The sequence below is a fragment of the Pelophylax lessonae genome (assembly GCF_965119305.1).
Source record: "Pelophylax lessonae genome assembly, chromosome: 2".
Lineage (NCBI taxonomy): Eukaryota > Metazoa > Chordata > Amphibia > Anura > Ranidae > Pelophylax > Pelophylax lessonae.
The window spans coordinates 93,184,925-93,329,103 of record NC_138769.1 but is presented as its reverse complement, the minus strand read 5'-3'; the positions used below and the strand labels follow the sequence as shown (position 1 = coordinate 93,329,103).

At 44.0% G+C, this 144,179-nt stretch overlaps 1 protein-coding gene across 2 annotated transcripts; it reads right to left on the bottom strand.

Moving 5' to 3' along the window:
• Positions 1-35,081: 35,081 nt before the first annotated feature.
• Positions 35,082-135,321, bottom strand: MAP3K7CL (MAP3K7 C-terminal like). 2 transcript variants are annotated; one of them, XM_082246628.1, is made up of 5 exons: positions 135,246-135,321; positions 100,566-100,673; positions 51,168-51,229; positions 43,006-43,121; positions 35,082-35,331 (listed from the first exon to the last, which is right to left on the bottom strand). In XM_082246628.1, exons 2-5 carry the CDS (start codon positions 100,633-100,635, stop codon positions 35,151-35,153), a joined length of 429 nt encoding a protein of 142 aa, XP_082102754.1. In that variant the 5' UTR covers positions 100,636-100,673; positions 135,246-135,321; the 3' UTR covers positions 35,082-35,150. The 2 variants fall into 2 exon arrangements, with proteins under 2 accessions (XP_082102754.1, XP_082102753.1); XM_082246627.1 differs by lacking the exon at positions 135,246-135,321 and adding an exon at positions 134,840-135,132.
• Between the last annotated feature and the right edge of the window lie 8,858 nt (positions 135,322-144,179).

Genomic DNA, 144,179 nt, shown 5'->3' with positions numbered 1-144,179 from the left:
TATATATATATATATATATATATATATATACCTGGTAATCTCTCTGGTAAGCAGAAAAGATCCAATACTGTACCCTATCTCTAGCACCTACCTAGTAGGGTGCTACATCATCATATTGGAAAAAAAATCTGACAATTTTTGTTGCAGTTGTGTGTCACATTCATATAGCAAAGTTTCAACAATAGGCCTTAACCACTTAAGGACCGCCTGCTGCAGTTATACTGCGGCAGGCAGCCCCTCCTGCGCAGACCGACGTAGGTATACGTCGGTCGTGCGCCTGCAGCTAGGGGTGAGCGCGCGCCGGCGGCAACGCGCTCCCGCCCCCATTCGGCAGCGGGGACTCGGATGCATGGGGTAGGCGGTTCCGATTGCCGCTGGCCATCCGCGATCGCTCCCCTCTAAGATACAAGGACTGTCAGCTGTTGTAAACACAGCTGACCGTTCTTCTCTCTGGAATGATCACAGAGCGCCTGTGATCCTTCTATGTAGGATTACAGGTCTCTGTGATCATTTCACAAGCCCCTTTCCCCCACAGTTAGAATCACTCCCCTAGGCTCACATTTAACCCCTTGATCACCCACAGTATTAACCCCTTCCCTGCCAGTGTCATTATTACAGTAACAGTGCATATTTTTAGCACTGATTACTGTAGTAATGTCACTGGTCCCCCCAAAAGTGTCAAAAATGTCAGTTAGGGGTCCGATCTGTCCGCGGCAATGTCGCAGTCCCGCTGAAAATTGCTGATCGCTGCCATTACTAGTAAAAAAATCAATAAAAATGACATAAATCTTTTCCGTAGTTAGTAGACCCGATAACTTTTGCACAAACCAATCAAAATACGCTTATTGCAATTTTTTTTTTACCAAAAATATGTAGCAGAAAACAAATTGGCCTAAAATGTTGAAAATTTTTGATTTTTAAATTTTTTTTTTGGGAATGTTATATAGTAGGATGTGAAAAATATATATTTTTTTCTTTTTCAGAATTGTCGCTCTTTTTTTGTTTATAGCGCAAAAAATAAAAAATGTACAGGTGATCAAATACCACCAAAAGAAAGCTCTATTTGTGGGGAAAAAGGGACATCAATTCTATTAGGTACAGCGTCGCATGACCGCGCAATTGTCCGTTAAAGTAACGCAGTGCCGAATCGCAAAAAATGACCTGGTCATTAAGGGGGCAAATCCTTCCGGTCCAGAAGTGGTTAAATGAGAATCTTACTGGTTCTGTGGTCAACACAAACAGTTCTTCCTTCAGATGCAGTCTTACATGATTCCCAGTGTCATTTGATAAGCCCGATGGTTTCTTCATGCAGATTTCTTCATCTCGGCCTGGTAAAATATAGAATGTGTTTACCCAGCTTCACATTCACATCTAATAATATTGCATTGCGATTCTTCACAAAATATCTGTCAGATTGCTCAGATTACATAAGCATGTGCGTGAGGCTGATCTGAAATAAACACGGATAAATAGTAAATAATTTAACACTTTCCATTTTCACCGCCTGGCCTTTGCTACCTTGAAATAGCACCAAGTTAATGAAGCAGTTTGTTGACCGTGCCAGCTGTCCCTCCGTGTCTATAACAGGGGCCTGCATATCGGCAGTGGTGTCATTATGAGTCGGTGGTACTGCAGTATTAAATGTCCAATATGTTGAGTATTTGAGTGCTCTCAAGGCTTTCTATAAATGGGTTTAGTATCCGTGCAATTTTGTGCCACTTTCATAAGGCAATTGAAGCATTTAAATAGGCGGTATCAGTATGGAGAGGCCTTCCTGCCAATGTTAAATCAGGCCTACTTGGTAAGCAAACATACCTTGTACATTTAGAGCTGAACTCAAGGCAGACAGCTAAATTCACAGATGGAATACATCTTGTATACGGGAGTTTTTTCAACCAAAAGAATATGTATTTCTGCCCATCCTGTTCTTAGATTTACACAGCTCTATCCAGGGCTGCTGTTAGAAATCGCGGGGCCCCGTACAGACTACCTGGCAGGGCCCCCCCAAGAAAATATTAAAGATATATTTAGCTAAAATTACAACAAAATCCCTATTAGCAGACGCAAATATAACATAACTCACATAATTCCTGCTAAATCTAAAAAAAAAAAAACTATGTTAAATAAAAATGAAGATGAGATGAGAAAAATATACAGGCTGGGCAGTTGGAGCTCAGTGATCAGAGAGACAGAGAGAGAGAAACAAAGTTACAAATAAACTCCTGAGCAGAGATAACATTAGAGCCAGTGCTGGGAGGGGGGCCCACACAGGGAGGGGGATTAGTGAGGGACGACTGTCTCTTTCTCAGCAAATAAAAGCTGATAGCAGGGAGTGGGACAGATCAGATTCAGGTGCTGGGGGAAGATTTCTGTATTTGTTGTCCATCACTAATCCCCCTCTCTGTGTGTGCCCCCCTGTCTGCCCGGGCCCCCTACAAGAGGGCTGGTAGTCCCCCCCTATCAGCGGCCCTGGCTCTACCCAGTGCCGGGACAAAGTCATCTAGAGCCCAGGGCAAACATGCCAAATTGCTCCCCTCCCCCCCCCCAAAAAGAAGTATGAGCATTATATATGAGCAAAAATCCCCCTCCTCAAATTCCCTCTCCTCCCAGTACAAACCCACCATACCCAACCCCCCCAGCACAAATCCCCTCATTCGCCATATGACCCCAGTACAACGCCTCCACCCCAAAAAACATTCCCCTCTCCTAGTACAATTCCCTCTGAGCACAAATCCTCTCCCCCCACTCCAAATGTCCCCCTCCCAGCACAAATTCTCCCCAATCCCCCATCCTAGCACAAATTCCCCCCCCCCTTCAAAATTCCTAGCACAAGTACCACCAATTATCCCGGCTAGCACAACTTCCCCCCCCCCCAAAAAAAATTCCCATCCTAGCACAAATTCCCCCATCATATTACCTTTTCTAGCACAAAACCCCCAAAATTCCCCCTCCTATCACAAATCGTCCACCCCCCTCCCAACACGATTCCCCTCAGATCACCACTCCTAGGACACCTCCCTAAATTTCCCCTCCTAGAACAATTCTTATCCCCTGCCCCCTTGTGGTGCCCCCCCCCTACTCACATGATACCACAGTGCCATTGGCAGACTTGTATACAGTACTCGAAATTTCTACTTGAGTAAAAGTACAAGTGCTCGATCAAAAAGTGACTTGAGTAGAAGTGGAAGTGCTCGCAGAAAAAGTTACTTAAGTAGAAGTACTAAAGTATTCAACATTTTTTTTTACTTAAGTATTGCAAGTAGTTTTTTCAAAAAATTTGCTACTTAAGTACTAAAAGTAAAAAGTACCAGTAGTTTTGAAAAAAAAAATTCTACTCAAGTACTGAAAGTAGAAGTACAAGTACTGTGTTATGTAGTTATTAAAGAAAGAAGTCAAAAGTTTGAACATCATATTGTTTTTTATTATTTCAAATGATTTATTCAAATGATTAACCTAAACGACAAATGACACTAGTAGTGCTCATTTGCTTTGCTCAAGTCAAGTGCCTGTGCCACTGCCAGTGGCCACTGCAGTGCGGGCACAGCCGCACAGGCAGAGGCAGGCCGCAGGAAGCACAGGCACCACCACAACACAACACTTATGGTCCATGGACCATGGATGGTCGGATAATCATCATAGCCGTCAGTCTCACTCTTCTTGGTTCAAAAAAGCCACCCATGACCCGTGTGTATATAATATATTCATATTTTATATTGATTATTTGATTCTCAAATGGCACATTTGCCATGGCAAGGATTAGACCCTCTCCACGGTCCACCTCACTCACAGAGAGAAGAAGATGAGATAACGAAGAAAATGCTCCAAGTCCTGCTCCCGCGTCCCGCCGCCCATGTCACAACTCCTCTCAGTAAGGGCCCTAAGGGGTGGAGTCTGAGTGACACACAACACGTTTAGAGGCGGAGACCTCGAGTGGGAAGACGGCAGCATGGCTCCTCCTGTGCGGTCTTAACTTGATGATCATGACAGTGATTCCACGGGCCGCGAGCGAGGCTGTGGGATTGATTGAATTGAGTTGTGCTGCCTACTGCTACACGCTACCTACTACTACTACTACTACTAAATTGTGAGTCAGTATATTTTATTTAATTTTTATATATAAAAGCGGTATTGTTGAGCACTACTAGCCACTAGATCTCCTGGCTGTCACTTTGTCACATGTTGGGGAATCACAGCGGCTCGGCTCCAGAAGTGGCGGGTGTCCCCGTCATCCTGCCAGGGCAGCCAAGAAGTTCATCACCTAATCTTAAGTTATTAATATCTTATGAGGAGAGGACCTATGAGATTGAGAATTGAAATAATTAAATATATATGGCTTTTTGAACCAGTGCAGTCAGTGCCAGTGCCACCCAGACGCTATCCACCAGTGCCACCACCATTAAGTGTGTTGGTCGGTCACTCGAGCACTGAAGGAGGTGGAAGCATCTGACAAGTGAAGTGACACTTTAGATTTGCACACTGGAATTCATTTATGGACTTTTAGTTATAGATAGGTTTACACACTTCAACTTGTTGCACGCACCTGACCTAACTTATTTCATAACTTATTTTATTGTGATTTATTGTCATATTTTATATGAATTGAATTTACTGTTACATTGTGGGAATAATTATTTTCACTGCATTTAGGCTTTAGCACATTCATGTCACTTTATTTTTGATACTGTGTGGAGTGTGGGCAGGGCACTGGGGGCAACAATGATATTATATCGATTGCACAGGCACTTTATTCGCACAGCCAAGTTGTGTTTGTTAGTAGTTTCTTGATGCACTTTAAGCGCTGTAGCACCATTTATTTGTTTGTTTCATATTTTCTTTTTATTGGAAAGATTTGGTATAGCAGCTTTTATTATACACAGCCTTTATTTTCGTATGCGCTGATTTACAAATGACATTATACACATTTTTTTGAGCTTTATGCAACCTGCCATCTACTGTTCTGGTAGTGGTAATTTTTTTAAAAGTAACGAGTAACTATGCAGCACAAAAAAAAAATACTTGAGTAGAAGTATCGAAATCATCGAAAAAATGTAGTGAGGTAAAAGTAGAAGTAGGAGAAAAAAATTCTACTCTAGGAAAGTACAGATACCGCATTTCGGTACTTAAGTAGTTCTACTTCGTTACTATACATCTCTGGCCATTGGCGTGCACAGCCTATTGCATTAGGGTGTGCACCCCAAAGCTCAAACACATATGCATGTGTGTGCATGTGTACATATACTAACGGTGTCAGTAGAGCAATGGATGGTGTCAGTAGATTTTATTTTTTATTATTTTTTACAATTTTATTTCTTTAAAAAAAAAATGCTTACAGTTTTTTTTAGGAGCACTGTTAGGCGGCTTTGGGGAAACATCAGGGGTCTAAACAGGAGGAATCTGCGCCACACGTGGTGATTAGGGTGTGCCCAGGCACACCTGGCACACCCTGTGCGCACACCTATGCACAGTGTCTAGGGCAGCCGCCCCTCCTGCCCACCCCTTGTCCCGGTCCTGGGTCTACCACTCAGCACAGTCCTGTTTGGCAGAGCAGGAAACCTAATTTTCCTTTGCTGCAGTTAAGTAACACTAAAGCTGGCCATAGATGATACAATTTTGTTTCTTTCCAACGCAGGTGGAAGGAAAGAAAATTGCTTGATTCCCCCATCAACACAGTCAGTGATGATAGGGAAATGCCTCCTGTTGCGCTATTGTATTCTGCCAGCAGGGGTTGGGGGGGCATTCCCGAAGGCAGAATACAATGGTTACTGCTAGCTGCAATATAGTGGCTGACATTAATCGTATGTAGAAAAATCCAATAGGCTGGTTGTACCCAAGTCACTAATTTGATCGATTTGGGTACAACCAGCCTTTTGGAGTTTTCTATAAGTAGTTTGCCCAGACATGGATTCAAATTTGTCCGGTCCCTGAATTTCGATCCATGTATATCCGACTTTACAGGTCTCATCCCTCCCTCAATCTGTCACTGAACAGTGAAAGGAGAAGCAGCAGAATCAGGAGTTCATCTCTCTGTCACTCTGCTCTCTCCTCCTGTCAGCCTGCTCCTTGTCAGCACATTAGCATGCACACTGCAGCTCAAAAACACCGGATTTACAGGAATTTGAGCTTTTTCCTTCTACATCTATACGCCCCTCCATGTTGTGTCCAGGAACACATAGGCATTGACAGTAGTTTAGAGGCAGGAGCAGGCCATCACTACCTATAGGCAAGATAGGAGCCGGCCCTACAGCGCATATCAGTTGGGAGCGCTGGCTGGCGCAGCACGTCGGCTCTATTTGTCTTTCTAGTCTTCTGGTCTAGAGGCGCAGGTGCGGGCCTGGGGCCTGCAGACCACGGCTAGCATGAGTCCAGGTCATTCTGTAGGATATCTGCTTCATGCTGTGCAGTTATTGCCCTGCCCAATTTTGTGTCATCTGCAAAAATTGATATCAAACTACTGATCCCGTCCTCAATGTTGTTTATGAATAAATTGAACAAGGTTGGTCCCAGGACTGAGCCTTGGGGCACCCCGCTTACTACCTCAGACCAGTCTGAGTATGCGCTGTTTATTACCACCCTTTGGACACGCCCTTTAAGCCAATTCCGTATCCAAGAGCAAACCCTGCTGTCGATACCTGCAGACCTTATTTTATAAATTAAGCGCTTATGGGGAACTCTATCAAACGCCTTAGCGAAATCCGAGTACACCACATCCACTGGTCTGCCCCTATCTAGCTCACAGCTCACCTCCTCATAGAATGTTAAGAGATTGGTTTGACAAGAACGCCCATTTGTAAACCCGTGCTGATTACTGCTGATGATGTTGTTGTCTTTAGCAAACTCTAGGATATACAGTGGGTACGGAAAGTATTCAGACCCCCTTAAATTTTTCACTCTTTGTTATATTGCAGCCATTTGCTAAAATCATTTAAGTTCATTCTTCTTCCTCATGAATGTACACATAGCACCCCATACTGACAGAAAAACACAGAATTGTTGACATTGTTGCAGATTTATTAAAAAAGAAAAACTGAAATATCACATGGTCCTAAGTATTCAGACCCTTTGCTCAGTATTTAGTAGAAGCCCCCTTTTGATCTAATACAGCCAGGAGTCTTTTTGGGAAAGATGCAACAAGTCTTTCACACCTGGATTTGGGGATCCTCTGCCATTCCTCCTTGCAGATCCTCTCCAGTTCTGTCAGGTTGGATGGTAAACGTTGGTGGACAGCCATTTTTAGGTCTCTCCAAAGATGCTCAATTGGATTTAAGTCAGGGCTCTGGCTGGGCCATTCAAGAACAGTCACGGAGTTGTTTTGAAGCCACTCCTTCATTATTTTAGCTGTGTGCTTAGGGTCATTGTCTTGTTGGAAGGTAAACCTTCGGCCCAGTCTGAGGTCCAGAGCACTCTGGAGAAGGTTTTTGTCCAGGATATCCCTGTACTTGGCCGCATTCATCTTTCCCTCGATTGCAACCAGTCGTCCTGTCCCTGCAGCTGAAAAACACCCCCACAGCATGATGCTGCCACCACCATGCTTCACTGTTGGGACTGTATTGGACAGGTGATGAGCAGTGCCTGGTTTTCTCCACACATACCGCTTAGAATAAAGGCCAAAAAGTTCTATTTTGGTCTCATCAGACCAGAGAATCTTATTTCTCACCATCTTGGAGTCCTTCAGGTGTTTTTTAGCAAACTCCATGCAGGCTTTCATGTGTCTTACACTGAGGAGAGGCTTCCGTCGGGCCACTCTGCCATAAAGCCCTGACTGGTGGAGGGCTGCAGTGATGGTTGACTTTCTACAACTTTCTCCCATCTCCTGACTGCATCTCTGGAGCTCAGCCACAGTGATCTTTGGGTTCTTCTTTACCTCTCTCACCAAGGCTCTTCTCCCCCGATAGCTCAGTTTGGCCGGACGGCCAGCTCTAGGAAGGGTTCTGGTCATCCCAGACGTCTTCCATTTGAGGATTATGGAGGCCACTGTGCTCTTAGGAACCTTAAGTGCAGCAGAAATCTTTTTGTAACCTTGGCCAGATCTGTGCCTTGCCACAATTCTGTCTCTGAGCTCTTCAGGCAGTTCCTTTGACCTCATGATTCTCATTTGCTCTGACATGCATTGTGATCTGGAAGGTCTTATAAGGACAGGTGTGTGGCTTTCCTAATCAAGTCCAATCAGTATAATCAAACACAGCTGGACTCAAATGAAGGTGTAGAACCATCTCAAGGATGATCAGAAGAAATGGAAAGCACCTGAGTTAAATATATGAGTGTCACAGCAAAGGGTCTGAATACTTAGGACCATGTGATATTTCGGTTTTTCTTTTTTAATAAATCTGCAACAATGTCAACAATTCTGTGTTTTTCTGTCAGTATGGGGTGCTATGTGTACATTCATGAGGAAGAAGAATGAACTTAAATGATTTTAGCAAATGGCTGCAATTTAACAAAGAGTGAAAAATTTAAGGGGGTCTGAATACTTTCCGTACCCACTGTAGTCCCTTATCATCCCCTCCAAAAGTTTACATATTATTGATGTCAAACTGACAGGCCTATAATTTCCCGGTATATGCCTCTGACCCTTTTTGAATATTGGAATCACGTTAGCTTTCCTCCAATCCCCTGGTACATCTCCTGTCCTAATACTGTCAGCAAAGATCAGGAACAGTGGTCTGGATATAACCTTACTGAGTTCCTTGAGTACTCTCGGGTGTACACCATCCGGGCCTGGCGATTTGTTTGTGTTAAGTTTATCCAGCCTTGCCCTGATTTCACCCTCTGTTAGCCATAGTGGCAAGTCCTGTGTATTACTACTAACCATACAGTCATGGTCAGTGTACCCCTCCGATTCCTGTGTAAAGACTGATGAGAAAAAAGCATTCAGTACGGTTGCTTTTTCAGTGTCCTCTGTAACCATCCCCCCATCATCGCTAATTATGTGTGCAATATGCTCTGCCCTAGTTTTTTTGCTGTTGATATATTTAAAGAATTTCTTTGGGTTTTTTTTACTATCCTCCGCTATTTGTCTCTAAAAGTTTATTTTAGCCATCTTGATTTCCTGTTTACTTTTCTTATTTGCCTCCTTGTATTGGTCGAAAGCCGTTACTGTCCCCTCTGATTTATATTTCTTGAAGGCCAATTTTTTTCCCCTAATACGTTTTTTAACATTACGGTTTAGCCAGCCAGGTTTGGCTTTGTCTCTTCTAAATTTATTTCCCAAAGGAATGCACTGCAAGATGCATTTGCTTAATATGTTCCTAAAGCATTCCCATTTTTCCTCTGTGGTCAGTGATCCCAGGGTTTGGTCCCAGTTTACCCTTTCCATCAATGAGTACAATTTTGGAAAGTTTGCCCTTCTGAAGTTTAGGGTTCTTATGTTCCCCACTTGCCTTGTTATATTGTTATTTACACTAAATGTGATCATCCTGTGATCCTGTCCTTGACTCCTACCTCCGGGATTATGTCTGGGTCATTAGTGATCAATAGATCCAGGACTGCGTTTTCCCTAGTCGGAGAGTCCACCAACTGTGACATGTAATTATCCTGTAAGGTTTCCGTGAATAGACGAGCCTTCTGTGAGTGTGTAATCCCCTCATCCCAGTCAATGTCGGGATAATTGAAGTCCCCCAATATGATGACTGATCCCAGTTTTGCCACTTTACCCAATAGTGCCAAAAATTCCAGCTCTACCTCCTCCCCTTGTTTAGGTGGCCTATAGCAAACCCCCACAACTACTTTTCCCTTTTTTTCCGTCCCTATGGAGTTCTACCCACACGGATTCTAACTCCATACTCATCCCTTCCGTAATGTCACTCCTTTCTATCACCTTTATATTGTTCTTGAGGTAGAGACATACCCCTCCCCCTCTTTTTCCTACCCTGTCCTTCCGGTACACCAAATACCCTTGGATATTGGCCAGCCAGTCATGTGAGGGGTCAAACCAAGTCTCTGTTATTCCCACAAGGTCGATGTCCTCCTCATGTACTAACATTTCCAAATCATTCATTTTATTAGCTAGGCTCCTGGCATTAGCATATACCCCTCTTAGTTTTACGGAAGTTAAACATAATTGGTGGTTATGTTTATCCCTGTTTGGTCTGAGGTTTTCCCGCACAGACCTACCAATTGACGTTATGGCCCTACTGTAGCTGCTGTCTCTAATACTCCCTTCTGTCCTTTGCTCCCTCCTGACTGACTCTACTTCTGAGCCCTCCCCCCTGTCTCCTAGTTTAAAAGCCCCTGCAACTTGGTGGCCATCTTTCTCCCCAAAAGAGCTGTACCGTCCCCATTAAGGTGCAGCCCATCCTTACTAAAGAGCTGGTAGCCGACTGAGAAGTCAGCCCAGTTCTCCAGGGACCCAAACCCCTCCTTCCTACACCAGTTCCTCAGCCACTTGTTAAGTTCCCTAATCTCCTTCTGCCTCTCTTTTGTGGCTCGAGGTACAGGCAGTATTTCAGAGAAAACCACTTTGGAGATCCTATTCCTCAATCTATTACCTAAGTCCCTGAAATCGTTTTTTAGGATCCTCCACCTTCCTTTTACTTTGTCATGTGTTTTTGTTGCAAGCCTTTTTTTTTGGCATTTTTTTGGGCGTCTTTGGAGGCAGGCATAACATCTGAACTTCTGTGTAGGGGTATATACACACACACACATATATGTATTTATACACATACACACATATAGGTGTGATAGGAGCAGAGCCCTATGCCTGCAAATAATTTCATTAGTGCAGGCATAGTGTTCTTCTACTTTCACACTTATATGTGTGTATGTGTATAAATACATATAAGTGTGTATGTATATATACCCCTACACAGAAGTTCAGATGTTATGCCTGCCTCCAAAGACGCCCAAAAAATGCCCAAAAAAACGCCTGCAACAAAAACGCCCAGGTGTGTTGTTGCAGGCGTTTTTGTGGGCGTCTTTGGAGGCAGGCATAACATCTGAACTTCTGTATAGGGGTATATATACATACACACTTATATGTATTTATACACATACACACATATAGGTGTGATAGGAGCGGAGCCCTATGCCTGCAAATAATTTCATTAGCGCAGGCATAGGGTTCTGCTACTTTCACACCTATATGTGTATGTGTATATATACATACATGTGTGTGTGGATATATACCCCTACACAGAAGTTCAGATGTCCAAAGACGACCACAAAAAAGCCCAATAAATGCCTGCAACAAAAACGGCCGGGTGTGAAAATAGCGGAGCCCCATCCCTGCTCTACTGCAATTCTAATACAAAAGATCTTTTTTTTTTCTGGTTCTGGACATGCTACAGAGCTGAAACTTCACAGGTACACTTTTTAGACCCCCCAGACACTAAATCCAAAGAAATCTCTTTTTTTTTTTTTTCAATAATTTTTTCAATAATTGGCTCTCTATCAAAAATGTCAATTTTTAAGAACTTTTTTTTGTGTGATTAATAGTCCCTGGGGCATGACCCAGAACCCTAGGCACTTTTTAGGGGCATTTATTGGGTTTTAGGGCTTCAAAATGGTGTTTTTTGATTACCGAAGTTCGGGTCCCATTGATTTCAATGGGGATCTGAAATCCGGGCTGAACTTTCGGGAAGTTCGGGTGTTCTGGTCGAACCAAACTTTTCAAAAGTTTGATCATCCCTAGTTATAAGAACAAATAGCCGTGGTGAATTTATTTTGCAAGAAAACACATTGGACATATGTTTTTTTTTTTTTAAATAAGGACACTAGTTCATACATAGTTTGTTTCCAAAGACTTTATTATTATTTGTTGTTGCATTATAGTGTAAACACATGTGCTTAAATTACAAAAAAAGTTTAGGTACTGTAACTTTTTGTGTATATAAATTGTGAAAAAAGGGGACGGAGGACTCTGATGTAAAGGGAAGACTCTGATGTGAAAGAATGGGCTTCTGATGTGATGGAGGGACTCTGATGTGACAGGATACCCCATTTTAGATTGAGGTGCCTCAAGGTTGTACATATTTTTAGGGGGTTCTGTGATTGAAAAAATGGCTGAGAAACACTGCTGTAGCTAATCAAATATGCAACAGAATTTTGCAGCAGATGGGTAGAGAGTATGAACAGTTAAAGCTGCCCCATAATAGTAAGGGATAAATGCAAGTACAGTAAAACCTTGGTTTGAGAGTAACTTGGTTTCAGAGCGTTTTGCAAGGCAAGCAACATTTTTAAATAAATGTTGACTTTGATAAACAAGCGATGTCTGAGCGCCGGTTCACACTGGCGCGACGCTACTTTCAGGGGCGACCTCCGAGATCGCGGTGCGAGCAGCGCGCCGCGACCTCGGAGCGGCCGCCACAGACTTCATAACATTGAAGTCTATGGCGGTCGCCTCCTGGTCACCCCAAAGAAGCTCCGGACCCTTTTTCTAGGTCGGAGCGACTTGTGTCGCTCCTATTAGAACGGGTCCGTAGCTTCCCTATGGGAGGCGACCTGCGGCGACCAGGTCGCCTCACAGGTCGCCCTAGTGTGAACCGGGGCTTAATATACAAGTAGCGTCATGTCACAACTGAGTATAAAAGAGAAGAGAGGCGCTTCTAAATGTAGCAATATGGTTACATTTAATGAAGGTACATTATGTAGCAACTCTCATGGTTGATGATTAAAACAGGCACATCTAAGTATGCAGACATCCGGGGTAAAGCTGTCCACATAGACCATCCTCCTCACCGCCATCGTGTAAGATTCTGGTACCTCTGGTACCCTTAATTTCCATTTCCTTTCAATATGCGTCCCACCTTTCTAATTAGGTGGTACGCATACACCTTTATCAACTACTGAACGAGCCAGAAGAAGATCCAGAAACCTCTGCATGTACTGCGCATCCCCGGATCATTTGATAAGTGTCTGTCCCCTTGTCCGCAAAAAAGAGGGTGAGTGTTCACATGTCTTGCTAGGAGGATTAACGACTTCTGTTTCTAACCCCTATCTCTTTGTTCATCTAACATTACATTGGGACCAGACTAGGATTACCACCAAGGCTATGATCGACACAGGATCTTGTGGGAACTATATCGATACACGTTTTGTTACTTTAAATAAAATACCTGTTATTTCAAAACCTAAACCTGTTTCTGTTAGTTTCATTAACGGTATTCCGCTATCTTCTGGTCCAATCACCAACCAGACACAAGCACTCCTTGTCACTGCTAACGAGTCTCATATGGAGACCACCACTTTTGATATACTACCTTCACCCCATTATCCCATTATTTTGGGACTTCCTTGGTTACACACACATCAACCAATCATAGATTGGAACCGACGGACTTTAACTTTCCCTTCTCACTATTGTGAGAATACGTGTAACCTCCCATCTTTTGGAAAGATCCTGTCTGTGGTGTCAGATGAGATTGCACCATTATGCTATCAGGATCTGTCCGAAGTATTCCTTGAGAAAAATGCTCAAGTGTTGCCTCCCCATAGGGATTACGATTGCACTATCGATCTACTCCCTAACAGCAAATTGCCTTTCGGTCATGTTTATCCTCTTTCACAGGATGAACTTTCTCATCTCAAGGAATACTTAGATGAAAATTTGAAAAAAGGGTTCATTAGACCCTCTACTTCTTCCACTGCTGCAGGACTTTTCTTTGTCCGCAATAAGGATTCAAGTCTTAGGCCTATTATCGATTATAGGCAATTAAATACGATTACGATAAAGGATCGCTATCCTTTACCGCTCATCCCTGAACTCATCGAACAAGTGCGTGGGGCTACTTACTTCTCTAAATTGGACCTAAAAGGGGCATACAACCTAATCCGAATCCGTGACAGAGATGAGTGGAAAACAGCATTCAGAACCAGATACGGATTATTCGAATATCTTGTGATGCCATTCGGGTTGTGTAATGCTCCCGCAGCTTTCCAGAGGTTCATGAACGACATCTTTAGAGACGTACTTGATGTCTGTGTTGTAGTATATCTGGACGATATACTTATCTATTCTCGATCTCTGTCTGAACATATAAAACATGTAAGACTTGTGTTATCCAGATTACTCGCACACAATCTATACGTGAAATTAAAAAAATGCCTATTTCATAAAGAAGAAATATTATTCCTAGGATACATCATATCCAAAACCGGAATTAAGATGGATATGAGCAAGATATCCTGTATTCTGGACTGGCCTATACCAACAACTCGTAAGGCATTTCAGCGATTCCTTGGATTTTCAAACTTCTATAGGAAGTTCATCAAGAACTTTTCTGCTATTGTGAGACCTCTCACACAACTGACAAGTATAAAGAAACCATTCAAATGGTCAGAAGAAGCAAATCAAGCTTTCTGCTTGTAAAAATCAAGCTTTACTTCTGCTCCCATACTACGCCATCCAGACCCATCCCTCCAATATATTCTGGAGGTAGATGCGTCAAATATGGCAGTAGGAGCAGTTCTCTCCCAACGACCAACAAATACTTCACCACTCCACCCAGTTGCTTTCTTCTCAAAATCACTAAGCAGCCCAGAGGTGAATTACCCAGTGGGTGAAAAGGAGTTGCTTGCCATAAAACTGGCACTGGAGAATTGGCGACATCTACTTGAAGGTACCCGGTTACCAATACTCATATATACAGATCACAAAAACCTTCAATACCTCCAGACTAACAAAACTCTCTCCCACCGGCAGGTACGATGGTCATTACTCTTCCTAAGATTCAACTTCCTGGTGACCTACACGCCTGCAGACAAAAATAAAAAAGCGGATGCGCTATCACGATTAACCGAAGATAACTGCGCCGAAATCCCTTCTATTCCTATAATACCCTATGAACGTATTATTGGTGTTGTTCGTTCCTTGAAGGAAGAGATTTTGCACAGTATAGGATTGGATTCACCTCCACCACAATTAAGTACTGATGCAGAAGGCTTCCTCTATTACAACGACAAACTCTACATACCCCCTACTATGCGCACCAAGATCTTGGAGTTATCACATGATGTGCCCATGGCAGGACATATGGGTATGACGAAAACCCTTAATTTGCTTACCAGGCAGTTTTGGTGGCCTGATATGAAGACGTCTGTACAAAAATTTGTTTCTTCATGTGACATCTGTGCAAGGTCCAAAATTGACACTACAAAACCATCTGGTCTACTCTGCAGTCTACCAATACCCCAGGTTCCATGGGAAGTTGTGTCCTTAGACTTTATAGTAGAACTACCACCATCTAAAGGATTTAATACCATTCTAGTGTCAGTGGACCACCTGACAAAGATGGCACATTTCATCGCTATCCGTAAACATGTGTTCAAGTTACATGGAATTCCAAAGACTCTTTTATCCGACCGTGGTTCACAGTTCATCTCCAAATTTTGGCAAGCTCTTTGTCAAATATTACGGATTGAGCGAAAGCTCACTTCACCCTACCACCCTCAGACCAACGGACAGACTGAAAGAGTCAACCAGTGTATAGAACAATATCTGCGTTGCTACACATCATACCTACAGGATGATTGGGTGGACCTTCTCCCTCTGGCGGAATTTGCTTATAACAACGCAACCCACAGTACTACTAAGCAAAGTCCGTTCTACTTGAACTATGGGTTTCATCCCACACTTCTTCCACCACGCATCCTACCATCAAGTAACCCAGTAGCCGCGGACTATCTTACCCAAATAAAAGACTCTCTGGGTTTACTTAATACCACTATCTCACACGCTCATAGTCAACAAAAAAGGTACTACGACCTTCGTAGAAGACCTTCTCCTCAGTATGCTATTGGGGACCTCGTTTGGCTATCGACAAAAAATTTAAGGTTAAAGATCCCTAGCAAAAAGCTTGGACCTTTATTTCTGGGACCCTTCCCAATTAAGAAACTTATTGGAAAAGCTGCAGTACAGCTCACCTTACCTGCAGATCTCAAGATTCATCCCATCTTCCATGTGTCGCTACTGAAACCCCATGTTCCTAATCAAGGAATAAGGCCTACCATCTTGCCTCCACCTCCAATACAAGTTGAAGGCGGAGAAGAATATGAGATTAAGGAGATTTTGGATTCTCGTATCCACAGAGGAAGACTCCAGTATCTCATGAGATGGAAGAACTATGGACCCCAAGACGACACCTGGTTGGATACCTCTGATGTTCACGCACCTAGGCTTATACGAAGGTTTCACTCGAAATACCCGGAGAAACCAGTGCTATAGGCCTTCCGGAGCCGGCCTTATGGGGGGGGTACTGTAAGATTCTGGTACCTCTGGTACCCTTAATTTCCATTTCCTTTCAATATGCGTCCCACCTTTCTAATTAGGTGGTACGCATACACCTTTAAGACGGATGACGTCATCGCCGAGCGCCGCTCTGAGCGGCTATTTCAACCGCCGGCGTTCTCTCTCACGTTGTTCGTTCAATGTGCCTGTGTCTGTGCTTATGTGCCTGTGTGTCTACATGCTTACAAGCTTGTCTCGCTGCTGGAACCTCCAGCTATTTGCTTTTACCTGGAACAGACCGGAACCTCGCTACTGATCCCTGTATCTCGCTACCGGATCACTCCCTCACTACTGGACCCCTCTACTACTAACCTTACTAGTGATAAGTACCCCACAGGGGAATCCTCCATAACCTAAACTTACACTACCTACCTCTGCACATTAAGGACTGTTACTATCTATGCATACTAATTCTATCATCTGCACTGTTACATAGATTGCTAGCTCTTGAGTCTACTACCATCTATCCTTGCACTGGGTTAGCCTATCCTGTATTTGTCATCTGCTGTCCTTACCACCTGTTACCATACTCGATTACTAACCTATCTGCACTCTACCTAAATACCATCTAATACTCTCCTGAACATTTCTATCAAGTGCTTACCATCTCTGTCACTGTTCACACCTGTCCCTTCAGCACATCACCTTCATACTATCATATACATCCTATCACTCCAGGAACATCTTATTGAGTGTGTGTATATCTGTATGCTGAAGCTGACAGGCCCACAGTGATGAGTCTGGAGAGTTGGATCTGGTTATTCAACACATCTCTACATGACTACTGAGTGGAGATTCTGCAGCTGCAAATCCAGCCTACTACAAAAACGCAGGGGCGTTACACATCGACGTCATCCTTTCCACTCTGCGCTCCATGAGTTTCAAGCCTCGTTTTTAGATCGCTCTACTGCAGGGTAGTCTTTCTGGTCACGATTGCAGACTGACAGTGGTGAGAGCCAGCGGTGAGGAGGGTGGGCTATGTGACCAGCTTTACCCTAGATGCCTACATACTTGTGATGTGCCTCTTTTAATCATGAACCATGTGAGTTACTAAATGTTGAAACTTCATTAAATGTAATCATATTGCTACACTTAGAGGTGCCTCTCTTCTTCTCTTTTATACTCTGTAGCTCCTGCTGGATTTTGCTTCTAATCCTATTGTGGAGGCCGCCATTTGTGGATGGACATTTTATGATTACACAACCTATCACATTGCTATAATCCTTTTATATGGACTATAAACTGAAGGACTTATGAATAAATGGTTGTGGAATGAATCATCTGATTTTCCATTATTTCTTATGGGGAAAATCACTTTGATATAATAGTGCTTTGGATTACAAGCATGTTTTCGGAATGAATTATGCTCACAATCCAAGGTTTTACTGTATGATATAGAGGAATACATACACTATATTACCAAAAGTATTGGAAGGCAAGTCGGTGCATTATATTGTTTCCTAGTGTTAAATAAAGTTTGTGCAATCCAGCAAATGTTACAATAAGCATTCCATTCTTCTTTTTATTTTAACAATTGAGGAAAGTGAGGCTTCATAGAGGCCTGCCCAGAATTATTTTCACTATAACTGTTCGGTATCTGAAGTGGTTTTGACTGGCCTCCCTCAACCCAATAGAACACCTTTGGGGTGAATTAGAGCACAGACTGCAAGCCAGGCCTTATCTCCAACGTCAGTGCCTGACCTCACAAATGCCCTTCTGGAAGAATGGTCAAACATTCCCATAGACACACTCCTAAACCTTGTGGACAGCCTTCGTAGAAGAGTTGAAGCTGTTATAGCTGCAAAGGGTTGGTGCTAACTCAATATTGCATCCTACGCACTAAGACTGGGATGCCATTAAAGTTCATGTGCCTGTAAAGGCAGGTGTCCCAATACTTTTGGTAATATAGTATACCTTATTTGTTGCTCATGCAGTCTTCTTTCCTGCCAGATCTAGAACGGATGATCAGTTCTCTGAAGTCTCTCCTTTCCACTGGTCATGTGGGTGCACCCTTGCTGACGTCATCATGCACAACATAAGACCAGTGGTCCTGCATCATATGTGAGGATGTCAAAACCCACCATTCTGGGGCTGGAGTGGATCGTAAAAGAGAGTTGTGTGCCGGGAGAGCAAGGAATTGGGTGTTCCTCTACTTTTCATTCCTCTATACAAGAGTTCTTTAAAAGGTTGTTAGGGGCTCCTTGAGCTGTGGCTTCTTGACCTGCCATCTGTTGATGCCTACATAATTCTGGGTTCAACACCACTTGGCAGAGGCAGCTGCATTTAGTCAATTATCTTTTCAGCTGTCTGTAAAGATTGTATCCTGACCACTATTATAATGGGGGCATTCTTCCTAATAAACATCAATGTAAGGGGAATTGTATCCACTGACCAACAGTGAATTGGTTTTAGCAGAAGTTTCCCGAGACCTGAAAATTATTTCAAGGGTTCTTCTGGAGTAAAAAAGGTTGAGAAAGGCTGCTCTAGAATAAGCAAGCATTTACCTAGATTATCCTGTTGGGGACACCCAAAAATTATTTTTGAAGGCTGACTGAAGGTCATCATTAAGGGGATATTGGGAATACTTTCTTCCCTATGCTACTGACATAAATATTACAGCAAAGAACTAGAAGTAAGATTGGCTATCATACCCAGTTTATACTGAATGGGGCTTTGAAATCATGCTACCTCAGTGCGATTGCAAAGCCGCTGGTCAGTGCCATTTCATGTGCGGCTTGCCGACATCAGTGTGAATTCATGTACAGATGTCTATGCAAGTTGCACATGAAATCGCCTAAAATAGTGCGGGGACTTTTTCAAATGGGTGCAAGTCAGAGTCGCATCGGTTTGAACGATTCTATAGGCACAAATAGGGTGCAACTTGTCATGGAAACTTAAACTGTCAAATTGCATTACAAGTCGCACTAGTATGAATGGGAGCTCAAGCACCATTTCTCCGTGAAACGTAGAAAGGAAGGTATTATCTGGTCTGGTTCTCTCGGTTGGAGTCAAACAAAAAACATCAACTGATTCTGTCCCTAGTGAGGAAAAAAAATGTCCTATTGCCCAAAACTCCAAGAGTGACATTTGCCCAACTTTGGCCTATCAAGTGTGGGTAAATAACCAAAAAGTGTAGCGCCAGAATTAATATGTGCAATAAATCAAGAAATCAGAGGAAATAATTCCAAACAAAATAATAAGTGCAATAATATCACCAAAGAGCAAGTATATGAATGCAAACAGAATATTATAATGTGTATCAAATCATATCCATACTGAATTATATATGTACATATCAGATCAAAGTGCTCTAGGTATCCAAATAATGTGGATGGTGAAAGCAAAAACAAAGTCCTATTAATCCCAGAAAAGTCCAACGTTGCACCTCCGTTAATGTGCTCCAGTGAACCACCACCAAAAGATGCCAAGCCACTCACCTTAATTTTTGACCCAAGAGTCACCCCGGGTCAAATACAGCTATGCCCCGCTGGGGTCAGTAGATGGTAGGAGGTATGGTATAAGGGCTCCAATGGGTTTCCTTGAACCATATAACACTTATCCACATGGAAGGATCCCAGGCATGGAAGGAACAAAAAGAGATCTAAGAGTCTCGGCTAGATGCTAACAAACCATTTATTAAAATCAGTGCAATTACAAACATAGCACTCTATAGTGCATGTAAAATCCCAGTTCCGTACTAGGCTCGAGAGGATGTGACATCCAGATGGCAGGCCCCGCCCCTATACGCGTTACGTCGTCGCACTAGGCGTTGACTTTTTCAGTAGAGGTGAAGCGGGGCCTGCCGAAGAAGTCACCGCCTAGTGCGACGACGTAACGCGTATAGGGACGGGGCCTGCCGTCTGAACGTCACATCCTTTCGAGCCTAGTACGGAACTGGGATTTTACATACACTATCGAGTGCTATGTTTGGAACACAAGTAGTGTTAGCAGCCGGACACCTTGTGGTTACTGTGTCACTACATTTCACTATATTATTGCGCTGATAGATTTTTGCACTTTCTATTATCAAGTGTGGGTGACTGAAAAACCTTCATCCACTCAAAAAAATGAAAATGTTACTTTTGAATTTCGGGAACCCATTGAAGTAGTTTACTGCTAAGCTTTGTTCATTAACTGAGAATACAATCATAATAACTTTTCTGATAGATTGCAAAATATTTTTTTTCGAAACTTAGATACATGCTGCTGGAAGCTTATGCAAGAAGCAGATGTTTTATTCTAATGCCGGAAACATTGCAACATTTTGACTGGGAAAGTGAATGTCATCATTCTGGTATATTAGCAAGCCTGGACTTTCTATCTGGGAATAACATGGGCTGACACAACAGATATTTTTCATCTATTTTATCTGATATTTTCTATTAAACTGCATCTTATTACTCTTTTTGTGCCGGTTCACATTATAGCGATGTCAGACATTGTATGTGATTAGCACCGCACTGCTTGTGCGCACAGTTTGCATATGGCAGTGTGAACTGCCTGCGAGTCGGGTGCGATGCGGGAACCCGCGGTGGATTCGCAGGTTTCCCGCATCGCACCAGTGTGAACCGGGCACCGGCACTAAACGTTACAAAAGAATACTTGGTGGCAAGTTACGAGGAGCTACAAAAACCATTAAATAAACAAAAAATCTTTAGTCAATGTACTGTATATGACATCACAATTGCTAAAATCACATATTATTTTCAGTAGCATATCTGGGAGGGAGGGAGGGCAGCCTGCCCCATTTAGAGTCAGCTAAGGGGTGCTCTAGAACTGAACACACCACCCATCCTCAACTTCAAATCACACTTCAAATGGGGCCTTCAGGCACAGATTGGTGCAGAGTGTAGAAAGCTCTTCCAGGATCCCCCTGGCTCTGACTTGTCACAAAACACAAAGCCAAGTGGAGGCCTTGAAAGTCTGCCCTTCAATCTACGATGGGCGCTGCCTTGCACTTAAAGCCTGGTGAGTGTTTTGGGGAACATCTATTCTTGGAAAACGGGGAAGATTTTTGCTGGGGGGGGGGGGGGGGGATTTTTTCTAGGGGTGGAAGGGACATGATTTTTGCTAGGGGTTGGTGGAGATTTTTTTGGGGGTTAGGGAGGTGGGAGCAATTTTGCGGTGTTCTGGGGTGGCTGAATTTGTGCTAAGGGATCTGCCCCGATTTTTTCCTGCATATAGCTCACATACTGTGAGATTTGCGCATCTATATCTCACGTACTGTCAGGATTAGCCATTCTTTGCCCATGCATGTCACTGGGCACCCATGTTTTGCCCACTTATGGTACCCAATACCTGTTGGTTACACTAAGTACTCCACTATATAACATGTTTATGTCATTTTAAAAGTAATTTTTAAGATTTTAAAATTTTCATTGAAGCCTAACTGCAAGTTTTTACCACTTCAATACAGGGCACTATTACCCCCTCCCTGCCCAGGCCAATTTTCAGCTTTCAGCGCTCTCACACTTTGAATGACAATTGTGTGGTTATGCAACACTGTACCCATTTGACATTTTTATTATATTTTTTAGCACAAATAAAGCTTTCTTTTGCAAATGCACATTTTGAAAATAAATAATCCTTCTTCCTAAATTCAGGCCAAGTTTTTTGAATGAGGCATAGCGAGTTTTTTAAAGTTGTAACTTTTTGTTACAGTTTTTTGGAAAATTAAGAATTGAACAATTTTTTGTTTTTTTTTTACATACTGTCACCAGTGCAGTACGATGTTGTTATATAACAGGCGTGGCAGTGATCAGGGACACTGACTAGTGACAGTATGAAAAAAAAAAAAAAGTTTGATAACTTTTTTTATACACACAATGGATGGCATCAAAGCAAGCCATGCATTGTTTTCAGTTGCCATGTGATCTGCTGTGCTTGGTCACAGTAATCACATGGTAGCAGGCCGGTACACTGATCAGTCATCGGCTGTGTCTGATGGACACTGCCGGTGACAGGTTGTACCGCATCCACATGCGAGGTGCAATCTGGGAGGACATCATATGACATCCACCCGAATCAACAAATGTTCAACTGGTTAAAGAATTTTAAATAGGTAATTTGGACCACCGTCTGCTAGTAACCAAAAACATGGCCGTCTCTAAGGCGGCAACAACTACCGGGCGGAGTAAGAATCTGCACTAATTATACCATGTACTCGGGTGTATAGGCTGCCGGTGTTGTGTGAAAACACCAAATGCTCGACATTTCCAATTACTCCCAGTGTACAGTCACCGGAAATAACGTGGTTGGAGATTTCGGCAGGTTGGAGTTCTCGGCAGTACACCGGCAGCAAGGAGTGGGAGTGTTTGAGAACTCTTCTCCTACATCACAAACAGGGGTTCTCAGATCACCCGAATCCAGACCAAATCAAATTCAGCAGACTGGTGCAAGACAGTACAGCAATCCATGAAAGAAAAATGTATCTATTGAGCAACTTGTTCCTTGTAAGCATGGCCTAATTTTCCATTCTGATTGCAGCATACTATAAAAAGAGCTATTATTTTAAGTAGCATTCAGAACAAATCATTTAATGCAATAAAACCAAGGCAGCATTGTGTATTTACAATTTTAATTGAAAACAGAAATACCATACAGAAATGGAATTTAACAATGTTCAATACAAAGGAAACATATAAGTAAGTAGAGTATGGCATGGCTATACATCTGACAATGCTATTTTTATTGAGCACACCCTAAGGAAAAAGACAGGGAAACACATAATATGATTTCACAATAGTTTGTGATGTGAACCTCAGAAATTGTGTTGAATTGTAACCTTCAGAAACTGAACATGTGAATTTATGTTATATTGCCCGTCATTTATATTACGGATCCTTATATAGTGCTGTCTTATGTAGTGCTTTACGTACTATCCATTTACATCAGTCTCTGCACTCAAGGAACATACAGTCTAAGGTCCCTATTTTACAAACATATGAGCCAATTTATAACAGGAGCCAATTAACCTCCCAATATGGAAACCCAAGCGAACGAAGAACATACCAGCACCATGCAGATTGTGTTCTGGGCAGAATTCAAAATTAGGATCCCGGTGCTGCAAGGCATAAATGCTAACCATGGAGCCATTGTGCTGCCCATTATAAAGTTGAATTACACAGCCTGCAGCCATCACCCATGTCAGTCACTCAGTTCATTTTAAAGAAATATCTGACTGGATTCCAAGTTTTCATTGAGCTAATTTTTGTAACTTCTCATTAGTGAGTAAGACTTGATTTAAAGTGATGAGGCCCTGGGCCTCCAACATAGTATACTGGTGCTGTCTATGTCAGTTCAGCAGGGCCTAAAATATGGGATCATGAAAGTAATGATTTTATCCACAGTGGTTTCTGGGCATCCATAGACAACTGCCTGATCTTTCTGTCAAACAAAGATGTTTTGAGGGACTGGATGGAGGAATGGGTCTTTTTGGACCCCATGTCAACCTTAAACAGTATCTGTTGAAAGCTGTCTGTTTTATGAAGGTGATTTCTGTGTTGACCAGTGGAAGTACTCATATAAACAAAAACAGCACTTAAAAAAAAACTAAGTTAAAAAAAAAAATTAACAACTGTCTGAAGGCTTTAACTTTTTGTTTCAGCTATGTAACTTAATAGCTTTGGCTCAGCAAAATGACCTCACGTTCCAGTTGCACATAGTGGGGGCTGCCATTATATGGTTGGCGAGGACTATTATTATAATTATTAGGCAGTTTCTTTTTGTTACTTTATTCTTAGTCCTAGGTGCCAACATCCCCAAAATAACCAATTTGTGTCAAATCCTTATAGTAAAGAGACTTTCAAAGGTAGCTTCCAGGATATAGAAAGTATCAAGCACATACTGTATCAAGCACATACGTACAATGTATAAATAGAATTTGACATAGACATAATGAAAACAGCATCAGTGATACTCCATTATACAGTATACTGTATGCTTGTTGTTCCACAAATATTAAAAGTTAACAATCATATGGATTAAGCGTACTAAATGTCCTTTGTCACCAGCAGCAAGTTGTGCTCAATGATGCTATTTGTAGATAAATCCACTTCTTTAGGACCAGCTATGATATACAGCACATACATGAGTTGGGATCAATAAAATATAATTTTTTCAACATGTGGTTGATCTGTACTATATCTTGGAAGCTACATTTAAAAGTCCCTTTAATATAAGGATTTAGTGAGCTGTGGTTGGAGAAGAACATTTGTTACAACACCTTTCAATACTGATATTTTGATTGAATGTTGAAGTGAATAAGTTAAAAAAAAAAAACAGTTGGGCTGTATTTGTCTAATCAATCCAACAGATATCACTAAAGTGAATCAAACATAATTATAAACTGTGTGTCTCCAAAAATCACCTAATGATTAGGTGTAACTTAATATAAGTTCCATATAAATATATTAAGTGTCCAAAAAGTGTCTCTCAACTTATCTAATAAAGCGTATCCGTGAATTCCACAGAAATGTCCAGGTGAAAAGTGAACCCCCCACCACCACAAAACAGACAGCCTCTTATTACCGATTCATAAGACCCCAAATTATAGGTAGTCTAGTAAGGCATGAAGCTGCATAAGTCTTGCTGCATGGATTTCTTAGCATAGAGGGCATCTGCTACACATCTCCAGCATGCTCCGCTAGCAAATCTCCCTTCCAGCTCCCCTATAAAGCTTGGCTGAAAATATGAGACTCCAAAAAGTGTAGTGCCGCCAAGTATTTTAATGTGAGCGTAAAAACAATTCTACTTACAAACATCCAAAAAAATCTAAGCATGTATCTCTAACATGTATCTCTAGCTGGTGCCGGTGTTCCGTGAGAATTACCTACCCGTGAGAAAAACCTACCCTCGTCACTTCCGGTTGCACGGCACTGTATGTAATGCAGCGGTTACATTAAAACAGCTGGGCTGCAATACGAGTGATCTCCACTCCTATCCCTGTCACTTCACTCATCTCGGCTACTAAATATAAAAGCGTCGTCGGGTGTATGACAACATAAATCACGGAACCGAGACCCGCTTTTATATTTACTAGCCAAGATCAGGGGAGTGAGAGGGACAGGAGCGGAGATGACTTATATTGCAGCACACTTGTTTTAATGTAAGCGTGGCGTGGGTAGGTTTTTTTCACGGACACCCTGATAATTTCCTACTAGTGCGCATGCGCACTAGTCAGGTCCTCAGCTCTTTCATTAGGTATCCGGGGCTCTGAGCATGCGCACTGCTGCGCTGCTCAGCTGTTCCTGGCCGGAAGTGACGAGGGTAGGTTTTTCTCACGGGGTAGGTAATTCTCACGTTACACCGGCTCCAAACAGGCGTGGGTGACATCAGCACAAGCCTTATCCGGCCCCTTTTTTAACCATGGGGGGAGCTAATAATCTCTGTTTGTCTGGCAAACATAAATAATACATTGTTTTCATTGAGTAGATACTTTGTTGCATATAGTTTGTTTTGTTTTCATAGTGAAATACCAGCGCAAACAAGGAGACAGTTTTGGATACAACTGCTCTTGCCTATTTAAATTGATCTTGTACTGTATGTCAGCACAGCCAGTTGATCCCCTTGACAACATCTGCTTAGACAAAACGTACACGGGGCGGGATACGGCTTGTGCTGAAGTCACCCACGCCTGTCTGGAGCCAGAACCAGCAGCGTTCTTAGAAATATTTGTTGGATTGATTAGACCAGGGATCCTTAAACTTCGGCCCTCCGAAGTTACTGCTTAATTACACATCCAATGAGACATTGTAAAACTCTGACATTTGCAGACATGACTAGACATGATGGGAATTGTGGTAGTGGAGGACCATAGTTTGAAGCCCCCTGGATTAGACAAACACAGCGCAACTATTTTTGAATTTATTTATGTGTTAAGCATTTGTATTTTTTATGCTTTCATAGTGTGGCTGTAGTAACTAGGATATGAACATTTAGATTGGCACTAAGCACAGTTTTATATGAATTCACAGAATTTTAAAGTGAACCTGATTTTTTTGCCCATTCAGGCCCATTTTAACCCATCCATTTACCCACCGGAGGCTAGAGTAGAAAGCCCCGCATAGGTCTGTGTCAGACACAAGGCCCATGGGCAGAATCGCATAGGTCTGTGTCAGACACAAGGCCCATGGGCAGAATCCAGCCCTCCAGGTCATTTCATGTGGCCCCCGAACCTCTCTTGCAGCTGCGACACCCCCCCTCGCCTCCGCCCCATCTTGTTCCAGCAATCGGCAGCAGAGTGGAGAGCAGAACTCTTCCGCCAGATCCTGCTGTTCTCTGTGCAGCCACAGAGAGGCCCGTCTCTGCACCCCATCTGGTGTTAGTGGGGGTAGGGTGCTCTGGACATATTAACACAATTCTATGCCAGTTGAAAAGGAGGGTCGCACAACACTGGTATCATCCACAAGAAATGTTATTGAAGGCAGAACCATGTTCTGTCTTAGCAGTCTCCAATATAAAGTATCCTGTCGTTCATACCAGCAGTGTGAAACCCTCCTTTTTAGACTTTATCATCTGCTACTGGAGTGTGAGTGGGCTCCGTGCCGCTCTACCTCTGCCCTTTACAGCTTAACTCTTACTTAACTTAAAATATAACTAAAATCAAGTGGCGGCTGCCCCCCTAGTTTGCATAATTAAATCATAGAATGATTTCTTTATAAATAACTGATAAAAGGACTAACATTTTTTAACGTCTTAAAGTTAAAAAAAGTTAGTCATATTATTATTTATTTAAAAATCAATTGTTCTAGCAAATCAATATTCGCCATCGGTTTCCTGCTTCCCGTCCTGGCCAATCAGGACCGGAGGCAGAAGATTTGGAACCTGGAAAAAAGACCGGGTTAACACCAGAAGCCAGGGCGCCGGGTATTAGGAGAGCTGCGACTGCTGGAGGGCTCATTTTCTAGGGTGAGTGAGGACCCGAAGGGGTTTGTTCATGCGCCCCCACCCCCGCAAAATTTTTTAGCACCAGCTGCCACTGCAAAAACCAGTAATAATCGGATGCAGAGGCAGTCATTTAATATGATTAAGATATATAGTCTTACAGATACAACCAACCCTTTGAGGGCAATCATAATGCCGATGCGGCCCGCAATGAAATGGAATTTGACACCCCTGTTTTAAAGCATAAATGTACTTTTGCATCCAATCAACTTTATCCTTAGGCATACCTCCCAATTGTGGAACTTGAGAAAGAAGCAAACTTTGGGATGGATGAGACCTGCAGCGAGCAAAGTAGTATCAGTGCTAGTGCCACAGACACTGATTGACAGATTCTGGATGATGGGGGGGTGTTTACAGGCACCCAATGCTAGAACAAAAATGTAAGCGCCCAGCATTGGAACAGGGGTTGGGCCTGTGGTACACATGAACTTAAAAATAAACTTGCTCATATGCTCTTGTCTGTTATACAAAGGAAAAGCTCAAAAATTTTTCCAAAATGAAATTGGTGTTATGATATGATTTATCTGTAGAGACAAACGATGCTCAGTGGGGTTTCTCTTCTAGGCCTCCATTACTGTAAGGGGGAAGAAATGCTGCATCCTGCTGTCCAGGGAACTGGAACAACTGTGGTATCCTGTGGGCACCACAATCACTGAGGTCTGGTGCAGAGACAGAATCCAACCATGAACAAGGTCACTAATTCTAGAACAGCTCTTATTCACTAAGCTTTCAAAAAAGCCATCTACACTCTAGTAGTCCACAGTAACACTTTACCTAAGACGTTCCATTAACAAGCTATTTCATAAAATATACAAAAAATACCTACAGGGCTATTTGTAATAAACGCTGGAGAAAAGAAAACATTATGGCCCAATTACACCTATGCATATGGGTTGCAACATGCAGCGCACATACTATGTAGGGGTAAATGGGTCTTTATTATTTCCTTTCAGACACACACTAAACTTCAGTGCATAGATGTGAACCAGCCACGTAAGAAATAATGGGATTTCTACTTGAAATGCATTTTGATGCAGTCTATTCTGCAGGAAAAAAAGGACACCCATGAACAAGTTTTAGATCAAATCCATCCATAACAGTTTTTTCAGTTTTGGTTTGGATAGAGTTGGAATTGGTTCGGCTTTTTTTCCGCTGGAACACGGGGGAATGCAGTTCCGGCACCTCCAGGACTGAATGTATATGCCAATGGTGCTGGGATGTGCTGGGGGAACTATTGATGTTGGCTGCTGGTGACTCTATTGTCACTAGGGGGATCTATTGTTGCTGGGGTGGGGTCAATTGTTGATGGGAGAGATCTACTGTTGAGGAAGTGGTCTATTGTTACTGGCTGCTTGAGAGTCTATTGCTGCTGGATACTGGGAGATCTATTGTTGCTGGGGGTATTTTTTGTGGGAGATTTATTGTTGCTTGGGGATCTATTGTTGTTGTGAGGGTTCTATTGCTGCTGGCTGCAGGGGACCTGTTTTACTGCCTTTCATTAGCAAATTGCATACAAACTACGTTGCAAGAAAAAATGATACTTTTCTGTATTCTTTAGGTCAGGGGTCTTCAAACTATAGCCCTCCAGTTGTTCAGGAACTACAATTCCCATCATGCCTAGTCATGTTTGGGCATGTCAGAGTTCTACAATGCCTCATGGGATGTGTAGTTCTGCAACAGCTGGAGGGCCGTAGTTTGAGGATTCCTGCTCTAGGTAAAGGGTTTGAACCAAAGGACAGTGCTCAGAGGTGGGTAGGGGGGCGTAGAAAAGGGGTGACAGGGGGAGTACCTGCACCTATTCTTTGAGAAACAAAGCCCTGGTTAGAACTGTTTTCAGATTTTAAGCAGTTGTTAACACTGGGCATGCTGCGCACATCCAAAAAAAAAAAACACTTGAAGTACATAGAGCATGTTTAGTACATCCTATCCTTCTATCCTGCCTGCTGCCACACCTCTGCTGTGTTTGCCGGCAATTCCTGGCTCTCAAAATGACAGCCAGGAGTTGCTGTGTAAATGCACCAGCTATACAAAAACTGACTCACCATGTCCCTATCACTTCCTGTGCTGTCTGTCACTTGGAAAAATGACAGGAAATTTGGATATTTTCCCTCACTTCCTGTTCTGTGAAACAAACAGGGAATAAGGGGAAATCTCCCAAAATGGTGACACAGATAGCAATTAAATGTTGACAAAGCTTGTAAGCTTTCACACTCTGTGCAAAACTTCTGTAAGTAAAGTTTGGGCTGGAGTTAGGCTTTAATAGTGGAGTTGCTGCCTGCTGCATGTAGTGACCAATCAGGTTTCAGCATTCATTCTCTGATTTCCAGATATAATTGGGCACAACAATAACACCTCCTTTTTTCTGTAATTTTTTTCTCCAGTTCTAAATGAATAGCACCCTAGTAAATATCCTGTCTGCAAATCAAGTGCTGAAATATGCACAAAAACCCCCTAAAACACAGAATCAAACTGATTTTCACAGCTAATTTTTGCCTTTGAACATGCTTTGACCAATTATCCTTTCCAAAAGAAAATGCAACAAACAAACTGAATTTTTTCCTGTCCCTAATATTTCTAAGAATAAATACGTTTACACTAAGCAGACAAAAGAGAAACACACACACATTCACAGGTTTATCGTACAGAGGTCAATTATGTGTTTTTTAGAGATTATCTTTTAATATCTGAATTGAAGTGTGTTCTGTAGAGCTAAAACATATGTAACTGTACATAAGAGTTGGACAGGATTCTGTGTAGTACCTCCTAAGAACTGCAGGGGTCACTGTTACAGCAGCTCGGTATATGTGCCAGTAGTCCTAATAGCGTTCCTAATATGTATCCGTTATGTCTAAAAACTGTATCAGAAATACAATTTCGCAGCAGAGGTTTGTAATCCCAAAAACATCATTGCGCCATTTTTCTGTCTGATTTGTAGCTGGATTTAATACATGCCTACTCAGCTACAGACCCCTAGTGGGACGATGATACTGAAGATTTTGTTACATAGTTACATAGTAGGTGAGGTTGAATAAAGACAATAGTCCATCTGGTTCAACCTGTGTAGGTGTGCGTGGCTGTAATCATCTCACATAGCCCTGAATGTTCTGATCCTTGAGATGTACATCTAAGAGTCTTTTGAAAGCCACCATACTTCCCGCAGAAACCACCTCTTGTGGTAGAGAATTCCACAATCTTGTAGCCCTAACAGTAAAGAACCCCCCACGTTGCCTGAGGTTAAAACGCTTCTCCTCTAATCGCATTGTATGCCCTCGAGTCCTCAAGCAATCCATTCGACTGAATAGCTGTTTTTGTAGATGACTTAACCTGGAATCAATAGAACCCTGCTTTACCACTGAAATTCAAGTATAGTCAATCTATACTACACCTCAAACGCATTTTGAAGGGTGCTTAGCCAATGGTATTACTATGTAATGTCCATATAAAGTAAAGACAAGACACTGAGTCCCAGCTGAAAACTCTACTGGAGTTCCAGGCAAGACTGGCATTGCATTTTGGAGGAACAGCAACCCCCTTTATCATGGAGATACATGGAGATTTGTTCTGTGTCACCTTCACAAAGGGGACCACTCTGTCTTCAAAAGATGTTGTAAGTTTTGCATGGAACTTCAGTAAAGTTCTGTGTAACCCTAATGAAGGGCCCAATGGGTCTCTGAAGCATTATGTCAGTATCACACGAAACTCCAGTAAAGTTCTGAGATAAAGGGGACTGCAGCGTCTCTGAAGCATTATGTCAGTCTTCCATGGAACTCCAGTAAAGTTCACCTTGTGTGTGTCACCTTGTTCAAGGGTGTTTGTGACGTTTTCTATGTGCTAAACCAGGGGGTCTCCAAACTTTCAAAAAAAAAAAAAAATGGCCAGATTTTGGTCCTTCAGACTTTAGAGGGACAGACTGTGGACTGTCAAAGTTGAAAATGCAATGACCTCACTGGGATAAAATAATTCCCCAGGCTTGGTTGTCAGTAGGAGTAAGAAATGACATAGCACCTATAATTAATAGGAGAAGGAATATTGTCCCATCATTGGTTTTAGTGGAAGGAATAGTGCCCCAGTGTTGGTGTCAGAGGGAGGGACAGTGCTCCGTCAATGGACTGTTGTCTTTATTCAACCTCAACTACTATGTATCTATGTAATGGTGTCAGTGACAGAAATATTGCTTCATCATTGGTGTAAGTGGGAGGAATAGTGTCCCATTGTTGGTGTCAGTGGGAGGCAGTGGCGGCTGGTGCTCAGTAATTCGGGGGGGGGCGGCAAACCAATGCACCTCCCCTTCCCCTGACGGATGGAAGGACGGCCGACCGGCAGGCAGGCAAACAAAACAACACACCATATCCCCCCGAATGGCCGGCCGGCCTGCCTCCTTACCTCCTTCTTTCCGAGCCGGGAAGTGCTGGATGGCTGAGCTGCTGTGCTTCTCCTCCAGCCGTGTGTCTCCTCCCTCTTTCTGGCCATTGGCCAGTAAGATTGCTCCTCCTTTTGGCCAATTGGGAAAGGGCTCTCACAACCCTCTTCCTGATTGGCTGGGAGGAGAATCAGTGTGACAATAGCGAATATTTATTCGCTATTGCCATACAACTGGGTGCTCTGAGTGCTCTGTGCCCCGAGCCCACCCTTTTTTGAAGCCTATTAGAGCCTCTGGCTCTAATCGTGTGCTTAAAAAAAATCCCCTATTGGAATCCATGCATCCGGCGCCCTGCATGTAGATTAGGGGGCCGAATGCATGGATGGGGGGGGGCGGCACCCCTGTGCCCCTAATGGATGGGCCGTAACTGGTGGGAGGAATAGTGTCCCATTGTTGGTGTCAGTGGGAGGAATAGCTATCCATTAATTGTGTCAATGAATATAAAAAAAAGTGTCCCATCATTCGTGTCAGTAAGAGGAATAGTGCCCCTTCAACAGTGTCAGTGGATAGAAAAAGGTGCCCATCATTGGTGTCAGTAGGGGGAATAGTACCTCATTGATGGTGTCAGTGGGAGGAATAGTGGCCCATTGTTAATGTCAGTGAAAAGAATAGTGTCCCATAGGCTGAATAAAGGCAAGCAAATAAACACATCTGACCCGCAGGTCACAGTTTTGAGGCCACTGTGCTAACATATGCTGCTACTGCAACTAAGGCTGGCCATACATTATTCAATTTTCTTGTACAAATTTCCTTTAGATTTATCAAAACTATATAATATGAGGTCGAACCTAAAACACTTTCAAAGTGTATGCATTCAGGCAGGCCCGTGCACTCCATAGTATATAAATCTAAATTAAATTGATTAAAAAAATTGTAAAATGTATGATCAATAAAGAAAATTTCAGTCTTGCAAAGAACTCCAGTATATTTTTCAGCTGAAACTCGTGTGGTACCTTTGCTTTATATCGACCTGCTTTAACACTGATAACACTAAAAATGTATGAGAGAGATTCTGTAGCTGATACAAATTACTACAAAATTGCATATATGACATAGACCTAAACCACACAGCAACAGCAATATGAACATAGAATAAATAGAATAAAAATGAAAAATTATTTTACATGCATTTAAAATGTTCTTGTAAATTTGCCCATGGTCAGTTTAGGGCCACATGTAAATCATTGGGGAATCGTGTTATTATATTGTTGAATTTAATCTTGATGAATATACATGTACTAACAATCAACTTTCTGTATTTGCTCCCTTTTGGTCTGTAAAATATACCTTTGAAAGTTGTATAATAGATTCAAAAAAATACCTGTTGATCCTGTCAGAAATGTTGTGAGCTAATAACCTGTGCTCTCTGCTTGTGTTGTACACTTATCAGTTATATTGTTCTCAGCTGTCTCTGAATGCAACAGAACCACGTCCCCCTGGATTATAAAAGGATAGGAGAGGGGTGGGGTACCGCAGTCCTATCTTGTTTCTATTGTCCTGATAGAGAAGGGTGAGTTCTGTCACCCTAGGAAAGGAATTGGAAAGAAGAAGTTTTCCCCTATTATTGGGACTTTAACCACTTAAGCCCCGGAAGATTTTACTTCCATTCCGACCAGGGTTTTTTTGCGATTCGGCACTGCGTGACTTTAATGGACAATTGCGCGGTCGTGCGACGCTGTACCTAAACGAATTTGGCGTCCTTTTTTCCCACAAACAGAACTTTCTTTTGGTGGTATTTGATCACCTGTGCGATTTTTTGATCATGCGCTATAAACAAAAAAAGAGCGTCAATTTTGCAAAAATAACAATATTTTTCACATTTTTTTATATGAAATTCCCCCCCCCCCAAAAAATGTAAAAATCTAAATTTTTTAACATTTTCGGCCAATTTGTTTTATGCTACAAATGTTTGGTAAAAAAAAAAAAATCGCAAAAAGCGTATTTTGATTGGTTTGCGCAAAAGTTATTGCGTTTACTAACAAAGGGAAAGATTTTTGTCATTTTTGTTGTTTTTTTTAAAACGCGTAATGGCAGTGATCTGCGATTTTTTTTTTTTGCGGTACTGCGACATTGCGGCGGACAGATCGGACCCTTGACTGACATTTTTGACACTTTTGGGCTTACCAGTGACATTTCTACAGTAATCAGTGCTACACATATGCACTGTTACTGTAAAATTACACTGGCAGTGAAGGGGTTAACTTTTTTGAGAGGGAGGGGCTATGTGTGTCCCTAGGGGCATGATTCTAACTGTGATTGGCTGTGGCTTGAGGTGTAGGAACAGTGATCAACGGTCCTACATAGTAGAACCGTATACGGTAATCACTATTCCTACACAGGGGAGAATGACAGGCGGCTTGTTTACATCAGCCGCCTGCCTTTCTCCCTCTGCACCGACGATCGCTGAGTGACCGGCGGACATCGGGTCCGTGACCGCGCGGGAGAGGGAGCGCGCCTCCGGGGGCGCGCGCTCGCTCCCTAGACCCTCACAGGCTAGCGACGTAGTACTACGTCGCTCTGCCTGTGAGGGCCTGACCGCCGCAGTAAATAGTCGTGCGGCGGTCGGCAAGCGGTTAAGGGCACTCACATAAAATGCGCAAGTATATATGTATACTTGCGTATTTTATGTGAGTGCCTTTAAAGTCCCAATACTAGGGGAAAACTTCTTTTTTCAATAAATCAAGGGATGTGGCACCTGTATCAGGGTCCTCGTTGAAAGCAATCTCTTTCTAGGAAAGGAATTGTGTTGCTGGCAGAATCACCGGGTGAAAATAAGGGAAAAAAGTACTGGTATTTAAAAAAAAGAAAACAAATGCAGACACCACCTCTAAGAACTGTATAAGCTGCAATATACTACATTTTGTTTTAGATTTAACATTGCCTTTTATTTATAGGCTGATCTACAAGTGAAAACTCCTATAATATTATTTTTATTTCCCTGCACATAATTTAATTGTCAAAGTAAAAACATGCTTACTTTCTTTCATATTACCTTAGTAAATCACCCCATAGTGTAGTAATAATCAAAGCAGTGGGTTATACCATGAAATGACTACACCACATTTTTAAATAGAATATTTACATTCGCAGATTGGTTATTATACATAAGGGTAAGTGAATATTTTTTTTAATTTAAAGAAGATCTCTGTGATATATTTTAAAGGGCCCATGTCGACAGGCTTTTGTTCACTTCGAATGGGCTTAGCATTCTTATACAAAGTAATGAAAGACCAATAACCAACTTGAAGCAGATCAAATGCATCTGTCAATGAATTCTGAATGATCTCAGAAATACCTAAAAATGGTGGCATTGATACAAGCCCAAAGCCTATTGACACGGACCCTTTTATTTATCAACACGTATATAGAGGGAGGACCTACCTAAACAATCCATTCATTGTAACTTCAGGTAGGAACTCACACTACGTACGTGTTGGCAAACCTACACCTTGTACAATCAGATTGAAACCGGTATGGTCAACTTAATGTCATATGTAGGCAAATCAAGTGCTTTAAAACTCTGTGGAAACATTGTTTTATCTACTAGATCCCTACATGTCTCTACTGTTAGGAAGAGCCTTGCCGCTTCTGGTATTGTATTCGTAGGTTCTCTAGCTGCTCTTTACATCGGGAGTGGGCCAGGTTAAGGCTCTGATTCTCTTTGGAGAGCTGTTCATACTCCTTTGCTAAATGAACGACATCTGAACTTTCCTTCTCAAACTGATCCAGTCTGGCCATCAGTTCTTTCCTACAAACAAAAATAGAACTATTATTAACACAATGTAACCATACAGATTATAAGGAGAAGAGACTAAAGGAGTGGTCTCCAAAATGCAGCCATGTGCTTGCCTTTATCTGAACCCTTGGGATACTAATCCCCCCCTCTGATAAAAGCCACTGGCCCTCCCATTGACACCAACAATGGGGCACTATTCCTTCCACTGACATCGATAATGGGACAATATTCCTCCCACTGACACCACCAATGGGGCACTATTCTTCCCACTGATACCAACGATGGGGCATTATTCCTCCCACTGACACCAACGATGAGGCACTATTCCTTCCACTGACACCAATGTTGGGGCACTATTCCTCCCACTGATACCAATGATGGGGCACTATTCCTTCCTCTGACATGAACAATCAGCCATTATTCCTTCCACTGAGTCCAACAATGGGCCATTATTCCTTCCACTGAGTCCAATAATGAGGCACTATTCTTTCCACTGACACCAACCAAGGGGAACTATTCCTCCCAATGACACCAACGGTGGAGTACTATTTCTCACACTGAGTCCAACAATGGGGCATTATTCTTTCCACGGAGTCCATCAATGGGCATACTTCTTCAAAATAATATAAATGATGGAACACTATTCCTCCCACTGACTCCAAAGATGAGGCACTATTGCTCCCACTGATACAAGACACCATTCCTCCCCCTGACACTAATGATGGAACACTATTCCTCCCACTAGCACCACGATGAGGCACTATTGCTCCCACTGATACAACACACCATTCCTCCCCCTTGGGATACTAATCCCCCCCTCTGATAAAAGCCACTGGCCCTCCCATTGACACCAACAATGGGGCACTATTCCTTCCACTGACATCGATAATGGGACAATATTCCTCCCACTGACACCACCAATGGGGCACTATTCTTCCCACTGATACCAACGATGGGGCATTATTCCTCCCACTGACACCAACGATGAGGCACTATTCCTTCCACTGACACCAATGTTGGGGCACTATTCCTCCCACTGACACCAATGTTGGGGCACTATTCCTCCCACTGATACCAATGATGGGGCACTATTCCTTCCTCTGACATGAACAATCAGCCATTATTCCTTCCACTGAGTCCAACAATGGGCCATTATTCCTTCCACTGAGTCCAATAATGAGGCACTATTCTTTCCACTGACACCAACCAAGGGGAACTATTCCTCCCACTGACACCAATGGTGGAGTAATATTTCTCACACTGAGTCCAACAATGGGGCATTATTCTTTCCATGGAGTCCATCAATGGGCATACTTCTTCAAACTAATATAAATAATGGAACACTATTCCTCCCACTGACTCCAAAGATGAGGCACTATTGCTCCCACTGATACAAGACACCATTCCTCCCCCTGACACTAATGATGGAACACTATTCCACCCACTGACACCAAAGATGAGGCACTATTGCTCCCACTGATACAAGACACCATTCTCCCTCTGACACCAATGATGGAACACTATTCCACCCACTGACACCAAAGATGAGGCACTATTGCTCCCACTGATACAAGACACCATTCTCCCTCTGACACCAATGATGGAACACTATTCCACCCACTGACACCAAAGATGAGGCACTATTGCTCCCACTGATACAAGACACCATTCCTCCCCCTAACACTAATGATGGAACACTATTCCACCCACTGGCACCAAAGATGAGGCACTATTCCTCCCACTGATACAAGGCACTATTCCTCCCACTGGCACCAATGAGGGAACACTATTCCTCCCACTGGCACCAAAGATGAGGCACTATTCCTCCCACTGATACAAGGCACTATTCCTCCCACTGATACAAGGCACTATTCCTCCCACTGGCACCAATGAGGGAACACTATTCCACCCACTGACACTAAAGATGAGGCACTATTCCTCCCACTGATACAAGGCACTATTTCTCCCACTGGCACCAATGATGGAACACAATTCTTCCCAGTAATATGAACGATGAGGCACTATTCCTTCTCCTACTGACCAAGGCCACTATGTAATTTTTTTGCTCCCACTGACTACCAAGCATGAGGCATTGTTTGCTCTCAATGATGCCAGGGCATTTTCTACTCCCAATGGCCTCAGTCCAACCCCCCTTAAAGTCTAAAGGCCAGTAAACTGGCCCTCTGTTTAGAACGTTTGGAGACCCCTGAAATAAAGGAATCAAAATACACTCCAACTAGATCAGTGAGTAGCACAGTAAAGAATGTATTCTTATGCTTTATTTCACCACATAAAAAATAATAATAATAACTGATAATACATATAAAGCTAAATTAAAAAAGGACAAGTACCTAGGGAATATATATATATATATATATATATATATATACCATAAACGTTATGTCCCAGAAAATAGAATTTTAGCTACTTCAGGCCACTTCCAAGATTTCCCCTATAAACACACACATTGAGGTCATAGTGTGATAAAAGCTGGCTGCTTGTATCATCTCCCTGAGGTTATTGTAAATACCCCAATTATGCCACTAATGTTTGAAATCAGGTCATTAAGGAATATTTAAAAGCGCATACTTTTCTTTGTTTTGGATAGAGAAGGGTTTTTGCCATCTGTGTTTTATTGGGGAGGTTTTCATTCTCTCTTTCTGTTCCCTATCCCAACAGAAACTGAGAAAATATTTTCAAATTGACAAAAATCCTCTCTAAGTCCCAGTTCACTCTGGTGCAATGTGGGAATCCCTGCGAATCGGTGTCGGGTCCCGCATCGCACCAGAATTGCACAGAGGTTCACAATGAGATCTGGAAATCGCTGGGAGAGTCAATGTAAAGTTAACGACACCCCCAGATTGGTTTGCAGATCGCAGTGCGAACTGTGAAATGGTGCAAGAATCCAATCGCATAGGTGTGAACACCCATTCATGATGTATAAAAAAAGGTAATATCAGCGCTAGAAACCTAACACTAAGCGGCTTAACACTCAGGTTCAAATACAAAACCAGTATAAAAAGTAAACGATAAACAGTGTAGCGCTAAAATTAAATATCAAATAACACGTATAAAATCTCAAATAGTAGGTCCACATAAAAAAGTTCATGAAAAGATCAGGTGAAGGTCCATGCAAACAGCCCTCAAGTGTGAAATATATAGTGGCAAGAATCCTTATGGGAGACACAAGAGGTGCCAGGTGCAGATAGTAACAGGTGCTCTTCACACAGCCCACCACCTTCCAGACTGGCCTCTCACCTCAGCCCGATTGTATCAGGCAACTGGATCTCCACTCTCCTCAAAAGGAACACACAAACCCCTGAAGCCAGGGACTCAAGGACCAATAGACTTCCAGGCTATTCTCCTCCATAGGCATTAAATGAGAAACAGAAAAAACCCCATAGTGTAAACCTGACAAACTTTATTCAATAAACCAAAACAAAGTGGCCTCTTACTATGAGATGAAAGTTGCATCAGCGTTGTATACAGTAGCTCCAACGGGAGCAGCGAGACCAGCTCGGTCCGCGCCGGGATCCACGGTGGCAGCGGGTGACGTCAGACGCTCCTCCTACCCCCCTTGTGAACACCCATTCATTCCGATTCCAGTGCGAACCAAAAAAAGGGTCCTGCACCATTTTGGAGCAAATGCAATGCGATTTTAACCATACATTTTGTATGGCTGAAATCGCATCGCACAGACATCATAGTTACATAGTTAGTGAGGTTGGAAAAATACATCCGTCCATCCAGTTCAACCCATAATGTGTGTGTGTTTGCTGTTAACCGTACATTGTATACCCCTGTATGTTGTGGTCTTTATGGTGCCCATTTAATAATTTTTTGAAACTATCAATGCTCCCTGCTGATACTACTGCTTGTGAGTCTGTGATCAGCAATGCGGTGCAAATCACATGTGATGTCTGGCATCGCACTAGTGTGAACCAGCACTAAGACTCAGTTTACACCTATGGAGTTTTCTTTTCATCTGTTTCTGCAGTTCTTTTTGCAGTGCATTTTGCATTTTTTTATGCATTTTTCGTGTGTTTTGTGATGCATTTCGCATTTTTAAGGCTTGGTTCACACTGCAGTGACCTGAAAGTAATGCGACTTACGGTGCAACTTTGCCAGGCAAATTCCTGGCGACTTGATGGAAGTATACTTTAATGGAAGTATAGAATAGAAGTCGGATAGACGTCGCCTTAAAGTAGTATAGGAACCTTTTCTGAAGTCGGAGCAACTTCAGTAGCGCTAATTAATACAGCTTCTGGGTAACCTCCTCACATACAGTTAACTGTACAGTCACATACAGTGAAAGTGTTTGTGTTTTCCTTCTGTGTTGTGAAATCCTGTTGAGACTGTTGCTGTTCTCTGAACGTGTCTCCAGCAGCCATCTTTGGGAAGCCTCATGCTCTGATTGGGAACAAGTTCTCTCGAGATTTTGTCCACCATTTCCTGTTAGCTCTGATATAAAAGACAGAGCCCAGCCACCATTTGAAGAGACCTGTGGAATTAGTGAGGGACAGATACCCAAGAGGGTTAAGGCAGTGCTGGAAAATAATGGTGGCCACACAAAATATTGACACTTTGGGCCCAATTTGGACTTTTCCACTTAGGGGTGTACTCACTTTTGTGGCCAGCGGTTTAGACATTATTGGCTGTGTGTTGAGTTATTTTGAGGGGACAGCAAATTTACACTGTTATACAAGCTGTACACTCACTACTTTGTAGCAAAGTGTCATTTCTTCAGTGTTGTCACATGAAAAGATATAATAAAATATTTACAAAAATGTGAGGGGTGTACTCACTTTTGTGAGATACTGTATATGCAGATTTTCAATGTTTGTGTTTGCCTGCTGTTTTGTGAAATCCTGTTGAGACTGTTGCTGTTCTCTGAACTTGTCTCCAGAAGCCATCTTTGGGAAGCCTCATGTTCTGATTGGGAACAAGTTCATGATTTGTCCACCATTTTCTGATGTAAAAGACTCTGCCTGGCCTGTGGGCAAATAGTGGCAGCACCAGCTCACTTCCTCACACTAGCCATAATTTGTAGGTATATGGACAGGCTAGTGTAGTATATGGACAGGCCAGAGTAGTATATGGATAGGTGTGGGTAGTATATAGACAGGCCAGGTTAGTACACGGACAGGCTAGAGTAGTATATGGACAGGCTAGGGTAAAATATGGATAGACGTGGGTAGTATATGGATAGGCTAGGGTAGTATATTGACAGGCCAGGGTAGTATATGGACAGGCTAGGGTAGTATACGGACAGGCTAGGGTAAAATATGGATAGGCGGGGGTAGTATACGGATAGGCCAGGGTAGTATACAGACAGACCAGGGTACTATACAGACAGGCCAGGGTAGTATACGGACAGGCCAGGGTAGTATATAGACAGGTCAGGGTAGTATATAGACAGGCCAGGGTAGTATATAGACAGGTCAGGGTCATATACTGACAGGCCAGGGTCATATACTGACAGGCCAGGGTAGTATATGGATAGACTAGGGTAGTATATGGACAGGCCAGGGTAGTATACGGACAGGCCAGGGTAGTATACAGACAGGCCAGGGTAGTATATGGACAGGCCAGGGTAATATATAGTCAGGCCAGGGTAGTATATAGACAGGCCAGGGTCATATACTGACAGGCCAGGGTAGTATACGGACAGGCCAGGGTAGTATATAGACAGGCCAGGGTCATATACTGACAGGCGAGGGTCATATACTGACAGGCCAGGGTAGTATATGGATAGGCGAGGGTAGTATATGGATAGGTGTAGGTAGTATATGGATAGGCTAGGGTAGTATATGCAGAGTTTCCTTATGCTGTGCCCCTTCCTCTCCTCTCCAGTCCTCTTCCCTCCTCCAGACCAGGCTCTCTGTGAACCGAGCCTGCTTTTTTTGTTTTTGTTTGGCCAATTTGTTGTTGGGTGGAGATGTGAATGTTTCCCATAAGAAACTATGTTAAATGGACTGTAGTGCATTTCTGCAAAAAAGCATTAAAAAACGGATCGGTGTGAACCGAGCCTTGGGAGGTGGTAAAAATGCAATGCTTTCATCGTGGCTGCAGAAAAGTTAACGCTGCATGACATGACAGTGTTAATTATTCAAGTCAATGGTGTCACACTGCAACCATGAGGCAAACACTTAGCTTGCAGCTGCGGCACATTAGCCCCATTGTAAGTCACCATTCAACTTTAAAAAAATTTTTAAAAGACATTTAGGAGGCAGCAATATTTCTGAAAGTGGCTGCTTGTCTGCACTCTTAACCACTTCCGGACCGCCCCACGCATATATACTGCCGCAGGGCGGCCCATCAGCACAAAATCACATGCCTGTACGTCATTTTTTGTTCCGGGTCTGAGGCGTAGATGCGCGCTGCCGGCGATCCACTCCCTCTGTGATTGGACACAGCGGGGGCTTATCAGATGGTTCGGCAGATTGAATGTTCACCAGCACCCGGCGATCGTACCCAAGAGAGGCAGAACGACGGTCTGCTTATGTAAACAAGGCAGATCACCATTCTGTCAGAGGGGAAGATGGAGATCCTGTGTTTCTGCTAAGCAAGGAACACATTTAGCCCTTTGGTCACCCCTAATGTTAACCCCTTCCCTGCCAGTGCGATTAGTACAGTGAAAGTGCATTTTTTTTAGCACTGATCACTGTATTAGTGTCACTGCTCCCCAAAAGGTGTCACTTAGTGTCAGATTTTGTCTACTGCAATGTGGCAGTCCCGCTAAAAATCGCCGCCATTACTAATAGAAAAAAATTTAAAACTTTCCATTAATCTATCCCATAGTTTGTAGCCGCTATATCTTTTGCGCAAACCAATCACTAAATCTTATTTACCAAAAACACGTAGCAGAATACATATTGTCCTAAATTGATGAGAAATTCGATTTTTTACTTTTTTTTTTATTGATATTTTTTATAGCAGAAAGTAAAAAATACATTTTTTTTTCCAAAATTGTCTGTATTTTTTTGTTTATAGCGCAAAAAAGAAAAGCCGCAGAGGTAATCAAATACCACCAAATGAAAGCTCTATTTGTGGGGAAAAAAGAACATCAATTTTATTTGGGTACAGCGTTGCAATTGTCAGTTAAATTAATACAGTGCCGTATCGCAAAAATTGGCCTGGTCATGAAGGAGGCTAAAGTGGTGAAAAAGCATTCCACTACAGATTGCTTTTTAAAGAATGGGCTAGTGTGAGCTTCAGACAGTGGTCACAGAAATAAGGGGTTTTTTTTTTGGCAGATCTCTTTTTCTGGTGACAAGACAATATTTTAGATATGCTCACATTTAGTTCTGGTGACAATAGTCACTAGGACAAATACAGATGATGAATTTCCCCAATGGGGACCCAGACAGCAATAAACACCTGGCAGGAGTGAATTGGCAAATTTGGAGATGGGTGTGAGGGCAAGGAATGATGGTATAGGAGCAGCTGGGGTGGTGGCAAGTGTGGTGGTGACGGTGTAGGGCGCCTGCTGACATGGTAATGAGGGTCATGTGCAGTGGTCAGGGTGAGTGGGCATGCAGGTAATTTGGATTAATGGCTATTATAATAGGTGAATATTGTAGTAATATTACCTGTTTGCACTGTGAATCCTGTATTCACACACAGTTGCATACAGTATATATATATACAGCCCTGCGATGTACAGCTACATACACACATACTTACTTCCTTTCTTCCAGCAGTGCGATTTCCCTCTTCACCTGATGATATTCCTCTGCGATTTTGCAGTGTTGTTTAAACACCTGCATGGACTCCTTCGATGTGTTACATGGTGGAAGAGGCTGAAGAAAAAGATGGAATATAACGTAATTGTCAGATTGAAGATATCAGCAAAAATATATTTTATATGCAGGCTGCAGAGAAGAAGGGAAAATAGAAGTTCACTACCTGAAGTAATATGCAAATCCATTATTGATCTGTATGATATTACAAGGGTCACCAAACTACAACCCACAGGCCACATCCAGCCTGCTACAGATTTTACCAGGTGGCAACATCTCTGATGTGATGGGGAGCTTCCTTTGTGAGTGGGGTACTCCAATGTCACATGCTCCCTCATGCCCATCATTGGGCATTTTGCAAGGGAATGGAGCAATGGAACATTGGGAGGGAATAGTGAAGATGACCGCCTGTCCGTTCTCATCCGATCCCACCTGATCCGATCCTCCAGACGGAGGGAAGATAGGGTTTCCATCCGTCCGGATTTCACGGACAGGATCGGATCAGATAGCAGCGGGTGTCCGCTGCCCCCCGCTGCCCCATAGGGATGTATGGAGCATCCGATCAGGTCTGCCTGAAAAAATGACAGGCAGATTGGATCGGATCGCCCGTGTGAAAGAGGCCTTACCTTGTCAAACAATTCATTCAGTTTAAAATAGAAAACATTTGTGTGTGTGTGTGTGTGTGTGTGTATGTATGTATATACAGGATACACACTATATTGTCAAAATATTGGGGTGCCTGCCTTTATAGGCACATGAACTTTAATGGCATCCCAGTCTTAGTCCATAGGGTTCAATATTGAGCTGGCCCACCCTTTGCAGCTATAACAGCTTCAACTCTTCCGGTAAGGCTGTCCACAAGTTTTAGGAGTGTGTCTATGGGAATGTTTGACCATTCTTCCAAAAGTGCATTTGTGGGGTCAGGCACTGACATTGGACGAGAAGGCCTGGCACGCAGTCTTTGCTCTAATTCATCCCAAAGGTATTCTATCTGGTTGAGGTCAGGACTCTGTGCAGGCCAGTTAAGTTCCTCCATCCCAAACTCACTCATCAATGTCTTTATGGACCTCGTCTGTCTCCGCTGACATCTGCTGCTCCATAGGGCTGCATGGAGCATCCAATCGAAAAAAGCCCATGTGAAAGGGACCTTAGAGGTGGTGGCAGGTGTCCCAATACTTTTGATATTATAGTGTAATATTGTGTATATATAATTTTTTATTCATGTGATCACTTTTTTAAATAAAGTGATCACATCATCACATACTCTCTGTTCTCAGCTGCATAAGGAACTCAGATAGTTTCTTAGAGGAGAAACAGCAGTATACTGATCTTCCCAGTGAATGGCTATGCCGGGGAGGGTGCGTGTCAGCTGAAGTCTGATCATTGGAGGACAGGCAGGCTGTTTTTCCAGCACAGCTAGAAAACTAACCGCACTAGAATAGATGTGCCCTCCATGCCTAACATGGTCATTTAAAAATAGTAAAAAAGGGGACTGTGGGATCACCAGGTATTTCATACAAAGGAAGTAATATAAAGAGAACAGGATACTTTTTAACACAAGTACATGGTACAACAGGCTCATATCAGGAATATAAAATGTTGGTGTAACAAATTCTTTTAAGAGGAAGTAAAGCTTCCTCTGTAACTTTTACCTATAGGTAAGCCTACAAAAAGGCTTACCTATAGGTACTGTAAATATCTCCTAAGCATTCACATTTAGGAGAGATTTACTTTGCATGCAGTCAGTGACATCACTGGTGCATGCGCACTGAAGGAACGGCTGCCCGTGCCGTTTCTTCAGAGCCCTGTGCCATGAACGGCGGCTCCTGTGTGCATGCGCGGGAGTGACGTCATTGTGGCTCTGGCCAATCAGATGGCCGGAGGACGCGAACCCGGAAGGAAGACGGTTGAACATGTCGGCTGTGTCAGCGGTGAACGGGTGCCACTGCGGGGGCTTCCTTCTAAGGTAAGTATTTCATGATGACACAGTATGTGGTCCATACCAGTGTTAATTTTGGCAGCAAATTTCAATTTAGTTTTAGTCTTAGTCTTAGGACTAAAATGGCATTTTAGTTTTAGTCCCATTTTAGTCTTCTGCAAGTGTTTTAGTTTTAGTCGTATTTAGTCGACTAAAACTCCAGTATATTTTAGTTGACTAAATGTCCTACATTTTAGTCGACTAAAACTCATTTTAGTCATCTGTAATCGAATGGGTGTAGTTCAATTGTAATTTGTAATGCATTATTTAAGCATTTCTCTACAATTTCCAAACTCATTATATACTACTGCTGGTCCTGGAGTGAAAAATCTAATATGATATTATTAATGGTACTAAGCTTTGAGCATGCACCAGTGTTAATTTTGGCAGCAAATTTCCATTTAGTTTTAGTTATAGTCTTTTGACTAAAATGCCATTTTAGTTTTAGTCGTATTTTAGTCATCTGAATTATGTTAGTCGACGAAAACGTTTTAGTCGGTTTTAGTAGACAAAATTAACACTGGTCCATACTAGCTCATTATGCTTTTGTCTTTCAGGTTATTTTTTAATTTGAATTTTTTATTTTTTTTGGAGGTTTACAACCGCTTTAACCACTTGCCGACTGCTCACAGTATATTTACTGCGGCAGTCAGCCCCTCACAGGCAGAGCGACGTAGGTCTACATCGCTAGCCTGTGAGGGTCTGGGGAGCGAGCGCGCGCCGCCGGAGGCGTGCTCCCGCGTGGTCACGGACCCCCCCCCCGCGCGTGTGACCGGCGGACCCGATGTCTGCCGGTCACTCGGCGATCGTCGGGGGAGAGGGAGAAAGGCAGGCGGCTAATGTAAACAAGCCGCCTGTCATTCTCCCCTGTGTAAAAACAATGATCATACGGTTCTACTATGTAGGACCGTTGATCATTGTTCCTACACCTCAAGCCACAGCCAATCACAGTTAGAATCACGCCCCTAGAGACACACACAGCCCCTCCCTCTCAAATAAAGTTAACCCCTTCACTGCCAGTGTAATTTTACAGTAACAGTGCATATTTATAGCACTGATTACTGTAGAAATGTCACTGGTAACCCCAAAAGAGTAAAAAAATGTCAGTCAAGGGTCCGATCTGTCCGCCGCAATGTCGCAGTACCGCAAAAAAAATCGCAGATCACTGCCATTACGCGTTAAAAAAAAAAACAACAAAAATGACAAAAATCTTTCCCTTTGTTAGTAAACGCGATAACTTTTGCGCAAAACAATCAAAATACGCTTTTTGCGATTTTTTTTTTTACCAAACATATGTAGCATAAAACAAATTGACCGAAAATGTTAAAAAATTTTGATTTTTACATTTTTTTGGGGGGGGAATTTCATATAACAAAAAGTGAAAAATATTGTTATTTTTGCAAAATTTACGCTATTTTTTTGTTTATAGCGCATGATCAAAAAATCGCACAGGTGATCAAATACCACCAAAAGAAAGCTCTGTTTGTGGGAAAAAAAGGACGTCAAATTCGTTTAGGTACAGCGTCGCACGACCGCGCAATTGTCCGTTAAAGTCATGCAGTGCCGAATCGCAAAATACCCCCTGGTCAGGAAGGGGGTAAAATCTTCCGGGGCTTAAGTGGTTTAGCAGATCTGAAGCAGAAATCAGATAGTTTTGGTCTGGTTCAGGAAATGATTATATTAGTGATTTTCCCAGCTTCTAAAAAAATATGTTGATAGGTTATTTTTACAGATTTAACTAACTCTGTCATGAGAAACTAGAGAGAAGTGTTTGCTCATACACGATTTCTGTAATCTGACTTCCCGCTTGAATTTTTGTCTGGTGTTTACCCATATTGCACAAAGTGCAGCTATTTTTGTATGTTATGTCTAAGCTTTGATACTGATCCCTACAGCGTATGGCTGAAGGCTATAAATATTAGGACATGATGGACAGTCTCGTGAGATAATGGTCTGTCCACTGAAAAAAAAAAAAAAAAAACAGTAGAATTTCTGGGCAATCATTCATGACAAAATATGTCATTTTGGCTTGGCTACCCTTGTGGAGCTGTCACTTGAGGCTACCAAATATCTTGTTTTGAACAGTGAATTACTGTTTAATGCTGACACTTTGCAGGAAAGTGGTTCTGGGTTCAATTCACAGCCCTAATGGGGCATGAACGCTCATTATATGTTTGTGCAGATCACTTCGGATGCTCTGATCTCTTACCATGATCCAGACACTTACAGGGGACCTCCACCTATACATTTCACCTTCAATCCACTTTTTCTCTCCCTCCTTTTTAAATATTTTCAGAATTTTTTTTTTCATTGTAAATATACTTTTTTTTATTCTTCTTTGCAGCCCCCCCCCCCACTTCCAGATTCCTCGCTTAGGCAAGGATGACATTAACCACTTAAGCCCCGGAAGATTTTACCCCCTTCCTGACCAGGGCCTATTTTGCGATTCGGCACTGCGTGACTTTAACGGACGATTGCGCGGTCGTGCGATGCTGTACCTAAACAAATTTGATGTCCTTTTTTTCCCACAAACAGAGCTTTCTTTTGGTGGTATTTGATCACCTGTGCGATTTTTTGATCATGCGCTATAAACAAAAAAAGAGCGTCAATTTTGCAATAATAACAATATTTTTCACATTTTTATATATGAAATTCCCCCCCAAAAAAATGTAAAAATCTAAATTTTTTAACATTTTATGCCAATTTGTTTTCTGCTATCGGACCCTTGACTGACATTTTTGACACTTTTGGGGTTACCAGTGACATTACTACAGTAATCAGTGCTATACATATGCACTGTTACTGTAAAATTACACTGGCAGTGAAGGGGTTAACTTTTTTTGAGAGGGAGGGGTTAAGTGTGTCCCTAGGGGCGTGCTTCTAACTGTGATTGGCTGTGGCTTGAGGTGTAAGAACAGTGATCAACGGTCCTACATAGTAGAAGCGTATGATCACTATTCATACACAGGGGAGAATGACAGGCGGCTTTGTTTACATTAGGACATAGGTAACGGACGATCGCGAGTGCCCGGCGGGCCTCGGGTCCGCCGGGCACATGCGCGGGGGGGGTCCATGACTGAGCGGGAGCGCGCATCCGGCGGCGCGCGCTCACTCCCCAGAGCCTCACAGGCTAGTGACGTACCGATTCGTCACTTTGCCTGTGAGGGGCTGACCGCCGCAGTATATGTACTTGCGGCGGTCGGCAAGTGGTTAATTACCTACCTAGTGTTTTTGGGGTCTGGATGTATACAACACCCTTTAATTGGACCCTCTAATCATTTACATCAAGGCCCCACTAATGTTTGCACTCTAAGTTTATACCCATGTGGTAACTGGCTTCAATGAGGGTGCTTTATATATATATATTTCATCCTTTTTAGGGGGTCTGCAGTGAATCCAGAAAGTATTCACAGCGCTTCCCTTTTTCCACATTTTGTTATGTTACAGCCTTATTTTAAAATGGATTAAATTCCTTTTTTTCATCAAAATTCTACAAATAATATCCCATAATGACGAAGTGAAAAGTTTATTTGAAATCCTTGCAAATTTATTAAAAATAAAAAAAAACAAAAAAATCCCATGTGTGAAGCTCCTTTGGCACCAATTACAGCCTCAAGTATTTTTGAGTATGATGCTTCAAGCTTGGCACACCTATTTTTGGGCAGTTTCTCCCATACTTCTTTGTAGAACCTCTCTAGCCCCATCAGGTTGGATGGGGAGTGTCGGTGCACAGCCATTTTTAAACCTTTCCAGAGATGTTCAATAGGTTTCAAGTCTGGACTCTGGCTGGGCCACTCAAGGACATTCACAGAGTTGTCCCACAGCCACTCATTTGTTATCTTGGCTGTATTCTTAGGGTTGTTGTCCTGTTGAAAATGAACATTCACCCCAGTCTGAGGTCCAGAGCATTATGGAGCAGGTTTTCATCAAGGATGTCTCCGTACATTGCTGCATTCATCTTTCCCTCGATCCTGACTAGTCTCCCAGTTCCTGCTGCTGAATAACATCCCCACAGCAGGATGCTGCCACCACCATGCTTCACTGTAGGGATGGTATTGGCCAGGTGATGAGCGGTGCCTCATTTCCCCCAGACATGGAGCTTGCAATTCAGGCCAAAGAGTTCAATCTTTGTTTCATCAGTCCAGAGAATTTTGTTTCTCATGGTCTGAGAGTCCTTCAGGTGCCTTTTGGCAAACTCTAGGCAGGCTGTCACGTGCCATTGACTGAGGAGTGGCTTGCGTCTGGCCACTCTATCATACAGGCCTGATTGGTGGAGTGCTCCAGAGATGGTTGTTTTTCTGCAAGGTTCTCCTCTCTCCACAGAGAAACACTGGAGCTCTATCAGAGTGACCATTGGGTTCTTGGTCACCTCCCTGACTAAGTCCCTTCTCCCCCAATCGCTCAGTTTGCCAGGCGGTCAGCTCTAGGAAGAGTCCTGGTGGTTTCAAACTTCTTCTTCCATTTACGAATGATGGAGGGCACTGTGTTCATTGGGACCTTCAGTGCTGTAGAAATATTTCTGTACTCTTTCCCAGATCTGTGCCTCCATACAATCCTGTCTTGGAGGTCTACAGACAATTTCTGTGGACTTCATGGCTTGGTTTGTGCTCTGACATGCACGGTTAACTGTGGGACCTTATATAGACAGGTGTTTGCCCATCCAAATCATGTCCAATCAACTAAATTTACCACAAGTAAACATCTCAAGGATGATCAGTGGAAACAGGATGCATCTGAGCTCAATTTTGAGTGTCATAGCAAAGGCCGTGAACACTTATGTACATGTGATTTTTTTTTTCCTTTTTTATTTTTAATAAATTTGCAAAGATTTCAAACAAACTTCTTTCACGTTGTCATTATGGGGTATTGTTTGTAGAATTTTGAGAAAAATAATTAATTTCATCTATTTTGGAATAAGGCTGTAACATAACAAAATGTGGAAAAAGTGAAGCGCTGTGAATACTTTCCGGATGCACTGTACATTATTCTGATATTTACTACTTTTGCGTCTGTCAGATGGCTCCTCTATGCTGGTGATTTATTCCCCTTATTTCTATCTATATGTCATAGATTACATATTTTGACTCTGACCGGTGTATTATTGGATTTCGTGCATATACCTACTTAATGTGTTTGATGCTTTTTGATTTTCGATTTTTGTCTGAGGTAAGAATCATGACCAGTACACTTGCTCCTCTTGTTTCCCTGATTTATGTCCCCCACAATATGCTGCTTTGTACTGTCTTTTACACATTACAGGTCCCTAATGCCTCTTCCCCCCCCCCCTTTTTTTTTCTGTACCAACTCCACAATTGTTACAATTTTACAAGTAGTATAGTAAAGTTTTGCCAACTTCTTTCTTTTGTTTATCATCCCTTTTTTCTTTTGATGATACAATATGTTTAAGTGCAATATTTGTATAGCATGTTGACATGTGTTTCTGTCAATAATATTCTGTTTGTATTACTTAAGTTACTACCTATAAACTCTAATAATATTGCAAGGCGGATCCTGAAGAAGCCCTTCTTCTGGGTGAAACGCGTCGATCCATACAGCTTCCACTTTCTATCCAAGCACAGATGGTTAAAATGTATGCCTATGTTTTGAACATACCAATTTTGCATGGAATCTATTCTCCCTTTATTTTTAAATAATTTTGTATAAATAAAATATCCTGTGATTTTACCTGTTTTTTTTTATAGTAAATTGCTTTTTCTGGGCACTCTAAAATCCCCATCTCCCATAGTACCCCTTGGGAGAGACTTGGGAAATACCTTTTCTACAATTTTGACCACTCATTTTAATCACCCACCTACTTCCTCCTGGAATATCAGATCCCAGTAGGCAGCAATATGAAGGATTACATGACTTAATGCTGCACATGCATAGAGAAATTCCCAATGCACGCCGCAAGTCTCTGCTATGTCTCATCAGCCCAACAACTGAGCAGTTAACATTTTCAGAAAGTGATGGGGAAATGGCTTAAGGACTGATGTGAATGGTACATTTGGTAAATACGTACAAACTATAAGCCCACCATATAGTGCTAAGAGTCAGATAGTAACTAGTAGGTGTAAGGTCAGTGGCTCTTAGAAATCCCCCAGTAAGAATTTTCCATGTATCTTTACCTGAAGCTGCTGGTCTATATCTGGAAAAGACAAAGGAAAGGCATTCTCTGCAGATGATTCATCTGTAAAATACAAACACATAATACCGCTATGTAAAATGATGCAATTACAGATATTATCACTTTGCAGCTACATGGTGCTGGCACTCAGGTATATTCATGTGGTTTATGTATGCATAACATTGTTCTGTATAGGTATCTCTCCCAATGTGGGTTTATCATGCTTCCCAAGCCATGTCTTAAAAAAGAGTTGTCCCTTGATGACTGTGTTTGTGCAGCAAATGGTAGAGCTTCCCTACAGATGCCAAGTGGGAGCTTTATTGTTCTTCACCTGACATCAACTATTCCTACAGTTTTGTCTTCTCTCCACTACGAGTCAGCTAGGTTGGATTAGCTTTAATCTCTGCCTGGTGGTAAATCTGAAACTAAATTGGAGTTTTAGCCAGCAAATTAAAGTTGGAGTAAACTTCAGTGCATGTTTTTTACCTATAGGTAAGCCTATAAAAAGACACCTGCTTTTACACGCACATGAACTTTAATGGCATCCCAGTCTTAGTCCGTAGGGTTCAATATTGAGTTGGGCCACCCTTTGCAGCTTCAACTCCACAGGTTATAGGAGTGTGTCTATGAGAACGTTTGACCATTCTTCCAAAAGCGTATTTTTGAGGTCATCCGTGTCTTTATGGACCTTGCTTTGTGCACTGGTCCAAATCATTTGGTGGAGGGGGGATTATGGTGTGGCGTTGTTTTTCAGGGGTTAGGCTTGGCCTCTTAGTTCCAGTGAAGGGAACTCTTAAGGCGTCAGCATACCAAGACATTGTGGACAATTTCATGCTCCCATCTTTGTGGGAACAGTTTGGGGATGGCCCCTTCCTGTTCCAACATGACTGCGCACCATTGCACAAACAAGGTTCATCAAGACATGGATGAGCGAGTTTGGAGTGGAGGAATCTGACTGTCCTGACCTCAACCTGATAGAACACCTTTGGGATGAGTTAGAGCGGAGACTGCGAGCAAGGCCTTCTCGTCCACCATCAGTACCTGACCTCACAAATGCACTTCTGGAAGAATGGTCAAACATTTACATAGACACACTCCTAAACCATGTGGACAGCCTTCCCAGGAAATTTGAAGCTGTTGAAGGTGTAAAGGGTGGGCCAACTCAGTATTGAATCCTACGGGCTAAGACTGGGATGCCATTAAAGTTTGTGTAAAGGCAGGTGTCCCAATACTTTTGACAACATAGATACATACATTTATACAGTGGGTACGGAAAGTATTCAGACCCCCTTAAATTTTTCACTCTTTGTTATATTGCAGCCATTTGCTAAAATCATTTAAGTTCATTCTTCTTCCTCATGAATGTACACATAGCACCCCATACTGACAGAAAAACACAGAATTGTTGACATTGTTGCAGATTTATTAAAAAAGAAAAACTGAAATATCACATGGTCCTAAGTATTCAGACCCTTTGCTCAGTATTTAGTAGAAGCCCCCTTTTGATCTAATACAGCCAGGAGTCTTTTTGGGAAAGATGCAACAAGTCTTTCACACCTGGATTTGGGGATCCTCTGCCATTCCTCCTTGCGGATCCTCTCCAGTTCTGTCAGGTTGGATGGTAAACGTTGGTGGACAGCCATTTTTAGGTCTCTCCAGAGATGCTCAATTGGGTTTAAGTCAGGGCTCTGGCTGGGCCATTCAAGAACAGTCACGGAGTTGTTGTGAAGCCACTCCTTCGTTATTTTAGCTGTGTGCTTAGGGTCATTGTCTTGTTGGAAGGTAAACCTTCGGCCCAGTCTGAGGTCCAGAGCACTCTGGAGAAGGTTTTTGTCCAGGATATCCCTGTACTTGGCCGCATTCATCTTTCCCTCGATTGCAACCAGTCGTCCTGTCCCTGCAGCTGAAAAACACCCCCACAGCATGATGCTGCCACCACCATGCTTCACTGTTGGGACTGTATTGGACAGGTGATGAGCAGTGCCTGGTTTTCTCCACACATACCGCTTAGAATTAAGGCCAAAAAGTTCTATTTTGGTCTCATCAGACCAGAGAATCTTATTTCTCACCATCTTGGAGTCCTTCAGGTGTTTTTTAGCAAACTCCATGCGGACTTTCATGTGTCTTACACTGAGGAGAGGCTTCCGTCGGGCCACTCTGCCATAAAGCCCCGACTGGTGGAGGGCTGCAGTGATGGTTGACTTTCTACAACTTTCTCCCATCTCCTGACTGCATCTCTGGAGCTCAGCCACAGTGATTTTTGGGTTCTTCTTTACCTCTCTCACCAAGGCTCTTCTCCCCGATAGCTCAGTTTGGCCGGACGGCCAGCTCTAGGAAGGGTTCTGGTCGTCCCAAACGTCTTCCATTTGAGGATTATGGAGGCCACTGTGCTCTTAGGAACCTTAACTGCAGCAGAAATCTTTTTGTAACCTTGGCCAGATCTGTGCCTTGCCACAATTCTGTCTCTGAGCTCTTCAGGTAGTTCCTTTGACCTCATGATTCTCATTTGCTCTGACATGCATTGTGATCTGGAAGGTATTATATAGACAGGTGTGTGGCTTTCCTAATCAAATCCAATCAGTATAATCAAACACAGCTGGACTCAAATGAAGGTGTAGAACCATCTCAAGGATGATCAGAAGAAATGGAAAGCACCTGAGTTAAATATATGAGTGTCACAGCAAAGGGTTTGAATACTTAGGACCATGTGATATTTCAGTCTTTCTTTTTTAATAAATCTGCAACAATGTCAACAATTCTGTGTTTTTCTGTCAGTATGGGGTGCTATGTGTACATTCATGAGGAAGAAGAATGAACTTAAATGATTTTAGCAAATGGCTGCAATATAACAAAGAGTGAAAAATGTAAGGGGGTCTGAATACTTTCCGTACCCACTGTATACTGTACATGCAGCCGGTGGCGTCACCGGCGCTCTGAAGGAACAGGCACCCGGGCTGTTCCTTCAGAGTCCTGTGCTGTAAATGGCGGTTCCTGCGCGCATGCGCGGGATAGACGTCTTTGAAGCTCTGGCCACTCACACAGCTGGAGTGCGCGAATCCAAAAAGGAAGACGGGTGAAGATGGAAGATAAAAAGATCATCAGTGACAGCGTGCCGCTGGAAGGCTTCGTTTTCAGGTAAGTTTAACATAATGTGCCAGTATGCGATGCATACTAGCACATTATAACTTTGCCTCAGTGGTTTACAACTGCTTTAAGTCTAGCTAGATCACTTCAGGCTGACCCCTTTTGCAGGTACAGCTATGTAAAACATTAAAAATAAGTGTCTATACTTTTAGAAATCCAATAATAAAATAAAAATACACTGTCTCATCTGCACATGCTCAGTTGCTCTCTTTTTTCGGCACTGTGCCGAATTTGTCAAAGCCGAAAACAGTTTAAAAAATAGTTACATTCCTGGAATGCCAGGAATGCTAACTCACATTTCCTTTTTTCTCAACCAAACTGTGAAATCATCAAGTGGCTGGTGTCATAACTGATTACATGTGCAGCACCATAGCAGTTGCAGATCAAACAGATGGCAGCTTCATTGGATAGGATAGGATAGAATAGGATAGGATAGGAGGGTTTAGTTCTGCTTTAATTGCTGCTCAGGGGTTCTGGGCTTCAATAAATTGGTAGCCTCCATCAAGAAGAAACAGGAGCAATGCTGGAGGCATTTTAAAGCACACACTAATTTTGGTAGCATCATTATTAATGTGGAATGTATGTTCCTTTCTAAAGAACATCATTTTTTATCAATTGTTATCACTAAAGTTCCGCTTTAACCACTTGCTGCATCACCTAGATGTACGGCGGTGAGGCAGCTCTCCTGGGCTGGATCATGTACCCAGTACCTGATCCGTCATTACTAGTATAAAAAAAAAATTAAATAAATAAATAAAAATTCCAGTATATTTCCCACAGTTTGTAGACGCTATAACTTTTGTGCAAACCAATCAATATATGCTTATTGGGATTTTGTTTACCAAAATAATGTAGCAGAATACATATTGATCTAAATATTTGAAAAAAAATCAATTTTTTCAATTTTTTATTGGATATGTTTTATCGCAGAAAGTAAAAAATATTGTTGTTTTTTTTTTTTTTTTTCAAAATTGCCAATCTTTTTTTGTTTATAGCGCAAAAAAATAAAAACCGCAGAGGTGATCAAATACCACCAAAAGAAATCTCTATTTGTGGGGAAAAAAGACATACATTTTATTTGGGTACAGCGTTGCATGACCGCACAATTGTCAGCTAAATTAAAACAGTGCTGTATCGCAAAAAATGGCCTGGTCATGAAGAAGGGTAAATTGTCCAGAGGTCAAGTGGTTAAACTTTGTACTCTACAGCCCATTTTTAGGGGGCTCTTTAGGTCATAAGAAAACGGACCCGAAATTGCAGTTTCTTATTTCCTACGTGACATTGATTTAATATAAATATGTGAAATTTGTCTATTTGAGGTGCTGGTGACTTTGTTGCTTACGATTGTTAACAGATCACTTCCAGATCACTTCATATATTCAATAACATATACTATGGAATTGCTCTCTTGCAGCTCCCACTCTAGAGAGGAGAATTGTGCAGTGCTGCAGGCCAGAGAGGGAAAAGTTACATTAGCTGAATTTGTTTCCTTGCCTGGGTGATCCTGCCACTGACAATGTGTCACCAGTGCTTATATCTCAGTGTCCATGAAGATAGTCCTATACATAATATACAAAGCAAAAAGCTTCTGTGCAATGCTATTTTCCTCCTCCTTTGTAAAAAATTATAAACGTTCACTATAAATATACTGTGTGTGTGTGTGTATATATATATATATATATATATATATATATATATATATATATATATATATATATATATATATATATATATATCTAAATATACATACACGCGCACACACACACACACACACACACTGCAGCCCTCAAATTTTCCACTCGCCTGCTCGCATTTTGCGAGTGGAAAATGATTGATGGCGAGTATGGAGCTGCCTTGGGAGCTGTTCTCCCAGCGATCGCCCAGGGGAAGAGAGAAGAGAGGAAGAGGAAAGCCGTTCTGTGATTATCTGGCCAGCTTTCCTCTTCCTCTACTCTCTCTTCCCCTGCACTTTTCAGGCTGCATTGACGGGCACAGGTGAGGCTGCATTGAAGGGCACAGGTGAGGTTGCATTGATGGGCTCAGGTGAGGCTGCATTGAGGGGCATATGTTAGGCTGCATTAATGGGCACAGGTGAGGTGGCATTAATGGCACTGATCAGACTGCATTGATGGGCACAGGTGAGGTTGCATTGATGGGCACAGGTGAGGTTGCATTGATGGACACTGGTGAGGCTGCATTGATTGGCAAAGGGGAGACTGCATCGATGGGCACAGGTGAGGATGCATCGATGGGCACAGGTGAGGTTGCATTGATGGGAACTGGTGAGGCTGCATTCATGAGCACTGGTGAGGGGGCATTGATGGGCACTGATGAGGCTACATTGAAGGCCACAGGTGAAGTTGCATTGATGGGCTTTGGTGAGGCTGCATTGAAGGGCACTCGTGAGGCTGCATTCATGGGAACTGATCAAGCTGCAATGATGAGGCTGCACTGATGGGCACTGGTGAGGCTGCACTGATGGGCACTGGTGAGGTTTCACTGATGGGCACTGTTAAGGCTGCATTGATGGGCACTGATCAGGCTGCATTGAAGGGCACAGGTGAGGATGCATTGATGGGCACAGGTGAGGTTGCATTGATGGGCATTGATGAGGCTGCATTCATGGGCACAGGTGAGGTTGCATTCATGGGCTTTAGTGAGGCTGCATTGAAGGGCACTGGTGAGGCTGCATTCATGGGCACTGATCAGGCTGCAAGGATGAGGCTGTACTGATGGGCACTGGTGAGGTCTCACTGATGGGCAGCACTGATGAGGCGGCACTAATAAACTTCACTGATGGGCACTGATAGGCTGCATTGATGGGCACTGATAAAGTTGTTATTAACTTTTTTATGCATTCATGCAACAACATTTAACAGTGTAATTTTATTAGATAATTTATGAGGGCATGTTTAGGGGTGGAACACGGGGCGGGGCGGGGTAGGGGTTTGGTGGGGCAACTGGTGGCGAGCAACTCTTAAGGCCTGGCTAGTAGCTCAGGACTTGAAATTATGAGCCCTGTATACTGTATAAATGAAAATTTTTTACTTTTTCTTTGAGTGATCACATGACTTCTGTTCTCAGCTGTATAAAGGTATATTTAGACGTGCGTCTAAATCTCTCTTGCCTCTGAAGCCTGTTCCGCGTTTGGATTGCATTTCAAATGCTACTGATAGGCCGTGAGGAAGAGATGCAACACTTCTCGCCTGCTTTAAACCCTATTTTTGCAAAGAAACATACCATACGGTTGCGGGGTGATTGCGGCGCTTTTCCATTGACTTGAATGTGTAGCGTTCAGCGGGCTTGCCTACTGCCGAGGCAAGTCAACTTTGCTGTGGGCGCGAAGCAAAGAAGCTTAAGGGGAGGTGGTTGGCGGGCAGCAAAAACACAGCCCAACCATTCATTTTTGCTGCCCTCCAACAGAAGGTCTAAACGAAGCCTAAGGGGCTTGGAGAGGAGGAGATGGAGACTGAAAAGGGGGTGTCAGCAGGGGGCAGAGAAAGAGCAATATACTGATCGAAGAGTTGTGCAGAAGGGCATGTCAGCAGATGTCTGATCATTGGAGAATAGGCAGACTGTTCTCCCAGCACAGCCAGAAAACTGACCACGCTGGGAAGGATGTGCTCTCATGCCTAGCGTGGTCAATTTGAAATAAGAAAGCAGAGGCAAGATCACCAGGTATTTCACACAAAGGAAGAAATGCAAAGAGAACAGGATACATAGCACAACAGACACATATCAGAAATATCAAATGTTGTATATTACACTTTAACTCCAGCTAACACTTATTAAGCCGGTATAGCAACAGCTTTTTTTAACTTTTGGGATAAAGGCTTTATATAAATAAATAAAAGCTGACCATTGTAAGCACCCCTTTCAGTGTTAAATGGTTTGTCTCAACCCTCTAACTACCACTTTTGATGGACAGCTTGATCTGTTATAGAAAGTTGAAAAATAACAGAGTTACTGGCAAGATCGCCAGGTGACAAGAATAGCAAAAAAGCCTAAAAAAAGAAAACTAATGCAGCCACCACTAAGAATTGGTAAGCTGCAATATAATACATTTTGGTTTTGGGTTTAATAACGCTTTAGGCAATAAAAGTTTGGCAGATGTTCTAATTATGTCTACTCTATCTAAAACTGAAAAAGGAAGTTTTAGCTATACATACACTTTAACGTTTTCTAGAATAAAAAGGATGATTCCTATGTTTTATACATGGCCAGTGCAGACTTGAACAATAATATAGGTTTCCCAATATTAATCATAAGTAAAAAGGAATACGATTTGTGAACTTCACCCCAAGATAAAACACTGATTCTGGGAAAACTCTTCTTCTTTCCTTCACAGAATTATTGCCAAACATCAGCCACGTAACACACAAGACCACAAACCATAATCTTAGAGTTGTTTAGGAAAGTGATGTTGAACTTTTAAACCAGACTTCCTTTTACAGAAGCCAATTTTCTTTTTCGTACGTCGCAGGACACCGAGCCATAAATCATAACATATGGGTTATATAGCCACCTACAGGTGAAGGACACTGGCAACCAACCAGAAAGGGTATCCCCCTATATAAACCCTCCCACACAGAAAGTACCTCAGTTTATACCGTGTTGAGGGTCACCTTACCTTTCCTGGAGTATCTCAATAGGGAAAAATATAATTCTGGATATCTATACTGATATGGACTGGGTAATGTGTTAGGAGGGAAAGGATGCCACATTGTTTGATGGAAATAAAAAATATCACCCTATAGAGGGCTGAACTCAAAGACACCCCAAAAATCAAAGAGAAAAAATGATGCAGCAGGCTAGTCCATTTTGCTGAAATTTTATTGCAGCAACTCAAAATGGAACTCAGTAGTTTGTATGACCCTACGTGCTTGTATGCATGCCTGACAACGTCACGGCATGCTCCTAATGAGACGATGGAATCGGGTTCAGGTGTATTTCCTCCCAGATTTGGACCAGGGCATCACTGAGCTCCTGAACAGACTGAGGTGCAACCTGGTAGTGTCAGAGGCCCTGAAACATAATGTCCAAGAGGTGTTCTATTGCATTTAGGTCAGGCGAGCGTGGGGGCTATTCAATGGTATCAATTCCTTCATCCTCCAGGAACTGGCTGCATACTCTCACCACATGAGGCTGGGCATTGTCATGCACCAGGGGGAATCCAGGACCCATTGCACCAGCGTAGGGTCTGACAATGGGTCCAAGGAGCTCATACCGATACCTAATCGCAGTCAGGGTGCCATTTTCTATGGATCCCTCTATGGATATGCCTCCCAAGACCATCCCTGACCCACCATCAAATTGGTCAAATGATGTTACAGGCAGCATAACGTTCTCCACATTTTCTCCAGACCCTTTCACATCTGTCACATGTGCTCATGGTGAACCTGCTCTCATCTGTGAAAAGCACAGGGCGCCAGTGGCGGACCTGCCAATTCTGGTGTAAAAATGGCAAATGCCAATAGAGCGCCACGGTGTCGGGCAGTGAGCAAAGGGCCCATTAGAGGAAATTGGGCCCCAGCCCATCCTCATGAAGTCTGTTTCTGATTGTTTGGTCAGAGACATTCACACCAGTGGCCTGCTGGAGGTCATTTTGTAGGCCTCTGGCAGTGATCATGCTAGTTCTCCTTGCACAAAAGAGCAGATACCGGTCCTGCTGATGGGTTAAGGACCTTCTATGGCCCTGTCCAGCTCTCCTATAGTAACTGCCTGTCTCCTGGAATCCCCTCCATGCCCTTGAGACTGTGCTAGGAGACACAGCAAACCTTTTGGCAGTGGCACGTATTGATGTGCCATTCTGGAGGAGTTGGACTGCCTGTGCAACCTTTATAGGGTCCATCATGCTACAAGTAGTGACACTGACCCTAGCCAATTGCAAAACTAGTGAAAAACAGTCAGAAAAGATGAGTAGGGAAAAAAATGTCAGTTGCTTCCACCTGTTTTGGAGGTTGTCTTATTGTTACCCATCTAGTGCACCTGTTGATAATTTCATTAACAACAAAGCAGCTGAAACTGATTAAAAGCCCCCTATGCTGCTTAACTGACCAGATCAATATCCCAGGAGTTTAAATGACTTGATGCTATACTCTGATTAAAAAGTGTTCCCTTTTTTCGAGCAGTGTATTATCATTACCCCCTAATTGTGTTACAATTCTTTATGATTTAAAAAAAAAAAAGGAAGAAAATATTAATATGTATGTGATCCCGTACATTTAAAACTTACGTCAGCTTTAACCTCTTCCCGCCAATGGAAGGTATATATACGGCCCTATGTAAACTCTTTTCTGTGCCTGGAGCGGGCGCCCTGTGTGCTCCCAGCACCGTTACCATAGAGGACTGGAAATCTCCTGATGTATACTTGCAATCAGGAGCTTTCCAATCATGTGACCGCTGTGATTGGCTGTCACAGCGGTCACATGACCCAAAAGTCCGCCCCCAGCTCCTGGCATTTAGAAGCCCTTAAAGGGCGGGAAGGGGCTACTGTAATTTCATTAAGTAATTTTCAGTATTTTAAAGAATAATTCCACTCATAGGTACTTTATGCATAGCTACATTGGTCCAGCTTGGACCAATATAACTATGTATTTGCCCTACCCAGCTAATGCCACTGGAGCTCTCCACCTCATCCAATCAGAATACTTTTTACATTAATTCTGAAAGTACAAAGCATTCTCTGACCTTCTTTTTGATGTTTACATCTACTTTAGAGTGATCCAGTGGCTATATAATAAATGTAAAGGTGAAACAGAAAACTGTAAAAGAAAAGGTTTTTACCTTTTTTGTGGGTTCTGTGGTAAATCTTTGCTCTCTACAGCAGTGGTCTCCAAACTGTTGCCTAGGTGTCATATGGGGCCCTTTGCATGCCTTTATCTAGCCCATGGGGAACTATTCCTGCCAATGGCACCAGCATGAGGGCATAATTCCTGTCACTAATACCAACAATAGGGCACTATTCCTACCACTGACACTAAAGGGAGGCCCGGAGTAAAGAAAGAAGAAGCCTAGACGCCGGGCCAACATGACTGGGTTAGAAGGAGTTTGCGCATAGGAGGAGTTATGCAGAGATAAAATTAATGGATGAAGGTGGTACTCACTGGAATGGTAGAAAGGTGGGAGCAGGTGGAGTTTCAGGAGTTGGAACGTGGTAAGGTTTTGGGAGTCAGAAGAGACCCTGGACAGCACAACTTCTACAGCGCAGCCCTGCTTTCTTCTAACTCTTCAGCAAAAGCAACCAAAGATAGGTGACTTGGAAAACTTGCTTTCTCAGCTCAGAGCTGCTTTGAGTAATGGCCAAGACTGGCTGAATGAACAAGTTTCTAGGCTGCTGGAGGGAGCCAGGCACAGGGGCACCTATCCTCCCATTCCTGCCACCACACATGCTCGGAGGTCCCGGCTTCTTGAGTGCTTGAGTCCCGAACTGTCTCCCCGGGTTCGACACCACTCTGGAAGCCTCTTTCAGGACCATCCCCTAAGGGCTGCTCAGCTGTGGCACTGTTAGACCCTGGGAGGAATCCCCATACTCGGCGAAGTCCGCAGGGTGAGCTCCTTAATATGTCCCTGGCACCTTCTATCCTCCTTACATACAAAACAAATATGAACAATTATCAGAGCACAGGGGGCAAGATGGAAAATTAGTAGGACAGGACACAGTCATGGAGGTGAGGGTGTAATTGGAATAGTTCTCACAACAGTATGTAAGTCTTTGGGTTTTGTGCCTGGACGGCTGCCGGCTCTAAAAAGAGCTAGAAGGGACTCTGCAGGAACAAAAGGTGAGAGGAAAGAGCAGCACCATTTAAGTGCAGTAATGAAACAAGTTTTTTCAAAAATATGAGAGTGGCAACTCACAGTGAGTAAGGTACAACAGCGCATGTAGTAGGTGATAGTTCATCCGCTCAGAGAGGAAAGACGTGGGGCAAAGGGACCAAAGCACAGTCGCTGATCTTGGCCGCGCATTCCTGGATCCTCTGCAACTCAAAGAAAGCTGCTGACATCACATCTAGGTTCAGACTGGAGCAGGGGGGAACGCAGTCGGAGCATGCACTGCTTGCTGGAAGAGGTGGGCAGCACCGCCGGCGGACTCACAGGGAGAGGCGAGACCCGGCCTGGTGCCCAGGTGTCGCTGGGGTCCCTTCCCCCAGTGAACAAGGCTTCGGTGTAGCTGCAGGAGCGACATCCAGCAGGCGGAGGGAGGCAGCTTCCAGGCCCCGGTGACGGAGCAGGAGAGTACAGCTCTGGGCTTCTGCAAAATCAGGCAGTGGATGATGTCATTGGAAGGCAGGGCCCCATGCCAGCCATGGGCGGCAGAGCACAATTCGGTGAAGAGACAGTGACTAACAGCCAGGAGAGGTTGGGGGGGAGCAGAGTGCTTCCAAGGATGAGGCTGGAGAGGCACAAGCGGCGTTGGATACTGGCACGGCGGCTGGGGGATCAGTGCATCCTGGGCAGCCTGGTAAGTCAAGTGTGGCTGCTGTGTCCTGTGCATGTCCGGGTCCCTGGGAGTGAGTGGGGGGTGTTTGCTTTGGATAGAGGTTTTGGGGTTGCCGGTGTGGTGAATACCGGGGGACATTGGGGCGGGTGCTCGTCATTGGGAATGTTGCTGGATAGTTTGTGGGTGCTTCAGCGCTTGGAGGCTTCATCAATGCCCAGGTTTACCTACTGCGGCATGGATATCTGGGGGATCTGATGTAACAGGTGTTCAGACACCCCACGGGACCTTCCATTCCTCCACCAGCCCTTAGCACTTCGCCGGGGGGAAAGCGCCGGATCGGAGCGGTTGATTTTGGTACCACCGGTCATGCCTGCAGAGGGTGCTAGTCTGACCAAAGAGGTAAGGATGCTGCTAAGGAGGGAGATGGCATGGGGTTGGTGGATTCTGTCAACTGAGATATTTATGTGTGCTTCGAGGAACCGTTGGGAGTGCATCTTAAGCATGAGTTTGAGGACAAAATAGTGAGTGTAAGTACATCTAAATTTTTTCTTTGCTCTCCTTGGAAAAATTTAACCTGGACAGGGTGAAACCGGATGAGAGCAAGATGGAGGAAGAGAAAAAGCAAAGGTATCATTTGATTCCGCGGACGTTCTCTAACTGGCTGCAGGCCTTTGCGATCCTTGCAAGCGTTATGTGAAAAAGCGTAGCAGAATTGCTTCGCATTGTTCTGCTACTTGGACGCCATTGGTGAGGCACACTGGGTGTATGGTGGTACGGCCTGGATGCGGTATGATTAGCAGTTCCGCCAGCGCAAGGTGGATGGGCTATCTTTGCCTTGGGATCACAAAGGTATACAGTAGGTCTCTGGATGAAGCTGTTGACCTTGGCACGGGGAAGCACTCATTTTCAGTCGGGGGCCAGGTGGTTTTGCTGCCTCGGGACAACCGGCCAGTAAAAGGAAGGGTTATTGCTGGCATTTCAATGGGGGCACCTGAAGATTTGGATCCTCCTGTCGTTTTAAGCATGAGTGCTCCGACTGCGAGAGTTCCCATTCTTTCAGTCGTTGCTTCCATAAAGAAAAAGGGCAATCGAGTTAGTCTGCTTGAAAAAGGGAGGATGCCGGTGAAGGTGGCAAGGATGCAACCTTTTCTAGGTAGGTATCTGGATAGACAGGCAGCTTGCCTGCTTGACCAGGGGTTTTTGTAGAGTTTTTACATTCCGTGCTAGCTTGGTTCCATTTCTCTACCATCTGACAATTTGCGTTTGGCGTTTTTGCCCCCTGAGGTTGTTTTCGACTAAACTGTCGAAGGAGGTTGAATTGGGGCATATGGCCAGTCTTTTCAGGGACCCTCCCTTGGATGGTTTAGTGGTTTATCTTTTGGGTGTAGTTCCTGAGAAGGAACCTAACAAATTTCCACCTGATAACCTACTTATCCTACCCGCAGGGTGGTTCTGTCAATTATGTTATGGATCTGACTTTATGTTCAGTTTGGTATACTTAACTTGATGCAGCAGTTCGCTGGGTTCGTAAATACTGCCAGGGTTCCCTCTTGGCCAAGATGGATGTGGAATCCGCTTTCATTGCCTGTTCATCCCCATTGTTTTTATCTTTTGGGTAGCCATTGGCAGGGGTTTTATTTTTTTTTGACCGTTGCTTACCGATGGGATGTTTAGTTTCCTGTTCTTCATTTGAGATATTCAGCTCCTTCCTTAGTTTTTTAGGCATCTTGATTGACACAGAAGCTATGAAGTGTCGCCTCCCAGAGGCATAACTTGTTGGCTTGCGGCGGGCTATTTGTTCAGCCCAGCAGGGTAACAAGATTATCTTGCGCCAGCTGCAGTCTCTGTTGGGCAAGCTTAACTTTGCCTGCAGCATTATGCCGATGGGCAGGGGTTTAATTGCCAGCTGGCAATGACCATGGCGGGTTGCGAGCTCCATGCCATCACGTTCGGTTAACCAGGTAACAAAAACAGGACTTGTTAGTGTGGGAACAATTTCTGGATACTTATAATTGTAGCAAATTATAGGAAGGCGCCTGGCTCTTTTTAAAGATATATCTGAACCTGCTGCCCTTTTAATTGTGAAAACAATATAAAATATGGGACGTAGATGAAAAAGGCGCTGGTGATCTTTTATATTTACTGGAATAAAACTTGTTCAGGGTAGCACGTGTATTAAATATGTATTAAAAGTGCTTATTAGTGAATAAATTATTAAAGGTAATAGATATATTTTAAAGTGCACAACTCAAAATTAAAAATATTTCTGTTGCTTATTGGTAAATAAATATATAAATAGTTATATATAAATAAATAAATAAATAAATATATTGTACATGCAACAAGCAAATCAATTATATAAATATATAATATTCCGTGCAGCAAGCAAGTAAAAGTGCTTAATAGTGCGTGCATAAAAAACTCATCAAATATAAACAGATATATTCGTGCTCTCCAGTGCAAAATAATTATATAGCAAGTGTCTCTGCAATTCGTGCAAAAAATATGCTCCTTAAAGTGCTTCAGGTGGTGGGGTGTGACACACGTGGCCTCTTACCAGCTTCCAATGAGTCACAATGACTCCCAACGCCTGTGATCCCTTTAATTGGGTGGATCAGACCTCTCCTCGATATCTTTTGGGATGGATATCTGCTCCTACATTAGGCATGTATGGACCATATAGTCCGCATAAAGATAAACAAAAAAAGCCTCCAATAGTGAAATATTGTATGCTTTATTTGAAAATTAATAAAAAGGTATACAGTTGGTCCCTTACTATTAGTTGTGCCCTCCTGGCACTGGGCAATTCGGCAGTACACAAAATCTTTCAGTAGTGGGGAATCGTATCCGAGGATCTGCAGCTTCCTCTTAGTTTTCCTCTCACTGTGCTGTGTGCGGCGGTCGGCGAGCGTCCCTGCCTCTGCTACGAATGCCTGTGTGTTTTGCTTCCGGGTTTGTCAGTAACCACAATGCATTTCGCATCTGTGCGTCATCAGGCGCCGCACACAGCACAGTGAGAGGAAAACTAAGAGGAAGCTGCAGATCCTCGGATACGATTCCCCACTACTGAAAGATTTTGTGTACTGCCGAATTGCCCAGTGCCAGGAGGGCACAACTAATAGTAAGGGACCAACTGTATACCTTTTTATTAATTTTCAAATAAAGCATACAATATTTCACTATTGGAGGCTTTTTTTGTTTATCTTTATGCGGACTATATGGTCCATACATGCCTAATGTAGGAGCAGATATCCATCCCAAAAGATATCGAGGAGAGGTCTGATCCACCCAATTAAAGGGATCACAGGCGTTGGGAGTCATTGTGACTCATTGGAAGCTGGTAAGAGGCCACGTGTGTCACACCCCACCACCTGAAGCACTTTAAGGAGCATATTTTTTGCACGAATTGCAGAGACACTTGCTATATAATTATTTTGCACTGGAGAGCACGAATATATCTGTTTATATTTGATGAGTTTTTTATGCACGCACTATTAAGCACTTTTACTTGCTTGCTGCACGGAATATTATATATTTATATAATTGATTTGCTTGTTGCATGTACAATATATTTATTTATTTATTTATTTATATATAACTATTTATATATTTATTTACCAATAAGCAACAGAAATATTTTTAATTTTGAGTTGTGCACTTATAATTGTAGGTCAGAGTGGATGGGGGGTGTGACCAATACTTGCAACGTACAACTCTTCATGGATGCTGCGGGATCAGGGGGTTATGGTGCAAATTTTCAAGGTCATTGGAGTGCAGGCCCCTGGACTGTGGATTGGCTAGAGGCAGGGATCACTAGGAATCTGGTCCTCTTGTAATTGTTTCCCATCATGCTGGCCGTGGAACTGTGGAGTGAGTTTTTTCGTAACAAGAGAGTACATTTTATTTGTGATAATTTGGGTGTGGTAGAAGCCATTAACCCCTTCACACCAATGGAACACAAATATGCAGCCTCGGGTTCAGGGGGTTGTACCTGGGTGATGCCTGCAGGTAGAGGCATCACCCCATACCAATGTTTAGAGCCAACGGTCGGCTTTCTTGTAATAACCCCCAATGCAGCTGAGCAGCCACTCTGTGGTTATTATAAGGAGTGGGAGAGGACGTCCTCCCCTTCCGCCACCTTCCATGGCTCGCCTGGTTCTCCCGTCCCACTGGGAGACCCGAGCAATTAGCCGGTACGTCCGCTAGTCAGACAGCTGGCAGAAGACTCAAACAAAGCTGGATTCGGCTTTGATCGGGTCTCCGATGTAGAAACCCGAAAGAGATGTCATGTACTAGAGCCTTTAAGGTGCCAGATTTAAAAAAAAAATGACAGCATTCAAAACAACCAAACTTGGCATTCAGAGGAGGGATTTGGGGTCTTTTAGACCCCAGATCCCTCTATAAAGAGTACCTGTCACTGCCTATTACTGTCAGAGCAATAAAAGTGATCAAATTTTTTTTTTTTAAAGGGACAGTGTGAAAAAAATAAAATAAAATAAATAAGAAAAAAACATTTTTAAAGCGCCCCGTCCCTCCGTGCTCGCAAGCAGAAGCCATTGCATACATAAGCTGAGCCCACATATGTAAAGGGTGTTCAAACCACACAGGTAATAAGTGCCTATGTCGATTTTTAGGTACCGTAGCTTGCCGCTATTCTGCAAGTGTGAGCAGTTTTGAAGCATGACATGTTAGATATCTATTTTCTCACATTATACAAAAAATTGGGCTTACTTTACTGTTTTTTTTTTTTTTAATCCGTGAAAGTGTATTTCTTCCAAAAAAATTGCATTTGAAAGTCTGCTGTACAAAAACAGTGTGACACAAAATATTGCAATGATTGCAATTTTATTCTCTAGGGTCTCTGCTAAAAAATATTTCGAGGTTCTGAGTAATTTTCTAACAAAAAAATACTGATTTTAATTTGTAAGCAACAAATGTCAGAAAAACACTTAGGCATGAAGGTGTTAATAGTGTTTCCACATCTTCCCCACCAGTAATCCGTTTGCATTGTCATTTAGTCCTGTTCTGTTTGCATTTGAATGCTTTTATATATTCTGTGCATGTTTCTGGGTTGTACCAACTTAGTGGCCGACTCTCTTTTTCGGTTTCAGTGGGACAGATTCCGTATGTTGGTGCCAGGAGAGGAACAACATGGAGTTCCTTCTCCGGTCTGGCTGTGGAAAATCCCCTTGGGTTGACGCATTGTTGATTTATCATTTGGTGAGCGAGACTACTTGGTCGGTTTATTCGCAGGTGTGGGAGGAATGGTTTGCATTGGTGCAAGGAGTGGGTGGTGTTGGGTTTCCGTGTCTTCCCTGAACAGGAAGTTGTCAGGTTGGGCATTCCTGTTTGAATTGTTAGGTGTTTAGGTCATGCTAAGGACTTTTTAGTGCCGCAGGCCATAAGTGGGTGCAGGGGAGGCTGTTGACCTGTGGATGGCAGGCGGCCGGTGTCTTATGATTTGCTGTGCTCATTGGGACAGGTGCTTTCTTCTATTTGTTGTTCTGCATATGAGGCCTTGTTTCAGGCAGCATTTGTTTTGGACTTTTTTGGGACATTGCAGATTGGAAAACTTGTTAGCACCTCTACGCAGACAGCTGATGGTCTGCTATGTGATAATGTTCATTGTTCGGAAAGGGCTGTGTTTTTTTGGATTCAACGCTCCAAAACCAACCAGGTTGGTGGGGGGTAAGGAGGTGAGTTGTTTTCTGTTCCTGGTTCAGATATGTGCCCTGTTCAGACACCGCCTCAATTTTTGTCACTGCAGCCGGGCCAGGGTGGCCCTCTATTGTGGCACGCTAATGGCTCTGCTTTGCTGGCTTCTAATTTGTGTCAGTGTTCTATAAATGCTTAGTGGCACTGGGGCTCTGATCCGCTGATTATGCTTCTCATTTCTTTCAGATAGTGGCAGTGACGGAGGCTGCATGGTGGGACCTGAGCCACAGTGTTGTGAGACGCATTGGCCGCTGGGAGTCTGTGCGCTACCGACTGTATGTACGTCCTCACCTGTTATGATTGCCTGTAGGGGTGTGTGCATTGTAAGACAATGTTTTTCTAGTCTGTTATCTTATTTAATTGTATGGTTGTTTGCAAGGCAGTGAATGCTATGTATACTGCTTTATTGTGTTTCGTTGCAGGTAAAGCTCCTTATCTAATATGGATCTAGGGGCACTTATATGTCACTTGGGGAGCCAGGAGGGCGGATGTAAGGCCAAATAGACATCAGCTGGGGTTTCCCAGGGATGTAGCTATGGTGTGGTGGATTGGGGTGTCCAGTATGCTGTGGAGTCGAGTGGTAGCCGACCCGAGCTCCTGACATCCTGCTGGTACATGCTGGGGGGAAATCACCTGGGTCTGCGCTCTATGAGGGAATTGATCTGGGACATTTAGTTATATTTTTTACATTTACACTATTTTTACCTGGATTTAGTCTTTGTTTGGTCTGATATGGTGGCATGCACTCAGTGGCGTATGGCACATTCAGTTGTAAGCCTGAACAGGGCCCGGATCAGGACCAATAAGGAATTAACTAATTTTGTCTGGCAGAATGGGGGGTTGGTATTTGGAAATGGAACAAGATTCTTGGCAGTATTTGCGGGGTGATGGTGTGCACCTCAATGCGGTCTTGATTGACATGTGGTGCCTGGGCTTGCAGGGTGGCCTGTAGAGGGCCTGCGGGTGTGGAGGGGCATACAAACATAAGTTCTCATGTTTGTGCGTTTGTGGCAGGGCACAAGGTCCTTGGATGGGTTATGATTAGGGGCAAAAAGGTACATTTGTAGGGACCCATCTTAGGTATGGCTTCCATCATTTTGGCTGGTGGTACCTGCGATGTTGCTTTGTCTCTGAGTCCATGTTTCTGCGGCTGGAGGCCTAAAAATGGTGGTTACACAGGTACTTGTAGTGCATGCCCACAAGGACCTTGGGGCCTCTTTAATACTGTCTGTATGTTCATATGTCTAATATGTTATTTATATTTGTTTAATAAAAGACTGCTATGGCCATTTAAACTCCAGTCGGTGTATTGTCTGAGCAATTTATTAAAAGTGGTCTGTGGAGTGGTGGTCAGGCAGTTTGGTCAAAGCCTCTTTGGTACCCTAGTTATTGCAGGATACTATTCTTCCCACTGCCATCAGTGATGGGGCACTATTCCTTCCCCTAATACCAACAATAGGGCAAAATTTCTCCCACAAATACCAATAATGGAGCAATGTTTACTCCCGTTGATGCATTTTCTACTCTCACTGGCCACAGTCTGGCCCCCTCAATGTCTGAAGGAAAGTAAACTGGCCCTTTGTTTAGAAAGTTTGGAGACCCCTGCTTTATAGGATTGTGTCAGGGAAGAATTGCGCATGTGCCTTAGCGAACATTACGCAATGGTGGATCTATGTGTGTGACGGTGCACGCAAAGCACAATAATTACCAGCGTCCACTGGCCTAAAAAGAGACAGCAGTTCCTCTCATAAATTGCTGGATTATCGTTACTTATATCCTGTGTTCCTGTTCCTTGTGCTTCTGCTTGATTACATGTTACCAACCCAGTTTACCCCTGACCTGCTCTGGCTTCTCTCTTGGCTCTGAACCTGGCTTGCTACACGGACCTGCTTCTCCTTTGTTCCTGATTGACATCCTGTGTTTGACCCCAGCTTGATCTCCGCCACGCTTCTGCCTCTGCTCCTGACTGACTTCCTGTGTTTGACCCCCAGCCCGGGGTGACCCCCAGCATTTTTGGAATTGAAGTTTTAAATCATGAAAATGGAAAATATGAGATGCATAAAGTAATACAACATATCTGATGTTTACAGTACATGTGACAACATGATTTCACAACTGAGGGGGACAATGCAAAACAACTTGGACAAGGATCAGCAGCAACATTAAGGGACAAGACTAAACAAGATGATAAAAGGGTATTCGCTTTCAATTTCTCAGCTATAAATATCAATGACAGCTATTGCTGACTGCTGTTTTATCGCTGATAAATTTAACTCTCTCCATGGCACGCCACTGTCAATCTACAATTCCAGAATGTTTACTTTAAGGATCATAATTGCCTTCTTTAAAAATAGGTGAAAGCTCTAAAAGTGGAGACATGAATCATGCTGTGTGGCAATGGCTTACCAAGAGTGACTCAATACGCCTCCTCCAGCTGCTCTGCATGATCTTTGCCAAGTTCTTCTAAAGAAACGTTGACTTTATTTTATAGATAACAGTCTGTGCAGGTTTAACAAAAAGCCTCAAAGTCCTGGTGCAAAATCTAGACCCAGGGCTACTGTAGATCATATCTACTAAAAAAAAATTTATCAGCCCCCAGAGGGTGAATAGAAACCAACATGGCCAATAATAAAAGCTTTGACAGCCTTTAGTCATGGCTTCCAACCTAATTTGAAGGACTCTACTTTTTTTTAGAACCAAATCCCTGTGCCCCTCTTTCCCCCTCTGTTCTCCCACTTTTTTGTCCAATATATAGACTTTTATAAAAAATATATTATATAAAGGCAAATTTTAATTTACTGAATTAGGGCCCTTTCACACGGGCGTTCCGCATGTCCGCAAATCATCCTATTTTTTTGCGGATGATATATGGACATAATGTATGTCAATGGCATTGCGGATGTCAGCGGATGACCATCCGCTGACATCCGATTTTCATCCTTTCAGTTCGGTTCTGTTTTTTGGAACAGAACCCTATTTTTGTTCTGTTTAAAAAAACGGAACGGATGCAAAATCGGATGTCAGCGGTGTCATCCGCTCCGTGAAAAAAAAAAAGTGCCGGAGCGGATCGCAATGTGGTCCGCTCCATGTGAAAGAGCCCATAAACCAAACCTTTCACTTAACTTCTAAGTTGTTGCATGTGTTATTTTAAAAAGTATAAAGCAAACGTTGTGGTGAAAGAAAGCATTCGGGGGGTGAATCAATCAGTTTTAATGGGCTATGTAATGCTCTTAACAGTCTGCGTAATGAGAGGCAGGAGTGTGTCCTTCGTTTGCGGACTTTGTGCTCAAAGGTGTCTTTTCGTATCTAATTCTCTAAAAATTAGAGAAATTTAATTTTCTCTAAAATTTTAGGAGATATGTTTACAGCAAATCACAACAAAAGGTACAACTAATTCAGGTTGTAGACACACATTCTCCTCTGAGCAGGAATCCACGTGAAGGAGAAGTTGAGCCTTTATAAGTTCTACTAAAAAGTAGGCCTTAGTTACATCTTGCTATTCAGGCTTCACACTGTTACATTTTTGGGAAGCCCCTCTCCTCGTGTGCTGTATCCCCACAAACTGTTGGGCCACCTGCTGTACCAGTTTCCCACTCTTAGGCCCCTTTCACACATGCTGTCTGTTTATCCGTTTTTCATCCATCCGTTGACGGATGAAAAACGGACATCAATGTATCTCTATGTAAAAACGGATGACAACGGATGATCATCAGTTAACATCCGTTTTCACCCGCTTCCGTCAATGTCCGTTTTTTTGAACGGATGAATGCCCTATTTTTCATCCGTCAAAAAAAGGGATCGGACGAAAAACGGATGACAACGGATGAAAAACGGATGACAACTGATGAAAAACGGATGAAAAACAGATGAAAAATGGATGAAAAACGGATACATTTGATGTGACTGAACTGATGAACTGAGCGGACCGTATGTGTGGAAGGGGCCTAAAACACAAGATAGTTTCAGACCCCATTTACAGCTTTGTGAATAACATGCACATTTGATCATGTGTGAACACATTCACACAGCTGTATCATTGTTTTTAATGGTAATAGTGTGCTGCATTGATGTAGGTTGGCCAAAAAAGTGCATATCCAAACAAAGAAATGCAGAATGCATGAAAGCATATATAAATATTCATGAAAACAAGCATATAAATGCACATGTAAAGGTTTGAACCCTGCCACACCATCCCCATTTTCCACCCCCTTCTTCCACTTGAGAACCCTTGCACTTACTAAAATTAAAAAAAAAAATCTTTCCCAGGTGTCTTTGTTTCGGGGACATCAGATGACCTCTTCGCTGTTTTTTTAATCTGGCGGTGGGCAGATCTTAAACGCTTCAGACAACAGCACCACGTAATGACCTCCTGGACCATCTAAAAAAGTGGGTTGCATAATGCTGGTTGTCATTCAACCAGGAAGACGAGCAGCACTGGATTGGTGAAATGATGAGTCTGCAGGAGGGTTTTTATTTTTTTTTCCTAGCTGGACTGTAACTTTGATAAGATGCTTCATTTTTCCCACAGAGAGTAGCATGTACATCTAATCAAAGCTGGTGAATTCATGCATTTGGTTGCTCCCCTAAAGCCTTTTGCCAAGATTTACAACAGGGACTAATTCCTGCAACAGGGAAATATTCTTACAATATCAGGGAGGCCCTTTGAAACATAGCTGGTGTACACCAAAAGGAAACAGCATCCGTCTGCTTACGTATTCAGCCTATATAATGGGAAACCAAAGAATGAGGGCTAATGCGTCTGTCCCATTCCACTGCAGGGCTGCTACTTGCAGTGTACGGTCTTCTTTTTAAAGCCTGTTTTGATGGTCTTTGGGTTTGGTGTCCCTATTGGAAGATTTACCGTCACCTCTTGTTCAAGGGACAACCCTAAAACTTTGGATTCCCCCTAATTTTTCACAAAAAGAAGAATTAAGCTCTCTAATGAGGACACAGACAGCAATAAAAAATCGGCAGAAGGTATTGCCCTAACCTGCTCTATCCTAGGCTGAAAAAAGGTTTGCCTTTGAGATATACATTAACTTACAGAAAGGCCAAAGGTATGATACTCATTCTGTTTCAGCATACTGACCACATTTTAAAAGGAATTTCGTTTTTTCAATGTATTTAATATACACACACACAATATAAATCAGCTTAAAGTATATGTAAATCCAAAATCCATTTTTCCATATATGCGGTATCATACTTCACTGTATACTGGTTTATGAGGCAAAATTCCTTTTAGTTAATCTCTTGCAAATGTTCCCCCCTGGAGATCCAGCCAGTAACAACTCTTCTAACGCTAAGCTACTGCCTCACAAATGTTGCTAGTTTGTTGAACAAGCTCCTTCAGTTGGTTGTTGGGCAGCCAACATAGATAGCCAACAACTGAAGGAATGCACACAGTAGGCTGACAATGCTGCAGCACATTGCAATAAAACAAGTTCATCATAGAGGTGAATTATGTGAATGCTGGATGGCAATTGTGAGGCAACTATGACTGTAATCTGAAGGTTCAAAACCTCAGCCAACTGTAAACATAATCTAAATCAAAGAATACATGGATTTAAGACTCCATTCACACTGCCGCGACTTGTCAGGCGACTTGTGTGCCCTCAAGTCGCCCCAAGTCGCTTGACATAACAAATGCAATGTAAATCAATGAGAGCCGTCTTAATTGGCACTACTCAAGTCGCTCCGACTTCAGAAAAGGATCCTGTACTACTTTGAGGCGACTTGTATCCGACTTGTCCCAATAGACTTCAATGGGAGTCGCCTCCAAGTCAGATCCTTATCTTATTTGAAGCGACTTGTGATCCGACTTTCCATGAAGAAGAAGGAAAATTAGCCAGGCATTCCCCACATTGCAGCCATGCCTACAGTTTCTATATACCATTATCTCTGCCTGGTCTGTGTGAGTGGCACTGGTGGACACAGATAAGTGGCACTGGTGGGCAGTGGCACTGATATGTGGCACTGATACGTGGCACTGGTGGACACTGATTTGTGGCACTGATACGTGGCACTGATATGTGGCAATGATACGTGACACTGGTGGACACTGATTTGTGGCACTGATACGTGGCACTGATACAAGACACTGGTGGACACTGATTTGTGGCACTGATTTGTGGCACTGATACGTGGCACTGGTGGGCACTGATTTGTGGCACTGATACGTGGCACTGATATGTGGCACTGATACGTGGCACTGGTGGACACTGATTCGTGGCACTAATATGTGGCACTGATACGTGGCACTGGTGGACACTGATTTGTGGCACTGATATGTGGCACTGATACGTGGCACTGGTGGACACTGATTTGTGGCACTGATACATGGCACTGGTGGACACTGATTCGTGGCACTGATATGCGGCACTGGTGGACACTGATTCGTGGCACTGATACGTGGCACTGGTGGACACTGATTCGTGGCACTGATATGCGGCACTGGTGGACACTGATTCGTGGGAATGATACGTGGCACTGATATGTGGCACTGGTGGACACTGATTTGTGACACTGATACGTGGCACTGGTGGACAATGATTCGTGGCACTGGTGGGCAGTGGCACTGGTGGACACACACTTGGCACTGGTGGGCAGTGGCACTGGTGGACACTGATACGTGGCACTGGTGGACACATACGTGGCACTGGTGGGCAGTGGCACTGGTGGACACTGATGCGTGGCACTGGTGGGCAGTGGCACTGGTGGACACATACGTGGCACTGGTGGGCAGTGGCACTGGTGGACACTGATACGTGGCACTGGTGGGCAGTGGCACTGGTGGACACATACGTGGCACTGCTGGGCAGTGACACTGGTGGACACTGATGCATGGCACTGGTGGGCAGTGGCACTGGTGGACACATACGTGGCACTGGTGGGCAGTGGCACTGGTGGACACTAATACGTGGCACTGGTGGGCAGTGGCACTGGTGGACACTAATACGTGGCACTGGAGGGCAGTGGCACTGGTGGACACTGATACGTGGCACTGGTGGGCAATGAGGAAATGAGTAAAAAAAACAGAAAAGGGGAATTAGGTCACAACACATCATATTATGATTGGCCAAAAACAAAGTCGTCTGTCATATAAGTCACGCAAAATAATTCACAAGTCGCTGTAAAATCATGGTAAAATCGCGGTAAAGTCGCAGTAAAGTCAGGGTAAAAAGTCGCTCCGACATGGGGTGACTTATGGTCGCGCCAGTGTTAACCGGCTCTTAGGAGGAAACTATGCTTATTTACCAACATCTCAAAAAACAATTAATGACCTCCATGAATATCTATGTAGCAGGGATTTTTTAAGGCACATTCACAAAGAATGTAATAATGAAAAGGTAATATAGGTAAAAATTACATCATAATGACTTCTTTGTACTTTAGACATCCATATATTGCATCAATAATGGTATTCTCATATCAACTGTAAATCGTTCCTGTTAGAAGACAAAGTCCACATAAGAAATTTCAACACTCTTCTTCAGGAAACATGTGAATGATATACAGTATTTTCTTGCCACCACCAATAGTCTTAGTCTTATTAATATGCAAATTGGATAGATTGCAGCCTTAGCGTCTAAAATTGGAACCCACCTAATCCACAAACAATAGAGAACAATTACAAGGGAAGCCAAAAATGCCAACGGATGGACTCAGGTTCTATGTCCAATTCATTCACAGCACACAAGAATGCAAAAGGGACATTGTACTAGAAAGTGAACATGAGTATTCAATTCTGAGAGAGAGTCATTACAGGCTTATATATTTCAATCAAAATCAGCCTCTCATATGTCTGCACTACGCGTCCAAGTGCAATGGATATACACCTGGATTTCACACTACTATACAGTGCATTCGGAAAGTATTCCCTTTTTCCACATTTTGTTGTTATAGCCTTATTCAAAATTGATTAAATGTATTATTTTCCTTAGTCTACAAACATTAACCCCATAATGACAGTGTGAAAGAAGTTTGTTTAAAATCTTTGCAAGTTTATTAAAAATAAATGAATAAAATCATATGTACATAAGTATTTACAGCCTTTGGTATGACACTCAAAATTGAGCTCAGGTGCATCCTGTTTCCATTGATCATCCTTGGGATGTTTCTACAACTGGATTGGAGTCCACCTGTGGTAAATTCAGTTAATTGGACATGATTTTGAAAGGCACACATCTGTCTATATAAGGTCCCACAGTTAACAGTCCATGTCAGAGCACAAACTAAGGCTGGCTATACATGTTCAATTTTCTTGTACAATTTTCTGCCAAACTCCATATAATATGAGGTCAAAACAAAACAACGCTTTCAATTGTATCCTATAAGGCAGGCCTCTGTACTATATAGTTGAAGGTAAATTTAAAGAAAATTGTGCAGACAATTGTAAGATAATTGTATAATGTATGGCCAGCCTAAGCCATGAAGTCCAAGGAATTGTCTGTAGACCTCTGAGACAGGATTGTATCGAGACACATATCTGGGGCAGGGTGCAGAAACATTTCTGCAGCATTGAAGGTCCCAATGATCACAGTGACCTCTATCATCCATAAATGGAAGAAGTTTGGAACCACCAGGTCTCTTCCTATAGCGGGCTGCTCGGCTAAACTGAACGATCGGCAGAGAAGGGCCTTAATCAGGGAGGTGATCAAAAACCCGATTATCACTCTGACAGAGCTCCAGCGTTTCTCTGTGGAGAGAGGAGAACCTTCCAGAAGAACAACCATCTCTGCAGCACTCCACCAAACAGATCTGTTGGGTAGAGTGGCCAGACGGAAGCCACTCCTTAGTAAAAGGCCCAAGACACCCCATCTGGAGTTTGCCAAAAGGCACCTGAAGGACTATCAGGACCATGAGAAACAAAATTCTCTGGTCTGACGAAACAACGATTGAACTCTTTGGCCTGAATTGCGAGAGTCATGTCTGGAGAAAAACAGGCACCCCTCATTACCTGGCCAAAACCATCCCTACAGTGAATCATGGTGGTGGCACCATCATGCTGTGGGGATGTTTTTCAGTGGCAGGAACTGGGAGACTAGTCAGGATAGAGGGAAAGATGAATGCAGCAATGTACAGAGACATCCTTGATGAAAACCTGCTCCAGAACGCTCTGGACCTCAGACTGGGGTCAAAGGTTCATCTTCCAACAGGACAATAACGCTAAGCATGCAGCCAAGATAACAAAAGAAATGGCTACTGGACAACTCTGTGCATGTCCTAGAGTAGCCCAGCCAGAGACCAGACTTGAACCCAACTCAATATCTCTGGAGAGATCTGAAAATGGCTGCGCACCGACATTCCTCATCCAACCTGATGGAGATTAAGAGGTCCTACAACGAAGAATGGGAGAAACTGCCCAAAAATAGGTGTGCCAAGCTTGTAGCATCATACTCAAAAAGACATGAGGCTGTAGTTTGTGGGATATTTTTCCTTTTTTATTTTTAATAAATTTTCAAAGATTTCAAATAACCTTCTTTCATGTTGTCATTTCGGGGTATTGTTTGTAGGATTTTGAGGTAAATAATGAATTGAAACCATTTTGGAATAATGGCTGTAACAGAACAAATTGTGGAAAAAGTGAAGGACTGTGAATACTTTCTGGATGCACTGTATTTGTATATATAAACTCTATATTGTATTAGAGTTAGGGCTAGGGGTTAGGGTTTAGGGCTAGGGTTAGGGCTAGGGGCAGGGTTAGGGCTTTCCCTTGAAGGTCAAAGGTCAGGAGACTTGGCTCCAAAGGTCAAGAAATTTGGCTTGCCTTCATCCAAATGTGCTTGCCAAGTTAACCCAAAATTATTTGGAATTATATTGTCAAAAGTATTGGGACACCTGCCTTTACACACATATGAACTTTAATGGCATCCCAGTCTTAGTCCATAGGGTTCAATATTAGTTGGCCCACCCTTTGCAGCTATAACAGCTTCAACTCTTCTGGGAAAGCTGTCCACGAAGTTTAGGAGTGTATCAATGGGAATGTTTGCCAATTCTTCCAGAGACACATTTGTGAGGTCATGCATGGATGTTGAAGGAGAAGGCCTGGTTTTGCAGTCTCTGCTCTAATTCATCCCAAAGGTGTTCTATCGGGTTGAGGTCAGGACTCTAAGCAGGCCAGTCAAGTTCTTCCACCCCAAACTCGCTCATCCATGTCTTTATGGACCTTGCTTTGTGCACTGGTCCAAATCATTTGGTGGAGGGGGGATTATGGTGTGGGGTTGTTTTTCAGCGGTTGCACTTGGCCCCTTAGTCAGTAAACTCTTAAGGCGTCAGCATACCAAGACATTTTGGACAATTTTATGTTCCCAACTTTGTTGGAGCAGTTTGGGGGCTTCCTTTTCCAACATGTCTGCACCATTGAGCAAAGCAAGGTCTATAAAGACGTGGCTGAGAGGGTTTTACCAATCAAGAGACCGAATCAAGAGTCCATGTGATCAAATTTACCAATTAAGGACATCTAATATTCACCATATGTGTAAGTTCCAACTGTGACTGAAAAGCGGGGATGAAACACATTCCCATTGGCTTTCCCATACTGACATATCCTACATCAAAGCTTATTCTTTTTTTTAACTTCAAATTAATTACAAATTATTATTTTTTTTTTTCTTTCAGGTTTGACCTTGGTAACTGTCTCCTTATTTTTTCTGTTTCTAAAGAATTTACATTTCACAGTAAAGAAGTGCTGCAAAGAATTAACTATGCTTGTAAAACCAATGTACCACAGCATAAATCAGTCTTTTATTTCGTAACGGTTTCCCTGAATAGACTGAATGGGCACTATTCAAGCACAATGCCACATAGTCAATGGCTGCAAAAATCGTTTTGATGGCTATGAGGAGCAATATTGCATGCCGTAGTACATTTCATAAAAGGCCTGTCCCAGCATCTATTGAACAGCTCCAATTTATATTTGGAGTTGGGTTGATCCAAGACTTCGTTAAACAATGGACAAATACAGTGAAGTGGAAATGTCTTAATGGGTTGGTGACCATTTCATTGGCTAAAGTGACCTTGTCAGATGATTACGAATGTAACTGACAGATCCCTGTAATATAAAAGGGATTTTAGCTTAGACCAATGTCTCCTACCTCCCCTCATTTCCAGGGCAATAGCCTCCACCAGTCTCTTCAACATTTAACATGATATTAAAGCCTTTTTTTTTTTCTTTTAAATAAAAAAATAGTATTGCACAGAATGGTCCCTTACCTCCTCTTGTGGAGTCCCCTGCTGAAGCTCTCCAACCTTTCTTCGAAACAGTGCCCCCAAATCAAGCCATGTGCTATGAAAGCATCTGTGTGGGTGCACTCTCAAGCCAGGCTGTGTTTGTCCATAGACACACCCATCCTGCTTGACCACGCCCCCACTCCCTGCTCAAATTATTTGACTGACAGCAGCAGGAACCTAGTCTCCTGTGAGACCAGGGAGGGAAGGGATAAGAGCTGCATCATTGGATCAGTTAGGACTCGGGTAAGTGTCTAGGGATTGGAGGGAGGGGACTAATATTGAAGCATTTTTTACCCCTATGCATAGGATGCATTAAGGAAAAAACATTAAGACTTTAGAACCACTTTAACATTTCTTGGAGTACCAGACGCCTGTCCTCCCCCACCATGCATTGTGGTTCCTTCTTCAGACACCGTACATCACTGTTGTATCCTGTACTAGCATAGGGCTCAGAGGATGGAAGCAAAGTATGTAGTAGATAGCACAGTGTTGAATGCTAACATTTTTTATGAAGGCTGCAGTGCTTGAACATAGTGGTGGTGGGGGGGCATAGGGTTCAATAAAGGGGAGAATAATACTTTCTAACTGAATTTTCCAGTTAGATTTTTTAAGACAACCAACAAGGTCATTAAAAACAGGTGATAGAGTTCTGCAACATAATATGCCCACTGCAATTTGGACTTAAGTCTGCAAAAGTAACACTGCAAAGGTCAACACATTATAGGATAACCCACCAAAAAAATTGAAGACGATAGCAGATCACAGAATCCATAATATTATGCAGGGTTACAGGAGCCCAGTAAAACTGGGTTTTTCTACTTTAACTATGAATGTAACCAATAACATCTTGATAATGGATTTAGCTGCACACACACGTGCAAAATCCCAAAACCTCATTATGCCAGCACCCTACCACCCCTATACATTCCTATTGGCTCTCAGCTATGAGGAACTGTATGACTGACCAATAGGAGTGTTTACAAGGCTGAATGGGACAGTATATACATTTGGTAAATTACATTTTATTCCAAGGGATGTACAAAAGAAGATCAACTGCATATGCAAGGCAATGTTTCACCAAATAAGATTGTATTGGCAAATACCTAGTTATGGGTAGAGGAGGGGTGGGAGCCTCTGTCAAGTTTTACTGCTGCCTGTGTTACCCTCTCTGAAGAAATCTTTCAAAGAATTACCCCATTTGTCCACAGGACAGGAAGCGTGGAGAAATCTCTCCACTGGGAACCAGATGACAAAAAAAAAACCTGCCATGGTATTAGAATACTCTCTCGGCTTTCCAAAATAGAAAAAAAAGTTTGGCTTTACATATACTTTGAAAAGGACTAGATGTTTTTGCAATTAGTAATATCCAATATCAGAACTACTGAAGGTTAACAAAGCAATGTTTTTTGTCCAGGTAATTCATCTGATTGCCCGTGTGGAATGGGGGGGGGGGGGGGAGAAATTTATTTCCGCCTCTGTACCAAAATTGGAAACAGCTGCCTAAAGGGTTTGTTTTAACTTCTGGAATGAAACTGCAGGAGTTTTGACCAGCTTGTAGGCAGGTGCAGTTTTCTTTCTCCACTGCAGATGGCGCTCTTTCGCAGCATCACTGCAGCTGGAGAGGAAGTCAGGAGGAACAGGGTTGCTCTATGGTTTTCTGGGTCACTGGTGAAGCTATCACATTAAGTGCTGCCACCCTATATGACTCTGGTGGCCATCTTGGGTCAGGCAGAGCCTTTTTAAGACCATGGCTCTCAGTTATGGCACACATTTGCAGGTAGGTAGAGTAGGGACAGGTACCCCAGGAAAGGTTCCTGATGAGGAGGGAAAGCTTAGGGCTCGCAACTTCTCTGGACACCTGCCTGTTTAGGCATAAGATGGCCAGGCCGCATTCTTCCCCTCTCTACAGATGCATTCTGCTCTCTATCTGCCGTTGAACTGGTTGGGCTGCCTTTCCACCGGCTTATTTGTAAACTGTCTCTGCAATATTTCAATACAAGTTATTTCATTGCACTGGAACTGAGTGTGTCATTTCCACCGTACCGTGCTGCTCCTCACCTACAGACTGAACCAGAAGGATGTCTGTCTTTTTTTCAACCTTATTAACCATGTGCCAGTTATTACTCTGAGAAGCTCTTTATGAGATCACTGCACTGAGTTCCCCTGTCTGTACACCTGCTGTGGTCATTATGAGAAGGTCCCACTTGGCTATAGTAGATTTCTTTTATCCCTTTTATATATGGAAAAAGCAACAGTTGGATCTGAAAAATGAAAAAGGTGGACAGGAACTTCTGAAATTTAGGCAGGAACAGACTTATTATAGCAGGAAGATCTTGCCATTGCAGTATCCAAAACTACGAGGGGCATTCGAGTCAAACCGTGACTTTAATTTTACAGGTATAAAAAGGGATGCTAGCATGGCGGTACTATACGCAGTAGTAAGTGGCAAGTGTGTCCTATTACTGATAGGCCGTGCACATGTCGCAGGTCAGTCCAAAGACCATTAATCAAGGTGACAGACAACAGTGTTAGTTCATGCATTGAACAGCATGTGGTGAGGAAGTTTCTTGTGAACTAAAAATTACAATGACATGATATTGCCATTTGACACACATTGGTCTGACTATCACATCGGTGGACGGTTTCCTCCCCAGCTATACTGGAACCTGGGATGTCTCTTCCTTTGTGGTTCTCGTTTGGTCTAACTGTTTGGATGCTTGGTGTTTAAAGCATACACTTTGGCTTTTTCTTGGATGATAACCCTCACCTTTGTCTTACCTCACTGTTCTTGTTTAATCTCCCCTATAATCAGACCTGATTGATGATAGTCATCTAATGGTGACTCCTCTTTTGGTTTTAATGAGCATTGACATGGTTATAAACATATACCTTCCTTTGTGACTTTGGTCCTGTGGCCATATAAGGCGTGTTGATTTAGTCACATTGGGTGATCTACATCTGAGTGTTTAGATTTATCAATATTGAAACATGGATCCTGGGGAAGCCCCTCATTTGGGCAAAACGCATTGATCCATACATATCCGATCCATATGCATCAGGCCACGCATAGACTGCACGGAATGGTCATAATATATGTTGATTGTACTATTTAATATGTTTTGATACTTACAGTATCTCACAAAAGTGAGTACACCCCTCACATTTGTGTAAATATTTTATTATATCTTTTCATGTGACAACACTGAAGAAATTACACTTTGCTACAATGTAAAGTAGTGATTATACAGCTTGTATAACAGTGTAAATGTATTGCCCCCTAAAATAACTCAACACACAGCCATTAATGTCTAAAACGCTGGCAACAAAAGTGAGTACACCTCTAAGTGAAAATGTCCAATTTGGGCCCAATTAGCTATTTTCTCTCCCTGATGTTATGTGACTCATTAGTGTTACAAGGTCTCAGGTGTGAATGGGGAGCAGGTGTGGTAAATTTGGTGTTATCGCTCTCACTCTCTCATACTAGTCACTGGAAGTTCAACATGGCAAAGAGCTCTCTGAGGATCTGAAAAAAAGAATTGTTGCTCTACATAAAGATAGCCTTGGCTATAAGAAGAATGCCAAGACCCTGAAACTGAGCTGCAGCACGTTGGCCAAGACCATACAGCAGTTTAACAGGACAGGTTCCACTCAGAACAGGCCTTGCCATGGTGGACCAAAGAATTTGCATGCACGTGCTCAGCGTCATATCCAGAGGTTGTCTTTGGGAAATAGATGTATGAGTGCTTCCAGCATTGCTGCAGAGGTTAAAGGGGTGGGGGGTCAGCCTGTCAGTGATCAGACTATATGCCGCACACTGCATCAAATTGGTCTGCATGGCTGTCGTCCCAGAAGGAAGCCTCTTCTAAGGATGATGCACAAGAAAGCCCGCAAACAGTTTGCTGAAGACAAGAAGACTAAGGACATGGATTACTGGAACCATGTTCTGTGGTCTAATGAGACCAAAATAAACTTATTTGGTTCAGATGGTGTCAAGCGTGTGTGGCAGCAACCAGGTGAGGAGTACAAACACAAGTGTGTCTTGCCTACAGTCAAGCATGGTGGTGGGAGTGTCATGGTCTGGGGCTGCATGAGTGCTGCCGGAACTGGGGAGCTACAGTTCATTGAGGGAACCATGAATGCCAACATGTACTGTGACATACTGAAGCAGAGCATGATCCCCTCCCTTCAGAGACTGGGATGCAGGGCAGTATTCCAACATGATAACGACCCCAAACACACATCCAAGATGACCACTGCTTTGCTAAAGAAGCTGAGGGTAAAGGTGATGAAATGGCTAAGCATGTCTCCAGACCTAAACTCTCTCTATTGAGCATCTGTGGGGCATCCTCAAACAGAAGGTGGAGGAGCGCAAGGTCTCTAACATCCACCAGCTTCGTGATGTTATCATGTAGGAGTGGAAGAGGACTTTAGTGGCAACCTGTGAAGCTCTGGTGAACTCCATGCCCAAGAGGGTTAAAGCAGTGCTGGAAAATAATGGTGGCCACGCAAAATATTGACACTTTAGGCCCAATTTGGACATTTCCCCTTAGGGGTGTACTCACTTTTGTCGCCAGAGGTTTAGACATTAATGGCTGTGTGTTGAGTTATTTTGAGGGGACAGCAAATTTACACTGTTATACAAGCTGTACACTCACTATTTTACATTGTAGCAAAGTGTCATTTCTTCAGTGTTGTCACATGAAAATATATAATAAAATATTTACAAAAACGTGAGGGGTGTACTCATTTTTGTGAGATACTGTATGTTTTAATGGTTTTTTGTATAAATAAAACTTGTGGTTTTTAGAACAGATTGTATTTATTGTATTACTCCTTTTGGCACTTAAAAATCCCCTTCCTCCCATCATCTCCTTTGATTCAGGAGATGTGGGGACTTACTTTCTAATAAAAATTACAAACAATTGTGTTTGCAGGTAAAGTGATGGCAAGTGCTTTGTGGGACTGGTGCTTTCATGTGGATTTTCTACCACGTGGTGCCACTATTAACAGTGAATATTACTGTCATGTTCTTAGTGATGTGCATATGTGTCTACGGAAAAAACAGCCTGGTTTGATAATTGAGGGCATCCTGTTTCTCCAGGACAACGTACAAGCTCATACGGCTCACCGCACTACATGCACATTACAGCAACTCGGCTGGGAGGTATTGCCACATCCCCCTTACAAACGGGACCTTGCTCTGTGTGATTTCCACCTGTTTGGACCCCTTAAAGAGTTCCTCAGAGGTCAACATTTCAGTACTAATGACAAAGTGAAGCAGGCTGTCTTAGGATGGTTCAGACGTACTGGCAAATCTTTCTATGCCGGAGCTTTCCAGGCATTAGTTAAACAATGGGCATAAGTGTAGCAGGGGAGTATGTTGAAAAATAAATGCAGTTTCTACTCCTTGAAATTTGTTCTCCTATTATATAAACTCTATCTAACTCTAACTAAGTCCTGGTTTGACTTGAATGCCCATCCTATAAGAAACCAGGGGCTGACTTAGCACTCCAGGCTCCATCTATATCATTATGAGTAGATGGGCCCTTATAAAGGGCATGCATTTTTTTTTTTTCAGTTGTGTTTTTTTTTTTTTTTTTTTTTTTACAGTGCCTTGTGAAAGTATTCGGCCCCCTTGAACTTTTTGACCTTTTGCCACATTTCAGGCTTCAAACATAAAGTTATAAAACTGTAATTTTTTGTGAAGAATCAACAACAAGTGGGACACAATCATGAAGTGGAACGAAATTTATTGGATATTTCAAACTTTTTTAACAAATAAAAAACTGAAAAATTGGGCGTGCAAAATTATTCAGCCCCCTTAAGTTAATACTTTGTAGCGCCACCTTTTGCTGCGATTACAGCTGTTTGGGGTATGTCTCTATCAGTTTTGCACATCGAGAGACTGAAATTTTTGCCCATTCCTCCTTGCAAAACAGCTCGAGTTCAGTTAGGTTGGATGGAGAGCATTTGTGAACAGCAGTTTTCAGTTCTTTCCACAGATTCTTGATTGGATTCAGGTCTGGACTTTGGCTTGGCCATTCTAACACCTGGATATGTTTATTTGTGAACCCTTCCATTGTAGATTTTGCTTTATGTTTTGGATCATTGTCTTGTTGGAAGACAAATCTCCGTCCCAGTCTCAGGTCTTTTGCAGACTCCATCAGGTTTTCTTCCAGAATGGTCCTGTATTTGGCTCCATCCATCTTCCCATCAATTTTAACCATCTTCCCTGTCCCTGCTGAAGAAAAGCAGGCCCAAACCATGATGCTGCCACCACCATGTTTGACAGTGGGGATGGTGTGTTCAGGGTAATGAGCTGTGTTGCTTTTACGCCAAACATAACGTTTTGCATTGTTGCCAAAAAGTTCGATTTTGGTTTCATCTGACCAGAGCACCTTCTTCCACATGTTTGGTGTGTCTCCCAGGTGGCTTGTGGCAAACTTTAAACGACACTTTTTATGGATATCTTTAAGAAATGGCTTTCTTCTTGCCACTCTTCCATAAAGGCCAGATTTGTGCAGTATACAACTGATTGTTGTCCTATGGACAGAGTCTCCCACCTCAGCTGTAGATCTCTGCAGTTCATCCAGAGTGATCATGGGCCTCTTGGCTGCATCTCTGATCAGTCTTCTCCTTGTATGAGCTGAAAGTTTAGAGGGACGGCCAGGTCTTCGTAGATTTGCAGTGGTCTGATACTCCTTCCATTTCAATATTATCGCTTGCACAGTGCTCCTTGGGATGTTTAAAGCTTGGGAAATCTTTTTGTATCCAAATCCGGCTTTAAACTTCTCCACAACAGTATCTCGGACCTGCCTGGTGTGTTCCTTGTTCTTCATGATGCTCTCTGCACTTTAAACGGACCTCTGAGACTATCACAGTGCAGGTGCATTCATACGGAGACTTGATTACACACAGGTGGATTCTGTTTATCATCATTAGTCATTTAGGTCAACATTGGATCATTCAGAGATCCTCACAGAACTTCTGGAGAGAGTTTGCTGCACTGAAGGTAAAGGGGCTGAATTATTTTTCACGCCCAATTTTTCAGTTTTTTATTTGTTAACAAAGTTTGAAATATCCAATAAATTTTGTTGCACTTCATGATTGTGTCCCACTTGTTGTTGATTCTTCACAAAAAATTACAGTTTTATATCTTTATGTTTGAAGCCTGAAATGTGGCAACAGGCCGCAAAGTTCAAGGGTGCCGAATACTTTCGCAAGGCACTGTACTATGCTCAATACTAAAGAAATTCTAAATATTATTATTATATTTTTTTTTAATTTCTTCCTTTAATTATGAAAATATATAGAACATTTGAATAATTCAGGTATACTGTACATCCCATAATGCAATGCCAAAATATGTTTGTGAAGCAAATTCAGAAAAACATTTAATTGACCAGAAACATTTTTGCTTTCCCTTAATGTCCTGAAGGAAAAAAGTTGGAAGATGAGAGACTCACAGCACAGCTTAAGTCTGATTAGGTGGAAATAATGTCAAGGAAGTTGTTAACCTTTAACAACAATGTTTCCACTCATCAAATACGCGGTGACATTTCTGCTAAAGTTACGGCGATTAAAATGCACCCAGTGCATCTCCAACGTTTGCCTGTTTTAAAGAGGGTTCGCTTATGGTCATTGGCACAGAGGGAACATCAGCACAAGCGAGAGAAATGCAGACAGACAAGTCTTGTAGAATGCATCCCGACTGACATCTGTAGCAGGTAGCAAGTGAACCAAGAGAGGTCTTATACATGGTGGAAAGACGATGATGTTAAATTATATCTGACATGAAGCCACACTGCAGGATAAACACTACACTTACCCAATGCTCAAAATAAACAAACTGTATAAACCAACATATTATAAATGATGAGAAAAGATCTGTTTGATGATCATTTTCTGCTTCTTCAATGCCGGGATCCCATTGGGTAGTTATAAACCAAATTTACTGGCAGGATTCCTTCTGAACATTTACTGGAGCAAGCCTCAGTGAAAGTGCAGGCCCCAGTGACATTCGTTGTGTTTGTAATACATTGAATATTACAGCTGCTAGTCCTAAGCTTAAAGCAGTAATAACCCCAAAAACAAAAGTGTCATATACTGTTTTGCACGTTTTTGTTCACTAGATGTGCCTTTTCCCCTTATTTTTACCTGGTGATTGGGCCAGATATACACTTTCTGTGTTAGATTGTCTCTGCTCTGGATAGAGGAGCAACAGAGACACCTTTAGGTAAACTAGCAGATTTACAGTGCCTTGAAAAAGTACCGTATTTTTTGGACTATAAGGCGCACTGAAAATCCTAAAATTTGATCAAAAACTGGCAGTGCGCCTTAAAATCCGGTGCGCCTTATATATGAAAATAGTTTGAAAATTTACTGTTAACTGGATGGTTTGACCAAAGGGGTGCAACCACTGGACATAAGTGTCAATCGTTCCTTCAAGGCGAAACTGCGAATCACATAGGAAAACTGGATGATGGAAGGAGAGCACTCCTTCACGAAGACCGGGAGGCAACGCCGGGCCAGTTATGCCCCTGTGTGCCAGTGGATAGTGGATGCCTGGCATAAAGTATCCGCCAGAACTGTCATCCGAGGGTTCACAATGAGCACCTGACAGTAAACCTCGCGGGGATCAACGTTCCAAAAAAAAAAGTGCGCCTTATAATCTTGTGCGCCTTATATATGAAAATAGTTTGAAAATTTACCATTAACTGATACTGCGCCTTATAATCCGGTGCGCCTTATAGTCGCGAAAATACGGTATTCTTACCCCTTGAAAGTTTCCACATTTTGTCTTAGTACAACCAAAAATGCAAATGTATTTTACTGGGATTTTATTTGATAGACCAACACCAAGTGGTACATAATAGTGAAGGGGAAGGAAAATGATAAATGGTTCTTAAAAATTTTTACAAATAAAAGGTGGACAGGAACTTCTGAAATTTAGACAGGAACAGACGTATTATAGCAGGAAGATCTTGCCATTATAAAAAAATATCTCAAGCTTTGAACATCTCACAGAGCATTGTTCAATCCATCATCCAAAAATGGAAAGAATATGGCACAACTGCAAACCTACCAAGACATGGCCGACCACCTAAACTGACAGGCCGGGCAAGGAGAGCATTAATCAGAGAAGCAGCCAAGAGGTCCTCGGTAAAGCTTGAAAAGTGGAAGTGTGGCAAGAAGAAAGCCATTGTTGAAAGAAAGCCATAAGAAATCCCATTTGCAGTTTGGGAGAAGCCATGTGGGGGACACAGCAAACATGTGAAAGAAAGAGACCAAAGTTGAACTTTTTGTCCCAAAAGCAAAATGATATGTGAGGTGGAAAACTAACACTGCACATCACCCTGAATACACTATCCCCACCTTGAAACATGGTGGTGGCAGCATCATGTTGTGGGGATGCTTTTCTTCAGCAGGGACAGGGAAGCTGGTCAGAGTTGATGGGAAGATGAATGGAGCCAAATACAGGGCAATCTTAAAGGAAAAGCTGTTAGAAGCTGCAAAAGAACCATTTTATTTAGATCAAAGCTTATTCATGTGTTAGAATGGTCCAGTCAAAGTCCAGACCTAAATCCAATTGAGAATCTGTGGCAAGACTTGAAAATTGCTGTTCACAGACGCTCTCCATCCAATCTGACAGAGCTTGAGCTATTTTGCAAAGAAGAATGGGCAAAAATGTTACTCTCCAGATGTGCAAAGCTGGTAGAGACATCCCCAAAAAGACCTGCAACTGTATTTGCAAAAGGTGGTTCTACAAAGTATTGACTCAGGGGCGCTGAATACAAATACATGCCACACTTTTCAGATATTTATTTGTAAAAAAAAAAGAAAGCCATTTATCATTTTCCTTCCACTTCACAATTATGTGCCATTTTGTGTTGGTCTATTACATAAAATCCCAATAAAATACATTTAAGTTTTTGCTTGTAACATGACAAAATGTTGAAAATTATGAATACTTTTTAAGGCACTGTAGATAGACTTAAAAATAAACTAAAGTAACTTTATAAGCAGTTACAGAAAAAAAATTTGGAGTTGAATTGAGTTGAATGAGAGTTTAAATGGAGTGCACATGGAGATATGTGTGTGTTACAATAAACTGAGCGTGCACTCTTGTGCCCATATACAGTAACTTCTGCAGTCCATATTTTCATCAAATGCACCTCCAGCAGTTCCCCAAAGTAGAAATGATCAATGACGATGGGTTTTTTGACTTGAGCATTTGACCTCTTTACGACCGCCCGCCGCAGATGTACTGCGGCAGGCAGCCGCTCTCGGCAAATTGCCGTACATGTACGGCACTCGCGAGCACGAGGCTAGGGGGCGAGCTCATCAGCGGGGTAGCCGATGCAGCGGGCGACAGCTCCGATTGCCGCCTGACATAATCATTCCCCGCTGAGAGAGAACGGTCAGCTGTTGTAAACACAGCTGACCATTCTTCTCCCTGGAATAATCATAGAGCCCATGTGATCCTTCTATATAGGATCACATGTCTCTATGGTAATTTCAGAAGCCACGCCCCCCTCCACCCCACAATTAGAATCACTCCCCTAGGCTCCCATTTAATCCTTTGATCACCCATAATGTTAACCCCTTCCCTGCCAGTGTCGTTATTACAGTAACAGTGCATATTTTTAGCACTGATTACTGTAGTAATGTCACCGGTCCCCCCAAAAGTGTCAAAAATGTCAGTCAGAGGTCCGATTTGTCCCCCGCAATGTCGCAGTCCCGCAGATTGCTGCCATTACTAGTAAAAAAAAACAAAACAATAAAAATGACAAATCTTTCCCGTAGCTAGTAGGCTCAATAACTTTTGCGCAAACCAATCAAAATACGCTTATTGCGATTTTTTTTACCAAAAATATGTAGCAGAAAACAAATTGGCTTAAAATGTTAAAAATTTTTGATTTTTAATTTTTTTTTTTTTTTTGAGAATGTATATAGCAGAATGTGAAAAATATTTTTGTTTTTTTTTTTTTCAAAGTGTCACTTTTTTGTTTATAGTGCAAAAAAAAAAAAAATCGCACAGGTGATCAAATACTACCAAAAGAAAGCTCTTTTTGTGGGAAAAAAAGGACATCCATTTTATTTGGGTACAGCGTCGCACGACCACGCAATTGTCTGTTAAAGTAATGCAGTGCCGAATCGCAAAATAGGGCCTGGTCTTTGAGCAGCCAAATCCTCCGGGGCTTAAGTGGTTAACATACTTGCCAACTGTCCCTTTTTTTCTGGGGCAGTCCCTGCAAATAGGAGCCTGTCCCAGGTAATTTATATTGTCCCTGGAAGTGCCTGTTAATCAGACTTCCCATAAATGTTACGCAGAAGTAGTGCAGCTGAATGGGAGAATTATTCCAACTCCGCTACTGTGGCCTTAAGTTTGAAATTTCCTGTAATTCTCTCTATATTGAGTAGACTCTATAATCTGATAAGTAGGAGAGATGAATTATGCAGAGTGGGCGGAGCACCAGGGAAGTGGGTGTGGTAACTGATAGCTGTGCTGCAAAGTGTCCCTGGAAATTTTTTTAAAATGTTGGCAACTATGGGTTAATCACAAGAACAGGTCCAGTATAAATAAACTGAGCTTCCTTAACTTTCAGGATCAATTTGAAACTGGTTGCACCATTAAAAACCCGCAAAAAATATTTTACACTGCAGATGTAAATTTGGTTGGTTGCTCTCAGACAACTTTCAGTTCCAATGTCAAATACACCGATAAATTAGGCATGTTGTTCTGCTGTAGGCACCCTACTGACTTCAGAGTTAACACAAGTACGGATGGTATACTGCAGCTAACATAGCCCTGGAAAAATCCGGTTGATTTTAATTAGGTTGCTGAAGCTAATTAGAGAAGCTGCCTTTCCACTACAGGCTGGATGTATGTAAATATAAACTCTACCTGCTCCGCTATTTCACGACCTCAGCAGCCATCCCATACATTTTAATGACATAACTATATTTACTTGTCTGAAGGCTTGTGACAGACAGATGTCCTTAACCACTTGCCGACCAGTCACTGGGACTGTACTGCGGCAAAGTTGCTCGATTCCGTCCAGCGACGTAGGCCTACGTCGCTGGACTCCTCCCCCTGTAGGCGGCGCTCGCGCGCCGCCGGAGGCGCGCTCCTGCTGTTTTCAGTCACAACGGGAGTCGGGCCAGGGGAGGAGCGGCGGCGATCGCCGCTGCTCTTCCCCAATCGTCGGGGAATCGAGTTTGGAGATCCGCCCGCTTGTGTAAACAGAGCGGGCGGATCTCCTAAGTGACAGGGAGTGACAGATTGCAGTGTTCAGCATAGCTGGACATCCGATCTGTCCCTGTGTCACTCAGTCACCTCCCCCCACACACGTTAGTAAGCACCAGGCATACATTAACCCCTCCCTCTCCAATAAAGTTAACCCCTTCCCTGCCAGTGTCATTTTTACAGTAACAGTGCATATTTATAGCACTGATTACTGTAGTAATTTCACTGGTACCCCCAAAAGTGTCAAAAATGTCAGTCAAGGGTCCGATCTGTCCGCCTCAATGTCGCAGTCCCGCAAAAAAAAATCGCAGATCGCCGCCATTACGCGTTAAAAAAAACCCACCAAAAATGACATAAATCTTTCCCTTAGTTAGTAAACGCAATAACTTTTGCACAAACCAATCAAAATACGCTTATTGTGATTTTCTTTACCAAACATAGGTAGCAGAAAACAAATTGGCCAAAAATTGAAAAAAATTAGATTTTTACATTTTTTGGGGGGGGAATTTCATATAAAAAATGTTAAAAATATTGTTATTTTTTCAAAATAAACGCTCTTTTTTTGTTTATAGCGCAAAAAGTAAAAATTGCACAGGTGATCAAATACCACCAAAATAAAGCTCTGTTTGTGGGAAAAAAGGGCGTAAATTTAGTTTGGGTACGGCATCTCGCGACCGCGCAATTATCAGTTAAATTCGCACAGCGCCGAATCGCAAAAAGTGGCCTGGAAGTAAGACAGCAAAATCCTCCGGTGGTAAAGTGGTTAAAGAGTTTGTCCACCCATAACTCCCATGGCGAGACCACTCTTTGGCTTCCTATAGCATTTGGGGATTCCAAAGTCAGCGTTTCCTTGCTGGAATTCTGAAGTACTCTATAAAATTGCTGTACATTTGCTTGAATGATGCAAAGACCATTTTTGCTATGGATTGCAGGATAAAAAGTCTACGGCTGAGCAATATATCACCATAACGCCTGGGGGGCTCCCAACATTCCCAAGCAGTTTAGCTCTGCTTTAAAACCCAACTCTAGCAAACACTTTTTAAAATTTTGAGTAAAGAAGTTAAGGTTTAGACCCGGTCTACACTAGCGCGACTTGTCAGGCGACTTGTCAGCCTGACAAGTCGCGCTCCCTCGCGGTCCATTGACTGCTACAGGACCCGTTCTAATAGGAGGGACACAAGTCGCTCCGACTTAGAAAAAGGGTCCTGTACTACTTCGGGGCGACCTCGGAGCAACTTGCATAGACTTCCATTATGTGAAGTCCATGCAAGTCGCCCCCGAAGTAGTACAGATTTGTGTTGTCGCCCCAGTGTGAACCGACTCTAAAACCTTGGTCTGTTTTTTAATAAAAATAAATAAAAAGGGATGCACTCACATGTAAAAACTTTGTATGTCAGCGTACTGCCGGGTAACCCACGATCCGAGGAGGAATGTTCTGCAGGAACGCAGCGGCTGAATGTCATTGTTTGTTCCGCTGACATACAAAGTTTTTACATGTGAGTGTATCCCTTTTTATGTATTAAAGTTATACATTGGTAATGCACTATGGGAGTGTTTCCCCTTTTTATTTCCATGGTTATACACTGGATATCCCTGTGACTTATGATTGGTTGTCCCCGGAGAGAGTGACCTATGCTCTTGCCTGGCCATTCCACTACATTGGAGGATCTCTCTTTCATATGAGCGTTCAGCCATCTATAATCTAGTGGCAAGAGCTATTTGGTAAGGAGCCATCTCTCACTATATACTCTGGTGGATTCATTTCTACTCCTGGGCACACCTGATCTTCACCTTTTTTCATTTGTTTGGAGCTTTTCCTTTCCTGGGAATCTGTTTCAGTCAATACCTTGCTTTGTGGACTTTTTTAGTGTTCATTTTTTGGACTGTATATGTTAACATCATACTTTGATTCAGTATAGGTGTTTGTCATTCATAATCTAGCACTACACCATTCTGTTTTTATTATTTTATTTGGAACTTGTACTATTGTTTCAGGTGTTAGCTGCTTCTCCTAAAGCGCAGTGTTTTTTCTGTTTTTATATCATTTAAAATACACCTATGATAACAATTATAGACCCTTAATTTCTTTGTAAGTGAGAAAACCTACAAAATCTTCAGGGGATCAAACAATTATTTTCGCTACTGTATATGGAAACGTCTGTGGACACCTGACTATCAAGACTTATGCCTCGTACACACGTACCGATTGTCGGCCGAACGATCGGCCGTCTTTTGTCCGAGGGCTGTCGTGTCTGTTGAAAACTGCAAAAGACTGCACACGAATTTTGTCGGCCAACAACAGCCGACTGCAGAAGTGATGTCATGTGATGGTTAACTTTCCTTGTCTTTTTTCTTTTCTGAGCATGCCCAGTCTTGCAAATCTGCTGTCTGTTGGCCGAATTCTGTACTGACTGGCGAACAATCGGCCGTTCTGTTGTCGGCATACAAAAATTTTAATGCCTGCACGACAGATTCTGTTCGGCCGAAAGTGCGCTGTCGGCTGTCGGAAGCATCATACTAACAAGCCTACAATCAGCCGATCGGTCGTCAGCCGAATCTTTTCGGCCGACAATCTGCACGTGTGTACGGGGCATAAGGCTCCATTCACACTACCGCGGCACGACTTGTGCACGACTTCAGCGCGACTTACACGGACTTCACATAATGGAAGTCAATGCAAGTCGCCTCCAGGTCGCCCCGAAGTAGTACAGGACCCTTTTTCTAAGTCGGAGCGACTTGTGACGCTCCTATTAGAATGGCTCCTGTACTACACTATGGGAGCGTGGGGAGCACAGGCTGACAAGTTGCGGTCCAAGTCCCGGTAGTGTGAATGGGGTCTAACAGCTTCCACTCTTCTGGAAGAATTTCTATAAGAAGTTAGGGCTCTGTGCAGGATACTTAAGTTCCTTCACACTAAGCTCATCAATTGATGTAATTATAGAGCTGGCTTTGTACACAGGGGCACAGTCATGCTCGAACAGAAAGAGGCCTTCTTCATACTGTTGCAGCAAAATTGGAAGAACACGTTTCTGTGAAATGTCTTTGCATGGTGTAGCATTAAGAGTACCCTTCACTAGAAACACTCAGTAATTTGGGTGGATATCCAAACTGTCCACACACTTTAAGCCATATAATATACTATATGTGGGAGCAGCTATACAGTACCTGCTTATTACAAATGGAGGTTCTGCTTCCTACTTAACAAGTCTACATGGTAATCATGACATATCTCCCTATGTTCTTGAAGAAGAGGAACACCTTTTGCTTAACCACTTGACAACTGCTCACAGTATATTTACTGCAGCAGTCAGCCCCTCACAGGCAAAGCGACGTAGGTCTACGTCGCTAGCCTGTGAGGCTCTAGGGAGCGAGCGCGCGCCGCCGAATGTGCGCTCCCGCTCGGTCACGGACCCCCCCCCCCCCCGCGCGTGTGCCCGGCGGACCCGATGTCTGCCGGGCACTCGCGATCATCTGTGACACCGGGAGAAAGGCAGGTGGCTAATGTAAACAAGCCGCCTGTCATTTTCCCTTGTGTAAGAATGGTGATCATACGGTTCTACTATGTAGGACCGTTGATCACTGTTCTTACAGCTCAAGCCACAGCCAATCACAGTTAGAATCACGCCCCTAGGGACACACATAACCCCTCCCTCTCAAAAAAAATTAACCCCTTCACTACCAGTGTCATTTTACAGTAACAGTGCACTTGTATAGCACTGATTACTGTAGTAATGTCACTGGTAACCCCAAAAGTGTCAAAAATGTCAGTCAAGGGTCCGATCTTTCCCTTAGTTAGTAAACGCAATAACTTTTGCGCAAACCAATCAAAATACGCTTTTTGGGATTTTTTTTTTTACAAAAAATATGTAGCAGAAAACAAATTGGCCTAAAATGTTAAAACATTTTGATTTTTACATTTTTTGGGGGGGAATTTCATATAAAAAATGTGAAAAATATTGTTATTTTTGCAAAATTGACGCTCTTTTTTTGTTTATAGCGCTTGATCAAAAAATTGCACAGGTGATCAAATACCACCAAAAGAAAGCTCTGTTTGTGGGAAAAAAAGGACATCAAATTAGTTTAGGTACAGCGTTGCACGACCGCGCAATTGTCCGTTAAAGTCACACAGTGCCGAATCGCAAAATAGGCCCTGGTCAGGAAGAGGGTAAAATCTTCCGGGGCTTAAGTGGTTAAGATATGTAGGAGACACCCCTCCCACAGTAACAGTTACAAATACTGGTTAAACCCATGAGTGCTTTTTTTTTTCCTTCACGACTTTCTTCTTATACTGGTTCAAAATAACAAATGCAATGAATTAAAGATTGGATGAAAAGTTTTGCATAGTGAAACATATTTAGCAGTTAAATTTGTACATTTTTATAGATGTCTATACACCAGGCCAAAAAGAAGGACACTTTAGGAAAGAAGAACAAATTAATTTGGTTCCAGAATAAGGACAGTCCTTTCAAATGAGGGACAATTGGGTGTTATGCATCAGATGAAATGAACATGATCACCTGTGTTCGGTCAGTTTGGGTAACAGTCTTGCTTCTGTGGTCACTGAGATTGAGTGGTTTTTGTTATCACAGGAATTTTAGATTAATGTTCCATCTCCAAGTGAACAGTTAAAATACAGCTGATTCTTCTCTACTGGAGTATGACAGGAAAGAACCTGTAATTTTCCTAGTATCAACAAAGTACAGGCTTATTTAAAAAAATAATAAAAAAACAGTATCTAACAAAAGTGAGTACACCCCTCACATTTTTGTAAATATTTTATTATATCTTTTCATGTGACAACACTGAAGAAATGACACTCACTACTTTACATTGTAGCAAAGTGTAATTTCTTCAGTGATGTCATATGAAAAGATATAAAAAATGATTTACAAAAATTTGAGGGGTGTACTCACTTTTGTGAGATACTGTGAGTTTGCACAATTATTAATTATTAAGACTGAAAATTTAGGATAAGTCCAAAGCATAACTGGTTTTCTTATAAAGAGACTTATTTTGTACTCTTAAGGCAAACTATCAGCCTCTCAGCCCTCTTTCATTCCCCAACCCACTTTCCCCTTTTCCTTTGGCTCTGTGAGAGGGGTTGCTAAATACCCAGTGCTTCCATGTTTGAGGGGGACTGTATCTTGCCCCCCATTAAGCTGTACACTGTCACTGTGGGAGGGGGTGACATCAACAATCTTGTGTAAGCTCCAAAGGTTGGTGGGTTCAAAAGCTGAAATCCAGTTATGATAACTTTTATATACTGTAGTTAGAATGGTCATATAGTCATGTGCCATACCTGTTCCAGGGGAAGCTGGAAATCACTGTAGTAGGCACCAGTTTCTGGGACCCGTGCCGAGTGGCTGCTTGCTAAACACAGGAGGTTGCTCGCTCAGCACAGGCACCATTCAGAGAAAACTTTGTATTTTCTCATCCAATGCAAGAGTTCACTGATTGGATGAGGTGGAGATGACATTACCGCCCCATCACTTCTCCCCATCCAATTGAACAAATACAAAGTGTTAATAGTGTAATAGTACCAATAGGGAGAGAGCATTATCCTGTTTTCAGCAGCCACTATATTGATCACTGCCTTAATAGTGCCTGCTACAGTGATTTTCAGCTTCCATGGGGTTCCCACAAGTAGGGCAAATACATATATACATTGGTCCAAACTGGATCCATGCAAGTATAAAAACTGCCATATCTAGACTCCAGGTTTGTGCACAGCAGGTTTTGCTCCCCCCCCCCCCCGCCCATCTACCAAATCCCCTCAGCTCAAACGCCCCCCCCCCTACCCCAAAAAAAAAAAGAAAATCACCCCTCCTAGCACAAATCATCCACCCCTAAAATATTCCCTACTAGTACACATCTTCTCCCTCCCTTTTCAAATCCCCTCTCCCAGCACAAATCCCCCCCACCTAGCATAAATCTTCTTCCCTCCATTGCTCTCCCAACATAAATTCCCCTAAATCACCACTCTTAGCACCCCCCCCAACTCCACCTTCTAGAACAATACTTACCCCCTGCAGCCCCCCAAATTCCCCCTTCCAGCATGAATCCCTCCCCCCCCAATCTTCTTGTAGCCCCCCCCATTCCCCACCTCACATAATACCGCAGTGCCCAGGGCATCCGACCCTTCTTCCACCCCTTGTCCCAGCCCTGATGACAATGGCTAGAATTCAATCAGTGGAGGGCCTTGGGTGCCCCACTGTGCTCAACATCCTTTAATTGAATAAGGTGATGGGTGAAAAAATGTCAGCTGAACAGCACCTTGCATCCAATCATAAGCTGGCACTGTTCCAGTGTTCTGACACCCAATGCCACAGTGGGAAATGGGTCTGTCTGTGCTGTTTATCATGGACAAAGAAATCTAAGGTATATAGCCAGCTTAAAGCAGAACTGCAGGCTCCTTTAGAAAAAAATAAAAGTCAGCAGCTACAAATACTGTAGCTGCTGGCTTTTAATATTAGGACACTTACCTGTCCACGAATCCAGTGGTGTCTTCACCCAAGCCAATTTTTCAGTCGGCACTCGGGTGCTGCTGCTGCCATCTTGGCTAAGGGAAACTGGCAGTGAAGCCAGCCGGTTCCCTACTGTGCATGCACGAAGCACGCTGCGCTTTGTGAATGACCCAGCAGCAGGGGAAAAAGGAGCGGGACCGAAATTCTGACTACAGTCAGGTCCATAAATATTGGGACATCAACACAATTCTAATCTTTTTGGCTCTATACACCACCACAATGGATTTTAAATGAAACAAACAAAATGTGCTTTAACTGCAGACTTTAAGGGTATCCAAATCAGGTGAACAATGTAGGAATTACAACAGTTTGTATATGTGCCTACCCCTTTTTAAGGGACCAAATGTAATGGGACAGATTAACAATCATAAATCAAACTTCACTTTTTAATACTTGGTTGCAAATCCTTTGCAGTCAATTACAGCCTGAAGTCTGGAACGCATAGACATCACCTGACGCTGGGTTTCATCCCTGGTGATGCTCTGCCAGGCCTCTACTGCAACTGTCTTCAGTTCCTGCTTGTTCTTGGGGCCTTTTCCCTTCAGTTTTGTCTTCAGCAAGTGAAATGCATGCTCAATCGGATTCAGGTCAGGTGATTGATTTGGCCATTGCATAACATTCCACTTCTTTCCCTTGCAAAACTCTTTGGTTGCTTTCGCAGTATGCTTCGGGTCATTGTCCATCTGCACTGTCAAGAGCCGTCCAATGAGTTCTGAACCATTTGGCTAAATAGGAGCAGATAATATTGCCCGAAACACTTCAGAATTTATCCTGCTGCTTTTGTCAGCAGTCACATCATCAATAAATACAAGAGAACCAGTTCCATTGGCAGCCATACATGCCCACGCCATGACACTACCACCACCATGCTTCACTGATGAGGTGGTATGCTTTGGATCATGAGCAGTTCCTTTCCTTCTCTATACTCTTCTCTTCCCATCACTCTGGTACAAGTTGATCTTGGTCTCATCTGTCCATAGGATGTTGTTCCAGAACTGTGAAGGCTTTTTTAGATGTTGTTTGGCAAACTATAATCTGGCCTTCCTGTTTGTGAGTCTCACCAATGGTTTACATCTTGTGGTGAACCCTCTGTATTCCCTCTGTTGAAGTCTTCTCTTGATTGTTGACTTTGACACACATACACCTACCTCCTGGAGAGTGTTCTTGATCTGACCAACTGTTGTGAAGGGTGTTTTCTTCACCAGGGTAAGAATTCTTCGGTCATCCACCACAGTTGTTTTCCATGGTCTTTTGGTGTTGCTGAGCTCACCGGTGCATTCTTTCTTTTTAAAGATGTTCCAAACAGTTGATTTGGACACACCTAATGTTTTTGCTATCTCTCTGATGGGTTTGTTTTGTTTTTTTCAGCCTAATAATGGCTTGCTTCACTGATAGTGACAGCTCTTTGGATCTCATATTGAGAGTTGACAGCAACAGATTCCAAATGCAAATAGCACACTTGAAATTAACTCGGGACCTTTTATCTGCTCCTTGTAAATGGGATAATGAGGGAATAACACACACCTGGCCATGGAACAGCTGAGCAGCCAATTGTCCCATTACTTTTGGTCCCTTAAAAAGTGGGAGGCACATATACAAACTGTTGTAATTCCTACACCTTTCACCTGATTTGGATGTAAATACCATCAAATTAAAGCTGAAAGTCTGCAGTTAAAGCACATGTTGTTTGTTTCATTTAAAATCCATTGTGGTGGTGTATAGAGCCAAAAAGATTAGAATTGTGTCGATGTCCCAATATTTACGGACCTGACTGTATGCTCGCCATGGTGAAGTCACCAGGAAGTGGGAGCGGGTACCTGTCAAAACCAGGTACTCGCCACCCCGAAAGGTGCAAAAATGTGCCAGCGGAGGGAGAGAGGAGGCAAACAAGCAGAGCTTCCCTTTTTGGTGGAGCTCCGCTTTAAGTATGAACCTATTTACCTTTGAAAATTGTTATCCTTTATTACGGAGTGTAACTGAACAGCCTGTTATCCTTATAAAAATTCAGAGCGCGTTCATGAAAAGCCATAAAAGGTAAAGATAGCGATCAGATTGTATCAGGACATTTTCTGAGCACAAAAGGATAAACGTTACCTGGAGAGTCATTAAGACTGAAGGAGATTCGGACGGGCTTATCAGCAGGGATTCTCGCTGTAGTGATCATATGGGCAGAATGACTCCAACCACCTTCTCTGGGGAAGACTGGAAGACATGGAACAAGAGCATAGTCAGGAACTTAGAAAAAGTATTTTGATGCTTTGCATTCTAAATGGAAAATAAAGACGGCACTGGAAATCATTTTCTCAGCATTAGGAATAGTGATAACCTGGTACCAAAGCTGCAATTTTTTAGAAGATAGGAATATGGAGCAATTGATATATTATTAAAGAATACTATTGCTCCGGACTGCATTACAAAAAGCAATACATTATCATAAAAATAACATCTCTTTTTATGTCAAGAAAAATTGCTTTTTGGCTCATACCACTAGGGAACAATGAAGAAACAGGAGCTGTACATGTCCTATGTTATGTAAATGGAAGGATGGGCACAAATTCTGTATGACTCCCAGAGTCCCAGTTATAAAGCAGAATGCCAGTTTTCACAACTTTTTTTTTATCAGTAGCTTGGCAGTGCTAAAAAAAAATAAAAACATAAAAAACAGCTCAGGCTACAATAATCATCTTCTTGCTGGCACTTCATCCCAAAGTTAAATTTTGAGTTTCCTGCGGTACTCCTCTTCTGGGTTTAATGAAGCCCATGTCATTGAACTCACTTACTATCCGCGCAATTTATCATGGACACGTCCTAGGGAGGGTGCATCATCACTTCAGCCTGGTCCAGAAGTGCCCCTCTTTTGGCTTGAATGATGCCCGTATCATTGAATCCACTTCTGGTGAACCTAGGCCATCATGGATACACCTCCTGAGGGTGCATCATCACCCTGACCTCGTACAGCATGCCAGCCTGGGCTCACAGACTTCTGCACAGAACAGAACTCAGATGTCATGTGTTGTATTCTGTGCAGGAATAGGGACCGCCAATAATGGAGGAGACAACAAAGGCCCTGTGAGGTCACGTGACCGGCCAGAAAATTGCTGGATTTAAAATATGCATAAATGGACTTTAATTTAAAAATGGGTTCGTAGGTGGGTGGGGAGAGGCACTGTAGACAGGTAGTCAGAAAATCCATTTTAATTACATACATATTAAACTGTTCAGCCTCTTGATTCAGGCACTCCAAATAATAACACAGCCAGGTCTTTGACCTCTACTGTAGACGTTTGATCAAGTACACACCCCCAGCTTGTTGATAATGTAGGAGCAGAAGCACACTGAGAGGTTATTATACTACTGCCACCCCAAAGTTGTGCGACTTGCTTGCGTTTTTCCTGTGACTTCCTAGCAACTTACGTGATTTAAAGGGTCTTTTTAAAGGTTTAAAGAGTAAAGGGCCCTGGGCTCGGAAGGAAGGGCCCCAGGACCAGAGGAAACAGCACCAGTCTGATGAAAGGGCCCCAGGGGGTCAGGGGGTCTCTTCATGGTTTCTTGCATCGGGGCCCTGAAGGTTCTAGTTACACCTCATCATCTTGGACTAATCAATCATGAAAGCTGAAGACTCCAAACCAGGAAAAAGACTGTGTGAAAATGAAAGCACTGGCATTGGAGCAACAAGGAGATTGGAGCCGTTGCAGTAGAGAAGAGCACTCTGCAAAATAAGCATGTCATAATGAGCAAATATACTGAGCAGATTTCCCCTTACAGTATAACTAAAGGCAAAACTGTTTTAGTTTTAAATAGAGGGGAAAATTTTCACCCTCTCTATTTGTCCTTTTTACTGGTATCACCAAGGTGAAAGAAGAAGAAAATCGTACATTTTGGGTTGTCACTAGTGCAGTAAAAGAGGGGAAAGCTTCTAACTGGGACACTCGTTTTGATGACCCCGGTGAGACAGCCAGAGATTTTTCCTCACTTTGGCTTCGACACAGGAAGTGAACAGAAATCAGCCCAATGGGACATTCTATCTAAAATGAAAAAAAAGAAAAAAGTTTTGACTTTAGAAATGAAGGTGCCTACATTCATTAAAACAAAGTGATAAGCCACACAGCTGCTGAATTAGAAAAGTCAAGGATTTATTTGAAGAATCAACATATCTCCCATAGGGGCCTTTAACAAGTCAACAACACAAATCATCTACTCTTATGAAAACTCCCATAATTAAAATGTCCTTGTGTGGCTTGTAGCTGCAAGGTTTCATTTACAGAACATTTGCTATTTAATCCAACAAGTCTTCTCCTATGTCATCCGCCACCTTTCATTAGTTCTGTGTCCCAAGTACTACATCGGCACTGTGTTATGTGCTTCACTCTTGGTCTGCCACATGTCCTCATGAAGAGATCCTTCTCCTTCTCGTATATATTACATTATATAGTGCCATCAATTTATGTAGCTCTTTATATATTGTATATATTGGATCATGGATATATATATACATTTACTTCAGTCTCTGCCTTTAAGGGGCTTACAATCTAAGATCCCTAACTCACATTCATATGTAGCACCCTACAGGTAGGTGCTAGGTAAATGTATGGTGGGCCTTGACTGCCTAGCAGCAGGGCCATGATTTCTAATGGTAGGGTGTCATGGTTTCTAGGTGTGTCTGCTGAAGGGGGAGTCTCCCCACTGGCTCTGTGAGAGGCTACTCATAGGGCAGTGGAGGAAACCCAATCAGGGACACATTCAGGCTTGTAACTACCCCAGAAGGCAGATTCTGCCGCAAAGGATTCTGGGAGTGGGTATAAGTTTGAGGGAGAGCATGACTCATTGTCTTTGGCGGGAAGCAGAGTCCAAGGAGGGAGAGGACGGCTGTCTCTCCTCCTGTCAGAGGAGGCGGATGTCTCGGGTGCTGCCTGAGAATCCAGAGAGCGCTGAGTTGAGCATGGGGGGGATCCGGTGTGCCGAGAACCAGCAGATGGAGCAAGAGGGGTCCAGTCCCAGGAAAGCCTACACAGGTCGTGAGTACTGAGGATTGCCCCTGGGGGTCTGCCTAGAGTCAGTGGGGATCACTCTGGAGAAGGTTCTAGGATCCAAGTGTCAGCTAGGGGGTACCTAGTCAGAGGACCCTGAAGTGATATAGGGGTTACCTAGGTCGAGGATCCTGAAGTGGTAATGGGGGCATCTGTGGTTGGGCCCTGGAGAGTTAATGCACAGTGTGAGTGCATCAGTTGAGAGTTGCAGCCATACAGGAATACACAGCAAGCTACATCAAGCCAGGGCAAGGCTGGAGAGAGTAGTCAGTGACTTTGCAGTGCAAGCAGTGTCAGAAGTTCAAGGTTCTACAGTCCTGGATGTGCTAGACTTAAGTCGGGGTTCCAGCACAGATTTCAGAGATACAGTGTGTTCAAAGCGTTAGTAAGCGTTGGCTAGTGCTGGCTGGCGTCAAGACAGCGCTAACGGGCATTTTTGCTACAAAAGTCCCAGAATTGAACATACAGTGGGTACGGAAAGTATTCAGACCCCCTTAAATTTTTCACTCTTTGTTATATTGCAACCATTTGCTAAAATCATTTAAGTTCATTCTTCTTCCTCATGAATGTACACATAGCACCCCATACTGACAGAAAAACACAGAATTGTTGATATTGTTGCAGATTTATTAAAAAAGAAAAACTGAAATATCACATGGTCCTAAGTATTCAAACCCTTTGCTGTGACACTCATATATTTAACTCAGGTGCTTTCCATTTCTTCTGATCATACTTGAGATGGTTCTACACCTTCATTTGAGTCCAGCTGTGTTTGATTATACTGATTGTACTTGATAAGGAAAGCCACACACCTGTCTATATAAGACCTTCCAGATCACAATGCATGTCAGAGCAAATGAGAATCATGAGGTCAAAGGAACTGCCTGAAGAGCTCAGAGACAGAATTGTGGCAAGGCACAGATCTGGCCAAGGTTACAAAAAGATTTCTGTGGCACTTAAGGTTCCTAAGAGCACAGTGGCCTCCATAATCCTCAAATGGAAGACGTTTGGGACGACCAGAACCCTTCCTAGAGCTGGCCGTCCGGCCAAACTGAGCTATCGGGGAAGAAGAGCCTTGGTGAGAGAGGTAAAGAAGAACCCAAAGATCACTGTGGCTGAGCTCCAGAGATGCAGTCAGGAGATGGGAGAAAGTTGTAGAAAGTCAACCATCACTGCAGCCCTCCACCAGTCGGGGCTTTATGGCAGAGTGGCCCGACGGAAGCCTCTCCTCAGTGTAAGACACATGAAAGCCCGCATGGAGTTTGCTAAAAAACACCTGAAAGACTCCAAGATGGTGAGAAATAAGATTCTCTGGTCTGATGAGACCAAAATAGAACATTTTGGCCTTAATTCTAAGCGGTATGTGTGGAGAAAACCAGGCACTGCTCATCACCTGTCCAATACAGTCCCAACAGTGAAGCATGGTGGTGGCAGCATCATGCTGTGGGGGTGTTTTTCAGCTGCAGGGACAGGACGACTGGTTGCAATCGAGGGAAAGATGAATGCGGCCAAGTACAGGGATATCCTGGACAAAAACCTTCTCCAGAGTGCTCTGGACCTCAGACTGGGCCGAAGGTTTACCTTCCAACAAGACAATGACCCTAAGCACACAGCTAAAATAACGAAGGAGTGGCTTCACAACAACTCCGTGACTGTTCTTGAATGGCCCAGCCAGAGCCCTGACTTAAACCCAATTGAGCATCTCTGGAGAGACCTAAAAATGGCTGTCCACCAACATTTACCATCCAACCTGACAGAACTGGAGAGGATCTGCAAGGAGGAATGGCAGAGGATCCCCAAATCCAGGTGTGAAAGACTTGTTGCATCTTTCCCAAAAAGACTCCTGGCTGTATTAGATCAAAAGGGGGCTTCTACTAAATACTGAGCAAAGGGTCTGAATACTTAGGACCATGTGATATTTCAGTTTTTCTTTTTTAATAAATCTGCAACAATGTCAACAATTCTGTGTTTTTCTGTCAGTATGGGGTGCTATGTGTACATTCATGAGGAAGAAGAAGGAACTTAAATGATTTTAGCAAATGGCTGCAATATAACAAAGAGTGAAAAATTTAAGGGGGTCTGAATACTTTCTGTACCCACTGTAGTCGAGCCAAAGGAGTATCCCACTCATTCCCCTCTCCCATCCCCTAAAACTACAATAAAACAACCAAACAAAGATGCCGGAGTTGTCAATGTGTCAGTTCTCACACCCAGGGCCGCAGCTCACATGGGCTGGAGAGGTAACTGGTAACAATGGTATATATACACATACTGAGGCCAATATACCTATCAACATGTCCTTGAAATGTGGGACCCGGTAGAAACCCACACAGACACAACAAGAACATATAAACTCCGTACAGTTAGCGCCATGGTTGGCATTCAAACCGATGACCCTAGTGCTGCTAGGTGGTAGCGCTAACAACTTAGCCACTGTGCTGCTGCTATAAAAATTCAATGCTGCTTCAGGCCCCTCTTACTGGATGGCTAGGTCTCAAATAGTGTTCTAGGAATTCTTTGTCATGGAATAAATGTTTATTTGCAAAACCAACAATGTATATATATTAAAAGGTCATAAACCTGATTAATCTTAACCACTTGCCAGCCGCCGCACGACTATTTAATGCGGCCGTCAGCCCCGTACAGGCAAAGTGACGTAGTACTACGTCGCTCGCCTGAGAGCCTCTAGGGGGCGAGCGCACGCCGCCGGAGGCGCGCTACCGCCCCCGCTCGTTCTCTGACATGTCCGCGCGTGTGACCGGCGGACCCGATGTCCACCAGTCACTCGCGATCTCCCGGTGCAGAGGGAGAAAGGCAGGCGGCTAATGTTAACAAAGACGCCTGTCATTCTCCCTGATCTAACTGCAGAGATCATACGATCCTGCTATGTAGGATCGTATGTCTCTGTGGTTACATCACTAGCCACACCCCTTTACAGTTAGAAGCACGCCCCTAGGGACACACCAATAGAGTTAACCCCTTCCCTGCCAGTGTCATTTTTACAGTAACAGTGCATATGTATAGCACTGATTACTGTAGTAATGTCACTGGTACCCCAAAAAGTGTCAAAAATGTCAGTCAAGGGTCCGATCTGTCTGCCGCAATGTCGCAGTACCGCAAAAAAAAATCGCAGATCACCGCCATTACTCGTTAAAAAAAAAACAATAAAAATGACAAAAATCTTTCCCTTAGTTAGTAAACGCAATAACTTTTGCGCAAACCAATCAAAATACGCTTATTGCCATTTTTTTTACCAAACATATGTAGCAGAAAACCAATTGGCCTAAAATGTTAACAAATTTTGATTTTTACATTTTTTTTGGGGGGGAATTTCATATTAAAAAATGTGATAATATTGTTATTTTTTCAAAATTGTTGCTCTTTTTTTGTTTATAGCGCAAAAAGTAAATATCACACAGGTGATCAAATACCACCAAAAGAAAGCTCTGTTTGTGGGGAAAAAAGGACGTCAATCTCATTTGGGTACAGCGTCGCATGACCGCGCAATTGTCCGTTAAAGTCACGCAGTGCCGAATCGCAAAATAGGGCCTGGTCAGGAAGGGAGTAAAATCTTCCGGGGCTGAAGTGGTTAAGGAGTCCCCTGTGTGGTGTCCTTTCTCTCTAACTGTTGGATTTCCCCAGTTAAGAGAAAGCAATACAGAGTGCATGAAGGAGTGTGTCACAGTTCAGAGAACAGAGTGGTGAGAGTCTGCAGATAGGACGGCGCTAAGTAGACCACGCTCGCGTTTCTCTGGAACTCCTGGAGGAGTATGGCACTGTTGGTCAGGCTACCTCTGGAGGTTTTTGGCTATGTCTCCATTTGAGACAAGGAGGGAGAGCCGAGTTCCTGGTCCTCTATGCCAACTGAACAGCTTAAAAGAAAAAAGTGCTTTTGTGTTGTCCCCATTTCTAATGCCCCAACCATGAAGCTGCAAGTGCCTGATGCCTGTGCAAACAAACGGTTCAGTAAAAAGTGTTCTATTGTACAATGAATGACAGTTATGTGGACTCCATTCACTCCGTGCCAAAATTAAAAATGATATTGATGGGGGGCGTGTCTAGGTCATGGCGGTGTGAGGACGTTTGACTCTGGTGCTCCCGCTCCCTGGACCCCCTGATCGGCTTAATTGATCGTTACCTGGCTGTTTTCTAGCTGACATGAGCTCATATAAGCGGCGGAAGAACAAATCCACCTCCAAGGCTACTCCGGCGGCCCCGATCCGTTCATTCTTCCCGGATTCTGCTACCCCGGTGCTGCGGAAGCTGGTGGCGGGCCCACGTGGCAGTATCGATCCGACGGCGGTGTCCCGGTCGGCACAGGCGGCATCCCCTCCGGCTCCCCTGCCTGCTATGGCTTCCCTGAGCCCCTTGCAGCTGTCCCAGTCGTCCTCGGCTGGAGACCCCAGTGAAGAAAGGGACATCTGGGCTCTGCTGCGCTCCCTCCCCACTAAGATGGACATGGAGGCTCTGGTAGCGCAAGTCACGGAGCAGCATAAGAGGGACTTCCAAGTGCTGACCGCAGAAGCGTCTCATGTTCGTGAGCGGGTGGCGACCGGGGAATCGGCGATCGGAGACCTCCAGGCTAGGGTAGAGTGTCTAGAACGAACACAAGCTGTCCACACGGATGTCCTTGCTGAACACCAGCTCGCCTTGGAGGACATGGAGAACCGGAGCCGCCTTAACAACTTGCGGCTCCGGGGCCTGCCCGAGGCCACCGGACCGGAAGACTTGATGGAGACGGTTCGGGCCATCCTGGCGCGGATCTTGCCTTCGGACCCCCCTGTCGCAGTGGAGTTCGACCGGATACATAGGGCCTTGGGCCCCAAACCGACGGACACTACGAGACCTCGGGACGTCATCTGCTGCGTGCATCGGTATCCGGTGAAGGAACAGGTGCTGCGGGCTGCGTGGACGAAGGGCCCGATTGACTTTGATGGGGCACAGATCCAGGTTTTCCCCGATGTGTCCAGAGGCACTCTGATCCGCAGAGCGATGCTGAAGCCCCTGCTGGAGCGTCTCAGGAGACAGGATGCCACTTACAGATGGGGTTTTCCCCTCCAGCTCATCGTCCGCAAGAATGGCGCCACTTTCGTCCTCCGCAGACATGCTGACCTCCCAGCCCTGTTCCGGTTTGCAGCCATTGCTCCTCTGGAGATCCCGGACTGGTTAGCCAGGCTTCCTGACAGGGACGCTCGCTCTCCTGGAGGAGGGCCATCGAGACCCCGATCTGAGGGACGCCGTCGGCAACGCAGTGCCCCCGTGGCGCGCTCTACTAGCCCCTCGTTGGCTTCCCCGGAATTTTGATTCAGCATTGCCGAGGTCCGTGAGTAATGACTTGGCCCCTTGCCCTCCGCCCCTGCCTGTCCCGGGTCACATCCCTGAGCTTCACCTGCCCTTCCCTGATGGCTGACTGTCCTGCCTTGTGGTGACTGTCCCCCCAGCTAGATTTGAACTGCACTAGTCCCGAGAGCCGTGCCGGGCTTCCAGCTGACCCCGAATGTCCCCAGGTGCCTCTGACTGCTGCCCATGCCGAACTTCCAGGGCTCAGGTCATCTGCCTCCCCCCGTATCCCCCTCTCTTGGATCTTGACTCCCCTAGATCGGCTCCGTGACTCCGGCTCCCCCTAATGCTGACATGCGGGGGCTCTGGAGCGGCTCAAGGCGGTGCGGTGCCTTGCTCCCGCCTCCGGGGCCTGGGTGTCTGGCAGGCCTGCTGACTCTCTGCAAGTTTAGATCTCAGAGTAGTATAATTGAACTGTTGCCTCTCATATTGCTTGCTGACTGTATGCACAATTTAATGCTTTCCAGATGTGTGCACGCCTGCTCTTCTGTGGTTACTGGGGGGGCGCCTGGGTCTGGTCGTACTTGCTTGGGTTGCGTGCCGGATCTGGGTGTTACCCCGCGCTGCAGGAGAGGGGATGCAGGGCGCTGCCGGTGGCTCTCGGAATTCACTTTTGCTTCACCCCCCCCTCCCTTATCCCCCCTCCCCCCCTCCTTTATCCCCCTCCCCCCTCCCTTATCCCCCCTCCCTTATCCCCCCTCCCCCTCTATCTCCCCCTCCCCTCCCTCCCCCTCCCCTCCCTCCCCCTTCCCCCCCTCCCTACCCCCCCCCTTCCCCCCTTCCTCCCCCCTCCCTTCCCCCCTCCCATTCTTCCCTTCCCCCCTCCCCTCCATTCCCCCTTCCCTCCCCTCCCCTCTTCTTCTTCCTCCCCTCCCCTATTCTTCCTCCCCCCCTTTCTACTAACCCCTCCCCTCCCTTTCCCTTCCCCTTCCCCCCCCCCCTTCTCCCCCCGTGGGTTGGTGTGTTATATGTGTGGGGTGGCGTGGTATGTCCCCCTCTGGTCCGATGCCACTGATCTTGAGGGGGACGTCTGGATGGGGAGCGGGTGCAGTCTCTGGCATCTCTGTCTTGAGTGCCATTGAATTGTTAATTTGGTTCTTCTCGGGTGGGGGGTGGGGGGAGGTTTTCCTCTCCGGTTCAGGGGCTCAAACTGTTGCACTATGTTATTGGTATCTTTATGTTTGAGTTGTTGGTGTTTTTCAGCTGGTTACAATACTGTGTTGCTATGATCTTTATTGGCCGGTTGGGGAGCCGGGGAGCGGTCACCTACCTCTCCCAGTTGGTGGCTCTCCTCGTTCCCCACGTAGGGTGATCCTTTGGTGCCTGTCCATTTTGCCCTGCCTTCGGGGTTGGTGGTTCGGGCCCTGGGGTCCTTTGAGATTGAATTCTCTCTGGTGCTTCGGCACCTTAGTACTTTGTAAGTAGGCGCGTGTTTTGCGCCTTTTCCTTCTCTCCCTCTTTTTCCCCTCCACCTTTTCACTTACCTCTACATCTCCACTGTTCCCCTTCCTTTTCTTTCCCCCCTCTCCTACCCTCTCCCTCCTCCGCTCCTTTTGGTTTTTTGTTTTCAACCGGTGGGCTGGACCCGCCGGTTGGGGGGATTATGGCCGCCCCTCGTCCGGACCCGGTCCGTTTGGTCTCCTTAAATGTGAAGGGGCTCAATACCCCTGAGAAGCGCTCCATTGTGCTGTCGGAACTCCATCGTCTCCGTGCTCATGTTGGATTTTTGCAAGAAACGCATTTCAAATTGAGCAAGATCCCCAAATTGGGAAACAGGCGTTTTCCAACGGTTTACCATGGCTGTTCCTCTGATTCCAAGACTAAGGGGGTTAGCATCTTGATTCAATGTAATGCTCCGTGGACGCTCTCGGACGTGTGGAGCGACGAATCGGGCAGGGCCCTTTTTGTAAAGGGCCAGTTGGGTTCCACCCCTGTCACTCTGGTGAATCTCTACCTGCCCAATACGAACCAAATCTCCTTTATGGACTCAGTGCTTTCTAAGCTGGCAGATTTCGCTGCGGGACAGATCCTTATGGGTGGGGATTTTAATTTGGCTCTTAATCCACTGGTGGACACCTCTAGGGGTTCCTCCCAGCTATCCTATGCTGCTCTACGTCGCTTCAAGCAGTTGATTCATGCCTTTCGCTTGGTTGATCCGTGGCGCGTTCTCCATCCCGGGGATAGGGATTATACTTTCTTCTCCCCCCCACACGACTCATATTCGCGTATCGACTTTTTTTTGGTACCGCAGTCCTTGCTTCCCAGGGTCTCCGCTGCCTCAATTGGCTCTATTGCTATTTCGGACCACGCTCCCGTTCTCCTCGACCTAGACCTGCGCTCCCCTGAGTTGTCACAATGGCAGTGGCGGCTTAACGACACCCTTCTCCAGGACCCTGCTATTCTGGGGGAACTTGGTGCTGAATTGAGGAACTTCTTCGCCTCCAATGCCACCACAGACAGTTCGCCCATGATGGTCTGGGAGGCTCACAAGAGTTATATGCGAGGGGTCCTGATTAAGCTCGGGTCGCGGAGGAAGAGGGAAAGGAGTGCCCAAATGTCTGCCCTCCTGGCGAAAATTGGCAAATTGGAGATGGCTCACAAGCGGTCTCAGGCCATTGCTGTTCTTCAGGAGCTCACTGTTCTTCGGGATCAGCTCCGTGATCTGGTCTTCTTCCAGGCCAAGGCCGCCCTGGCTAAATGTCGCCGTGCTTTCTACGAGCACGGGGACAAATGTGGGAAATTGCTGGCAAGGGCATTGCGTCAACAGAGGTCTAGGGCATTTATCCCGGAGGTCTCCGACTCAGCGGGCCGGAGGGTTCACTCGACGACGGACATAGCTGAGGCTTTCCGCCTGTACTATTCCTCCCTGTACAATCTGCCCTCTGACCCCTCGCCGTCATCACGCGCTGCCAGGATCCAGGAGATTAGGTCGTATCTCTCGGCCTCCGGCCTCCCCACCCTTTCTCCGGAAGATGTGGAGGAGTTAGACGCGCCTCTGCGCCCTGGGGAACTCACTGCAGCCCTGGGGGGCATGCAACCGGGGAAGGCACCTGGTCCGGATGGATACACCCTTGCGTACTACAAGTGCTTTGAGGAGGTCCTTTCGCCTCACTTTCTATCCGCATACAATGCGGAGGGTGAGTCGGCGGCCCTTCCGGTTGACTCCTTGCGCGCCCATATAACTGTCCTAGCCAAGGAGGGTAAGGATCCACTGCTGTGTGCGAGCTACAGGACGATTTCTCTCTTAAATATCGACCTGAAACTCTTCACCAAAATCCTGGCTTCTAGACTGGCTCCCCTGCTCCCAAGTTTGATCCACGATGATCAAGTGGGTTTTGTTACTGCCCGGGAGGCCCGGGACAATACCGCCAAGGCGATTGACCTCATCCATTATGCGAATAGCCGCCGAATCCCAATGCTGGTCCTGTCGACGGATGCCGAAAAGGCGTTCGACCGGGTGAATTGGGACTTTCTCCTGGCTACCATGGAGCATGTGGGCCTGGGGACGCGCCAGTTGTCCTGGATCAGGGCCATCTACTCCAGGCCTTCGGCTAGGGTGAAGGTCAACGGGTCTCTCTCGAACTCCCTCGACATTGCGAATGGCACTCGACAGGGGTGTCCACTCTCCCCGTTGATTTTTGTCCTCGCTCTAGAGCCTTTTTTGAGGACGGTGAGGGCTAATGCGGATGTGGCCGGACTGTCGTTGAGTGCCAGTGAGTCGCCTAAAGTGGCGGCGTACGCGGACGATCTACTTTTCTTCCTGACACGTCCTCTCACTTCCCTTCCGAACCTCCTGCGGGAATTTCGGGTTTATGAGTCGCTGTCGTTTTATAAAATCAACTACTCTAAGTCTGAGGCGCTAGCGGTGGGTCTGCCGGCTTCTTTGTCGACTCTCCTTAGAGCTGACTTTTCCTTTAAATGGGGCCTGTCTCACATCAAGTACCTGGGGATATCTCTCCCGAGTTGCCCGGAGAGAGTCTTCGACTGTAATTTCCCGCCTCTTTTGACTCGCATCAAGCAAGATCTGGAGGTGTGGAGCCATGGGACTTTTTCCTGGTTTGGGCGCTGCAATATTATAAAGATGAACATCATGCCCCGCCTCTTATATGTGCTTCAGGCGCTGCCCATCAGGGTCCCGTCCTCCTTCCTCAAGAGGGTGAATAGGGTGTTTCGGGAGTTCCTGTGGCGTAGGGGCTCCCCCCGCTTGGCGCTGCGGGTGCTCCGGATGCCTAAACTGAGTGGGGGAATGGCAATGCTCGACGCGATCCTCTATTATGAGGCGTGTCATCTTGCTCGCATTGTCGACTGGTACCGCCATGGCCCCTTGAAGCAATGGGTCCGCCTTGAACGTTTGTCCGTCGAGTCTCCCCTGGAGTCCGCCCTTTGAAGCTCTAACCCGGTGCCTAGGGAATTAGATGCCCATCCGACTGTAGGTGCCACGCTGGCGGTGGGAAGGCGTCTTTGCCACGATGGCCAGTTGGCGTCCTTTCCCTCGCCTCTCCTCCCGGTGATTGATAGCCCGGACTTCGGGCCTGGGGTGGATCAGCCCGGTTTTAGGACTTTGAAGACCGCTGGGGTCCATCAGGCTCGGCACTTTGTGAGGGCTGGGACTTGGGTTTCACGGTCTTACATGAACTGCACTGCGCCCTTTACCTCCCTGTCTTTTTGTCAACGAGTCCAGCTGGCTCACTTTCTACAAGCTCTTCCTTCAGCGTCTCTGTTTTCGAGACGGCTCACGTACTTTGAGGATTTGTGTTCTGACACCTCCCCCCTTCGCCACACGGTCTCTCTGGTTTACCGGGCCCTGGCCTCGCCGGACGAAGCTTTTCGTCCCCCATTTATTGCCAAATGGGAAAGGGACCTGAATGTATCTTTTACGGACCATCAGGTTGAGAGGATATTATTTTTCACGTACAAAACCTCCCGTTGCTCGCGGTATCAGGAGGTGGGCTATAAGTGTTTAACCCGCTGGCACTATACCCCAGCCAGGCTTCATCGCATGTTTCCGACCTGCCCCAAGGTTTGTTGGCGATGTGGGGAGGAGGTGGGCACCTACCTACACGTTTTCTGGTCGTGCCCGTGTTTACAACCCTTCTGGAAGGAGGTCCTACGCATTGCCCAGAAATTTAGGGACCATTCCCTCACCCTGGACCCGGCCCTCTTCCTCCTTCATCATCATGAATATCCGAGAGCGTCCTATCGGAAGTCGATTCTGCCACTTCTGTTCACGGCGGCTAAAAGCTGCATCCCCCCGCTCTGGAAGCAGACGCAGCCTCCTACGGTAGCTATGTGGCTCCGCAAGGTTTCTTGTCTCAACAATATGGAAGATCTAGTAGCCACTGCGCACGGTACACGAGAAAAGTTCCTGAAACGCTGGTTCTACTGGCACGAATTTAAATACACTTCGGAATACACGGAGTTGATTACCCGCTAGTGGTCGCTGGGCGAGGGTCGGCTGGCCTTCCCCCCTTCCCCCCACCCCCCTCTTTGGCTCTTTCCTGACCCCTTCCTTTCTCGCTCTGGTCTCCTTCCCCCTTCTCTTTTCTCTTTGTTTATTCTCCATAGCTTTTTCTTCTCTTTCTTGGCTCTAGGCATACCGTCTATAGGTTTTTCTCCCTCTTTGCCGCTCCTGGGTATTGGCTGATGTATTGTTGACTTCCTGTACGGTGGATCGGTTGGTTTCCGGGAGTGGCGCGGTGCGACACCCCTTTGGGGGAAGTACCACCAGTGAGCCCTCTGGAGTCTGCCGCGATATTCCGGGGCGCCTGGGGGGGGGCCTCCCTTCCCCGGTAGCTGGCCATGAGATGGATGCCGGTGGGGCGGGGGGGTCTGCCTGAAGGTGCCCTGCGAATTTATTTGTTCAATATCCAGCTCTAGAGAGCTAAGGCCGTGGGCTTCATGGAGGGTTTACATTTTGTCTCAGATGTGCTCTATAGACGAATTAGTGCTATGTTGGTACATTTTGAAGTGCTGTTTGTATTGTCCATACTTTATTATTTGCTCGCTATACTCGACAGTTGATTGTACTTGCTGTTGATATGTGGTATGCCTGTATGTTTTCTTTCTAATAAAGAATTTTGAAAAAAAAAATGATATTGATATATGAAGATAGACTGAGGGTACAAGGTTTATTAGGGAGGAAGAAGCAAGGTGAAAAGAATTTGGGGAAGAAGTCTACTAGATCTTATATGAAATTATTAGGTTACAGCCCCAGGAGGCCTGGAGCATGTTGCTGTCCCCATTAGTGCAATTCTGTTTAGAATGAGGCCTAGTGACAGTTCTGTCCATTACCAGCAAAGTTAAGCATTCGAACTGGGTTGCACATAAGAAGCTATTTGGCTGTGGACCATATGGTACCCATCTGCCACTGCTGCTGTTCAGTGTCAGTGGAGAGTATCTCATGTATTGATAAAGATCTCACTCTGGTTCCGTAAGCCTTCTCTCTCTTTTCTAGGAGTTGCCTTCTGAACCAAGCTCGATATTATCTATTCACGAGACAAACAGACAGACAGATAGATATGACAAAATAGTAAAGGAAAAAGGGTGCGCAAACCTAAATGAGATAGAGGCAGCACTAGAAACAAATGAGTGATAAATGAAGTAAAAAAGGTAGTGCGCTTCTAAACATATATGTATAAATACACTAATGCCTCATTTCCACTGAGCGGAATGGTTCGGGTCGGTACAGTTTGGAAGGGTTAGAATGGTCCGGTCTATTCAGGTGAGCGTTTCCACTGCAAGTCGGACCACCAGGGACCATGCGGGGTTTACACCAAATGAGGTGTTTGTTTTGCTCTTTCATTTGACGTGAGCATTGAAGTTTTCCTGTCCGCCAATCAGTGGAATCTATCGTGTGACGCCAGTAGCTCTGCCCTAACCGTACCGTATCATTTCCTATGGCCCTAAATCTGAAGCAGGACCAGGAATGGTGCAGTTTGGTTCGGTTGTATGGGCCACTTTCATAATGGAAACACTCAAATTAGCCTACCGTACCGAACTGACCCGAACCGATCCGCTCAGTGGAAACGAGGCATTAGTAACAATGTGCATAAAAAAACAAAACACAATCAACAGCTGGCAAAATCAAATAAATGATAAGAATAAAGTCTCTCAAAAAATCGATAATGCAACTCCAAAACGTGAAGGATGAAGGAACCCGTGAAGAGATGATGGCGTGAACCAAAAACTTCAAATAAATTGTGCTTCAGCTGGTGAAATAAATATACAGGTGGCCCCTTACCATGATGAAAACAAATGGTGACTTGATCTTTCACAAAGGCGATGAAGTAAACCAAAAAACACCCAGTGGTATGAGTTCCCTTTTACCACTGGGTGTTTTTTGGTTTACTTCATCACCTTTGTGAAAGATCAAGTCACCATTTGTTTGGTAAGGGACCACCTGAATATTTATTTCACCAGGTGAAGCACAATATATTTGAAGTTTTTGGTTCACGCCATCATCTCTTCACGGGTTCCTTCATCCGTCACGTTTTGGAGTTGCATTATCGATTTTTTGAGAGACTTTATTCTTATCATTTATTTGATTTTGTCAGCTGTTAATTGTGTTTTGTTTTTTATGCACATTGTTACTTAGTGTATTTATACAGATAGATATGACAATTTAAAAAACTTGTAAACTTAAAAATAATGAATATAATTGACCCAGAATGATTTCAGGTTTCAATTAACCCAGGCTGGACAGTAAAGGAGCAGCATGACCAGAGTGAACTCATCCCAGTTGCTCAGCATTTCTGTGTGTTCAGAGTGTTAAGCCTAGTACACACGCAACGATTATCGGCCGACCGATCGTCCGTCTTTTGTCCAGAGTTGTGTTTTGTTGGTTGGAATGCTCTAGACTGCACACGAATTTTCTCGCCCGACAAAATTCTACTTCAGAAGTGATGTCATGTGTTGGTTTGCTTTCTTTGTGTTCTTTCTTCTCTGAGCATGCCCAGACTTACTCATTAGATTTTTCCCTGTCGAAATCTGTACTGACTGCACGAAAATTGGCCATGTTTTGACGGCGGACAAAAATTTTATAGCCTGCGCACCAAATTTTTTTCGGCCGAAAAGTCGGAGTCGGTTGTCGGAAGCATCATACTAACAAGCCGAAAATCAGCAGATCGGTCGTCGGACGAAAATTCCCTGCCGATTTTCGACACGTGTGTACGAGGCTTTAGACTAAAGCAGAGGTCTCCAAAAGGCGGCCCGTTGGCCGGAGGTGGCCCTTTGCTTGCCTTAATCTGGCCCTTGGGGCACTAATCCTGACATCAAAGACGAGGTACTATTTATCCCACTGACACCAGAGACGGAAAATGAGTTCTCCCACTGACACCAATTTTGGGGCACTTTTCCTCTCACTGACAACAGTGATGTAATTTTTTTACTCCCACTGACCATTAAGCCCCTTACATTATTTACTCCCACTGATGCCAGAGCATTTTATACTTATACTGGTCAAAGTCCAGGCCCATAATATTTAAAGGGCAGTAAATTGGAACTTTGTTTCAAGCGTTTGGAGACCCCGGACTAAAGGAACTGAGACCTGACTGGCTCATATCCTCACCAGTGCAATTGATGCTGTACAGGGGTTTAAAAGAAACTATAATAAAGACAGATCCATGTACTTATTCTAGCTAGAGTTTACACACAAAAGTAATTCATGAATAGGAATGAAATTGGGCTCAGCTCTGGGTTTCGATATGAACCCATGTTTGGCTGAACACAGAAAGCAGCTGTCAGTGCCAGGCTAATGAGCCGCAAGTAGGGTATTTTCCAACCTTCAGCTGAACATACACAAAGGGTTCTGGGATGCTTGTAACACCAATGACCCAAAATGGCCATATCATATCTCATGGCCATATCTGATTGATAGCTCAGTATTGCAGTGTAGGACATAGCTAGGTGCTGCAGAGGCAGGGGAGACTTACTTCAGCTGCACCCATGAACCCCCCCCCCCCCCCACAGCACATTTATCTGGAAGGGAGATCAAGAAGAGATTTCCCCTTCCCTCATACTTGGGCTTAATTGACAATACAATTTATTTCAAATTTTTTCCAAATTTGCTGTTTTTAGTAGATTACACACGCAACATTAAAAACGTATTTACATTTTTGGGTTGCATTAAACTACAGTAAAATGCACGTTTTTCCATGCTACAACAACACATGTTATTGCATGCACTCTGGTGCAGGCTGTAGTGCTAATAATTTTAAATGCCACCCAAATGTACTAATACAGTAGCAGACAAAAAACCCCACAATGCAGATCACTATAACAAATTTGGCATGTGTTGTGAAGTGCTGCAATAAAAAGGTCATGTTTAAGTTTTAGGGCCCACTAAGCTCTTTATGGTAAGGTATTCCACACTGCCAATGCATGCTTACATACTTAAAAGTGCATATGACCCTTTTTTCAAAACACAATGCACCACACCATCATATTTCACAGTGACACCCTGGATTGGGCGCCCCTCCCACAGCCCCAACTTCCATTAATGCACATTATGTTTACAGTGCTCTGCTTACAGGTTTCTGCTGTGGAGAGCTTTGCAGCAAGAGCATTGATTCAGCTCTTGGCCTTAGTGCTGAGCCCCAGCTGTCACTGGAGCTTTTGTCATGCAGCATCCAGCCTGCTATGCTCCAGACCTAATTACAGGTCTGGAGCACAGCAGACCGCACACTGAGTGCTGGTGGCCCTAATGCAACCAATGGGCCATGTGTTGGTCACCATGGGTTTAGACTGTAGAGTATCATACTGTATTAGCCTTTAATTAATGCAAAAAGCTTGGAGTTTAATTGATACCATTTATTGGCTAACTTAAGCTACCCTAAACTAAACTAAACTGTATCTGAGCACCGCAAACTGGAAATGCTATTTAATTCATTTTGAATATTCAAAACAAATTCCCCCATCCATCCATTTCTCCTTGCTTTATTTTGTTGAGAAATCATTTTCAAAAACACCTTCCCTAGCATTTAAAGCTGCAGCCATCTTGAGTAAGGGCAGATGATTCAGGTATCATTTATTTCCTGGAATACATCTGCCCCTAGCTCAGGCATGCAGGCAGGAGGGTGTGCTTAGCTGACAAAGACCCTCCTCTACTTCTCCAGATAAAAGAAAAAGAAAATACCCTTAAGAGAAGACTCTTAAAGCAACTCAATAAATGTAAAAAAAAGATTAAGAGTAAATTCAATATACTTTCCAGTCTTGTTACTAATGCTAGTAATATTAGGATTAAAACTAGTTAATGTTGAGAGAGAGAGAGTTTAGTTCCACTTTAAGTTAGCAAATGAAGGGTACTTCAAACCTTCTGCATTGTGTAGACCAGTGTTTCTCAACCTTTATTCAGTCGAGGCACCCTTTCAAATTTTAGACAATTATAGACAATCTCAAGGCACCCTTTAAAATTACGGGGGCACCTCATTCTGGAATGTAAAAAACAATTCTAATAGATTTATATAATACAGCAACATCCACACGTGGGACACCTAACTAGGTGGTTTATTATTCCAAAGCAAATACACTTTTGCACACTGGTACTGACTAGTATTCCAATGTTTCTCTTCTCCCTCAATTTTTCTCCATCAGTCACCTAATGTCACTCCAGTGCTGAGGGAGAGAGGCAGAGGAGGGTCAAGCAAAGGGTGCCATTGAGGCAACAGACATCCTCCTTATTAACTGATGACATCATTGGTTGTTAGGATGCCAGAATCTAGAAAGTCATAATGATGCATAATGAAAACCCGTGGCTTTGTGTAACTAAAAGACAGGCTTGATCCACCTGTGGCTTCTATACAGTTTTTGATCAAGTTTTAGGCATTTTCCCAAGGCACCCCTAAAGAAAACTCAAGGCACCCCAGGGTGCCTGGGCACCCTGGTTGAAAAAGGCTGGTTTAGACTATATAACTATGCTACACTTTATACAGATATAACTTACAGGACCTTCTACAGGCACTTAAAAAGGGGAGAAATATAAATCTATAAAACATATTCTTGTAATTTAGGTTTACTGGCAAAGCAAAAAAAGAGCAACAGTTCATCTTGTTTAAAACAGCAACTGATTTTGTATATACTTATTTATCTACATCCACCAAGACAACATTTATAAAAGGCGTCATCTATTATTTTCACAAGAAATATTACCCAATTTATTTGCTGTCCACCTTGCCAACTCACAGCCTCTGCTTATAATTACACTTGCTTCATATCAGAATGAAGATCTTGTATTAATGAAATATCCAGCCTTTTCCTCCTACAGTATATTTGTATATAACAAATGGCAGTTACACATGCCTACAGGACTATTTCAAGTGATCTGGCAGTCCCTTAAAGGTGACTAGCAAAGGTATGTCCACTTAATACAAAAGGGTGTGTCACTGCAGTGGTGGTGAGCACAGAAATGTGCAGTGGTACAGTGCCAGTCATCAAAGAGGCAAGCATTGGCGTGGCAGCGAGTAAAGTGGGGGCATACAGAAAAGGTGGCGAGAACAGGGGAGGCAGGGTTCCCAAATGTCCATTGCAGGAAGTTTTCATGTTCAGTTTGTAAAAACACCCTGATTGCTCCCAGGGATGGGGTAAAATGTCAGTAAAAATGTGGTGGCTGGTTGCAGCTTTAGGTTCAGTGTGTTTGCGACCCTCTGCATGAAGAGGTCAGAGGCTATATCTGCTCTACCTCCCATCCTAACCCCTCTGTCTGCCCACATTCCAACAGAAAAGTATATGTATTTGAAAGTTTTAATTTTGTAGTTGAGGATTTTACAGAGCAGTTTTGGCAGCTAGTGCACATGCTCAGTTTTCAGTGTATCTTCCACCCTAAGCATTTCCTCCCTATCACATCTGAGCAGCCCATGTGACTATAGAGGCGCACATGTGAGCGTATACACAGTGGTAAATGACAGCCCATCCCCTCCCTCCTCCTCCATGCCTGCCAACCAGCTAAAGACAATGGAGGTGGGATATTACATGTAAATGCACCTCCAGCACTTAATGTATGTCATGGTGAGGGGTGCTGGGTTGTGCTAGAGTGTCTATTGATGCTGGCTGCTGGGGGATTTATTGTTGATGGAGCAGATCTAATTTTTGACAAGGGGGGGGGGGGTTATTGTTGCTGGGGAGGTCTATTGTTGGTGCTGCCATTCTGACTATATGCCTGACAAGAGTAGTGACAGCAGCAACGTGCAGAGAGAGAGAGAGAGAGGGGGGGATGACAGAGAGAGGGTGGTGGATGAGAGAGAGATGGTGGTGGATGGGAGAGAGATAGAGAGAGAGGGGGGGGTGAGAGAGAGAGAGGGTGAATGAGAGAAAGAGAGAGGGGGGAGAGAGAGAGGGGGATTGAGAGAGAGAGAGAAGGGGGGATTGAGAGAGAGAGAGAGAGAGAGAGAGAGGGATGATAGCGAGAGGGGGGTGAAAGAGAGAGAGAGAAGGGGTGAAAGAGAGAGAGTGAGGGGGGATGAGAGAAAGGGGAATGAGAGAGAGAGGAGGGTGGGTGAGGTGGGAGAGAGAGGGGGGCAAGAGAGAAGGAGACGAACGAGAGGGGGGACGAGAGAGAGGGGGGAATGGAGAGAGAGGGAGATAGAGAGGGTGGGAGAGAGAGAGAGGGGGGATGAGAGAGACAGAGAGAGGGGGTGAGAGAGAGAGAGGGGGGATGAGAGAGAGAGACAGAGAGAGGTGGGAGAGAGAGGGGGTAGGTGAGGGGGGCGAGAGAGAGAGGGGGGATAGGAGAGAAAGGAGAGGTGGGAGAGAGAGAGGTGGAAGAGAGAGAAAAAGGAGTGGGAGAGAGAGAGGTGGTGGGAGAGAGGGAGAGGGGCTGGGAAAGAGAGGGAGAGGGGGGCTGGGAGAGAAAGGGAGAAGTGGGTTGGAGAGAGAGAGAGGGGGGTGGGGGAGAGAGAGGGAGGGGGTGGGAGACCCCCTACCCCTGCCTGCAGCCCCTCCTGTGCACCCTGCCTGTGGGTAGGTTTGTGTAATGCACCTACCTACTTCCCGCTTGTCCTCTGGGCCCTCGGTTAGCCTGTCTTCCTGTTGATGTCCCAGCTAGGAGCGGAGACAAGGTTTGAAAAGGAGTGAGGAGTGCAAGCTCTGGGAGGCACCAGGGATGATGCGCCCGCTGCTGCTCAGGACAGGGTGGTGCCGTGGTAATGGAGGTCTTCTCTCTCCCAGGCTCTTGGTTCTAGCCAGCCTCCAGGGCCAGCCGGCCACCCGCTCGCTGTGCGAAAATGCCGCCGCTCAGCAGCTGTTGGTGGTGAATTTTGCCCTGCACCCCACCTTCACCGAAACGGTGGGACTCTTTGGGCCCCACAAGCACTGGGCGCGGAGGAGGAAGTTAGATCCTCCTCCACTTTGAATTATGGGCAGGGCCAGGGAGTCACAGGCCAGATGGCTCTAGAAACCAGTAGCCAATAGAGTCTCAGGTGGAGGTGGGGTGGCTTTTTTGCCCCCCCCCCCCCCGCAAAGTGCCACCCTAGGCCTGGGCCTTGTCGGCCTAGGCCAAAATACTGCACTGGCAGACATGAGTGACATGTTAATGCGTGTTAACCTGTGTGCTTAGGTATGAATTAGCCCTAAAAGTGTTTCAAACATGCAAGGTGTGTTCACATGTGATACGTTATGATAGCAGGCATGAGAGCACAATCATGGAAAGCTCTCCTGCGATTCTTGCCTGAGTTCGCTCATACGCGGGACAATAGGGTTGATTTACTAGAACTGGAGAGTGCAAAATCTGGTGCAGCTGTGCATGGTACTCTCCATTTTTGCACTCTCCAGTTTTAGTAAATCAATCCCATTGCCCTGTGTATGAGCGGCCACAGGTAAGAATTCCAGGAGAGCTTTCCATGAATGTTCCCATATTGCCTTAGTAAACCAACCCCATCGTCTCTTTTATTTGAAGAATATTCACTGGGGTTGAATTGCTAATGTAGAGTAGAGACTGTTCACTTTGCAAAGTTCTCGGTTTCAGTGAACAGCCTCTATGTAAATCAGTCTTTGCAGTATAGGAATTGGTATTCATCAGTAAATGAATGATTGAAACTTACTAAACTGTATGCGTTTGTTTCATACTTTTAAAGACTATCAATTATTTTTCATATTTTGGTTTTTGAACCACAGAAAATAACGTTTCTATTATGATTCTCCTTTTCGCTGAACAATTGATAACATTGATAATTTTTGTTAAAACAAGATTGCCTTATCTACAAAACAGGAAATCATTTTGAATGATATTTTCCATTATTAGCCACAGATCATGTACCTAAAAAAGGTTTCTGTTGTATTTGTGCATTATTTGTCTGATGGTACGACCAGCCCTGTCTAGTCCAGTGTTCCTCTGAATTTTTTACTACTATGTACCCTATTGTAATTCTAGGTAATTACCATATATCTCATTAGTGTTTCCCAACAAAACCCCAATGTATCATGCATTTCTAGTCTTCGATATGTTTTTAAATAGCAAAAACACTATAACCTAATCTGCAAAAAGCAGTTTACTTAAAAAATCAAACTTATTTTAGGTTCACTTAACCCCTGAACTTGTTGTAAACAGGAATCAGCATAATTTAAACTTTGAATTTCCTGAAAATTTGGTGAAATGTTGCTATTTGGGCAAATACTTTCGGGGATTTGTAAGGCTGCAAAACAAATGACAACTACCCCAACCTATAACTGGACTTTGCAGAAGAGGCACATAGAAGGGCGATGCACGTAATAAAAAAAAAAATTACTAACAAAAATGTCCAGCTCACTTACCAGCCAGCCTGCAGCAAACTGAATTGGCCCTGTCCAACAGTTCACATCAAATCCAAGGGGTTTCATTTTCACACATTTGCAAATACATGTGTAAGCTGCAGCAGCCACGTCACGGCACCCCAGTGTACTGCAGTCCTAACTCCATAATTTTGAGAGTCTCCTGAGTTGGAGTGCATATATAATAATGGATAGATAAAGGGCAGGTTTGCCCAGAGGGAGCCCACCCTGCCTTAAAAGGTATAGGGACCCACTGGACACCCAGCAATAGCACAATGGCAGCGAAGGTATCCAGTGCATCTCTTCACCCAATTACTGACAGTATAAACAAATGGCAACCACCCCAACCTAACAACCTATACCTGGCCTTTGCAGCATGGAGCACATGGAAGGGCGACGCACATAAAACAAAAAAAACAATAAACAAAAATTCCCATTTGCCCTCGCTGTGGAGCCACTTGCGATCCTTATCCGTTCCCTGCCCACAGTGTCGGGATTACAGGTAGGTCCACTAACAGAGAGGATTTCTCTCTATGCGGATGATAATTTATTGTATCTCCCTGATGCCTCTGACTTTCTCCAAGCGGCTCTTGCTCTCATCGACTGCTTTGGTAGATTCTCAGGGATCAGAACTAACAGGAGTAAGTCACTGCTTTTTTTCCTTGACCGGGGCCCCATTAAGTCCTCTCCCCCAGACCCCGCTGGTGGAGGTCTCCAAATTTAAATATCTTGGGATATAAATTCAAGCTGACCCCTCTCAGTACCTAGATGATAATGTCTACCCGGTTTTGCACCAATTAACGCTTCGTTGTCAAATGTGGAGATCTCTCCCCCTCTCCCTAGTAGGTAGAATTAATCTTCTTAAAATGACCTTTCTACCTAAATTTTTGTACGTGTTTCGCAACACCCCAGTTCTTATCCCTGCGTCCTTTTTCAGGAAGTTAGATCAGGTTGTTCGCACCCCGTATTTGGGCTGGCATTACCCCTAGGGTAAGCCAAGTCCACCCTGCACCTGCCCCTTTCTCAGGGTGGGTTGGCACTCCCCTGCTTCCGGCAGTACTACTGGGCGGCGGTTCTAGTGACGGTACACTGGTGGTTCAAGCAAACCCCCACCAATCCGTCGGTTAATCTTGAAGCAGCTATCCTATGTTCATACTCAGCGTTAAGCAACTTAGTGTTTAGAGGCCCCAAGGTTTGTCCCGCTATGATTACTTAGATGCACACAACGGTCATTGTGTGGGGCCAGGTCTCGGCCGTGTTCTCTGACAGAGACATGATCTACCCTCATACACCAATGTGGGGTAACCCTCGCCTGCCTCCTCTTGCTTCCATTCCCTAACCCAGTGTGTGGGCCGATTTTGGTGTCAAGAAATTACAACATGTCATGCTGGAGGGTCGCCTCCTGACATTTGATGCTTTCAAACTCACCTTTGCTCTTCCTTCCCGGATGTTTTTCCGATACCTGCAGCTACGTCATGCTCTCCAGGCGCAGTTCCCTTCTGTGATTACTCTATCGCCGCACGCGGTGGAGCGCTTCCTCATCTCCAGCCATGCCGACAAGCTCCTGTCTTCCCTGAATCTTCAGATCTCCTGTCACTCTGTCAGCACTGATTTTCGTCTGTTTCATAAGTGGCAGGGTGATATAACCTCTCTTACCCCTGAGGACTGGGATGGGGGACTTCAGCAGTTTATTCTGTTAGTTATCTTAGCCAGAGACAGATACATTCAGCTTAAGTTTATCCATAGGGCTTATTATACACCTCTGAGGCTCTCACGCATCTTCCCCTCTAAGGCTATTAGTTGCCCTAAATGCCAGACTGCCTCTGGTACTTTTATACATGTGATTTGGTCATGCCCGTTGATTCAACAATTCTGGCAGGGGGTGTTAGATGTGATTAATTCAATGGGCCTATTGTCTATCCCTTTGGATCCCAGGGTTTGTTTGCTGGGCATCTGTGATGATGTCGACCCTAGCACTCATGTGCGCCTCTTTGTTTTCTACACTGTTTTTTATGCCAGGAAATCCATATTAACTCATTGGAAGCGGGCTGACCCTCCTACAGTTCCACAGTGGATGACGCTGGTGGACTCTGTTCTACCTCTCTATAAACCTACCTATATGAGTCGAAGGTGTCCCTCTAAATTTGATAAGATCTGGGGATCTTGGGTAAGCTCTAGACCATTGCCATAGTGTTAATGTTGCTTGTTGGAGAATCTATATCCTGCATTTCTTTATCCGCTCTACCTCCTCCCCCCCCCCCCCCCTTGTCCCTATTCCCCTTCCTAGGGAAAACCCCAGCTCACTTACCAGCCAGCTGCATCCAATCTCCTACTACTGTGTTCTGACAGTCAGTCCCGCTGGCTGTCAGAACTCCTGAAAGAAGCTGCATCTGACTGGATGCTGCCATTATTCAGTTGAAGGATGTCAGGTGGGAGGAGGATGACAGGGCCATCCAATTGTAGCTAGTTCAATAGGAACTGGCCAAAATTCCAACAGTGTATGGCCAACTTAAAGCGGAGTTCCACCCTGGAATTTTTTTTTTTTTAAAAATACCCCCGGGACAGTCAGGGCTAGTGCATTCCACAATGGCTAGCCCCTGATCTGTCCCGGGTTGCACTTACCTGTTAGGACAAATACTTACCTTGAAAACGTCTTGTCCAGTGCTGCCATCTCAGAAGTGGGCAGCTTGAAGCCAGTGAGATCCTCTTCGGGGGTCCCCTTCCGCCTTCTTCGGTCCCATGATGCCCTGCGCCGGCCCCGACGTCACTTCCGGGTCACGCGCGTCATCCCTCCACAGCTTCTGGGCATGCCCAGAAGCTGTTTAGAAGGGGATGACGCGCGCGCCCCGGAACTGACGTCGGGGCCGGTGCAGGCGCAATGATTCCTGGGAGCTATGACGTTCAGCTCCCAGGAATCATTGCAGAGCCAGGAAGTGATGACGGGCCGCGGCCGAGGAAGGAGGAAGAAGGAAGTAAGGTAAGTATATTTTCTTCGCTACCAGGTAAGTAAAAAAAAAAATGCGATTATCCATTTCTTTTTCAGGTGACCCGGAGCGAGAAGATGGAGGTAAGTATAAAATGAGGGTGGAACTCCACTTTAAGGTCCCTTTCACAAGTAGTTGTTGTGCTGCTGGTAAAAGCATGTTTTGTTATTTTGAAATTCCAGCACAAAGATTATTCACATTTGTACATTCCAATTATATGTGAATACTTGCGTTTACATGTGGCTGCGTTTAGCTACGGTAGTAAATTCTTGCCTTTTGTATAGCAGCTGTTTACCTTTTTTTCCTTTGTAGTGCGATTAACTGCGTTTATATACAGATAGCTGCGGTACATCACTCCTGGACGCTGTCGACTTTATTTTTCCTAAATGCACAAAACCATATGTTATGAAAATGTTGCTAAACACAGTGTGTGAACGGGGCCATAGGGAAGCATTGTCTGCGTTTATCTGTGGTAAATAAAGCCCCGTACACACGTACTGATCGTCGGCCGAACGATCGGCCGTCTTTTGTCCAGGGCTGTCGTGTCTGTTGAAAACTGCAAAAGACTGCACACGAATTTTGTCGGCCAACAACAGCCGACTGCAGAAGTGATGTCATGTGATGGTTAACTTTCCTTGTCTTTTTTCTTTTCTGAGCATGCCCAGTCTTGCTAATCTGCTGTCTGTCGGCCGAAATCTGTACTGACTGGCGAACAATCAGCCATTCTGGTGACGGCCAACAAATATTTTAAAGTCTGCACGACAGATTCTGTTCGGCCGAAAATGCGCTGTCGGCTGTCGGAAGCATCATACTAACAAGCCTACAATCAGCCGATCGGTCGGCGGCCGAATATTTACGGCCAACAATCGGTACGTGTGTACGGGGCTTTAGTTCCTCTTTCCGCAGCTAAATCTAACCGTTCGTGTGAAAGGGAGCCTAAAGGTGCAATAAGCTTTAAAAGGTATCCGAAGGATCACAGAAGCTCCTTTCAACTATTGTTCATCTAACAGCCCCCAATTAGCCTTTTGATTCAACTTTTTTTTCCCCCACAGCAAAATGAAACCAGACAACAGAAAGAAAAAAAAATGAAAGGGCAGGGCTTAGTAGGAAAGCCATTCTAATTTTACTTTAGAAAAAATGGTCAATGTAGAAATTGTTCAGAGTACTGGGCGCTGACAATACAAATTTTAGCTTCTACTATTCAAAAACCAAATCAAAATCAATCACACAAAATGGAAAAAATAAAATTCAAACAACTGCAATAGAAATTGTATCCTGTACTGTTCAAAAAACAAGTGACAATCAAATACACAAAAAGGAAAAATAAAAAACAAAGAAGGACAATCAATCTTCTACTGTTCAAAAAACAAATGCAAATTAAATACACCAATAGCAAAAAAAAAAAAGGAAAGAACTACAATAGCAAAGTTATTTTTGACTGTGCAAAAACAAAATGACAATCATATATACAAAGGAAAAAAAAAGAAAAAGAAAAAGAACTACAATAGAAATTGTATTCTTTTTTTCTGTGCAAAAACAGTTTTTTTTTTCAACCGTGCAAAAACAAAATGACAATCAAATACACAAAAGAAAAAAAAAAAGAAAAGAACTACAATAGAACTTGTATTTTCTTTTGTGCAAAAACAAAGAACGACAATAAAAATGTTAACTTCTACTGTTCAAAAACAAAATGACAATCAAATACCCGAAAAGAAAAAAGAAAGAAAGGACTACAACAGAAATTGTGTTTTCTTCCTTTAGCAAAGATCAAAAAAACAAAGAAAATTTATTGAAAGACAGTAAAACGGAAAATTGTATCATACTTACCGTAATTTTCCTTTCCTGGTGCCTATCCATGGCAGCATACTAGTGATAGAGCTCCGCCTCGACTCCACCTTCAGGATCAGTGAATAGCATAAATTAAAAGGTATAGCCCCCCCCATCATTCTCCGTAAATAGGAAAACCGAGGGAGGGATAGTATGCTGCCATGGATAGGCACCAGGAAAGGAAAATTACGGTAAGTATGATACAATTTTCCGTTTTCCTGGTGCCTCCATGGCAGCATACTAGTGATAAATAACTAGCTTACACGGGTGGGATAATGCTTAATCAAAAAATAAAGTTTAATTAGACAAAGACATTGCTGCTTGAACAACTCGTCTTCCAAATTCAACCGTCGTTAGGGCCCCTGGATCAACTCTATAGTGTCTGAGAAACGTGTGCTGTGACGACCAAGATGCCGCCCTGCATATTGTCTCCAATGAGACGTTTGCTCTCGTTGCCCATGAAGTTGACACTGCCCTTGTTGAGTGTGCGTTCACTCTGGAAGGAACATCCATGTTTTGTGCAGTATAGGCCTTTTGAATGGTCTTGACTACCCAGGATGCCAAGGTCCTTTTTGAGGCTTCCTTTCCTCTGTTTTTACCCCAAGGAATCACGAAAAGCTTTTCCGAGTTCCTGAAGGCTGCTGTCATTTCCAGATAGGCTTTTAATATCTTGGGAACATCTAGTTCCTGACACGAATCTGAGAAGACTGGTAATGCCCATGGTTCACTTAAGTTGTCTGGTGTAGTCACTTTCGGAGTAAAACCTCGAAGAGGCCGTAGCTCCACTCTGTCAGGAAAAAACGATATATGCTCCTCCCCTATTCCTAGGGAGTGCAAGTCTGAAATTCTTTTGCCGGAAGTGATCGCCACTAGAAAAACTGTCTTCAAAGTCAGGTTCCATAGCGAAATTTGCTCCACCGGCACAAAAGGGTGTTTGGACAGCATCTCCAGAATCAGAGGAAGGTCCCACTGAGGAAAGGGACTTCTACTTGGAGGACGAATCTTAAGAACTCCTCTGAGAAAGGTGATTACCAGCGGATTATCTGCCCATCTGATGCTGGTTGCCGCTGAAATCGCTGACACCTGAACTTTAAGTGTACTCAAGCCGAGACCCCTGTCTAGGCCAGACTGAAGGAAGGCCAATACATTTGAAACAGAAGGCGTGATGGGATCAAATTCTTCTGTTTCCGCGTAGGACACAAACCTATTCCAGATCTTAGCATATACGGAATTGGTTGCTGGCTTTTTGGCTTTGAGGAGAGTATTGATGACTTGCTGGGAGCATCCTAAGGATTCAAACCGCCTCCTCTCAACAGCCATATTCGAAGGTTCAGAGTCTGTGGTCTTGGATGGAACCTCCCCCCCTGTGATAGTAGGTGAGGAAAGGGGGGAATCTTGATCGGGGAGCATACGCTCATGCGTAGGGCCAATGGAAACCAAGGCCTCTTCGGCCAATACGGAAGGATTGCCAGTATCTGTACTGGTTCCCTCGTCAATCTCAGTAAGAACCTGTGAATTAGGGGACGTGGTGGAAAGGCGTAGCCTGTCGTGAACCGCCATGGGCAGGACAGAGCATCCACTTCCTCCGCTTGCGGGTAAGGGAGACGTGAGAAGAAACTCGGGAGCTTGGAGTTCTCTGGAGTTGCGAATAGATCTACTTGTGGGAGATCCCATAGGCTGAGGATCTGCTGAAAAATGTGCGGATGTATTGCCCATTCGTTGGTGTCCTCGAAGTCTCTTGATAAATGATCCGCCACTGTGTTCAATCTGCCTGGTAGATAGGCTGCTCTGAGGGCCACCAGATACCTTTCTGCCCAGATCATAATGGGCTCTACTTCCCTCAGGAGGGTCCTGCTGCGGGTTCCTCCCTGCTTCTGGATGTATGAAACCGCTGCCCTGTTGTCTAGGCGTAGTAGGACCCTCTGCGCCCTCACCTGAGGAGCTAGTGAGGTTAGTGCCATGAATGCCGCCCTCAGCTCCAGAATGTTGGAAACCAAGCCTTTCACCGGAAAGGACCATCTCCCCTGAATCTGTATTGTTTCGCAATGCGCTCCCCATCCCTGGCTGCTCGCATCCGATGTGATCATGGTCCAGGAATGAGAACCCAGATGGTGAGGTTTGGCGAGATTCTCCGGATCTGTCCACCAATGAAGGCCTCTGCGCATTATCGATGTTATCTGGATCGTTTGCGAGAGTTGACGTGTGCGCCACTGGGACAGGAATCCCGACTGAAAGAACCTCAGGTGCCAATGTGACCATGGCACTAGAGGGATGCAGGAAGACATTGAGCCGATCAGACTCATACATTGTGAAGCTGACATGTAGTCCCTTCCTATGGCATGAAGTGTCTTTTGAATTATTGCTGTTGCCTTCATTTGGGGTAGAGAGACCGTGCCTCTGGCCGTGTTGAATTCTGCCCCTAAGTATACCATCACCTGGGTTGGAGATAGTTGACTCTTCTGCCGATTTACTAACCACCCTAGATCCTTCAGGGTTTGTAGTAGAATGTCCCTGTGGAGAATCAATTTCCGTGGACAGTCGGCTAGGAGGAGGATATCGTCCAGGTAATGATATACTCTTAATCCTTTCTCCCTTAGGGGGGCAAGGGCCGATATCAAGACCTTTGTGAAGACTCTTGGGGATGTGCACAGGCCGAAAGGCAGAGCTTGAAATTGTAGGTGGACATGACCTACTGCGAACCTTAGATATTTTTGGAAGGCGGGAAGTATAGGAATGTGTAGGTAGGCATCTTGCAGATCCACAGATATCAACCAATCCATAGGCTGTACTGTTTGGATTATTGTCTGTAAAGACTCCATCTTGAATCTTTCCAGATGAATATAGCGGTTTAGACCTTTCAAATCTATAACCGGCCTCCAACCCCCTGTCTTCTTCTCCACCAGGAACAGGGTTGAATAGAAACCTGTGAAGCGTTCCCCATAGGGTACCGGTACCGCCGCTTGTTGAAGTTGAAGTGAAACTAGAAAGTCCTTTAAGGCCTGTGCCTTCTGTGGGGATGATGGTAGTGTCGTCTTTTTGTAAGTCGCCCGAGGTGGTTGCTGTTGGAATGTCCAGAAGTGACCGTAACGGATGGTAGAAAGGACCCAAGGGTCCTGGCATTTTGTCATCCAATTTGGTAAGAAGTGGCGAAGTCGGGCTCCCACTGGATCGGTCACTTCTTTTCTGGCGTCAAAAGGACTTTGTCTCCCCTTGTGGGGTAGTGAGATTTTTATTTTTTCTGGATGCAAGAAAGGAAGACTGGGTACCTTTCCAGGGCCTCTTATTGTCCCTGAATGGATGGGTCTGTCTGTAGCCTCTAGAATTTGACTGGCGGAACCTTGAGAGGAAACCCCTTGTTCTGCGTTCCTTCCTATCTTGTGGAAGAATACCAGTCTTTCCTCCAGTGACCCTGGAAATGGCCTTCTCCAATCTTTCACCAAATAGCGATTTACCATCAAAAGGTATTTTGCACCAGCTCTGCTTTGATGCCAAGTCAGCCGTCCAAGGCCTCAACCATAGTGCCCTCTTAGCCATCACTGAGTGGAGCATTGAACGAGAGGCGCACCTAATTGTGTCAATGGCGGCTTCTCCCACGAAGTCTGCCGCTAACTTCAATTCCTCAAGTGACTTGATAATATCCTCTTTAGGGACATCCTGTCGCAGAGCTGTCTCAACGTTGTCAGTCCAGGAATGAATGGCACTTGAGACTGAAGTCAGCGCAATAGCGGGCTTACAAGCTGCCCCTGCGGCCAGATAGCCTCTTTTTAGGTCAAGATCAATGCGCCTATCCAATGGATCTTTAAATGAAGTTGAATCTTCCATTGGAAGGGTCATGTTCTTCGCTAGACGCACCACCGCTGCATCCACTACTGGCATGGAGGATAAGGCTTGTATTCCTTCTTCCGGCAACGGATAAAATTTATTCACTCTGTTGAAGGAGAATTTTTTATCTGTCTTACTCCATTCATTCTCAATCACTTCCCTTATTTCTCCCATTAAAGGGAAAGCGACTTGTTTCCTCTTGAGAAAAGGGAAATATGACTTTGACTTAGGCCGGGTTTCCGCTGGTTCATCCCAGGCGATGGCCTGCTTAACCGCCTGAATAAACGGCTGAACTAAAGCAAAGTTGAAACCTGAAGGCTCTTCTTCATCTGAAGATTTGTCCGAATGTTCCTCCGAGGAAGGATCTCTAGTGGCTGGAACTGCGCTAACAGTGATAGCGGAAGGACCTGCGATCACCGGATCCGATTCCTGTGGCTGAGAAGCCTGTGGTATAGGACGAGCTGGGATGGTGGACATCAGCTCTGAAATTGAGTCCTTCATTGTTTGTTTAAGTAGATCAACTACTTGGCGGCTCTCCGTGTCACAACTGGCCGCATAATCCCTGAGACAGTCTTTACAGACCAGCTTTCTCGGGAGGGGTTCCGCGCCACAAGACCAGCACTTTTTTCTCGAAGAATAATGTGGTGAAGGAGAGCGATAACGGCTTCTGGATCTTGATCTCTCTGGGTATCTTGAGGAATGTGACCTGCGATCAGGACTGTGGTCATCCCGTCTTCCCGATGACTTTTGAGATCTCTTCGATGGTACTGGACTATGACAAACCAAAAATAATGGATGTCAATGGCGCACTCTTTTTTTTTTTTTTTTTTTAATACTCACGAAAAGTTGGTCCCATACCTATTACGGTCAGGTGGATCTTGGTTTCGTGAGGAATGACTCATGGTAAGGGCAAAAGGATCAGCTGAAAAGGGAAAAATTATAAAAGAAAAATATGTATACAAATATATATATACATATATATAAAGGAAAGGTAAGAACGACAGCCTGAAATTACCTACCGAGTGAGAGCAAACAAAAGGGGTCTGCAGGGCAAGGCTAGCTGAAACCGAAGACACTACCACTCTAAACTTCCTGCCTTAAATACCTCAAGCTCCACCTCCACCTGAACCGAGGTACCAATAGGATACAGGAAAGCCTTTAATCGGATCCCCCCCTTTTCTTTTTTTTTTTTTTTTTTTTTTAGTACCGCCTCTTTAAGGGAACAGCCAAGTATGCTGTCCCTAATCCATTGCCAAATTTAACCTCCCCAGTCTGTTTCCTGATATAATCATTTGTAAAAATGTACTTGTTTTAAATTATCATTAATCTATATTTTATTTGTCCTTTTTCCCTTCTTTTTTTTTTTTTTTTTTTTTTAAGACCACGGCAAAATGGCCGCCGTGATCTCTACCGCGCATGCGCCGCCGCCGCGAAGTTACCGCGCATGCGCAGCCGCCGCCGCAACCCGACGTGTCGCCGCACCGCTGCTCCCACCGAAAAAATGGCCGCATCGGGAGTCAATGCGCATGCGCCGACCGTCGCGTCATCACAGCGCGACCGGCGCGAACGAGACACGAGGACGCCACGGCCCCAGGACCCGACATGGAAACCCTCGGTAGAAAGGAAAATAAATGCTAACAAAGGATACAAGGCACAAACCCCAGGTACAGCTTAAATAAAAGCAGGCATATTAAAATGAATAAATAGTGGGAAAATTCTACCTAAAGGGGAGCCAGTACAGGAAACAAACACACCATAGTAGACAAAACAGAAAAGCCAGGACAGACTGCTGATCCTTCTGCCACCATAACTTCCACCTCATATGTAATGATTTCCATATACATACGTATCAACACAAATGTATTTATATATGCATATAAATATATCTTTAGAAAAGACGGCATATTTGTTCCACGTTAGGAAACGCCGTTACTCACAGACCCCAGAAGATCCACAGAAGGGGTTCCCAGTCTTATTAGCGCGTTTAGCGGCCCAAGAACAGGGACTGCACACGGGAGAGGCTGAACCCGGTGGAAGCTGCCCGTTTTCACAGGCAGAGGTAGGGACATACTGCCATCTTCACTGCTCAAGAGGTATGAGGAAAAAAAGGAGAATGATGGGGGGGGCTATACCTTTTAATTTATGCTATTCACTGATCCTGAAGGTGGAGTCGAGGCGGAGCTCTATCACTAGTATGCTGCCATGGAGGCACCAGGAAAATTATCTTCAAAGAAGTAGCAATTTTTTTTTTTCATTTGAATGTCACCGGAGCAGCTCAGTGAGCAAAATTGAAAGTTTGAGATTCACCAAAATTTTGCTGATAGCAAAACCGCAAATTTTGCAGCAAAATGCATTTTGCAGCATTCACTTTGCTCATCCCTAATCACAAATACCAGTGGCAGAGAAAAGGGTCTAGACTGGACTCATGTTTTCCCTCCTTCTAGGCAAGCCATAAAAACCATATGTTTGCTGAGCTGACAGGGGCCACGCAAGGACTGAGCCATCACACCCATACAACAACTGCCGGCAAGGGTGCCAGCTGCTTATGTGCAAATTCTGTATCACAACACAGATTAAGTGATGTTACAGCTTCATCCTCTCTGCAGTCCAACGTCCACACCTGTTGCCTTACCTCACTCAGCTGAGAGTGTCTACGCTCCAATAATCCCAGGTCAGCCACTTCCTTGGCCGCTTCTTGTCTTTGTGAAGAAAAAAATCAATGGCAGCAAAGCTTGCACCTGCTGCATAACCGCTCTGACAGCAACTGAATGGCCGGGACAGCTGTCAGCACAGCATGCAACTACCTACAACGGCCCTGCTTTTCCAAAAAGGACTTTCTCTCCCTCCTTCCTCTCCTCGTAGCCCCCTTTCCTTATCCTTCCAGCAGAGTTTAGTATGTTGTCATTGCTTTGGAAGGGAGAAAAAAAAAAAAAAAAACCTGCCTGTCACACTTCCTTAAAAAACAAAATGACAAACCGCGGGAGTTCAAGGCTTTTAATTCACTAGTCCCGGTGAACTTAAAATACAAACAGACTTACTTCACTGGGCAAGAATGTTTTCAGCATGACCCAATCAGTGCCTTGAGCCTATTCCAGCTCGCTGGCAAAGATAGTCACTAGTACTCAGCAGAACTGTCTGGGGCTGCTGTCAGCCAGAGGTGACATGGCCAAAAGATTGCAGGCAGGTTATCAAAAAAGGACCAAGTGCCAGCTCAGTTAGCTATTGAGAAAACTTTTCACTAAAAGGCCAAAAAAGATATGGGTAATTAGGAGGTAATATACATTATAGAAAGTGATCAGGTTAAAAAGAACCTGGTATACAATATAAGTACAGTAAAACCTTGGATTGGGAGTATAATTAGTTCCGGAAACGTGCTTCTAATCCAAAGCACTCGTATATCAAAGTGAGGAAATAATGGAAACTCAGATTCCTTCCACAACCATTTATTCATAAATCCTTCAGTTTATAGTCCATATAAAAGATTATAGCAATGTGATAGGTTGTGTAACCATAAAATACTCATCCCCAATTGGCTCCTCCACAAGGGGATTATAAGCAAAATCCAGCAGGTGATACAAAGTATAAAAGAGGAGAGAGGCGCCTCTAAGTGTAGCAATATGGTTACATGTAATGAGTGTACAATATTTGTCTACTTACATGGCTGATGTTAAAACAGGCACATCTTAGTGAAATAGTGACCGGGAAGACTACCCTGCAGTAGAGCGATCTGAAAGCGAGGCTAGAAGCGTTTCTGGAGTGCAGCGTGGAAGGGGTGATGCCGATGGTGGCGGCGGTGCGAAATATGGTCTATGTGGACAGCAGGAATCCAGGGTAAAGCTGTCCACATAGACCGTATTTTGCACCGCCATCAACATCATCTCTTCCATGCTGCGCTCCACAAATGCTTCAAGTCTCGCTTTCAGATCGCTCTACTGCAGGGTAGTCTTCCCAGTCACTATTTCAGACAGACAGCGGTGAGAGCTGGCGGTGCGGAGGACAATCTATGTACACAGCTTTACCCCGGATCCCTGCATACTTACAGTAGATGTGCCTCTTTTAATCATCAATCATGTGAGTTGCTAAATTCTGTACCATATTGCTACACTTAGAGGCGCCTCTCTTCTCTTTTATACTCAGTTGTGATGTGGTGCTACTTGTATATCATGACATGGCTTGTCAAGTCAAAACTTATTTAAACATTTTGCTTGTCTTGTAAAACACTCACAGAACGAGTTACTCACAATCCAAGGTTTTAATATATTCTTTAAAATTCAAAGCTCAATTCTTTGAATCTGAGGTTTTTAAACTATGGCCTGTGGGCCAAATGCAGCCTACTGCAAGATTCTGTCTGGCTCTCTGAGGTAATATGAAACTCTGATAGGGACTCTCATGTAGGGGGGAATTTATCTGATGGGGAGTCCTATTTATGTGGGGGGGGGGGGATTTTGATGGGGAGTCCCTTTTAAGGGGAATCTTATAGGGACTCTTAGTAAGGGAATGCTCTAAAGGGAACTTTCATATAAGGAGGAATCTGATGGAGACCCTCATGTAAGGAGGAAACTGATGAGGACTCTCATATAAGGGGGACTTTGATGGGGACTTCCATATAAGGGGGGACTTTGATGGGGATCCCATGTAAAGAGGGGCTTTGATGGGGACTCCTATGTAAGCGGGAACTTTGATGAGGACTCACATGTAAGGGGGAATCTGATGGTGGACTCTCCTGATAGCCCAGATTCACACTGCTCCGACATGAAAGTCACACGATTTCCGATCCGAGTTTGCCCTGCAACTTCAGTCCAACTTTGATCCGAATTAATGTGACTTTTTACACTCTATGGTATTGACCATATGTAAGACCAAATTAGTGCACTAACCTTTTCTAAAGTCGGAGCGACTTGCGTCAGATCAGTTAAGATGGCTCTCATAGGGAAGGGTAGCACCCTCTAGTGTGTGCTAGTGTACAGTGGGTACGGAAAGTATTCAGACCCCCTTACATTTTTCACTCTTTGTTATATTGCAGCCATTTGCTAAAATCATTTAAGTTCATTCTTCTTCCTCATGAATGTACACATAGCACCCCATACTGACAGAAAAACACAGAATTGTTGACATTGTTGCAGATTTATTAAAAAAGTAAAACTGAAATATCACATGGTCCTAAGTATTCAGACCCTTTGCTCAGTATTTAGTAGAAGCCCCCTTTTGATCTAATACAGCCAGGTGTCTTTTTGGGAAAGATGCAACAAGTCTTTCACACCTGGATTTGGGGATCCTCTGCCATTCCTCCTTGCAGATCCTCTCCAGTTCTGTCAGGATGGATGGTAAACGTTGGTGGACAGCCATTTTTAGGTCTCTCCAGAGATGCTCAATTGGGTTTAAGTCAGGGCTCTGGCTGGGCCATTCAAGAACAGTCACGGAGTTGTTGTGAAGCCACTCCTTCGTTATTTCAGCTGTGTGCTTAGGGTCATTGTCTTGTTGGAAGGTAAACCTTCGGCCCAGTCTGAGGTCCAGAGCACTCTGGAGAAGGTTTTTGTCCAGGATATCCCTGTACTTGGCCGCATTCATCTTTCCCTCGATTGCAACCAGTCGTCCTGTCCCTGCAGCTGAAAAACACCCCCACAGCATGATGCTGCCACCACCATGCTTCACTGTTGGGACTGTATTGGACAGGTGATGAGCAGTGCCTGGTTTTCTCCACACATACCGCTTAGAATTAAGGCCAAAAAGTTCTATTTTAGTCTCATCAGACCAGAGAATCTTATTTATCACCATCTTGGAGTCCTTCAGGTGTTTTTTAGCAAACTCCATGCGGGCTCTTACGTGTCTTACACTGAGGAGAGGCTTCCGTTGGGCCACTCTGCCATAAAGCCCCGACTGGTGGAGGGCTGCAGTGATGGTTGACTTTCTACAACTTTCTCCCATCTCCTGACTGCATCTCTGGAGCTCAGCCACAGTGATCTTTGGGTTCTTCTTTACCTCTCTCACCAAGGCTCTTCTCCCCCGATAGCTCAGTTTGGCCGGACGGCCAGCTCTAGAAGGGGGTTCTGGTCGTCCCAAACGTCTTCCATTTGAGGATTATGGAGGCTACTGTGCTCTTAGGAACCTTAAGTGCAGCAGAAATCTTTTTGTAACCTTGGCCAGATCTGTGCCTTGCCACAATTCTGTCTCTGAGCTCTTCAGGCAGTTCCTTTGACCTCATGATTCTCATTTGCTCTGACATGCATTGTGATCTGGAAGGTCTTATATAGACAGGTGTGTGGCTTTCCTAATCAAGTCCAATCAGTATAATCAAACACAGCTGGACTCGTCCCTCCCTGTAAGGGGCGTGGCTGAGGATATGGCGCCGTGAGACAACTCGTGGCGGGGCTCCGTGTGCGCTGGTGAGCGGCCGCTCTGGGGAAAGAAGCCGGCGTTCCCTACAGGACACAGCAGTTGCTCAATCCAGAGGAGTGAGGGGAGAGAACGGGAGTCAGACAGCCTGGTGAGCCAAAGGAGCAACCCGGGATCCGTATCGCCCTGCTGTTAAACACAGAGCCGAATCGATCCCTGGAGGTCCGCAGCGAGCCGTACCTAGTTAGAGGAGAGTCTGATGCCAAGGTGATCAGAAGCAGCCCCAGACATCACTTCGGAACTGTAAGTGAATTTCCTTAAAATAATATTTCTCTAAAAGGGGGAACTGACTCCTGAGAAAACAGCCGAAGCAATACACTGGGTGGACAAAAGCTGTATTCTGGTCTATGAGTGGGGAAGGGGAGAGAGCGGCTGTTAACACGCCGGTGAGACATACAGACATTTCTCAGTACTTTATTCGAACCCCCCCCACACAAGAAGAAAGTGTTTCTTATTCCAAAATGGCACAGACACGCTCGGGGTCGGCTAATATAAATGCCTCAAAAAAAACTGGCAGTAATCAACGGGAACCTGCTGAAATCCCATTAGGGAATCTCAATCAGCAAGGGACGGACAAAAACACGCAGAGAACTGACTCCCCTACCCCCCAAAACTCCCGAACACAGGACAGTTTAAACGTGGAGTTGAAAGACTTATTGGCAGCTATACCCACAAAACAGGACATGTCGGAAATGGCATCCTCAATTGTCCTGGCATTGACACAAGAAATCAATTCTCTTAAAGGACAGATGGATGCAATGTCTAAAAAAATAGAAACGGTGGAAGTGGAGACAAACGCTTTAAATGCTAGAGTGGTTCATATGGAAGACACACATAAAAATTTTGCTAGGCAATTACTGATCTTGAAACTCCAACAAGACGATGGGGAGAACAGAAACAGAAGGAACAATATACGCCTTCGGGGGTTAACGGACGCAGTGCAAGGCCCAGATTTAAAAACTAAAGTAATGGCTATATTAAATATATTCTTAGAAACCACTCAAAATGAGGAGATAGAAATAGACCGAGTCCATCGGGTTAAAGCCCCCAGAAGCATGGGAACAGACTTTCCCCAGGACGTCCTTATAAGGATCCATTACTTTTCAATTAAGGAAAGAATTATGAAAAACGCATGGAGAAAAGGCCCACTTGATTATGAAGGTTCAACAATACGGCTGTTACCGGACCTATCAAGACAGACACTTAGGATGAGAGCAACCTTAAAACCAGTTTTGGAAACCATACAGAACGCTGGGGCCAAATACTATTGGGGCCACCCTTTCCATTTAATTGTGGTTAAAAAAGATAGTTCTTACATTCTACGGTGGCCGGATCAACTACCGGGTCTTTTTACATTTCTCGGAACCCCCCCTGTAGTGGTGCCGGACTGGCTGGAGTTGCAGGGATACAAAGACTCCCTGGGGCTCCATATGCCCGGGAAGGGCCTATAAGAAGGGGCTAACACCCCGAAAGGGGTGAGACCCCACATTGGGCCGTGGAAATGAAGTACACACCGAGGGGGATTCACCCCCGAATAGAGGGACCTAAAATGTTGTGTTTTCTGTTTTTGATTTCCCTTTTTAGCCTAGAGGGAACAGGTAATATGGCTTGGGGAGCAGGAATAGCACGAAACAGACTAGAATTGGGTATTTTGTACCGACCATAAGGGGGGGATAGACCTTTAATTGGCCAGATAAACAATTGGATAATTCCCCCTCAATGAGGGACCATACGTATTGGGCTTAAATCAATCTTTTTAGACATCTTTCGTGCTGTCCTGCTCTTCATAAATAAGTAAAGTCGGAGCGGCTGCTCGCCGGTCCTCAGGGAGCAACGCTTATAGTTTGAAGTGGGAAGACTATTGTATTGGGTTGTTTTTTCCTGTGATTTCTTTTTCATTTTTTTCTTTTGTCTTCTCGCTTCCTATAAATAGTATAGGTCCCACGGAACGACCTTCTCACTCGCCCCGAGAGTAGATAAGTGCATAGTTGCGCTTCGGTCAAGGTTTGACAATTAGGGAAAACAGGAGATTAACAGTGAGGATCGAGCATTGATATATCCCATCCCTCCATTTTTTTTTTTTTTTTTTTTCTCTCTCTCCCTCCCCTCTTTCCCCCCCCCCCCCCCCGCCCCCTTATATTGAAAAGGTGGAATAAGTTAAAGTTACTGGGGATTGAGGAGGGGGAGGTAAAATGGCCAGGGCGGGCAGAGCAGGTTTAAAGATGACCTCATTAAATGTAAGGGGTCTATCTACCCCCGAAAAACGCATGCGGGTATTGAATGACATAAGAAAGGGCCATACGCAGGTAGCCTTCTTCCAGGAGACATACTTTAAAACTGATAATATACCTAAACTGTGCAATAGATTTTATCCATGGGCATACCACGCCCCCTCACCAATATCAAAATCAAAAGGGGTCAGTATGGTTATAGCGAAGGAAGTAGACTGGATACACCGGGAATCAAAGATAGATCCACAGGGAAGATACCTTATGATAAAGGGTACAGTGGGACAAAAGGTAATAACACTGATCAATGTATACTTCCCAAATGTGAATCAATTAACATTTTTACAGCAGCTATTACCGATGATCCTTGATTTTCGGGAAGGAATACTGATAATGGGCGGAGACTGGAATTATGTGGCAGAACCCCTACTAGACACTTCACGAGGCTCCTCCCACCTGTCTTATGCAAAACTCAATGGTCTGAGAAAAGAACTTTCTCTTCTCGATTTGATTGATCCGTGGAGGATTATGCATGCAGGTGAAAAGGACTTCTCGTATTTCTCCGCATCGCATAACATGTATTCAAGGTTAGATAGATTCATGATCCCTCAGAGTGAACTGGGAAGGGTTAAAGCTACTGCAATTGGAACGCCTATTATGTCGGACCATGCTCCAGTACACATAGTACTGGATTTGGACTCTGTACCATCAAAACCCCCCACATGGAGATTAAATGAATCCCTTTTACAATCCACGGAAATAAGAACAGAAGTAGAACTCGCTTTGACAAATTACTTCAAAGAAAATAATGGAACGCAGATGTCACCGTCTATGACGTGGGAAGCACATAAATGTGTTATTAGGGGGACGTTAATGATGTTAGGATCACGGCGTAAAAAAGAATATGAAAAGAGAATATCGGAATTGTTGACACAGCTAGGAAAACTTAGCTCAATGCATAAAAAATCATTAGCGCAGGTACATTTGCATGATCTTACTAAAACTAGAGAAGAACTAAATACCCTTCTATATCAAAAAACAATCAGAAGTTTAACACTCATGAGGAGGCAAATATATGAATTCTCCAATAAACCGGGGGCCATGTTGGCAAGGGCGCTACGTGGACCTCAAAAAAAAACAACAATTGCTCAGATACAAACAAAAAAGGGTGAGAAAGTTGTAAGGATAGAAGAAATTGTGAAGGAGTTTGGTAATTTTTACCAATCTCTTTACAATATAAACACAGGGGGAGAAGTAGATAAAGGAGACAGAGATCAAGTTATAAGAGCAAGGGAATATGTGGAATCTTCTGGGATGCCCTCACTAAAGAAAGAACAAATAGAGGCAATGGAAGGAGACATTTCAGAGGAAGAATTAGATTATGCTATAAATCAAAATAAACCCCACAAAGCTCCGGGCCCGGACGGTTTAACCTTACCATACTATAAACAGTTCTGGTCCCAGTTAAAACCCCCCTTATTAGCTCACTTCAATAACATTTCTAAAGGAAATCAGGTCCCTAGAGACAGCCTTCGAGCATACATTTCCTTAATACATAAAGAGGGTAAAGATCCCTCCTTATGTGGAAATTACCGCCCTATTGCGTTATTAAATCTGGACACAAAACTTTTTGCTAAGATCATTGCAAATAGAATTATAACATATATCCCACAGCTAGTACAATTCGACCAAGTGGGATTTATCCCCTCAAGAGAAGCAAGGGACAACACAACCAGAGTAATCGATCTCATATCTTACGCCCAGCGCACACATAGGCCCCTAATGCTCCTATCGGTGGATGCCGAGAAGGCCTTTGACAGGGTGGCCTGGGATTTTATCGAGGCCACCCTGTCACATATTGGGCTGGGAGAGGGAATGAGAACAAATATCATGGCATTGTATTCTGGACCTACAGCTGCAGTGAATGTAAACGGATGGAGATCAGATTTTTTCGAAATCAAAAACGGAACAAGGCAAGGCTGCCCGCTGTCGCCGTTAATCTTCATCCTGACGCTAGAGCCTCTTTTGTGCTTAATCCGCAAAAACACAGAGATCAAGGGGTTACACATGGGGGGAGGGTACCATAAATTAGCGGCCTATGCGGATGACCTAATTTTCTTTACAACAAACCCAGTACAGGAGCTGCCTTTAATTTTAGAAACAATGCAGAAATATGGGAAATTTTCACAATTTAAAGTAAACCTAGCAAAATCAGTGGCAATGAATATTACAATTCCAACGGAGATTTGGAGGGAACTGCAGCCCTCTCTTTCCCTTCAATGGACAACAAAGTCATTTATATATCTAGGAGTGCATATCACACCCCGAACAGAAGATCTATTTGAGGCTAACTTTCCCCCTTTCTTGAGAACACTTAAAAAAGATATTTTGAAGTGGCAGACCCTGGCTTTGACGTGGTTTGGTAGAAGCAGCTCTTGGAAGATGAATATACTCCCAAGAGTGCTCTATTTATTACAAGCTCTGCCAATAGAAATTCCAGAATATTTTTTTATGCAAATGAATACCTTGATGAGAACTTTTGTCTGGGCTAATAAAACTCCAAGAATAGGAATAAACATTCTTACCCGGCCTAAAATCCAAGGGGGGATAGGTCTGCCGGATTTGAAACGCTATCACAGGGCAATACATCTTACAAGGGTGCTTGACTGGCATTGCAATGAGAAAGCTAAACAATGGGTAAGCTTGGAAAATGCGTTGACAGAAAGCCCAGTTCCCTGGGGCCCTTGGGTACCGATATCTTCTGGCGACCCTATCTTCTCGCACCCGACGATAGGGACTACAATGAAGGTATGCAGAAGTATACAAAAAAAAGTACAGATTGCACCTCCAATATCCCCTATGTTACCATTAGTAGGAAATAGAGAGTTCCTGCCGGGTCATAATAAGGGCATGATCAGAATCCTATCACAGAGAGGGAAAACACGACTGGTAGATATATGGACGCAAGAGAATCCCCCTACGGTGAGAGAGATTATGACCGGGTCAGAGGAAACGATGGATATATTTTCTGCGTTCCAAATTAGACATTATTTGGTGAAATTACAGAAACAGGGATATTCCCCTCGGCCCCTGACATCTTTCGAAACTCTATGTAAAGGAGGTAATACAATTCCACATGCTCTATCGTTCTTTTACTCCCTTCTGACCAAGGAACAGGACGAACAAGCATTACCCTTTATGGTCAAATGGGAAAGAGAACTAGGAACTAATTTTAACCCGCAACAAATAAAAAAAATATTAGCACTCGCACATAAGGCCTCTATAGCTAATAGATACCAGGAGATTAGTTATAAAATTATGACGAGATGGTACAGAGTCCCAGTAGTATTG

Coding starts and splice junctions, on each gene's coding strand:
- MAP3K7CL (XM_082246628.1), bottom strand. CDS start 100,635: ATGATCACTACAGCGAGAATCCCTGCTGATAAGCCCGTCCGAATCTCC. Junction 51,230..100,565: donor CAGTCTTAATGACTCTCCAG/GTAACGTTTATC, acceptor TGTATTTTACAG/ATGAATCATCTGCAGAGAAT. Junction 43,122..51,167: donor ATATAGACCAGCAGCTTCAG/GTAAAGATACAT, acceptor CTTTTTCTTCAG/CCTCTTCCACCATGTAACAC.